The following is a 144,179-nucleotide window of genomic DNA, read 5'->3' on the forward strand; positions in this document are numbered from 1 at the left end:
GACAGCCAAGCATGACCTACAGGCATGCCAGACAGCCTGGGAGGGTCTGACAAACAACTACCAGATCTCTGCATGAGAACACACACAGCCACCTGTTTTTATGCTCTTATAATAATCCTGTTGAGAGAAGTCTCATTTTCAGCCTGGGAACTCTGAGAGGGAACTTCTTTTCTCTCTTTTCATTTGCTGATTTCAATCTTCACCCTCTGAAATGAAGCACGTAATGTTTTCATGTGGGAAAAAAATTGGTTAAATGTGTTAAGGGCCTGGAAAACCTTTTTACTCAGTCGGCTTTTCACCAAGAATGATGGGGTCTAGCATGAACACAAACTTTTCCAAAGTTTTACATTAGCTGTTACAAGTATAACACCAGCATCAGAATCTGCGACCTGCGGTTAAGTTGTACTGTGGGTAATGTGGGCAGCACCACACTTTGATAAGGAGGAGGAATGTGTCTCACAAAAGTTTAAGTTCGATTGTTGTTTATTTTGTCGTGAATATTTAATATTATTGAGAAAAACTAAAGATTACAAGGGGTTTAAGATACTCTATGCCACAAATTTAAAAAAACAGTCACTCATACTCATAATTGACTGAAAAGATGATGAAAAGCACGTCAAATGAAGAAAAACAAATTGAAATTGAAAATATAATAAACATTACAATTCGAATCATTATTCGTTTTCTGGTACACCTTCAAAATTACTTCTTGCACATCTGAAAACTTTAAAAATACAGCGTCATAGATTTGTGCTCTATATTTCTACGTGGATGATCAGTAAAACCTCATAGCTCTGGTTCGTGTCGTCCTCTGGTGACGTAAGTAAATTCAATGCCACTTTTACTTTATGTGGAAGGGCCATTAATAGTAGCTTAATAGTAGTCGGACAAGCTGAGAGCACGCCTGGCTGAAGACCACTGATCCTGATAAAAACAAATTGGGATGCAGAAAATTACAGTTTATGGGTAAACTTAGCTTCAGTGCACTATTTAGAGGGGGGTGATCAAAGCAACAAACTGCTCAAATTAAACCACTGGAACTACTGAACCGAAATAAAATCAAACTAGTAATTTGTTGTTGAGGAAAATGTAATGATAATGTTAGCAGATTTTTTTCTACTACTCAACAGCAATAAGTCCTTTTTAATGAAGCTCCTATTGATTGTGGACTCCAGAGGATCAGTGCACCCTACTTTTTCTGGTCTACAGTTGCTGAGCTTTCAAACTGCTGTCACCTTCTTTACACTAAACCTTGCTGTCAGAGACAAGCTGTTAAACAGTTTGGCACTCTGACTTGTATGTGGAGGGGTGACTCAATAAGTGGGGCTTTACACATTATAGTTAAATGTGGTCATTTGACAGGCCGTGTCTGCTCTCCTGCAGTGTTCCTCCAACAGAGATCAATAGCTCTCATTCTATTCTATTGATTTTCAATCACGTTTCTCTGAGTTCCCTTGTTTCCCACCAGCCGGCTACCACTGACTTATTCCAGGGCTGGGTAAAGGTAACCAGGCCTCTGCAGCCAATGCATTATGGGCTGAATGCCCATGGGCAAAAACGATCTCATCCTGCTTGTGGTGTTGTAATGACGGGGCGTTTGTGTTTATGCAGTATATTTACCTGCCTTGTCAGACAGTATTGACTCACTGAAATCATTCAGAGCAGTCTGAATCTCTGGCGAGGCTGTACTCTGTGCAGCTGATGAAGTTTCCAAGACAATTATGCACTCATAATAGTAATAACTGGTCAATAAAATGGATCCCTTATGAGGCTGAAATTCAATTTACGGCGTGTAAGTGCCAAACATTATGATTGCAGTGATAATTTTAATTGGATTGAGATCAGTACTTTATATTAAACAGTGACACATCCTATACAGTGACAATAATGTATAACACTATCAGGAAAATGTATTAGATTAGCTCTATGACATTAGTTCTACATTAACTGCAGTAGGCAGTATTTATAAGTAAAACTGCTGCCGTTTTATCAGACTAAACCACAAAAAGGAGCTCAGTGTTCGCTCCACAAGTGAGATGTTAAAGATTCACCCCACATTAGGTGCCCTTAATAAACTCTAATGTCTGTATAGTCATTACAAGGACATCATTTGGAGCACAGTTAGTGACAAATTGAAGCTTAATAGCAAAACACCGGAGAATCATTTAAACAGCAGTAAGGGAGCACTGCATGTCAAAAAAGGTCTGATCGCACCAATAATGGCTAAACCTGCAATCAAGACCTTTTTAGTGCAATATTTTCTGTTGTACGTTTGACATCTTTTTAATAACGAGACGGTACGTTCTACACAATAAAGTTATTTTAGTTCTGTGCTCAGTTGTCATGCACCTATCCCCCCCCCCATCAGTCCTGTGTGGCCATCTAACTAATATCACTTTCCTGTAAGTAGGACTACGAACACGGAGAAAGCCTGCTGTTCTGAGCCAGCGTTAACAACACACATCCCATCTGTTCCATTAGTTCAGCAAAAAAGGTTTGAGGTCCATCTGAGCAACCACAAAAAGAAAAACAGATTCATCTCCTTTGGAAAATATTATTAGGCCTCAATGGCTGTGTGTACACAAGGTCTGCCTGCTGCCAAGCACACAAACACAGATGAGTTTTACTGTCTCAAGTGAGTCACTTGGCTTCGAGTGAGAGGTCAGCTGGGACCATTTCCTCCTCCTCCTCTCTCTTGTTCTCTCTCGCTCGCTCTCTGTCTATTGCACTGCAAAAAGTAACCACCTCCGTGTAATCCGCTACTGTGTAGGGCTGTCGCAACAATCAAGTCTGAGCACATTTGAACCAACACGTAACTTGAACGTGAATTCATTCAGTGCATCCCACATAGCCCGATCCTAAGCTGCACTCCAGAATAGAGGTTATGTTCATTCATGGTGGCTGTGTTGCCTCCCTGCAGTGACAAGCTGACTTTACTGTAAAGGCAGCTGATTTCTACTAAATGTACAGCACATTTTAGGAATTGTAGCTTGAAATTAAAATGAAAAATTGACAGCTCAACTACTCAGTAAATACAAAACAGAAGAAAAAGACATCCGATCATTTCCACTTAATTGTGTCCATTCCAAAGGCTGCAGCTGATCTGAGGAGCTGCCTAAATCATCCAAAGTGTAAGGGTCAGTTTGTTTCTCCTGCTAACAGTGTTTGTGTTACAGGTTCCTTGGCAGAGTACGATTCAGAATGTTTGCTCCACTGGTAAATGTCCTCTAGTATCCTGAACTCCTTTAGTGTTGTTTATTGTCACTGTGAGGGGGGGGGTTAAGTGCATTTATAAGGCATGTCTTAAAGAATTTTTGTCCAAAAATGATGCTGTGGTTATAATGATGCAATGATTTTCCTGTTTGCAGGTTTGCCTGTAGCATGTGTGATGGAGCTGACACACTGTGAGTCTGGACCACATCTGGTAAATCAAACTGATTTTGGACAGTGTCATCTCTCTTCTTCCAAATGTAGGCACTTAAAAGGAAACTGGACTTCATGTAAAATGATATAGTTTACAGACTGATTTAGGTGGTGTGATGCAATGTTGTAACATTTGATTGTTTATTACTCACAGTGACAGGTCATCCATACCAGCCAACAAAAAAACAGTCACCAAGAAAAGGTCAGTTGTTTATGTTTTTTGAGTAAATTAGCGCTGTAGTTTAAATCTTTATCAAATAGCACCAATTCATAACAAGCGTAATCTCACAACCTGCTCTATATGTAAAGAGCAGGTTGTGAGATCACGTTTGTTATGAATTAAGATTAAGAACTCTTGAATTAAGAGAGTGAAGGATTGTAGAATCCCTTCATGAGCAGGCATATGACGACAATGGCGAGGAAAAACTCCCCTTTGACAGGAAGAAACCTCGGCCAGGACCCGGCTCCAAGGTGGGCGGTGCCCTGTTTGGGGCCATGTCGGGTGTGAGTGGGGGAGAGGAGTAGTACTGTGGCAAAACTGTTTAAATAAATCAAAATTAAGTCTGCAGTTCTTGGCACCTACATGTAAAAGCTGCCACAACTGACAAAGGGGATGACAAACAGCCTATAAAACAAGAATAATCTTTTTGAGAAATGAGCATCAACACTGACATTTTTTGCAGTGCTCTCTCCCCCTCAGCCTGCTGTCCCAACATTTGTTCATCTATGACATCGTTCCTTCCATGTTGCTTTTGGAAAGTAGCGTGTACAAGAGAAGGGGTGGAGGGGTTCATTAAGGTGGGCTTGATGCTAAATGATGATGTGGATCAAAAAGTGGACAAGAAGAGAAGGGAAGAGAAGAGAAGAGAAGGGAGCAGCAGAGATAAGCTGAAGGATCGAGGCGGGTTGAGAGGGGGGAGGAGGAGAAGTTGGAATCATGGGCGTGTGGACGAGGCAATGATTGTGTGCGTTCTGCCTCACATGCCTGCCCATGTTGTGCTCATGAAGTTGATGGAGATTGAGCCATTAAAGGCATTATCACCGTTCTGCTCAGGGGGACAATTGATGCAGACGCAAACAAAGACAAAACCATCTCAACCTGTCTCTTTGCCATTTATCATTGTTAGGCCGACAGCTGCAGCACTCCCAGTATCCCCACAAAATCCCCCAAGTGTGTGTGTGTTTCTGAGAATCCCTCCGTCTGACACTGAATATATCACATAGGAGGCAATTTACGATGATGTGAGGGAGATAAAGCTCGGGGAAAAAGAGGCAAACAGAAGACGCTGTGGGAAGGAAGCGAATTTTATCTTGGCAGAGAACGGGTGGCCAGAGGCTCGATGGTGTTTTTGTATTCCAGATGCTCGCTGGAAAATGGGCTGTCGTCTGGATTTCTGTGTGAACACAAGAGGAGACAGTGGAGGGGCCGGGGGACGGTCCCAGTGCACGGCTGACCCTCTCTGTATATATTTGTGCGTGCATATTCTCCAGCATTTACAAATCTCCGGACACTTATCCAAACAAACTTTCATTGTGCACTTGTTTATGCACGCACACGCTTGTCTGTCCGCAGACTTGATTTCCTGTGTGTGAGTGCATGTTTTTATGCGTGTGTCCAGACCCCTTGGGGGCCTGTCCAGGCCACAGTGTTGAGCACTGAGCGCTGAGTCAGTGCATTACTGTCATGGCAGATGTATCCTCCGGCCTGTCCCCTGGCTCTCACTGCTAGCCCATAGAGATGCATTCAGCTGCAGCCAGCGGCACTTTGCGTGATGAGCCTGGGCAATGGCCTCAATAAGGACTGATGGCAGCATTTGGAGAGATAGAGTGAAGGAGGGGGTACAGGAAGGGAGAGAGGGAAGGAGAGAGAAAAAGTAGAGGAAGGATAACTGAAAGGCGGAGATAAAGATGTAAGGGTGCAGTGATGCTGAGGAGAGTAATAGTAGGGACAGATGGGAGTAATAGAGGGGCAATGTTAGTGTATACTGAGCCGTGTGTGCGCTCAAATGGGCAAACTGCTGGCCATTACTGATAAACAGTCATGTTCTGTGACTACACCCAGCACAGACACCTATCATTACGCTGGTGAATTTATTATGACACCGGGAAAAAAAAACTGAATCCATTTCACAGCCACATTGAATCAATGACTGGAGCCTCGTTGGCAGCAGAGTCCGTGGCACGTGTCAGCCAATGGCATGCTTTTAAAACCTTCGCTAAGGCCTGCTGCTGCTGATGGGAGGGGGGCCAAAGCAGGGGGTGCCATCTCATTAGCACTTCTGATCCATATTGCAGGAACTTATAAATAATTAGCAGTAGAACCAGGCATGCTGCCATCTCAAAAGTTAATCAACAAAGGGGTGGTTTAATTACGTGGAGTTCATGGACATGTCATAGGGTTCAGTCGACACATGTTGGGTAGCCAGATAATGTTTTACTACACAGCCCATCAGATGTTACTGCCACAGAAAAACAGCAGAATGACCTTGATGTGATTTGTTTCACCATATCACAACCTATAATCTTAATATTTGCATCTGAGAACTGTTCCTAATCCTGGTTTTCTATGGAGCCATAAAAAGGTCATTAATATTTTGCAGTTGCAAATTTTCAGTGGGGTTTCACAAAGTCTGACAGGTGGACACACAAATTTGTGTGTGTGGCTTCAACACAGAAGTTACAAATTACGCATTACAAGTTACAAGTATGACTTTTTACACCGTTTTTACACCTGAGCTGTCAGCACGTTGCCTAGTGACTTGTTCTCAGGATTGATTTCATTGGTCAACTCCATGACTGCATCACACAGCGCTCACATGAACTGATTTTACCGTGCTGTAACATTTCCATCTTCCATGTCTGCCAAAAGGACAAAGAAAACAAAAGTAAAATAGCCACGATGTATGAAATATGTATACAGACCGTTTGGGAATGCAAACCAATGAAGGCTTCACTGAACACATAATGCATGAGGACTGTTCGTAGGGCGACACCACTGTTCCACTACCGGCTAATCAATTAAACTGGCTGCATAAGGCGTGAGAGCAGTGGTGGAAATGCACCACAGAGATTCGCTCTACAAAGTAAGAACAGGCCAGTCTTCTATTTTTATATTTTACACAAGGTGTGTGTAGTCCTTTTACACACAAATGAGCCACAATGTGTTGTTTTCTTAAAACTTAACTACAGATACTCCAGCATTAAAGAGGAAATAACTTGATGAGTACCAGTTAACATCTTCATGTTAGCATGAGCTGGCACTGGCAGACAGTGAGGCTGAGGGGGGAGCCAAATCTATGTGGAGTGTTTTCACACACATTTACTGAAAGATGGGGCATAATTTGGCAATCTCAAAGTTTGGAGGTCTGTAGACACATCCGGGACACATTTATGATGAAGAGACATTAAAAAATGCTTTTGCATATTATGGGACCTTTAACATTAGATGGGTGTTTGCTGACCATTAACAGCTGTATCGGCATAAAGGGTTTTAAAGTGACATCAGATGCTTTTCCCCTGTCTAATCACTTTTGACTATGTAGAGAAGCTGGTCTGTAACCCACTCACTGCTATCTGATATGCATGTATCACGTCCGATGGCACTGACGAATCAACACGTCAGTGCTGACATTTAGATGACTCACATGACAGACGACTCTGATAAAAGTGCATCACCAGCCTTCTGTACTCTTTACCTGTTACACTGAAGTTACACTAACATGAAGTTTGAATTGGGCAGAATTGTGTGTGTGTGTGTGTGTATCTTATGAGACAAGAAATTACATCCACAGAGTGCTTAATATGAAATAGACACAAAAAACAATAACATTAATGTAGCATAAGATTGAAAATAAAACCAATAAAACAAAAGTGGAAACAGAATGCAAAGTGACGCACAGTGATGATAACAATAACACTAATAATAAGAAGAGGAAGGAGAAGACAGCGACAGCTCCGACGAAGGAGAAAAAAAACAAACCTGATAAGTAAATTAGACTGCCCAGTGGTAAACCACACTGAAACCAAATGAGACATTCAATCCTACAGTAACCCTGAGAAACAATCCACTTCCATCTTGATCTTGTGCATTTTGTTTGGAAATGAGTGCGTTATCCCCTGCACACTTGTCACACGAGTGTTTCCCGGACGCATTTAAGATGGATAATTTCTGGTGTAGCCATTTGCTTGAGAGTCCTCCTTCCATCAACAAAGAGAAAAACTTTCTGAATATTACTTAGGTCTGATAAGGAGTTCTTCCGCTTAGGGTCGATTCAGTCAAAAAGCTTCCTAATCAGTAGCTGATCGCCCGCCGACCTGCTGCACCCACTTCCATTGAGCTTGATTATCTCGGTGCTGATTTCCAGCAGCGTAGCAACACTGCATGACTTCTCCACAATAAGAGATCACTGCTGATGGCTTTGACTGCTAATTAAGATGGAAAGGAAGAAAGGAAGGAGAGAGGAATGACTTGCAGAATAACAAAACTGTGCAGTAAGACCAATTGAATACCAAATGTAGCCTTCTGTCTGTAGCCTTTATCACTAAAAAGCGTAATGAATTATGTTGTCATCTAAATTGCCTTAAAAACTGAGAAAATGTAAGACAATATGGAACCATCTTTGTTATTCTACAATAAAGTGCAGTACTGTTTACAGTCTGAAAGTCAGAGAAGAGGAGGAACAGGCTAGTGAGAGGTAAAATGTGACATAATTCCTCAGACGACGGGGGAAATATTGTGATGGCTGGATGACACTGCAAACTCTCATAAATAATGTGACAGTTGGTTAAATTTACTTCAATATTTGGGGTAAAAATGTGGCATGGCAAAACAGTGCCCCTTAATAAAACAAAAATGACTGACTGAATGTTGTTTGTGTGATATTTATTACTCTGTTTGCTTTTGGTTCAAAGGGTTTTACCAAACAAGGAAGATGTACTGCCTCTTGCTCAAAATCAGTTGGGACTGGCTCCAGCCCCCCTGCGACCCTGAAGGATAAGCGGTGTAGACAACAGATGGATGGATGGATGGATGATCACTGTTCAGGCAGCTGATGCTGGAGCTGTTGCAGGTGTTCGGCAACAGTTAGACTACTGGGCTGGCCTCCCATTATGACTGAAAGTTAACACTTCTTGACTGGTCACTCTCATTACTGACTCCTTACACTGTATGGCTGAGTCTGACATCATTCCCTAATTAGAGTATGATAATAGAGTATGAAATTCAGCCACTATATAGTTTCTTCAAAAGCCCTTAAAATGGAAAAAATAAAAAGTTTCCTTTACACCTCTAAAAGTTTCTTTGCTAACAATCCAGTAACTGAGTGAGTAAACTGACCTCATCTACCTAGCAAACTACACCCAGCAGAGCTCAGACGTCCGTCAGATGATCTCTGCTGTGCCTAACCAAAACCTTAACATAAACATATAACCACTGTAAGCCTAACAAGATGTCTATTTAACTTTTTTTCCTTTTAACTCATTTGATTTCAACCTTTGGTATCGTGCTTTAGCAGCTTAAGTGGATCAGAACATATTGGGGTTTAAATTAATCTGCAGACTCTCTCTACCAAACTTTCCTCTGATGAGTTTTTGAACCACAACAACGGCCAAAATGTGGTCTGCAACAGACTAGATAGAGCTTGTTTTTAATCAGCCAGTCCAGCATCCTTCGAGGTACACACGATTGTGCCGGAAATAATACACACTGATTGCATTGGATCTCGCTAATGCAAAACATGCATATGCCAAACACACTGTTGGCTTGTGTTTGTTGTGATCATTTAAATCCATATCATCATCTAGTGAGCATCATCTCTATAAACTTAGGCCACTGGGGAAACTGTGCCTGCTGTTTATGAGGAACGTGAATGACTGGAGGGCCACATGGCATCCGAACAACAAAGTTTCATTGTATGAAGCCACGTGTCGTCTCTCTTCAGTATTCAGCCCCCCCCCTCCTTTCTCCAATCCCACCTCCTTGCAAACAGACCCGTAGCCATTATGTTCGCATTAGCTCTTGCGAACGCTGCTGCTCCAAACATTATCACACCTAGTCGCTAATGATATGACTATGATTATCATTATGTGTTCTCGGTGCTGGGAATGCATACACCTCATTCCATTTCCTTCCCCACCGTGACACAAATCAAAAACTAGTTGCCCTGCCATCTCTGAATGCCTTCTCCGCTACCTCACCACGACATTAATATCAACTACCGATAGGAGCCGGCCGGGAAACTGTCAACCAGGGCCCTCTTCTAAACTGGAGTCAATTAGTGGGGGGGACGACCTCTTCAGATCTCCAATTATCATCCTCTCGCTAAAAACCCTCTGGTTGATGCTAGATAGCATCCGATCTGTGCTGCTGAGTAGAACTGATTCACATTTATGAAAAAGCACGAGTGTGTGTGTGTGTGTGCACATGCTGTAAAGCCCCTCAGTTGCTCAGTGGGGACTTAGATCCCAGCATACAAGCTGAGATAAAGCAGTTCGAAATCACAGATTGTTTTCCACCTGTTGCAATGTTTTTTTTGACAGTTTTCAATATTGCAAAGACAATGTAATTGCAAAGCGGTCTGCTCCTGCAGCCTGAATAATAGCATAGCAATATCAAACAGATGTTAGTGATTGGTCACTTGCCAAACGCAATTTTCTTACTGTTTTTTCGAATAGACACATGCAGAAAAATACTGAGACCAGAATGTCAATGAATTCTCTTCCCCTGTGAGAGCTGCAGCTGCTCTAATGGACGGATTTGCTTTATTGTGCTAACTGGTGTGTTAGCTGTATCCTTTGTATCCATATCTCAATGATCCTCCATGATCAATAATTGGGTCATGATCCTACACACAACTGACTTACTGCTCACCTTCCCCAAACCAAAAACACAAGAGCAAAAGTTAAATAGATCAAAACTGTGCGTTTACATTATGCTTTGACATAGGCTGCAAACATTAGCGTGTCCTGCTACCTATTCAAACTCACAAGAGGCCAATAATCAGGGATCCATTTGTTTATTATTATTGTAAGAATTTCAATAGGAAACCTGCATCCATTATCATTGTAAAGTGTGCCATATGACACCAGAGAGCTTGACAGGTGTATTAAGTGCGACAGGGCATGGCAAATGGTCAGTAGGGATTATCTAGAGAACTGTTTTTTCAAACTATAACCACCATCAGTCATTGTTAATCAATCACACTGATTGCCATTATCTCGCTTACATGACTATCAGCATAGTTAAAAACAGCCACTTTTGCCTGGAAATCCCCCTCTCAGCCCGTCCTCTCTCTCCTCCTCTATCCCTTCATAACCTCACATCTTGTTCTTTCCCTCTTTGATCTCACACTGACAGGTCTGTACTGCTGAGTGCTCCCTTATTTTGTTAGCAGTAATTGGAGAGGCATGATGTAAGTAAAATGCAGCTGGATTCGATTTGTAATACAAATGCAAATTTGATTTACTTAGGTACAGGGTGCACCTCTCGCTCTTGGCATCAAAGCTGTTTCTTTTTATTCTTTTCCAAATAGTCAATGAATACAAGCTTGACAGCTTGCTTTTTTTTTTTTTTAGAAAAGCAAAGCTAGTTCAGTAAGCCAAAGTTCACTAGTTCAACCCAATGATAACGCTAAACTTTATCAATGTGTCATGGCTTCTATGCAGTTAATTTTTTCTCAGATGATTCCTCGGGAAATTACACTCGCACATTAAATTGAGTTTTTATGCAATTTCACATGCAGTTTATGTTAAGTGGTTCTAGGTAGAAGTTTCACTTCTCCCTCTCTTTTCTTCAGCTCATTAAATCGTCCCTTAGACTTCGGGCTTTGCAATGAAGCACAAATTGCATGCTGTGGTCTGTGAACAACAAGGAAGACAGACATTAAAAAAAATCTCCCAAACCTGCCCTATCCCTCTCCGCATTCTCAATCTTCTCTTCACCTTCAGCTTTCTAATAACAGTCTTAAGTTGACATTCAGTTTTTCCCGGGGCCAAACACTTCGGCTGGTGCTGTCTGCTTCCTAATTGTAATAATAATTGTGGTTCCGCCTAATCTCAGTCGGGGCTGCGACCCTGGCCCGCTCTGAGCGGATTTGAGATAATGAAATAATTGCCCCAAATGCTTTTTTCCCAAGCAGTCGCTGAAACCTGAACCCTCAGACGAAGAGGCATCAACATTCATTCGGTCTCTATCGGCGGTATTTTCTACTTTAATTGAAATTTAGATTGTTGTTGACCCCCTGGGTGAGGTTTGGTGGACCAAGCCCAAGGAGAGGGAGGATAGTATGCAACTCTAATGGGGTGGGTTGGCAGGAGAATGCCATCTATCTATTACCGTGCGTGTGCATGCGTTTGTGTGAGCGTGTGTTCATGTTTTCATCAAAAGAGAAGGTCCAGATCATCTATCTTCCCCCGCACTGCTGCTATTTCTGCATATGCATGTGTTTGTGATGATTAGGGGCGAACAAACACACACACACACACACACACACACACACACATAAACAACATGTATTCCATTTGTCTCAGTAGCTGACTGGATATCACCATGCATCATTTATCATGCAGAAGGCTGGTTCAGGCTCTGATGCGAGTAAATCTGAAGATAATTTCTGAATGTCCTCCATGTCAGTGCAGCATGGCCTGTTTAGGATTGTGTGTGTTTATATATGCTTTTCCATTCTTGCTTAACAGGACCTGAGGGATATCAGTGGAGCTGTATGAACGAGCACCAACGGTTATCCTGCCATTAAACGATTCCTCCATCTGCCTCCATTTCATTTCAGCCTCTCTGTGTCCATTCTGTATATCTGCCACGCTAACTAATGAGTGGAAAAATGCCTGTGGCAATAAATGTGTAAAACTACTTACAGCTCACCATATGTCTCTTTAAGCAATCACTTTAAGCAGCTTAAACATTTCAAGTCAGTTATCAGAGCAGAAATGTTGGCTAAAGCTTTTATTGTTGGAGCACACTGTAATTTTTAGGAGTGCTTTAAGGATATTTACAGAGAAACAAATGAACTTATAGGCTAATAAACACACACACACATACATATATATATATATATATATATATATATATATAAATACACACACACACATACATTTCTGGATCTTTTCATCCTGGACAGTGGCTCTCACACTCACCTGTCATCTGCCTTCCTCGCTCCGCTTAGTGTACAGTCTCAGGGTGCTGGTCTTGGGATGAAACCCTCCGTGCATTGTGAGGAGCTTCCTTGTCTTGATATCAGTGGCCTCTACAGTCCGCATCATGAAGGAGACCCCAGAAGGGCCCAATTCCATCCAACTACGGGCCAATTACCTGCCTCTGTAACACATGGAAGCTCCTGTCAGGCATCATAGCATCAAGGAATTGGTAGCAATACCAGAGCAGCGAGGCACCAGCTACTGGTCAACAGAGCAGTCGCCCAAGACTGCAGGACCAGGAAGACCAAATTGTGTGCCGCCTGGATTGACTACAAGAAGGCCTGCGACTCAATGCCACACACGTGGATACTGGAATGCTTGGAAATGTGCAACATCATCATCAAAATCCTAAGAGCCTACATCAAGGACTCAATGGAGCTGTGAAAAACAACTCTGGAGGCCAAGTGTATCCCCAGTGCTGTTCTGCATCGGCCTGAACCCCCTCAGCCAGACCCTCTTAAAGAATGGCTACAGATACCATGATGTAGAAGTGCTTTGAGTAGTTGAAATGACTAGAAAGGTGCTATACACATACAGACCATTTACCATATACATTAGACTCTGCATGTAATTGATTCAATCACTGGCCTAAGCCCAGCCCACAAATACAAATGCAATAGTTGAATGTCTACAGTTCTAAACACTTTTCAGTGTCTGGCTGGACAATACTCTGCCTCTCACCCAACATCAGCTGGGGCTGGATAAGGTTAGGGTTGGCTGCAGTGCAGCAAAAATGATTAAACCCATTAACATGCTATAAGATAAAGCCGTCATTTTTAACAACATTGAGGTACAACAAGCATGGTTTAAGAAGAGGAAAACATTTCCAAAAGATGTAAAAACAAATAAATCACAATTCTGGGGTAACCCATCATTACTTTGGGATTTGTGACGACAGGGAAGAGAGCTTACAAAATGCTACACAATACTTCACACATATTTTGCTAATCCATTTCTGGCACCGCTCTTCTACCACACTCAGTTAAATACGAAGGAACACATTTTCAGCTTACTGCCCCATTACTGTACAACAGTGCATCATTCCTGGGAAACACCAGGCTCACATTATAGTTGGTTACACTGCATGCAGCTCGGATATCGCTGAGGGGAATCACTGAAACATAAAGCCGATAAGAGGATTCCTCAGGACGGGGCCCATTATGGGACGACATGTATAACGGGGAAACTACTCCAACAGTTGGGGATGGATCGATATTTCTAGAGAAATGAGTAAATGAGATGTCTTCCTCTTGCTCTCTCTCACTGATACACACACAGATGCACAATGGTACAGGCCCATTGTACCAGAATTGTAGCTGTAAAAGCCACGACATAAAAGCATGAATAATAGTTGTTATGAGTCCACTTCAGGGCCACAGTGACCACAACCTCAAGTATCAGTGAGTCTGAATTATTCAGGCCATAAGGCGATGGGACTGTGAGAGTGAACATGCTGTTCACGGATAATAAAAGTGACATATTTATTCTAGGATTCATATAACAATATAATTTCAGGAAGTAGATTAACCACATGCACATTTCTTTCAAAACGTCCATATAGTTATTTATGGATGCAGGGGAGTGTTTATGCTGAAAGAAGTGGGGACATGACCAGTGTAATTACAGTGAATCAGAGGGGAGAAATAAAGTTCACTGTTATGTGAAACAGCTCTGGTTCAATGCGGGAGATGAACATGTTTAATATTTGCCCATTCAGGACAGCTTTTCCAGTACGTTTCAGCGCAGCATCTTAACAAAGTATTACCGGAGAGCCATTTGAAGTGTCTGAAATAAAAGGACAAAGACAAAGCGTTTTTCTCAGACTCCACAAAAACCGCCTTCGTCTGATGAGTTCTGTGCTGAATGGCATTTGGATCCTGTTTTTTTTCCACTATTCATCACACTAATTAAACTGACTGGGGAACAAAAGCCAACTTAGCCCATCCAGTTTCCTTAATTGCTTTTGACGCAATGCACAGATCATCAAAGATAAGATCCATAGTCAGTGTTAGAATTAGTACAATTTTTAATTAGCCTCTTTTACAGAAGTAATTTTCATGGCAGCAATAAGAGAGAGAGACAGAAACGTTTTGTGACCACTGAGAGCACTCAAGTGAAGGAATGACCTGATTCAGATAAAAGCAATTTCTTTATGACATCGCTCGACAATACTGCAACAGGAAGTAGTGGAGCTAAAGCAAATATAGATGCTCCGTTATCACGATTATAAATTGTGGCCATTGTGCAGGCTAAATGACCCTGCAACAGGCCATAGCATGATTTGGCCTCAGTATGGTCGAGTTCTGCTGAGTCCACCGACTGCAAGAGCAGAAAAACATGAGAATGAGCTCAGCTGTACGATCACACAAACACAGTTAGAGCGTTGCCTGGAGAGGAAACGTGCACAAGCTGAAAATATTTGTTGCTTAATAGATTAGTTGATTGACAAAACATTAATCTGCAACTATAATAAATATATAATATTATAATAAATTGATTGGTTCCAGTCACACTAATGTGAAATTTGCTGCTTTTCTTTGTTTATTATCATTTTAAACTGGATATTTTTGCATTTTGAGTTGTTGTTTAGACAAACCAAGACATCATCTTGGGCTTTAGGGAACTGTGCTTGGTGTTTTATAGATCAGTTAATTTCTTAATTAATAAAAAACATCATCAGATCAGTCAATAATGAAATTAATTGTTGAAGCCCTACTTGGTTCTCAGCCGTGCAGTGGTACTGTAGCATTATCTGTGCTTACATTGCTCCTGTTTTGGTGTTTTCACATCATTATCACTCTTGTCAGCCTTCTCTAACAAAGTCCCAATACACGGGGTCACTTCAAAAGCGCAATCAAGCTGAAGGCATTTAGTTTGAAGCTGACATTTTGGGGTTTGCTGCCATCTGATTTGTCATAAAAAAAAAAAACCTGCTGCTTTGACCAGAACATCTCAACATGAATTTCATCTTGAAAACTGTCTTTTAATACACTGTTTGTAATCCACTTTCTTGACATCGCTGCAGCCTTAATTCCCAAGCACACGAGAAATGAGGAAATGAGGCAGTTGGATAATCATCTCACAAATTTGGGAGGTCAAAGTGTCTGTGTGCAGTGGGATTAGAGGAGAGATTAAATCAGGGCAGAATCTGAGATGCCTTCAATTATCAAAGAAGGAGTTAGGTCTGAGGCTTTAGCTCGCAGTCCAGTTCATGGAGCTGAGTGTGTGCTCGGAGAAATGCCTCTTACTTATGGAGGAACACTCGTCTCCCAGCTTTAACTGCACAGAGCATTTCAGATTGAGTGCAAATTTATGTTTCATATTTGGAATGAGCTATGCCCGAGAATTTTAATCCCAACGTTTCAGCTGCATTCCTGAGAGGTTTGGAAATGAGATTCTGCTGTCCTGTATAATCCACTTCTATAATGACTTCCCTGTAAAAGGGATAGATAGTCTGAGCCCACAGGGGTTTGTTAAGTAACTGTCAGAGAAGCCCGGCTACTCGCCACTAACACAGCCGCTTACTATAAATACACAATGTCTGCTGAGCAGCACGTCTCCGCAGTGCTGGTTCCTACTGTAAGTGACATCTTTCTGTGCTCTCACCGTACAGGTGACAACACAGCCAGTCGCAGCCAGTTTTACAGCAGAGCCTCAGAGAAAGACTTTTTCCTTATACTTCAATGTCTCCCGCACAACAGACCATCTGCAGTGCACTTCCAACGGTTTATCATGCCTGCCAGCCTGCCACTGAGTCATTAATAATGAAAATTCTATTATGAAGTCTTAAATTGATTCATAAAGCCGAGCACAAGGAGTGCACAAGTGTGGAGTTTTTTGCAGCCGGGATGTTACCATCGATAACGTCACGTCGAGTTCATTCTAACAAGATGCTATAATGAGCTTTAACGAGGGCCATCACGGTGAGGCTCCCCCTTAACTACCCTCATGTTCCATACGTATTTTATCCAGAGCTGATTTACAGCAGGTGGCTCATTATAGACAGCACAGTCTCCAGGCTACTGGCCCACACAACAAATCAGGTCTACAGAGCAACACGCGAGTTACAATGTGAGCAGAAAATTACTTCAGAATCCGTCTGGGGTAAACTCTCCAACTGCAAGACAATTTGTGATTAAAATAATAAAGCTGTTTCTCCTGTTGAAATTAAACGCAATCTGATTAACAGGACGTCATTGAGAAGCCCACCATCAGCTGCCAGAGATAAATGGTTATAAAGTGACAGTACGCTTCCAGGGCGGGAAAAGAGGGAGAAGGACGGAGAAGCTAAATGAATTAGTCATTTTTGTATAAACACAGCATTGCTGACTGAAGTAAAATGACAATTCTTTCATCTAAAGATCGCCAGAGAAAAAATAATTGCACAAGGAACTGTTGAAAAAAGACAGTTCTTGTCATTTTCTTTTCTTTTTGTTGACTAAACTTAATTTAGCTGCATTTTTGATAAACTGAGCATTTCTGTCTTCACAGAATTGTGGAGAGAGGTATCAATAAGTGGGATGATGAGTATGTATCAATACATCCCTAAATAAATCCCTAAAATACCAGCTAGGTATCATATTATGTGGGGATGATTGTACCTCCTAGTGAACTGAGATGAGTAAACCTAAACCTTTTGATCCATCAGATAAGCAGCAGCAGGCTTAAAAACACAGATAATAAGTCATTTACACTTGCAGGAAATTAGAGATTCCTTAAATATGAAGAATCAAGATGACACATGAACCTACAGCTTTGAGCTGGAATATTCTCTGAAGTTTAGCTGAATATGATGAGGAGAACATGTGGTTATTGACTTCCCACTATTACACGGAAACAATATGCAAAACAATGTGTTTACATTCCTGTAGCCAATTCACTGCATGCTCCCTGTGCAGCCACACAGCTAACTAACCTCTGATCACACTCTACTGCGCATGTCCACCACAGCCTGCAGCACAGAGGCTAATACAGCGTGTGGCTACAGGCAGCTAGCACAGCAGGACAGCAGACAGTAAGAAGGACAACAGTAACAGGTTCATGTTTTTAAACACACGAGAATTTAAAAACAGTGAACACATGAGCCGATAAGTTAGCAGAAGCAGCGCGTGCCCTTACTTAGCTTGTTGCAGAGTCCCTGTGGTCCTTAGTAGTTGTTTAAAGTCCACCAACAAGTATTTGTGGCTAACAGCCTCATGAATAACGTCCATGGGGGAAAAAAAAAACCCATAATGTCCGCAACAAAACCCTCCTGAGGCGACAATTACCGGAGTGTTAGCAAGCAGCACAGTTAGCATGGAGCGGCGACACACCTGCGCCATTACACGGGGTGCGTTTCATAATTACACCCTGATGTCCCTCAAGGTCAGGTGTGAGGGTGGAGCCTCACCTCAGCAGTTTTTAAATTTAAAAAAATTCATCTAAATTACATTTTCATTTATCTAATGTAGGAGTTTATTTGTTGTTATTTTAGGTTGTTGTTATTTTATGTTCCATATGTAAAGCACTTTCGGTGTAGGAAACGTACTGGCTACAGTATAGGCCTATAGGCCTACCACAGGACAGAGTATTAAAACTACATATACCCGTTTATTCTAATACAATTTTGTACTCCATTTTATTTTTTATTTTTCCAACCACTGCCCTCTGGATACATTCAGTACTATCTTATCTAGTGCTAACTTATACTTCCACCATCATCACTACATTTCACCAGGAATTAATATATAGATTTTTTAATGCAGCCAATAATCATAATAGACATTATTCTGACAATGGGCCTTTCTGTGTAATGGCTACTTTTACTTCTGGTACTTAAAATATATTTTAGTGCTCATTCTTTTTCTACTTTTACTCACATAACATTTATAATGCATGCCTTTTATTTGTAACCGAGTATTTCTACACTGTGGTATTGCTACTTAAGTAAAAGGGGTCAGAATATATATGTAAAATGTCCTTTCATCTTAAAACAGTTGGCCATATATGTTGTTTTCCCAGTTCCACACACCCTGCAGCCCTCCAAGTGTTCATGTCAACGTTGATAATACATATGATCTGCTGTCTGTAAGCTGACCTGATTTAGACTCTATGGACCAACTAAGTATCTTACATATACAGCCTTAAGGCCATGAGTAAGTAGTGTGTGTGTGTGTGTGTGTGTCCTAGCAACTGAAGGCTGCACATACACACACAAACGGTGAAAGCACATCCATGCGCAGACGTGACACAGATAGACACCTGCCATATACTCACAGAAACATATTTCAGGTTATTCGGGCCACTGACCATACATCCTGTACGTGGCTCTGCCCTTCATTGCCATTAGTCCCTTTGTGATCAAACAGCACAGCATACATAACATGCACTTTGTGTTACAAGGCCACAGCCCACATGTCCTCTGTAAAGAGCCATTTACACCAGGCTGTCCGCCTCACGGAGCTCCTTGTCTTTCCCACAGTCATTTGTCTCATACAGCCGTCATGGTCCTTAAACCCTCGCTTCTTTTCTTTGACATATTCCTCAGAGACCTGATCCGACAGTGTACTTATGAGAGTACAATGTACATGTCTAGGAGTGAGGCTGGTAAAGTCCCATAGATTTTATCCTAATTGCCTGAGATTTGAGTACAACTCTGCTGAGCACAGGAAAGAAAATTGTCTCTGGAGGCAAACAGGGGTCCATCATGGCCTTAGTACCAAAATAAAGTGCAGAGCAGGGCCGTCATATTATCTTCATTCACATCGGGGCCTGAGACAAAGCGAGGGAAAGCAAACAAGATGGACTGCCAGCGGGGTAGCCACGCTGTCCAGCCTCTCCGGACTGTTTGAAATGCGTAACACTTCCTGAGCTCGAGTCTCCACTCACTGAAAATAATCACCAAAGGGAGAGAAAAAAAGGGGAAATGTCTGGGGTGTGTTGATTTAGCGGATTTGTCGCTGAGGTCCTCAGAAATGGTCATGTTCAACATGAAGAGATTGTGTCCCATATCTCCTGCTGATAAAACGTTATCACTGTCAGAGGAAGCGGCGAAATCAGCACAGTAAAAAATAAACAGATATTTTTGCTCTTCTGGTGTTCTCACGCTCATGTATCCACTTCTGTATAGGTCAAGGTGCACATTCTTAGCAGCTGACACCATGGGGTAACTTCTATAAAGGGTCACTTCACCAATTTTACGCATCGAGTTCAGTCAGCTCTTTATGACCTGCGCTAGCCGTACAGTGGTCGTATAATGGCTCTCCAAAGTCATCAGGGTTATTGCTGTTTGAAAGGGGAGAGGAAGTCCAACGAAAGACACCACTGAGTTGCATTATGGGAAATGTAGGATCCAGCATTTTTGTCTCTTATTAGGGATTAAAAATCCACTCGATTTGACTGTTGAATCAGCACACATCACATATATAATTATTTTGTTGTACTATGTGGTGAGGTTTAGGAAAAGGTGACTGTTTTGGTTAAAATAGTAACGTTAGTAACAGGAATGTTGCTTATGTAACTTTTAATGTTAGTTATGTCACATACATAATGTAACTTCACTATTGTAACAAACCCAAAATATCATCTTTTCCTAAACCTAATAACATAGTTTTGGTGCCTAAATACGACTGTTTCACAACATTAACCACGTGTTTATTATTGCTACCATGATAGCGAAGGTCTGCTGCGCCTAGTAAACCCCGCCTGAAGCATTCTAATGGTCATGATAACACCTTATAAGGCCATTTAATGAGCTGATATCAGCCAGATCGGGTGAACAATTAGGACAACTCAGCCTCTGCTACTTCAGTAATGATCATTCTTTTTTTGTGTGTATGTGTAATTTGAAAGCCCTGAAGCTGCAGACTGATGCTCCAAATAAACTTTTCTGACTTACATTACATGAAACAGCTTCACATCTGACCAAAAACTGATGTAAACACATAATCACATAGGGAGTGGGAGGGCATGCTGGTGGTTAATGTTCGGCACAGTGAACACCAAACCTGAATGTTAAGTGTGTCTGATTTCCACAAATGTTTCTTCAAAGAGCCATTCAGGCAAACAACTGCAAAGGAGAAAATCTCTATTTAGCTGTACATTTGTGAGTGAGAAGAAATGCATAATGAACAGAAGGACTCAGGTGCACTTTCTTCACGGTTCCGTGTTCAGTTGTGGCAGCGTGTCAGCCACAGGCCCTCCAGGTGGTCTGTCTGCTATGAATGTGCAATGAAAACTGCCAAAAATGCAGACAGAAACGCCACGTTTTCAAAATAAAATGTGCATCCAAAGAGGCATTTGATGTCCAAGTACGCTTCCTCAATGCCTGAATTTTGGAATTCTAATTCAGATTGAGAGATTTCGTATTTTGTTCCAGCTTGTTTAAAAGAGAAGAGCCAACAGGTTTTGGTCTTACAGGTAGTAGTGTTTTTCTGCATTGCACTGCACAAGCTGATTTAAAAAATATCACAGAGGCTGGAGGAGGAAAGAAAGAAAACTGCACCAAGAAAATGAAACAGACCTACATTTCTGCCACTGTATTGCAGCAGTAAAAAGGCAGCATTCCCTTACAGGTTTGGAAAATAACAGTAGGGTGTCTTTTCTGTTTGCAGGTGTTTGATGGTTGATGCATAGTAATGGCCTCTTTCGCCTCTCCATTTTCAAATCTCATACATCTCTCTGAAAGGTGGATATCAATCAAAGAGAAAGCTCTCTCACTCCCCCTCTGGAATCTGGCTGCTAAAAAATGAAAACAGTTCATAATGTCTGGGTCAAGAAGCCGGCACAAAAACTATCGGGGGGGGGGGAGAGGACAATGGTGGCGATGCAGAGAGTGAGATATAAAAGTTTTCAACCAAATCGCAGTTGAATCTCACTTCTTTGAGTGAGCATGGTATGGAGGAAGTTTTCAAGCCCAATCCGTCTTAATCTACAAGGAGACAGGTATCGACTGATCCTGCAAAGACCGAGAAACACAAATGAGAAAAGAGCCTCCAGATAAACAAAGACATTTCAACAAAGGCTATTCCTCCACAATCAAAACATATCATTTATAGTCAACCATGCCGCTCTCCAGAGCTCATAACTGCTTCTTATGAGACAGACAGAGAAGGGGGCTTTGCATTCTGCAGGTGACCAGTCAATGGTGTGATTAATGGAGCTAATTTTACCTGGACACTGCGGATCATTACTTCCTGCTCTCCATCTCCTCCCTCCTCCTGTCTATATGGGGCCCGGTGTGGATAATGTGTTTGCTTCACTAATGAGAGTCCCGCAGAGAGACAGAGGACAGTGGAGGGTAAAGCCACGGACGACGAGTCATCTGGGACTGCAGCCCGGCCCGCAGAGATGTTATCTGCAGCAGCCGCTGAAAGCACACGTAGTCGTGACCTTTCCACAGTGTCCACCGCTGACAATGTGTTGACTTGAAATGTTACCCTGCATACCTGTCTAATAACAATATTTAATTAAAGCTGCAAGCAGCGTTGCAGGGCCCTCGCACCTTTGTGCATGTCGGGGTGTGCGGCGGCTTCGTCCTGTTGCTGGACACCGACTGTTCCATGCGGCTCAGAATTTGTATGTATTTTGGACAGTGCACCAAGGAGTTACATGTCACTTCCTGTGTCCCCTATGTGGCGCTAGAGAACAGCCACTAATTGCATCTTAAATTTCAGCATATGAAGTGTTGACTACACCGTGAAAATTTCATGCAAATCAAATGATGATTGGCACAAAAGTCTTACTTCCTGTTGTCACTAGGTGGTGCAATGACTGTGGTCGCTAATTGTCATGTAGATGTCTTCAGGCCGGGAGTCTTATTAATCATGACAAGTTTGGAACAGATTGGATAATGTACACTGAAGATACAACAATTTCCTGTTTCATGGTGAACACAGCGTCACCACGGTGACAGTGTTTGACGAAACCTCAAAAGCTTCATAAGTGAGCATCATCCACGTCTTGGGAGTGTTTGGACCGAATTTGAGGTGGCTGTGGTTAACCTGCTGAGAGAGAGAGACATCTGAGAATAAAACATGCACTTCCTCCCGCCACTAGGTGGCGCTATGACTATGCTTCCAAATTGGCACGTACGTGTCATAAAATATGTAATTTTTTACCACGACTGATGCGTGTGCAAAGTTTCATGAGTTTTCGTGCATGTTTAGGGCCTCAAACTTGCAATTTATTTTGGATGCATTTCCTTACAGTTCAATAGGGTCCTCACACCGCTAGGTGCTCGGGCCCTAATTACGGCTGGCATTCTGTGGAGAGTGTTAGGGATGCAAAAAATCAGTGGACGTAATGAGCAGCTTCACCCCAGACACATTATGCTGGCCTTAAAATATGAATATGGATTTAACTTAAGAACCACTGAATGCTGGTTTTTGTGCATGTGTTCTTTCTGTGTCTTTTTGCAAGGCTCGACATAAATGTGACGATAATGGTGGCAGATGTACCATTTACCATTACATGCCTAGAAAATAGCACTAGGTTATAGGATAGGGTACTGCGATAGGTGGTAAGCTAGTTAGCTGGACATACTAACGTTTGCAGCTTATGTGAGAGCAGACAAACACGTTCATATCCAGTCCTTACACTGTTGTAAGAAAAAACACTGCAAAGCACAGCAGAAATTCTGAGACACAACCTCTGTATTGTGTTGGGAAAAAAATTACTCATGAAGTATCGCATGTTTCTCTGTGGGTTGAGGAAAATGCTTAGACCTTTTGGGCTCCTAAAGCCCTTTGAAAACCACAAACTGCATTGTGCTTAAGATAAGGTCAACATAAGATCGCGGTTGGTTTCCCTGAGCCAACACTGTAGACATTATCATGCAACAGCAACAATACGTGAAGCACCTTTTGTTGACCTTAACCTTGAGCTCAGTTTCAGAGCAGGAGGGGGTCCTATGTGTGATCTCTGTGAATTTAGGTTGCGTGAATGCAAAGGCCACTATAGTTTGAAACACGACTGAAAACAAAGAACCTCCTGGGGGCAGTTTTCTCAGGACAACCCCTACAAAATATGAACTTGTGACCCGTGCAGGAGGAGAGAAAAAATAGGCCCACAGGCTCCTGTACAATAGATGTGTAGGGCTGACAATGTGAGTCAGCTGAGCTCTATGACTCCATTCACTATCAGACTACCAGAGTGTGTCCCTTCATGAAGAGCATAGTTCTATTTTTCTTTCCACCTAAGTCTTTAAAGGGTCAGTTCACTAAAATAATACCTGTTTAGTGTATTTAAAGTATGTTAAAGTAGTTCATGTTCATGTGAGGTATCCATCTCAGATCCCAGCTGCCACATCAGTACAATGTCCTGCTCATGGATGTATGAAGAGGACCAGACACAGTGTTGGAGCATGGACTGTATAAAAGAAGTGGACGTAGCCACCGTGATGTCACTCAGTGGTTTGTGCACTGCAGTTTTGAAGTCTGAAGTTTAGCTTTTTCAAAACTGCCATAATCCAGATTATGTGATTAGTTTGCCAAAGGCACGAGACCCACCTCTGATTGGTTAGTCACAAGCTAGTCCCATCTGAAAGTATAGCCTGTTTAATGGCTTTTTACTCTATGTGGGACCATAACTTAAGAAATTAACACCATGCTGTACTGCCTTGAGACCACAGACTCATTAGCAAAATGTTTACTGTGGTAATAAATCAAGTGAGAAGTAGGGTCATTTTCTCATAGACTTCCATACAATCTGAATTCTTTTGGAACCAGTGGAGTCGCCCCCTGCTGGTCATTAGAAAGAATGCAGGTTGAAGACACGTCCACACTGACCTGATAGTTTTACACAGTCCATGGACTGGAGGTGAAGCCCTCTTCATCCCTATGAAAGTGGCTCATGAAGCCAAAAAAGGTTGATTTCCCAGGTATAACATTTTCCCAACATGGACGTCCATGCTTTTTGGGGCCCATAGAGCATGCGCACTAGTGTCTGGGGCTGGCTGAGCCATTGTTGTAATTACACAGTTTAGCCACTATTTGAAATTGGCTTCAAAGCCCGGCGCACTCAGTGGGGTCTTGGTCCTGCTCGGCTGAGAATAGTTTCCCGTTGAACTACTTTACTTTCTACTGAAGAATTAATGCAAAACTATCTGCATGGCCAGATAGCACTTGGGGTAAATAAGAACATAAGCATTCTGTCAAACTCTGGGTGAACTGACCCTTTAAGTCGATTTACATGGGAGGCAGCATTTGTTTACCTAATACACTGCCAGAAGAATGAAGAGGGACCAATATGAGTCATCCATGGATGATAAAGAGAACTGGATACAGTGTCAGAGGCGGAGCCCAGTTCAAACTGTGACTTCCTGGGTACAAAGTTACCCAGATCCTCTGCACGCAGACATCCATGCTTCCACATGCCAGCCCACAGAGCATGCACACCAGCATCTCAGACAGGCAGAGCTGGTTAACTTTTGGTTAGCCCTCTGCTAAAATTATTTAATCATGACGCTCCTCTAAACTTATTATTATGTTTGTCACTAGTTGCAGTGCTGTTAGAGGTAAGAGGCATGTGTTTGCAGAGGTTTGGGGTAATAATGGAGCTATTCTTGGAGAAATCAGTATCAGCATTTAATTGATGAGCAGATGGTCCTAATGTTTCCTAGCCTGAGTCGATATTACCTTAATCTACATAGTAAGATAATGCCTGCCGCTCCAACCTCATCAGCCTAATTGTAGGCTGTGCCGTCTTGTGCCCTCAGCACATTAAACCAAATGCTTACTAGGAGGGATTGCAAATGGGCGCGACAGGGAGCGAGCAAAAGTACACAGAAGAACTATTTCTTTATTCCATTTAGATCTGTTTTATATTAACCCTCTTGTACTTTGCATCTCAATCCATCAGCCCCATACCACTGAAGTTAATGATGTGAACACAGCACACAGAACAGCAGCGCCAGAGACAGCTGGAGAATCAGAAACTAGAAGGCTCTCAGTCAAAACATGGTGGGAAATCTAAACAAAATGTCCGCAATTAGGAGAAAAAAAGAATCTAATACTGTTACAACAGTACAGAAAGACTTTCAACAAAAGCATAATGTGTCTCATTTGAGTGTCTGGAATGTACAATATGCCCTGGGTATGTTTTCATATGCATGTAGGTGTTATTCTAAGCAGATCTCAGTGAGAAGGTGCACGGCCGAAAAACCCATTTGGAGCCAATGATGGAAATGATAGAAATTGGAAACAGATTACGAGCTCGTCTGGTCCGAGCAGCTCGTTCAAAGCCAGCAGACACAGAAATGGGTATTTCTTTGTAGATGTAGAGCCTGGCGTATTGCAGCAGAGAGATGTCATTGATTTGTTCATTCAATATCATTCTACGTGGTGCTGTGTTAGAAACGTTAGTGTTTCATCCTCTGTTGGAATCCTCCGGTCCTTATACAGGTGGTTTATTGCCGCGGAAATATGAAGATGGTCTATTCTGTGACACGAGGAGAAAGGCTCTCTGCATTTGAATGGACCTGAGGGAGATTGGAGGATGGCTTTCATCTGTCACACTCAACATAGTCACAGCAACTATCCTGCTTCTCTACAAAAAGGAAAAAAAAGACAAAAATCGTGGCACTGCTCTGTTCACCTCTTTGAAGGAGCGATAGGGGATCTCTGAATGGATGTGGGAGGACTGACATTAAAGGCTGACATATGATCAAACTGAATAATAAAAAAAAAAAATGTAAAGTTGACAGAAAATACATTTTTAGATCCCAGGTATGGCTGTTTGATATTCAAATACCTGCAGAGATAAGTTTAAGAAGAGTGTATCAAAAATTCCTTGAACTTTTCCGTGTCAAACTGTCAAGTCACAGCTGAGTGAGCTTGGCTGTGTTCCTCCAGGGAATGGTGATTGGGTCAGGACCAAGCATGCACGAAGACGGGCGTGAACAAAACAAGGATGCATGGGGACACCTTTTCAAATGTATTTATTGATCGACAGAGCGGAGCTCCAAAGAGAGACTACAACAGAAGAATGATGCAAAGACACAGTCAGTGGAAAAATGGTGTGAACAGAACTGACATTTGTTGTAAATGGGCGTCCCCAAACATAATGACATGACTGGACAGGTCAACTGACCGTTGGCTAAGCCCGTCTTTTATTGCTGCTGCGTCTGTCAAGCTCTCCCGTTCTGAATCGGGACGTAAGCAGTTTATAGAGGTCACAGTGGCAGAGTTACCGCTCAAAATTCAGACAGTTTTTTCAAACAATGGGTCCTTGATTTCAGACAGAAGCTGGCTTCTCATTTCCTACCAATAACTATCCATTTTGTTGGCTGACACTTGATGCTAACAGATTTAATTGACTAGCTAATTAATCAATGTTTGGTCCATTAAATGAAAAAGCTGTTTGTTAGGTTTTTTTATTTTAAAACTAGTATCATAAAAAGCAAAAGTTAGATGTATTATAAGGAAAAATGTAAGATTTCATGCTATTACAACCCTGTTTAGATTCTAGCCTGTCTGCTTGGACAAGGCAGATTTATGCTTTATTGTTCTATTCTTGCATTTTCAGACGTGTTTCATTTTTAATGTGAAGGGGTTTTGAGAAAGAGCACCAACTGACATGTTTGCGTTATTTGGATAACGATCTTGGCTGGTGAAAACGTTCCCAAATCCCGTTAAGAGCTGCTAACGTTAGCCTAAACTTTGCTTCCAAAGCTTGACAGACCTGGAGTTTTAGCGAACAGTCAGTTTTGACAATGAGTGAGCTGAAAAAGGGGATGCTGAGATGTCACACACATACAGTACACAAATTAAATGTCATCAAAGTAACATAATGATCCAAAAAAAACACAGAATAGAAACGTGAGACGTTATCTCTGAATATGGATGATCCACGGGCCTCCCTGCTGCAAAACACAGCACGAGTAAACATCCATTAATCACTGAGCGTCTTCTTCATACATTTTAACCTTTTTCATCTAGGCCAAGGAAACAGCTTGACCCCCGCTGACCTTCAACAAGCTCCTTTTAGCTGCTTCACTGTGCTGAGTTAATAACCACCACTAGGATATGGTCTTTAACCTAAGAGGGGCCATTAAGCAGTGCACTGTAAGGACTTGGGTTAAATGAAAATGTATTACTTCGGTTCCCGTTGTAATCACTCAAGTTTTGGGCCAATGACAGCAGGAGGAGGAGGAGGAGGGCTGACAGAAATAGCACCGTAGAAAAACAGCCCTGGCCAGTGTAGGTCAGAGTCAGTGTTTTAGCCTGGCAGTCGCAAAAGAGGCTGCTGGGCCCACAGGGTTTGTCCAGGCTCCAGTTGTGAAGTTCACACACATACACACAGAGTCAAGTTAGCATGCACAGGATCAAGATGCAGGGAGAGATTCACTTATTATAAGCCAGACAGAGACTGAGACACAAATACACAGAGGCAGGCGGAGCAGCATGGGGTTTGTGGGCCAACTTCTTTAACACCCACACTGTACTCTGCTCAGAGCACGCTCTCACTTGTACACACAGATACACAAACAGAAGTAAAAGAAAGAGTGCTGACTGACTTTTTAACACTGACCTGCTTGTATCGCTGCTATAAGACTGGTACATACAGTACAGGCATCTGTATGGGACATAAGGGAGAACACAAATAGGCACATGGACACACACACACTCATAGTGTGTATTTACAGGGATGGAGAGAGAACAGACAATGAGTAAGAGCCTCAGGAAAAAAAGCACCATTCTAAACATAGCAGAGCATATAATGCCTTTGTCTAAAATTAGAGAAGGCAATTTAAACACTGAACAGTCCTGTGATGAGAACCAATGAAGTGCTGTCCCTAAGAGAGTAATTTCATTGCACACACACACACACACACACACACACAGACCCAGTGACCACAGTCAGTAACCTGGTTTGACTTTCACCACCGTTGTTGTAAGTATGTCAAATGTGCCCCAGCAAAGCGAGAATAAACACCAGCGGGCCATAGATGGCTCCTGTTTCACATTCAATCCACAATAAATGCCAGCACTGCACCGCTGGGATCGTACATCTAAAGCAGTCGTTTTTATCACGCCACCCAAAAATACAGCAGCACACAATACCAGAGGACTGCTGAGCTCTCAGGCCCACATCAACACGTACACATTTTTTTCTGAATCAAATGATACTCTTTCATTTTTTCTTTCCTGCTGCTGGCTGAGTTTATTTCTGGAGTTCGGAGTTCACTGTATTTTGAGCAAATGTCCTTATGCATTCTATGTCAGCCCTCTGTCTGCACTGAGATCTGAAATCAAATGTAGCAATACCTTTTTGTGCGTTAATACTATTTATTATTTAAAATAAAGAACAGTCTTTGGAGAAATATCAGAGATGCTACTTTTCGTCTCAGCCGGCTGGAGGGGTGTGTAGGTGTTTGAGTGACACAAGCCGGCAGGCTGAGCCCCAGCAGGGGAATGAGTAAACAAACTTGCACTGTAGCCTACTTGTCATGAGCAGACAGCGAGTTATTACTGGTACTGAAAAGTAAGGACCAGAGCAGCATCCAACCAATGTTTAATGTGCTGCAGCTGAGCAGCTAATTAGCTATCTAGCTTGCAAACGGATGTTAGCAGTGCACTTTTTCTGGACAAGCTGAGGTGCAGGACAAGACGTGTTCATGTTAGTAAGATAGATAAGGAGTATTTTAATGAGTCTCAAATATTCAGTTTGTTATTCAGAGGCTACATGTTTTACATGCAGTAAGCATCCTCACCAGTTGATGATCCATGATAAAGAAATGGAAATAAAGAAACATAGTTCTTGTACTACAGTGTAGAGCTCATTAGCCTTAGTGCTGTGAATGTGAAAAGAAATGCTATGTGATATCCACGGTGCCCAGACCATAAACCATTAACTGCTGACTTGTGTCATCTTTAGGTAAAATTCCAGTTTGTCCAATACTTTCCATTAGCCTCAGCTGTTCTGTTCTGTTAGCAGCCATTAGCAAATGTTAGCATGCTAACATGCTAACCCCAGATGGTCAAAGAACAGAAAAGAGATTGAAGATTGGTAATGTGATTAACGTGGGGGGGCAGCACCAAGGTCAACCTGATATGACAGATGACAATGCGGTGCCCTGTGGGAAGAGTGCATGTCCCCTCTGATTATCTCTGCTAAACATCAGTATGTCGACATTGTCATTTTGAGCATGTTCGCGTGCAGACATTAGCATTTAGCTTACAGCTCCACTGTGTCTTAGGCACAGCCTCACTGAGCTGCCAGCATGGATGTAAACTACTAAGTGACACAAGAGATTTGCTTTTTCAAATAGTTCTGTTGTGTCATGTTCATTCAGAATTATCTTATTGTTAGATTACTTTTTTTGGTAAATCAATCATCAGACCAGTTGGTTGGTAAGTTCCCTCTTTTTCCAAAGTTTCAAAGCGCAGCTTCATCTTTCTGACTGTATTCAAACCAAAAAGAATACCTGCAGTATTGGAGACAAGACCGTAAGCAAACAAAAGCAAACACTCAGCAAAATCAGACGAAGGGGACACATTTGTACCAACAGCACAGACCTGCATTAAACATACGCACACTACATACAAGTTAAAAGAAGAGCAGAGAGTTTGAAGGCAGCTCTTAATCATATATTGATCAATTTATTCATTCTGTCAGGACACGTTTTACTGTTGTCCCAAAGTCTTACACAAAGAAGTCATTGTGAAATGTCCAATTTGTTTTGACCAGAAAGCAGGAAAGAAACAAAAACCAGTATGTGATCATGAAAACAGACACACATTCAAAGACTGCTCGCCATGACAGCGAGGACACTACATGGTCGCTAATGTTTGGTTGGTTTGTTGAGGCCAATTTGCTTTGCCAATCATCCGTTAGATCTCCCAAAGACTTCCCAAATGTACCACTTGAATCTTTTAAAGTTTTTTTTTCTTGGATTTAATTGTACCTGGAGGTAAGGGGGGGGGGGTCTGGGTACACTTAAATATACAAAAATAAATGCAAACAGTATCTTCAAGAGAAAACTTCCTCCTCAGCTTCTGAGGGGTTCCAAAGCCACGTTGAGCAGAACCACTTGGATGTACAGTAAATGCTTGCATGCACGTTGACACAGGCACTGATGTTGACTTGGTGTCTCAATTTGTGGGTCCTCAGTCAGGAGACAAGAGCATTCTGGGAACTGTGAGCTCTCTCAAACAAGGCAGTCAACAGGATTCCTTCAAGAAATGGTCTGCCCATTCACAAGTAACCGTACAGAGTGACGCACACTTCTTTAAACTGAGGGGGAATATGGGCCAAGGACAAAAAAATAACACCAGCAAATCCAACAACAAGACTCTCCAGCTCATAATTAGCCTGCTTTCTGTCATATGGATATGATAAACGTAACAGTAACAAATATCTTAACACACAAAAATAGTGGCTTAACTCCAGAAACCTTCCAACGTCTTTTTATGATACATTACTCTCAATATAGCTTGACCCTACTGTATATTCTGTCCAGAATAGACCAGCAAGCCAGTGCTGAGAATTCTGGGTAACGTATTAAAATCCAGAAAAACCAATCACAAGAAGCTCTCAATTAGCCTCTTTTACAAACAAAAACAAAAGCGGTATACAAATTAAAAACGACAGCTCCAAGAACAGCAAAATTAAGCACAAGTAGTATGATCTATGATTAAGGCGAGTTAAAATATTGCAGAATAATTTGGCCCCTGTGTCTCAAACAGACTGCCACAACAGTCAGAGCTCCCCGACTCTCAATCGCTGCAAGGATCCAGAGAAGGGAAGGAAGGATGAACTGAAATGAGAATAAAAAGAAGAAAAAAAGTGATCCTCTTTGGAGAGAAATTGATTTTATTTGGTTTAGTTTGGTCTCTTCCTCAGGAGTGTGTTAAAGGGAACAGTGAGGACCTCCTTTCTCAGACAAATTAAAATTTAAAAAATGAAAAGAAATAAAAAAGAAAAAAAGAAAGAAAGTAGAATAAAGAACCTAAAAGGGAGTGAGGATTGGTAATGTGATTAACTCATGTTTATCTGAGACTGTTTATCTTTTGGGCGCAGTATGAAGCGGGTCGGTTGATCAGAAATAAAAAAAGTGTTGTTTTTTTTCCAACAACCTGATATGATAGATGACGATGCAGTGTCCTGTGGGAAGAGTGCATGTCCCCCCTGAAAGTCCTCCTTCTGATTAAGAGCAGTCGGGCAAAGAAATAAAAGAGGACGGGATAGGAAGTCAAGTTTCTGAGATACAAAGTGATGCCGACTGAACGTCATTTCAGGCAAAGATCCCCCACAAACTGTCCCTCTGCTCCCCTGTTTGTTAAAAAGGCTGGGGGGTTAGCGGAGGCATCTTTAAGTCCTGGGGTCACCTTGTGTGTGAGGGGCCGCCGACAGGCTGTCTGGTTGTTTCTGCGGGTCTGAACGAAGGTCTCAGATAACCCAAAAGGAGGAGGAGTGGCTGTGTGTTTTCACTAAAGATGTCCAAAGTCCACTGTCCTCCTGTGTGAAAGTGGGGCCGTCATCCTGTTTTCGCCTGTCTCTTCTGCCACCCTCGCCCCACCCTCTCGTCTCTTGTGCGATGTTTCAGACCCATTCCTGCATGGAGCGTTTGCAGTACAGTATGTGGCGTGGCGTGCCCTTCCTCTTGAACTGCACCACAGTGTAGATCAGCACCAGCAGGCACAGCGCGAGCACGCAGGGGATGACGATGGCGATGGCCTTCACCATGTTCGCCTCGTTGTCCAGCTCGATCACCACGTCTGAGTTGCCGTCGTCGACCGGCGGCCGGGCGGGGTCGATGGGAGTCAGCTCGCAGCCCATGAAGTCCTTGAGGATGGAGCGCGGGTACCCCGGCTCCACCCGGAGGAAGTGGTTGTTGAACTTCCAGTACTCCTTCCCCTTGTAGAAGTAGGTGAAACCTGAGGGAAGGAAACAGAAACCTGTGAGTTCACTGTTGTTATTAAGAGTAAATTACCAACAGGTGTAGCTAATGTGAACTACTGTATAGAGTGTTGGGTAGATTTATCTATAAAAGTGAATCCTGCTTTATGAAATAATCAAATGTTTTGTATGTAAAAGTTTAATCTCTAAAGCAGCTAGTATTAGAACGGTCAAATACATGTAGTAAAAAGTGCTAACTTATAAAATATTAGGAAATGGAAATATGTTTTAAATGTCTCAAATTTGTACACAAGAACAGAATCAAAGTGACGATAACCTTCCACTACAGTAAAACAAGCAGTTGTGTCTGCTGTTGAAACACCGTTTCAGCTCTATTGTTCAGCTGAGATGTCTCTGACTGTCCCTCAGGACTAATTATATCTGGTCATAAAAGAGAGAACACGCCCAACCAGGAGCCAAACCCCACAGCTAATATCACACAACAGCACAACAAATGTCACAGAGAACCAAGCTGCTGCGGCGCTCTTCAAATCTAAAGAGTGGCAGTTTGTTTCTTTGCAGGAATCAGAGGGCCACTGTCCCGATGTCGAACAAATTCATTCAGTCTGCTTACACACCGAGTCGGTCCCTCTGTGTTTGTGTTAAGAACAAAGACAATGGTGACAAGCTGTCATATATTACTATACTGTCAGACATATATATACACACATATATATATGCCCATTCCAGCAAACACTTTGACAATGAACACATTGTAATAAAACCACCCAAGTCTGAAAAAAGCCATAAAAAGGGATGAAGTGACATTTGAGTTTTAATATGACATTTCTTTTCTGTGCCATGATAAGTTATTGTGAGAATGTTGTGTCTGTTTGGGTTTGACACTAAACTTCGTGGCCTCCTGCGAGTCACTGTGCCTGAGTGCTTGTTGGGAAAATATATGCAGTGTAAAACTGAGCATGACAGCCTGGCTGACTTCTCAAGCTCTCCGCTTCCTCACTGGCCCCCTTTACACTTTGTTGTCTCGCGATTTATTATTCATGCACACTCTTCTCGGGGAAAATAGGGAGGAAAACGCTCTAAATTTCCAGTCAGAAGGCGAGATGGCGAGTGTAAAGGCCAGAGCTTCTTAAATCACTTGCTGGGTGAAGATGTTTCTGCTGAGGCAGTGAAGAACCACCGGGGGTTTCTTTAAAAGATTCATCTTAGGAGGAGAGGACATGATCAGACAGCGGGAAAACGAATTGATTCTGTGTAGTCCCTTTGTGTGTTTTCTGATGAGATTTTCATTTTTATCCAATTTGTTTTCTATATCTGTAAAAAAAAAATAAAGGTGTTTCATTTTTAGCAAAGTCCAAGGTCATCTGGTAGCACCAACCCAATTAAAAGTGCAATCTCTTTAATAATTCATTCTTTTTGGTGGTTATTGGTGTTTTTATGCCCTGCAGTCTGTGCGCCTACACAACTGACACCTCACAAATATTTTATGAGCACAGAGATCATATTGGGAAAACTAAAAACTGGCTTTGTTGCGGAGAGAAGATTGAGCCAGGAAGCGATTAGAGTGACCAAATAACTGACTAATGTAGCCTAGCATGAAGACTGGAAGCCGGAGGAAAAACTAGCTTGGCTCCATCCACAGAAAGCTCAGAAATGAACAGTGTATATCTCTTCCGTTGTGCCTTTATGTGGAGTTACAGGCTACAGGGAAGGAGAGCGGTGCCTTCCTGTATGTCATCAGTCTGTTTTTGTATGAATGAAACAAATGTGATCCAACTTGTTAATGAGTCATCTTTAAATTTGCAGATTGCTTATTTTTTTAAACTGTTGAGTGAGTCAGGCTTGCTGTTTTAGCTGTGTTTATGCTATGCTAAGCTAACTTCCTCCCAGCCATAGCCTGATACTTGGCATACAGACAGTGATACAGAGTGGTATCAATATTGTCATCTAACTCTGGGCAAGAAAACAATTGTTTTTTCCCCAAAATGTCAACCTAATAAGGCATAAATAGACAAGCAGTTGGTCCTCAAAACCTGAACCAATTGCTGTCTGACCGACATGTGGTAGTGTAGACATCTGTCAATCTACTCACAACACCCCTCAGAGTCTCATTTAGAATTCAGGTGAGTTTTGTTATCAGCTGAAGAAATATAACCACTCTAGAGAATGTTTTTCTTTCCAACCTGGCATCAGCTGCTGCCACACTTTTCTACTACATTTAACACGAATGAAGAGTTATTTACAGGCAGACAGATCCAGGCGAAGCAACAGATAGATGGGGTTGCTGAAGTCGAACTTACAGTACTGTGACGAGCGTGAACATTAGGAGAGGGGGACAGAGGGGAGGCAGCCTGAGCTATTGCAGGTTACAGTCAGGTCAACACCTTCCCGAGGCCCTTACTCATGCACACCATCATCGACAGCAGCGGCATACTCAATTATGCCTGGTTATCTGGGTCAGTGTTATGAGCACGCCACTTGACACACTGTCTCTGCAAACAGCAAGCTCGCCAAATGAATCCAGGCCGACACGTATGTGAGCGGATGCACACAGACGCCCATCTTGGATATCAATCCACCCTTCATGCTCCGATTGATGCCCGCTCCTCCTGGCCTCAGCGGCAGACACACCCGGCTACCAATCTGGCAACAGATCCATGGCACAGATGGCCTGAGCGTTCAGCACCACCTGCCCTGCTTTTTCCAACCCAGGCGATGCCAAGACCAGGCCCAAACCCACCTGGCATAATGCATCCAATGGGGGAAGCTTTTTCCCTCCTCACACTATCTGACGGGCCAATGGGTGAACTCTTCCAGAGTTCTAAATCCCACCTCCTCACCCTTGGCGGGGGCCAACTGGCTTAAACCGGAATGAGAGCCCAGCGGTGTTCTTGTCCTTTCTGCTTTCCACACTCCTGCTCCAACTGGGTCTTATGGCACACTGAGCAGGATGGACGGATTATGGAACACTCTGCTTGTGAAACAATTCATAAAAAAATGGCATGTCTGGACAAACTGATCTCTTTTTCATATTTCATTTACTATACACAAACACTCTACCTCTTCATTTCCCATGATATTGCTTGCATGGAAGCGCACCACTCACTAAGACTCTGCAATAACTGGGGCAAATTTCAATCAATGCTACCCTGGTTTACCTCCTGCACAGCATGTGCCAATGACCAGCTGAAATCAATGCTGCCTGGCACGTGAACGGCCCTGTTGTTGCCAAATCAGAGTATCAGGCAGGACAAGTCGTACCATTGGCTTTGTCGACGAAGGCCCCCTGTGGCGAATCAGGCACACCTCTCCACACAGTGATGGGTTTGGGGTAGCCAGGGTCCATGGTCCTCATTTCCTCATTGTAGCGCCAGTACCTAAACAAGAACAAATGATGAGCCGCAGGAAGACAAAGCAGGTACTATATGTCTATGAATGTAGGAGTTGCTGAATTGGCAACAGATGGCATTTCATGCCCTAACCATTAATGCTTCTGCTTCAATGTGGACCATTCTTCACTTGTTTCAGGCTGACTAAAATTGAAACTGCATAACTTTATAGGTCAAAATCAGGGCCAACAGAAGGGTTTCCCAGCTTGGGGTCAAAGTTCACTGTGGGGCAAAGTCTTGTAGTTGTTCAGAAATGTGATGTTAATCATGAACTACAGAAACTCCTTTGTGGTTGTGAGAACATGGCTGAAAAGGTTTTTTGAGTAATGCCACCCATGAGAAAATACTTGAAACAGCAATCTGCTTTTAGGGTATAATGGTTAAGTTGTCTGTGTGATGTCCTCTGTATATTTACTTTTACAGCTGTTTTAATTGGGACCCACCAAGGAACTGCAGATAAAAAATAGTTTTGAGCCAACGCTACAAAACATGAAATGGTAACATCTATGTTTAATATCGCGCTCGTCACTTACAAATAGATAAACTAAATAAACTAGTAGACGGCCGGTGTACACTTGAATGATTTAGAAGCTACGCTTGTATCAAGTGGGACTCGTAAAAAACAACATTTTTGAAATTTTATGGATAGTTGCAGTTTCCAGAGACTTGCAGTGGCCAAGTTTCTGAATTAATAAAGTTTTCAAATTTAAGGTTACAAGGCACTTATTGTTTGTGAAAACAGTGCTGTAGCTACCTGTCTCCTTTAAAGAAGTAGGTCTTGGCCACATCCTCCCACCACACAGCGGTCTCGATGCTCTGGGCCGGCATGCCATGGCCGAACTGGGCGATGTCCTTGGGGTATCCACTCTGTAACACCGTGTCCTTAAACACCCAGAACTGCTTCCCTGCACACCAAGAAAGAGAGGGAAAAATAAATTAGATGGAGAAGGACAAGTAACAGCTGGGATTACCCTCCAGGAGCAACACCACGAAGGGCAGATTTACAAAGACAGATACAAGCCTTGTAACAAATGGCAGGCAATAACCTGTTGGCTTGTATTACTGGGTTTGATGTTGATGTTTCCCTAATTTAAAATAGGGCACAGACATGGTGACAAGTTCTCCTTGCCCTTGCTTAGAGGTACTCTGGGAACTTTTCAGTGCTGGCAAACTGAGCCGGTAACTGCTTGGCTGAGATAAAAAGAAACAGCAACGACCCTTGTGGGAAAACTGGCGACCAAAGAGTCACATTAAAACATTTGTTAAAAGTTTCCAAGCCCCATGGAGCCACACAAATACCTGGATATTGGGGTATTTTTTGGGAGGACTGCAATAATGTAGAGAAATTAGAAAACTATGCAGTGGGTTGTGCATTTTTCAAATCATATTTTGTGAGTTTTGTCTGTTTGTCCCTCTTCCCCTTCCCCTTTAAACCCTCCTTCCTGTGGAAGAATTAGGTTAGGCAGCACATTTCTGACAAAGTGTGACCCCAGGAAGTGCTTTTCTTCGTCAGTGGTGGAGGAATGGGGTGTACCAGGAGGAAGCAAAGGGAGGGTGGGGGTGCGAGTAGCATGTTAGGAAAGAGGTGGAATGACGAAGGCAGAGAGGGGGGTAAACAAAGGATATCAAATATTTTGTCTTTTCATTCTAACTCTGGGCACACAGTTATTATCATAGCCCTTTCAGACATTTTCATTGGATTAATCACTGGAGTGAGGTCTAAGGCTGTCACCATTCAGTCCATGCAGGGAAATGTGAGAATATCTGTAGAGTAGAAACACTTTTCTACACAGTGTTCCAGTAATCTCAGGACTGATGAAAATAAATGTCTCTATCTTTAGGATCTAAACTCCCCAAGTTTTGTTGGGGTTAAGATGGAAGCTAAGCAGAGGAAACATGAAAAGGCTGAAGGGAAAGAAAACAAAGATAGCGTGAGTGTTTGTATGACTTCTGCAGATGGGTGAAACTAGCAGGGGAGAAATCCACAATATGCTATGTGCTACCAACCAACTTTTTTAATGAGTGAGGCTTCATGTGACCCCCTTCTCTGCATCTATGCTGGTAAAGAGAAAAATAACTCTTTTTTTTCCCGACAGTTTCGTGAGAGCTGGAACTGGATTCACGCTCCTTCCTGGTGTCTGATTAAACAGCAGCGACTCTGAGGAGGAAGGACTTTTGCAAGGTCAGCTTTAAGATGACCTGCATACTTTTCTTTAACAAATACAGGAAATGGGTGTGAAATAAAACAGACATGATCCCAGCAACATTTGCGCTCATTCTCTTGCTTCATAAAGGCTACACATCTGACATTTCGCCCTAAATAAGTATTTACACTGTGCGGCTGAGGGGAGGGAGGGAGATTTATGGATGGAAAGGAGGAAGGAACAGTAGGACAGTAGGACAGAGGGTTGGCTGAGTGTAAGTGGGAATGCAGCGGCCTCTTTTTAGAGAGGAAATTCCTGTCATTTCACCTCGTTCTCCTACAGTCCCCCACTCACTCTGGGTCACGCTTCCTTTGCCCCTGACACACACACAGACACACCACACCCTGAGATTAATAGTCTCCCATTCAACTTGATTCACAAAAAAGGCCGGACTATCCTTTCTCTCTAAATCCTATAAATTCTCCTCTCTCCCTTATTTTTTATTTCTAAATTGGAGTCAGCTTGCATCGCCCTCCACGTTTAAGTCTGGCTTCATCTTCAGAGCTGAGGGCAGCTTTGATGTAGCGGCGGCTCCAGCATCTGCTGCGGTGTAACGACTAATCCCCTGCTTGCCCTCAACAGCGTATGTGAGTGCGTTATATAGGATGAAGATTTGTTCCAGAAGAGAGAGCCCTCCTCCTTACACAGGCCACACACAACCTCATACTGTACAGACAAATGCACCGCACATGTGCGTGTGTGTACTGAAATTAGTATGCTTACTCATACACACACAGATACGCCGAGTTCTTTGTGTGACCCCGAGGTCGCGTTGCTTGAATGTTCCATGATTCTCTGTCTGACCTAAATCCTTTTTTTCTGATTTATAAATGTATTTTTGAAGGGGCAAAAAAATCCTGTTTAACAGTAAACCAGTGGATGTGTGTGTGTCGGTGTGTGTAAAAATGTCATCACAATTCCAGGTCTGTCAGACTAATTTCACCACATTAAACGGTGCTAATGAGACTCTAATAACAGTGACGCTCGCCAACACAGGTGTTAAGATATTGCACGTGTTAGCACATTAGGTAGCGGTGACACTGTTTCAAACTTACCTCAAACATATATCTGGCATTTCTGCACTGAAAGTTCTTCTTCTATCACGCGATGAACGAGCCAATAGTCATGTAGCTGCAATGAGCCAATATCGGCAGACACATCAGCCCGGCCAATTTATCGGTCTAGCTTTAATCTAAAAGAACGCGCTCTCAGACATGTCTGCATGAGGTAAATGAAGCAAGCAGCTCTGTCTGTCCCCTGACACAAAAAGCACCAATCAAGCTGTGATTGGATCCTGCCTCCCAGGAGGGAAATGCATTCTGATGTATGGATCTTGATGCATGAGTAGGGAGACTTTGTGAAACCCTGTTACTGCCAAATTTTCATTTGATTCATTTTATTTGAATTTATAATGCAACCTCCTACCTTGTTATTCAGGCTCATCAAACAGTTACAATTTACATATGCAGCTCACCAAGCTATGAATGGTGATTCACAGTCTGATTAGTAAAGCCCAGAACAGGCTTAATTCTACCGTTGCATATAATATTCGCACTACATATTCTTGACTTGCTTATCCAGTGTCTCAGAAGAATGGAAACAGAGAAGCATTAACTCCAAATTGGCAGACAGCTGCAGGGATAGGAAAGAAGGAAGAAGGAATGCTGGATCTATCTCTAATGTAAACCAGTGGTGTCTGCTTACTGACCTGCGCTGTGATGCCTTAACAGCACCAAGCTAATTAGAGTCTCAGCCATGACTTCAATACAAACTAGACTCTAAAGCCTCCATCTGTACATTTATTTTCAGAAGTCATCAGAGAGGGGACTGTTAGAAAATGTTCAAAAGGGCTGGTCAGACAAGGACCCGGAGTGCCACTTTTTGTTTTCTGAACGACTTTCCTCCTCCATTTTTTATTCCAAATGGGGACAGACAGAATAAGGCCTTCTGGGAAATCAGCTGTGCGTGTTCAAATGACAAATGGCATTCTGTTGGTATGAATTTTCTAAATCTGGGTGCAATCCCGTTGCTACCCAGCCCTGAAAGAGAGCAGGCTGAAGGATAAAGGACTGAAATCAAACTTCCAGAGCTCGTGGCGCACATGGGACCAAGTAGTCTGCATTTCCAGGAATTGTTTGGTGTTGAAAATAGAAAATGGGTTTGAGTGAAGATTTGTAGTTTTTATCTCAGCAGACTTTCATTGCTTACCTACGTCTCTTTTCATCACCACCCTCTCTCTCTGTTCGTCTCCCTCTCTGGAGAGTATGCAAATGGACGTTGACAGGACTGCTGGGTTTGTTTGCTGCTTCTTATAAGTGGCTTTTTGGCTTTAGACATAATTAATCTGTGTGTTTTGGGGCCAGCTTAGTCCAACTTTGAATATGTGGACAAATCTCTTCAGAAAGGTAAAAAATTACCTAGAATTCATAAAACACAAACTTAGTATCGAAGCTCTTTGGCACTTAAGCACATAAGAGTTATGTATACTAATTAAGTTTCTCTACAACTGAATCTATAATAACTAAAAATATATTACTGTCAGCGCCACTAAACTTATTACGAAAAAGTCAAAAATAATGGATTGTGTTGCATTTTCCAACCGCAAAACCTTGCTTACTCAGTTGGAAAATCAAGGCACTTCTTTGAGTGCGCATGATGAAATATAGCATTAAGTCGTTGTAGTTGGTTTCTCCATTTGGACACATATAGAAAACACAAACATGTGCATACACAGAACATCATATCTAACATATCTAAGAGATTCCTGTGGATCAATAATACACAGGGTAAATGACACAAGAGGCAAATGTAAACCAGGATGGTACAGACACAATATCTGGCCTTGGTGATGAATCAGAGCTTTACGCTGTGCCGTTAATGGAAAAAGAGCTTTACACAGCGGCGTGGTGACAGCCGCGATGATGGTGTTGAGGCAAGCGAGCTTACCTTTGAAGAAGACAAACTTGCCCTCGCTGTTCTCGTACACGGCATCTATCTTTGGCGGCAGGCCCCTCCAGAAGACACTGATGAGCATGGGGTATCCCGGCATTACCGAGTTATCTCTCACCCGCCAAAACCAGTGGTCCTGAAAGAGAGCAAAGGACTCCGTTAGGAAACAGAGAGAAGCGTGATCAAGGTCAACCATGTCTCAACAGGCACTGATATTACACATGTAGCACAGCTTACTTGGCACAAGGAGCACTAGCCAGCCTGTGAAAACAGTCATCAAACATCTTCAACAGCTTCTGTGGCTCCGGGGGGGGAGTTTTACCAACGTTTGAGAAATAACCTTTAGAAAATCTCCAGGGTTAGTGGGGACTGCGCTTGAGACTTTTAAATCAATTTAATGCTGCGTTCCATTTACCTTGGAAAGTCAGACCTAGGAATGATGTCACACCCGAGTTTGATTTCGTTTCAGTACGGGACGGAAAGACGACCACATTTGTCTCTTGTTAGTCCCACAGTTTTATTCAAGTGCAATTCTAAACTGCTACAGTAACCAGATGTGCATGGTTTGGCGAGTATACATCTGGTCAAAGGGCTACTTAGTGCTCCTCCCTGAAATCTTTTCCCCTCTAAAACCAAAACCGAAGACTAACTGGTAGTTTGGGCTAATGTTTGGTTGCCTGTGATAAAGAACAGCACACAGATGCTGACCTGAGCTTTAGTGGTTGAGACGGTCACAAACAGTGCTAGTATATGGTGCGTGTGTTTATGTGCAGTCTTTGTGAGGTAGAAATTCAGTGAATGACAATGTAGGAAAACAGGAACAAATTTGCATAAAACATTTCCCATGTTAAAGTTTTAATTAGTTTAAACTTTCTTGACGCCAACCAACAAACTGCCCTGAACCAGGCAAAAATATGTAATGAATTCTGCATATTGTAACACGGTTGGTGGTAAATTAGAGCATCTCCTTCAGCAGCTCCTTGCTCTTTCACTCAACAAACAAAGCCTGCTGGCGATGATCAACTCCAGTTGCTGCTTTGATAGCCCTGATGCCTTTAAGACCCACATATACTTTCTCAGGTTCCATGGAAAGCTCATGAGACCGTCTCTACACACGCAGAACTTGATGAACATACTGAGAAAATCATCAAGTAACAGGGGCAAAGTGATAGCCAGGAGCTTTATGAGAAGCCAAGAGTCTCTGATTTCCTTTGGGGGGACGGGGGCGTGAGCGTGGCCAAGTGGAAGGTGTGTCTTTTTGATGTTGGATGAAACTTGATGACAGAGGGAGCCGGGGGGAGACCCAGCTGTGAAAGCCATTAGGATTCAGCGAGATGTCCCACCCTTTGGCAATAAAAGGCCAATTGCGTCTCCTGAACACGCTGAACGCTCAGGCCAAAAAGCCTGACCTCATATCGAGGGATGCAGAAACGGGGAGAGAGGAGACAACACATCATCACACCCTGCCTCATTCACAGTGAAAGCTAAATAAACAGCCCATTTATCAAACACTCTCTCCGCTGCTCCCTTTCTCTCTCTCTGTCTAATCCAATTGTTTCTCTGGGACTCTCCGCTCTCCCTGGACTCTTCCTCCTCTTTCTTTTCATTTCCCCTTGTCTCTCATCCCAATTCCTCCTCTCTTGCTCGCTCTATACCTACTGCCTCTGTAGATTTCAATTGTTCAGCATTTTCTTCTGTATGCGGCCCGGCCCTGTAATTGAAAACAGATCAAACTGTGAAATTCGACCCATTTGAATCCTTTTGACTTTATAAAAGAGAAAATGTTCTGTCTCCCGCCCTGCCGTCCCACTCCCACTCTGAAAATAAAGCTCAGGCGAGCAGACTTCACTTGTAGAAAATTTCAGCCAGCACTTTGCAATTACAGGAACGTCTAGAATAATCACAACAAGTTTAGCCTTAGCAGAAGTTGGAAATATTATACCTCAAATTGTTCATGTTCTCTGCTTTGAGAGAAAGGGCAGTGCAGGGTTTGTCACGGAAACTGTCTCATGGCGCATGATAATGAATGCAGAGCATTAAGGTTGAATTATCATACGCTCTCTAAAGGAATATAAATTCTGGGCTGCTCGACTGCATTAACAAACTGTCCCTACTGATGAGTTTTTGTCAATGTCGAGGAAAGTTGTGAAGCGGAACGTAAACTGCAGAAATTGCCCTGCCAACGCCTGTTCTTTAAACTCAAAGTTAACACCGTACAACGCAGTATTGGCCTGCAGCAGGTTTCTGGCCTCCTATGCTGACAAAACAACTTTGAGCTTCAGAAAAATTAAATGCAAAGGAGTTACCATCATTCAATACTTTAATGAACAGGTATTTGTACATGAATCAAGCGATGAGAACATTTGTTCTTCCATAAGATTGCTGTGAAAGATAACTTGTAAAACCCACTATAGAAACATATCTGTGAGTGCCCACTGGGGCCACTGACCAGTGGGCCAGAGCCTCTGTCTGAAGGGACTGTTGACATTTCTTTTGTGACAGTCAACTGAAATGAGTGAAAGAGGCCCACAAAGAGATGCAAATTGACTACAGAGAGGAGCAAAATAACAACTAGGAAACCCAAAATAGATGCCAAATGACCACAAAGATAAGCAAGAAGACAAGAATGTCATACAAAACGAATGCAAGAGGACATGAATTACAAAACACGTATATCTGTGTGCAGGAGTCCATTGTCTCATAATTTGTCTATTAAGATACTATTATTTGAGCAATAATGCACTTTTTCAGTACGACTTTTATAGCATTTACCTATTTCAGGTGAGCTACACATTTCTACACTGCACACTGAGCTTCTGTTCAATATACTCTCACGTAGATCTTCACAGTTTGAGTAAAAATTGAGTAAAGGATGCAAGATGGGCGTTTCATCACCTTCAAGTTGATTTAGTAAAGCAAAATGACCAACAAGTGGCTCTTCGGAAGCCTCGTCCCTTATTTATCCATTTCGAAGAATCACACCTCAAAATATTGCACGTTAGATAAACAACTGTGTGTGTGTGTGTGTATGTGTGATATTAACATATAAATGAGGATGAAATAGTAAGAAAAAACTAAACTAAACGAAAAAAAACTGGCGTATTTTCTTTGACAACTCTAATAATGAGGTCAAACCTAAAACCTCGTCGTCACTGACATCCAGGTCAACCCTGAGCGAGCATCTGCTGCTGCCATGAGTGTGTTTGTGTGAGGGAAGAGGTGAGAATATGACAGACAGTGGTGTTAGGATGACTGCGTTCCTGACCTCTCACTCGGTTAATGTGACACACACATTGGCTTGGCTTGACTGAGAGCAGAATGCAGGTGTAAATAATTCAGAGGGATGAGGATTAGGGCTGAGGCGTGAGATCTCAGTATTTATCTGGATTTCTTACCAAACTGACTCTTTTTCACTGAGGAACATAACTGCTGAAGACCAGGTTTTTTTGTGCAGCTGTGTATTTGTATGTTTTCTCATCTGAGAACTACTTCTCCAAAACTTCTCCAAACCACATTAACAGCTTCAGCTGTTGTAAATAATCAAGTTTAACGTTGAAATGCAGCAATGGTTCAACCTGCAGCTGTTTCTTTCCATTACTGTTCATCCTAATATGGCAGCTTCACAGTTCATACGCAACATTTTCTGCTAATAAAAGCAGAGTGCAGAACAGATGGAACATCAACTGCTGGATATAAGAAAACATCCTAAAGTAATGCTTTTGCACCTCACACCACGAAGAAACTGGATGGAATGCAGCAGGTGATGTTTAAGAACAATAGTATGAAATTATGGGAACTACAAGGTTCACAAAAAGTTAGGGATATTCGACGTTCAGGTGAAATTACGGAAAATGTAAAAAGTTAATGCTACAGTGATATTATATCATGAAAGTAGGACATTTAAGTATCAGCATGCAATGGTAGTTTCTTCATCTTAAAGAATTTATTGAAAGAAAATCTAACAACAGTGGAGGGTAAACGAGGGTAAATGTAAAATTGGGATGTGGCCAAAGGACGTCCACTCCTCTCCTTTCTGTGACTCTTCCAGTCTCTGTATCACTGTTCCAACCTCCTGATGACACTCTGTGACCCTCTAAGCTCAGTGAACACCTCCGTCTGAGGACTTCCTGTTTGAAGCCTCCAGTGTTGAGGTGCTGCTGATCAACTGTTAGGTGTCGTCTTGGTCTCATGATGTCAGAATGTGAACAGCACGATGAGGAGGACTGTTAAAATACCAATTCTAACTGAAGCAGGAAATGTATTGGTGGTGGTTCATCCTGAAATTTCACCTGAAAGCCGAATATCCCTAACTTTTTGTGAGTAGTGTATACTGATTTACTGAGTTAGCTGAGAAGAGCAATACCACTCTCATGTCTTCATGCTAAATGTTATGCTAGACCCACAAGGTCGCTAGTTAAATTTAGCATAAAGACTAGCGGCACAGAGAAACAGTGTACATAGTGTACATGGTATTATTCTGGCTCTTTGTATTTCTGTCACTGTGTGGGAAGTCTAACGTCTGAAAACTGAACTTGATACTGCAATTAGCTGTTTTGTTTTAGTCTTAAACAGCTCATGAATCTAATTGGGGGCATTAAGTTTTTCACTTTTCAGACACCCTGCTCTTGTGGGACTATCTCTTTCCTCCCAGTAACGGAGAGGAAGAAGATACTGAGAAGAGTGGACAGCTCACTGCCCACTTGGCCACTGTGTTCTCATTAATGGATGTCAGAATCAAAGCATGTCTCCAACAGCGGCGGCCAAGTGCCCAATCCTGAACAGCAAGGCACCCTCCGGCGTCCCAGAACCCCTTGCTCTAAATCTGTCCACATCAAGAAAGGAAGGTCTGACAGTCAAGACCCTTGTGAGTGAACCCAGGACTAGTGGAGAACAGGGGGAAGAGAAGGATGACATTTTCCTTTATTACAGACTATCTCAGGTTGATAGCTGGACAACGGGCGGACGAGGGAAGTGTGATTTTGATCTGCAGGCAGTGCAAGAGGCTCTGATTGCATCTGCACAACGGTGTGCAGCTACAAACTTTTCAGCATTCACACCATGCATCATAATTAGGCACCATCAAATGAGAGCAGAGGTAAAGTCAATAAAATAACCATGAGGTGTTCATTCATTGATCCCAAACAATGGAGACAACCATTCCTAAATCATTGCTTTCCAAAATATATATCCTTATATGCTTTCACATAAAAGTTGTGGTGATCTGTGGATCTTTAAATTCCTTTAACTGGCTTCAAATGGATGTAAAGTATATGGAGGTCAATGGAAAAAGCTTCTCTCTAGAAATAAAAAGGAACACAGGACATTTTACTCTCAGTAGCAGAGTTGTTTTAGGGAATGTTTGGCCTAAAACCCTAAAGCCCTGTTTGGATTTTCTGGCTCTACAATTTGACAAGATGGCTGCAAGCCATAAGCTCAAATCCAGGCTTCTCAACGTCTGCTGAATGGTGTCTGGGACTATATGTCCATATTTTACTTCACTGTGAGCCTGATGGGAAATACATGGACCCTCCGTAACTTGCTGTCTGGTCATTGTCTGACAATGTAAGTGATGAAGTCATGGTCCAGTGCATTTTTGGTACAGCAGGAGAAAACCAGTTGCATTAAAGCTCAAGAAAAGCGCTGCTCATGTACGCACACATGCGTAGAAACGAATGAGTCATTCCGTGTCTCCAGTGAGACACCATATGGTTTGAGGGTTCGTAGAAAGTTGAACCCGAAGTGCCTGCAATCATAAAAGTGGTAGCTGTGTAATTTCAGTGAAGCATTTACTGGTGACACTGGATCTGAAGGGCCATACACAGTCATCTGTGAACCTTAAATGACCCTCTGTCACCCTGCTGGAGAGAAAAATGATCAACCGTAAAACTACCACCTTAACAAGCATGACTCCTAACCTGCCTTTGTAGATTTAAGTGCCTCAAATAAATCTCTCAGCATTGTTGGGAACAATACCAAGCTTAACACTTAAGAACCAATATGTTTAGTGAATTTTACCATATCACACATAGTGTGTATCTGTTGTGCATCTGCAACATTCTGCTGTGTAAGTTTGTTTGTCTTTCCTTTGTCAGTCCAAAAATGTATAAGGTATAACAGCAAAACCTGCTTTACCTCCTTTATTGGTATCACTGAAGTTAAAAGGACACGCCACAAAGATTATTACTCAGCCTGTAAAAGAAACAGTTGTATAATATCTTCTGTGGCTCTCAGAGCAGCTTTCCTCAGTACCGGCTTTAAATTTAAAGTTTATAACAGAAAGCCGGTGTTACAAATGGAGGCGTAGGGTTTGAAAGAAGTGGACATTTAGGAGGCAGGGGGGACTAATTAAAGACGCTACTGGGTTGCAGTGCAGGATCCACTGCTTTCAAACCTTGAAACATTTTCAAAAAGCCTTGTGGATGCAGGGGCCTGTCCTAGTGCACATCATTAACGCGAACTAGCCTTGAATAAGAAAAGGCTCTGAAAGTTTAGCACAGGGAAAAACCTTTTATTGAATCCTGGCATCAGATATATTGTAAATATCCAGGAGACAAAATGTTCTATTTACATGTGAATAGTTGTGGAGGCAATCTACAAACATGTAGACTTCAATATACTTTTGAAGGCAGGAAACACACGAGCAGGAATAATCACATCCAGAGTTTTGTTATCATCAGAGATGTGGCATGAGTGAGGACTGTAGATGTACAAATGTAACTGACCGTGATACTCTTTCCTTTGCCTTATTTTTCCTTTTGGAAATGAACAGGTTGCACTCAAACGAAGCCCAAACTCTGACCTGTGCTAAACTGCTGACAATGTGGATCTAGATGTTTGGTTCTTGTACTGCAAAAGCTGGATATGGGTTTGAATTTTCGTAAGTAAGAGTAAACAAGAGCACAAGATGATTCACTTTCACATTAATATGTTACAGCAGTATAAATGCAGCATTTGCGTCGTAGAGAACTTCAGTGCTCGCAGTGTTTTTCATCAGTAAAGTCTCTCCCCTACTCTGCATTACTAGACCACCTGTGGACCTCGGGGGCTGAGAGACTGCCGAGATTTCTGCTATAATGACTTGGCATCTACTTAACTCACCTCTCCCAAAACAATCAAGGCAGCTGGTGAGTATAGCCAAGCCTTGCAGGCCAAAAGGACCTACAGCATGAAGTAACCAAGCGCAAAGTCAATCGAATAATCGAAAAAAAAAAAGGGGAAATCGCCATAATAAATGACAGTAACAAGATATAGAACTGAATCAAGAAGCTGTAAATCGTGCCTTTTCTGTCAGCCATCGTTTTAACCGGTGCACAGTCTAATACGTGGGCCTTGGCATGCTTTAAAGGGATTATATCAAGCTCTGGAGTAACACAAACATCGATAATTATGATTCCAGATCAACCGTTTTACTGTTGGGCAGCTTCATCTGCCGGGAGAAAAGAAACCATTAACATGATACCTCAGTCTTCTTGGAGAAAACTGGCACGGCACTCGCTGAGAATCAAGAAATATTAGGACCACCTGCTCCTCCTGTGAAACACACTTCCACAGTGAATCCAAGTCAAACCAGTGATCCCTTATTGATTTCACTGTACTGAACACATTTGATTCACTGGCTGAGACGTGGATTAGGAAGAAGGGTGAGCAAATCATCATGAGTCATAATGTTGCTGGTGGTCCTAATGATGTGAACACATTGGATTTACAACTGCACTTACATGTGTTCAATAACAAATCGCCCCTCTCCGTCAGTCTTTCCCCTGCACTCCTCTACACCTTTGGAAAAAATGTGAGCTGGTACTACTTCTGAAGGCCAACAGAGAGAAACATTCATCACAGCCTTTAAAATGATGGAGCCAAAAACCCTCCTCACTTCGAGTGATGCCCACCTGAGCAATTACAGATACTTATTCTGCTTGCTGTTGAAAAAACTTCAGTTTTCATTTTTTACTTTCATGTCACACAGTCTTAAATGTGGATTACAGACATTTCGGGCTAATTTCTTTACATGTCGGTTGCTTTTTGAGTTGCATTTGAATGCACACCTCCATGCTCCACTCACCTACACAGAACATACCGTACACTGCTCTACTGAGGATGCATACGGTCATACCTCACTGACCCTTTCCTTAGGCGGTTAACGATGTGCATTCTTTTTGAAAATACAGTATTAATTGGAAAGCTGGCTGGAATAAGTGGAGAGTTTAAACAAAGAGGGGGAGCCATGCAGTTTATGCTGAAAAGCATTTTGCAAGGGAGGCCCCTGTGGATTGGCTTCCAAAGAGTGCTTAGAAACTCATTTTGCACACTAGACTAAAGACTGTGGCAGCCTTTCATACATAAAACATTAATTTTGTAATCTTTATTTGTACAAAAGTGTAAGTGCCATACAAAAGAAATACTAGCAGTTACATTTGAATTAACGCCAAAATGTTTGTTGCTTTTCTACTCAGTTGCTAAAAAGCTGTTCCCTCTCAGAAAACATCAAATCTCATTAACTCTGTTATAATAGAAATTGTCGGGGCATCCTGGTAGCCTAGTGGTTAAAGTGCCTAATGCTGTTCATACTATCGGATTGTAGCCTTGATTTTCCACTTGCCAAAACAGTTCGCCAACAAAAACCCCAAGATCAGAACGCTTCGTGCTTGCAAATCGGCAGTTGACTGAGAGCTCGCCAATGCCTTGCAGATGCACAAAGATATCAAACTGGCTAATTATTTGGTTGTGCTGGGGATAAGTCGGGGAGCCAGGCGGTGAGTTACAGCTATAGCCAGAGACACAGGCTGGGGAACAGGAGGAGTCGAAAAGAAAAGACCGGAGCGGCAGCCAGAAACCACATGCAACGCCACAATACCTGTAACACGGCTACAAGAAAAGTTCAGCAGAATTATTAGACCAAAAAAAATATGGGGAAAATGTTGTTCTTCTCATGTGTGTTTTCGTGACAAAATGTTGTTTCGAGATCAGACAGATTCGTCAAAGGGTGCGTCCTGGTGGAAGGTGTTGTTATGTGGGACCTGTCGCTGATCAGTCATGTAGCGTGCAAACCACAACGACTTCCAGATTCCAGATTACGAGACAGAGAGTCGTGTAGTGTGAACAGCACAGTGACCTGACCACTGTGAAAGTCGTGTAATGTGACCAAGCTTTAATAAAAACGCAGACTGCAGCTCGGGACCTTTGTTGCAAGTCATATCAACTATTCTCTACAATGTCAACTATGAAATATAGAATGTATTAAAAAGTTGTGAAAAAACTGAAATCACTAAGTGGGACGATGAACTGCACACGTTTATTTGGGGATTTGTACGATTGTGCTTTCACTGTAAGACGATCTGTCAGATTGGATGGAGAATTAATGAATTTTTCCTGCACCAAAACAAAGGGATGCCTATCTGGTGCACTTTTCCAAGCATCCTAAAATCAGTAAAGTGATCAGATATGGTGAAATTGTCTCAACTATAAATACAAAAACAAAACAAATCAAAGCAATCCTTACAAATAAACCTTCCAAAGAGACAGTTATCTGGAAGACGGCTGTTGACAGTGCTGCTCTCTGTGAAAGGAAAGCTCGGAAAAATGATTCGATTTTACTCAATAAACAGGTTAGCTGTAAGCAACATCGAAGTGGTGTTTGAGTAGTTGTGACAAATAAAAGTAGAGGGACCGGCATGCTCACACTACAGAAATGATTTTTTTTTTTTTTTAAGTAGTGCCAAGACAATTCAATTTCAAAGCCATGGATGCACTAGACACATTTAAAGCCTAACTGGCCTTGTATCCTTTGCTTCTGAAACTCATAAAAAGGTTGGCTGATTGCTGAATGTCCTTTCTGTCTCCGCAGTACCTCTGAGCCCTGCAGAAATCCCATGATCCTCATCACTCCATCAGAGCAGGCCGCTGCCCTGAGACTAATGGGGGTTGACAGGAGCTACTGCAAAAGAGACTGGGGCTGCATTTAGACTATTGTGACAAGCAGATACTATTTCCACCAAAAAAGCAGAGACAACGTGAGCTTTGAGTCTGATTTGGGTTAAACACCTTCACAGGTAGCAAGCCAGATTTATTTGTTCAAGTGTAAAGAACACACTCAGAGGAGGGGGGGGCAGAGAGGACAGAAAGGGTTTTTCCCCTGGCTCCACAAGCCTCTTATTTAACTATTGAATACTATCTATTTATATCCCCAGAAAAATACAGTCACACTCACATAAAGCATCTGAGGCACTCTTTCTCCTTTCTGTGGAGAACACAGGACAGCTTTGTGTTGCCCCAAGGTTTTTCTCTGTTCCTTACTGCATGTTGCCATGGTCTTGTGCTCACAAGCTTAGACCAAGGATAAAGATGCATTAGAGGACATGTATACTTTTTTTTCTCTCGCACAGGAATGAAAACCAGGCTGTATGGGAGAAAGGTAAACTGTGCTGCACTGTGAATAGCATGGGGGTTTTCTCTTGGTACAATATCCATTTTGTCCAAATTCTTGCTCAACTGGCCCTGGGTAACCAGGAAAGAGCTCCTTTTAGACATAATAGCTCCTTTAATTATGCGATAAAATACACAGGTGCTAGTTTTAAGATAACCGAGTTCTCCATATTTCTACAAGCTATGATCACACCCTCAAACTTTTCTCTCCTTGCATGCAACTTTTCTACTAATATGTAGAAAACCAAAATATGCTCAACCAAATGATTTATATTACATTTATATGAGCCGTTTCCACATTATACACATACTGAAGGTGTAACAGATTAGCAGGAAACCCCCCTCCCTCTGTATATGTAGGTAATCCTTGCAGCTCTTTTGCAAACTCTCTTTACAGGATGTTTTCAAACCTACAGGCCATTTCCATCGGTGTGAGTCAAGGGATGAGCTGCTCTTTTGTTGCGTGTGTCAGCTGATTAAGTTCTAAGTTATAGTCAGAAATCTCATACAGGAGGGGATTTTCTCACGAATATATTCTTGGTCTGGAAATACAGAATAAAACTACACTTCCAACAAGGTCTCCAAAGTTTGTTTGGCTTGCAAAGACTGACGCCTGGCCCTCGCACTGCAAAGAGATCCAAGTTTTGGGGTAGAACAGCTCCAGGGTTCAAAATGGCTCCCCAGAATAAACAAATTGTGAAAACGCCCGGGGTTTGTTTTGCCATCACAGGAGCTTCACTTACCTTGAAGACGAACATCTCTCTCCTAAGTATGGCGAGGGTGTTGAAGCCTCCATCACAGATGTTGGGTTTAGCGTTGGGGTGGGACGGTCTATCTCCTGGGGGCAGCCTCGGGGGTCGTGTCTGCCTGTCTGGCTTGCGAGGGTCTGAAGGAGGATGGGAGCGGGGAGGGGGCGCCGTCGGCAAAGGCTTCGTGGGCTGGGGAATCTTATCAGGAGGCCCTGGAAGAAGTCAGAGGGAAAGTATTTCACCTGATGTGATACATTTATTTGCAATGTACCATTTGCAACCCGAAATTCCAACCTTTTTTGACTAAAGTTCTGGGGGCAACTGTTGTAATTTGAAACACACCTTGTTATATACTGAGCAACAATTACAGCAAACCACGGATTAAACAAGCAAAACATAGTGTGGAATTAGCGAACATTAGCTGTGCTGGTAGGAGGATTTTGTTACCTTGAGACAGAGCCAGGCTAGCTGTTTCTCCCTGTTTCTGGTCTTTATGCTAAGCTAAGCTAACAAGCTGCTGCCTCTAGCTTCACATTTACTGTACAGACAAAAGAGTGGTCAATCAATCTAACTCTCAACAAAGCAAATGCGTGTAATAGCCAAAAAGGATTCATTTAAACGAGGCAAAAGCAGAAAACACATCTATGACAGCTAATAACTGGAGACTGGAGTCCAAAAATACTAATTTCATGCTCTCCTAATTGCATTAGCCCGGATTTGGGGTGGATGTGGTGAGCAGGAAAACTAGTTAAACTGTGCAAGTCTTGCAGACATTTAAGGATGTAAAAATGCATGCAAATTTAGTGTGAGCCACTTTCATTGTTGCAGAGCCAATTACAGCCCAGCAGCCACCTGAGCTTGCAGGAGATTTTTTCCACCTGTAACTGGGACCACAATGGCAAAGGAGGAAGTAAAAAGAGGCAAATTAAGACAAAAGGAAGAACACGAGAGACAGATGAGAAGATAGGCTATGTGAAAATCAGTGGGTAGAGCTATACAGTGCCAAGTTTAGGTATTCAGCTAACCAAAGCACAATATGATATGTTAAGATGAATAAAAGAGAAAAAAAAAAAGCATGCAGAATAAAAATGTACATACTGTAGAGATGAAAACAAAATTTCCTCTCGAACAGAGGCGCAGACATGCCTCTGTGTCAGTTCACATTCATGATTTGCATGAGAGAAAGAGTGCGAGAGACATAGAGAGAGGAAAAACCAAGGGAGGAGAGAGGTGCATTGAGGGCAAGAGAGTGGGTTGTGTGTATGAATAATTGAGCACATGACGACGCAGGAATAACACACTGTGTAACCGTGAAAACGAGGATATGAGTTGCCATGTGTTGATTGACCCAACTAACCCAACAGATGCAGGAATAGATGAGTGCAATATGAGAGATCTGAATGTGACAAGCGACCCCCCCCCCCCCTCACCAATGTGTAATGGTGGCATATATAAATAATGACCTCGAAAGCTACTGTAAACATTCAGGAGTTATGCATGAATGATTGAATGACTTGACAAATGATTTAAAAGTCAGTGAATGAAAAGAGGATTAAAGAGCTGAATGAGCAACCAATCATTCAGCTGAAGGAGTCGATCTACAGTGAGCAATTAAACAAAGAAATAAAGCGCGGCAAACAATCCCACTAGTTGACACACGAGCTGATTGTGGGATTAAAAAGGGGACGCCTCTCTGCGAGACATCTCCCAGGCCGCAGAACTGATCAGCAGGTCTGCACGAGAGATTCCATTCACTGACTGAACTAAATCCCCTGAAATACATCCCAGATTAGTGGAGCCAAAGCACTCTGCAGTTATGTAAGCACTGGGAAGACTCACAGTCAGATGGACATGTAGACAAACATGCAAAAAACACACACCAAACCCGTGGTAACCCCTCGACGAGGAGAATTAAACACAACATTTGGCAGATTTGGACTCTATCGGCCTGACTCCAATTTTAGCCACTAAACCACTTAATTTGTTTCCAATGACCCAGAGAACTTCAGGTGGTCCCACGTGTGCCATCAAAGCCCAGCCAATCACTACAGCGGCTCATTTCACTGATTAGCACACTTTAAACCAAAGAACAGGAATCTAATCACTGAATCAGTGAACGCTGGTGTGGTGGATGGCTCCACCGAAAGTGTGCAGTCCTGAGCCTTCGTGGCACATAGATGGAAACCAGTAGTCTAGATTGAGAACAAAGGCATCTGAAGAGCCTTTCTGAGAGGCCTTAAGTAATCCAGCAGTTTTTCATTGCCCTGTCCATGTAGTCGGGGGGACTCACAAGAGTTGCGTTAAAAACACATCAGAATCGATACAGCAGAGGCTGAGATTTCCTGACTTTTAATCCCTTAAATGGGTCAAGATCCAAAAACACTAGATCCCGTGATGCCCCTCGTACAGCGCAGTACATTTGTAAGACCCTCCCAGCCTGCTAAATGCCTGTCTGCATGTCTTTCAAAGTCACCAAACCATTGTCCGACAATGCAAAACACAAAGGAGAGGGAGGAGCGGCTCACAGATGGCACAAATGTAGTTACATTGTGGGTGGTAGTGAAACAACACCCACTTATGCAGTACATACCAATACTCCAAAATCCATAGTGCATAATATGTCTATGGATTTAGAACAATAAGTGTGTTTGTCACACGCTCAAACATACTTATTATGCAGTGTAAGAGCTAAATTACTTATTATGTTAGTTTCACTGAATTGTATATACATATAGGGATCCTGAAGTTGGGATATTAGGAGTGCTGTTCTTTTTCTCTCCTTAAGTTAAGGCTGTATGATCAGGAACAGTAATGTGAGTGCTTTCTTTACTCTGCTGCCTGTGTAAACAGGATGTAGGCTATTCTCTTCTCTCTGGGAAGTCATTATGTTCAGTGAGAAGGTAGTTTTTTGTCCATGGGGAATTAAAAAAACATGACTTTTATATATTTGTGTATGATCTTTATTATTGGTCTTTATTAATTATAACTACTTGCAGGCTGCTTAAATTTTTCATTAGTCTTTAATCCAATAAATATCCACGGAATTTAAGCCGTTAATTATTCATCAGAAATGATTGTGTTTATAGGGGGAAATATAAATGATCTGAGGAATAAATGCAAGCAGCAGCATTTCTTCCCTACTATTCTGTGACCTCAGCACAAAGGTAAGAAACGGTACAGTTAGATGTCAAAACTGAAATAGTGAATTGATCCTCGACATCAAGCTCATCCTGCCCGTCAGACTTTTTCTTCCCCCAGTTCACGGTGTGATCCTGCCTGGCTCCCACTGACTTTCTCCTACTATTACACTAGCTTCTTCTACACCTCACCTTCATGGAAACTCATTCACACGTTTGTCCTATTCAGCCTTAATGTTGCCACTTTCTAATTCATCTAAACCGAGCGGCTCCCACCTTTGTCCCTTTTTAGCCTCAACAACTAGCATCGCCGTAGCATCAAGGAAGGAAAAGGAGGCCAACTGCTGCTGAGAAAGAAATGAGACTGAGAGAGGAGCTGCCATCACTTGTCCTGCCCTTCAACTCCTGATACAACGGGGAGGAGGTGGGGTGGGGCAGCAGCAGAGAGGAGTTAAACATGAGAGGGATGAGGAGAGATTTGATCGCTTGCCCAGGTCTGTCACTCCCAGAGGGACGTGCCCTGGGCATGTAAGCAGATGGCAGGTTCTTTTGTGTGTGTTTATGAGTGTGTGTGTGTGTGTGTGTGTGTGTGTTTGTGTGCGCGCGTGCAGCCATTCATGTGACAGACCAGAGTCACCTCCGTGGAGTGTGACTGGTTTACAGCCTCGACAGCTGTAATGCTGTCATTTCCCACCAAGTTTCTTAGCTTAAATGTCAAACTTAGGTTGGGATGACAACATGGACATTCAAAGGAATTCAGAAATTTAAATAAATGAGTGCCTCCACAACAGTTCAACCGACATATATTTAAACTGAGGTCTCGTCGAGGTACGCCCTGATCTACTTCTAATTCAACTTTGAGAGTGTAAAAATGAAGATGCTTACATAAATCCGTTGCCGTCAAATTGATTTTCACACTTCTGATACACCTACTCCAGAGCTGTATCAGCTTTATGAGCAGACAAAGCCCCACAATCATTGTCTGTCTACTCAAAATGTGTGTCAGTGAGGCCTGTGTAGGTGCTGATGAAGCTCTCTTCTCCTGTGATCTTTAGGTTAGGTCTTAATCTTAGATCTGTGCTTGACCTGGGTTAGAAAGCACACCATTACAGATAAGAGAAACTGTGGTTACACCAGCACTTAAAATGCTCAATATTTGTGGTTAAATCGGTTTATTTCTACAGAATCACAGCATTTAGAGGATTTGCTTGCGTGATCAAAAGTAAATCTGCAACTTTAGTGAAGTCAAATTTTCACCACTGACCAAACTGTTTTGATGGCGCTGACTTTCAAAGGAAGCTATTGTAACTTATAAGCAACCGAGCTTATAAGTTAGAGTTCTCCAACTCGCCCAGCAAGTAATCATTCTGTCATCAAGCATTAACGGCATATTCACAAAGACGCCTGAGTAAATTTTGCTGACCGACTTTCTGGTGTGCCAGTATTTTGAAAATAGTTACTAAGGCATGTAAACATCTTAGACCAAAACAGGTGGAAAGGCAAAAAGGGACACATTTTGGGATCAAATGTGTCCAGTGTGACTTCCAGTGTATTAGTAAATCATGAAACAAACTGAATAAGACTTTAACTGTACTGATATTTGCTCTACATCTAAATCAAGCCAGAACGCCTTACCGTAAATCTTCTGGATGCCCAGCAGGTCGTCCATGGGCAGTTTAAAGTTGTCAGTGTCCATGTACTGGTAGAACGGAGCCATGATGGCCGTGGGGTCGTTGGAGTGCTCCAGGCCCAGTGCGTGGCCGAGCTCGTGGACCGCCACCAAGAATAAATCATTACCTGGAAGCAGAAAGATAGAGGAGGGGAAGAGAAAAAGAGAGAGCAGTCTGTCATTGCTGTGCTCCATGGCAAATGTGTTTGCAGCATTTCGTATCTCTCACAAGATGCACCTGCTCTGGTTGGCAGTGCCAGTGCAGTTTCTTTCAAAATAAAGCCAAGTTTTGTGCTGGCTGAATCAAATAAACAGAGTTTATGGGAAAAGTTTCAGGTTAGTTCAGTGTTCGACAACAGAACAGTCCATGTAAGGTCCTCACAGCAATATGTATCCAAACATACATGAATGTGTGTATGAGCATAGATAATCCACTACTTACGCACCTAATGAGTGGATTATGTAGTGAGCCGCAGCCGCTGATGGGACATATTACCCAGAAACACATGCACACATGCATATAGACACACACATTTCCCCTCGCAGAGCATAGAAAACCCCGCACTCTGTAATTAGAGCCGTGGTAAGCCGATGACTACATTGGGTTGAACTTTTGACTCAGAAACCCTCTGTGGCTGACAGCCAAGCCTCAACTCAATCCCAAGCGTATTAGGTTTGGATATTTGGGATCTAAAGCCACCCCTTCTTGTCCCATTCAAGTTCCTCAACTTACGTCACTGGCAACCAAAACAACAACAAAACCCACTCCTCCTCAGCACTCCTCTCTGATGTTTTGCCAAGATGTCGAATCCAACCCATAAAAAAAACTCATCATCTTTGTTGAGAAACCTGTGGGTATACAATTAGGGTTAGACTGCAATGTTTTATGTATAATTTATAATAGTACACTGACTGGCTGTGGGAAGCCATTATTCTGATTCCAAGAAGACATCGAACGCCTCAATATAAATGTCATTACTGTACTTCAAAGTCTTTTCCACCCAATCATTTATTAAATGGTATGACATGTGTGATCTTTCAACATGAAAAATCTTTTAAAGACACAAAATATTGGTGAAAAAAAAAGGTTTTGATTTTTTTGTTTTTGATTGGCAGTTTGGAATTGGACTGGTCAAATGGTTTGCACAAGATCTAAAATTCTTGATTTTCAGGGTTGACCCTCTGATGCCCTCCCCACCGCCATCTCTCTTCAGCTTTACCTACATTTCTATCTCGCTCTCTCTTATCGCACGTGAGACTCGACAGGAATGAAAAAGAGCATCACTTATTCATTGCGATTCCTACTAAAGTGAGGCACTTATCTGCCGCAAATCTGTCACATGAATAACGCATCAGCAGATACAGACGGTGATTCAAATGGCTTTTTAGCAGGTACAGTACAATGCTTAAGAATTTACAGACCAGACTACCGCAGAGAAATGGCTTAATTGGATATTTGACTGTATAAGTGTCGGTGGGTCTTTATAGGTTTGATGTAAAGCCCTCCACTGCATGGGTGTAAGAGGCATTAATATCCCGGGTTTTGCTGAAAAAGCTCAACCGTTCAGCCAGATGCTACCAATGAGAATATATGGATTGTAAAAGTTGGAGAAGTACAGAAACTGAGGCGAAAATTTATGCAAGCTTAGAATATTGAACAAGTGTCTGGAGATGGATTTTATAGCTGAAAAAGAGAGGTGGAGAAGCGAGAGGAGATAAAGAGCGGAAAGAAACAGCTCAGTGATTTAGGAATCACTCGTGGAGGAAACGGGGTCACACTCCTCTGCAGCTGAAGACCCTTTTGTCGGGCCATTTCCTGTGATGGCAGCAAGAGTAACAGTGCTAAATGAAGCAGTTTAAAACAATGACTTGTTTATGTCAAATTAAGTGTGGTACACAGGCTAATGCAGTTATTGTACACACGTACGGTCTGTTATCCACGAGACCACTGATATCAAGCGCAAGTTTTGCATTTATTTATTGAATTTATCTAATTATGCTATTAAGAAAAATCAAATGCACAAGTATGTGTTATATTAGTTAATGCAGTACAAGTACATCAAAGGTTTACCAGTGCAGCTCCTGATACTACAGAGGCTCTGGTCACATCGGCAGTATGAGTAAATGGAAGGACTATCTGTCTTTTTCCATCTCTGTCACGTTCCATCCCTCAATCTTGAGTCTGTCCTCCTGCCTCCTGGGGCCATTTGAGGTTAGCGTTGTCACTTTGATTCAGTAGCTTATGTAAGTCCCGCTGTGGCAGACAGGGACGTCCTGTTGGCCCTGGGGCCACAAACAAAGGCCAGGCAGTTTGTACTGCCTGGCTAATTATCAGCTGGAAGGTATACAGAGCCTACACAAGGGATGGTGGAGTGTGTAAAGACAGGGGAGGGTATGAGGCAGAAAGCGAAAGGATGAAAGAGACAAAGAGGTAATGCGAGAAGGTAGCGTACAAGGGGAGAAAAGAAGCGAGATGAAGGCGGGAGAAAAAGTTATGGGAGGGAGGAGGAGATGAGTGGGAGACAAAGATTTGAGTAGATAAATACAAAGATAAAAAAAAATTGAGGTAAACTGAGGAGAACGGACGGCTGGAGTGAAAGCTGCATGAGGGAAAGTGGGAAAAAAAATGATAAAGAGAAGGGGAAAAACTGAAGCGAGGAAAATGATAAGGCTAGGGGCTATTTGTTATCTTGTAAGATGTTCCAATGTTCCCGCAATCACAAAAGATGGAGATGATGGAGATGATGAATTATACAAGTGTAACCTTTGACCTTGGCATATGTAGCCTCACCCTCCTGTCGGTGGCTGTATCACAAAAAAGAAAGCAGAAAACGGAGCGAGACGGCTTCCAACAGCAGGATACAGTCGAAGAAAACAATGCCAAGAGATGAAATACATTACAAAGCTCTGCAGGGATTGTGTGATAACCCACTGAGGGCAACACTTTTTCAGTTTGTGGGGGGAGGGAGAAGAGACAGCGAGTCCTATATTTTCGCCATGCTGTGATTCATCATTCGCATCTGTGCCATCCGATAGTTTTGGGCGACAATTTAGCATAAAATAGCTCATTTCAAGCAACTAACTAATCATAAAAGCTACATTTGAAAAGAGAGAGCACAAATTGCTAAATTGCTAAAATATGTGAATGTTTTTTTCCATGTTAACTGGGCAGAGATCACAGTGGCAGTCCGCGGCAGCAGCAGTCTTGCAGACACTATCCTCAGGATAGGTCAAGGTTGCTGCTAATGAGATAGTATAGCTGAGAAGGAGGAGAACACTGAAAATAAAGAAGGGAAGATAGAGTGGAAGAGGTGGAGGAGGGGAATCGCTGGAGATTTATGATCAGACGTGCCTCTCTCCGTCTTCCCCACCGGGTTGCAGTAAAGTAAACAGGGGTTGTGATTAGAAACCAGGAACCTCTACCTGCTCTTTCTCCATAATTTACCGGCTCCCTGCACATGCCACTGCTGCTACAGCCCATCTGCTGGCCGGGGGCACACATGACATGGGAATACCAGGCTTTGGACATAAACACACGGAGATAAACACACACAGGACCACAAATCAGATACAGGGCCCTGGACACCGCTGTTCAATTGGTGTAATAGCTCAGGTTGTCAGAGCGGGCCTCCGGGGGCCCGTAACCCTCTCTGCTTCCTTACTGTTTAACCAAGCGCACATAGTTCACTCGCACGACATTTGACATGTGTCAGCTACATGCATTGGTGACGAGCAGGCTGTCCACTTGTTGGCGTCTCTGTTCTTCAAACGCTTATGTCAGCTTTCGGATGTTCACCTTCGCTCCCTTGTGTTTATTGTCAGGTGTAGACGAATTACCGGCGTCACCAAGGGAACATTTTTTCCTTTTTCGAAAACACATCAACCCCTGCGACCCTAACACCACAGCAACATCTTGAACTAGCGAGAGCCCGCAAACAAAGCCATAACAACCCTCGCTCCTCCAGCTCTACAGACTGGGATACGCAGCAGAGGCGGGCATTTTCTAACTCCTCCACATTTTCTTTGGAAAACACAGCAGCGACTGTTACCGCTGTTATCTTGTTGCTGTTGTTTTGCCGTCCTCCAAGTCTAAGCAAGCATAAGCACTCTCTTTCTCCCAGAGGACCTCCAATGTTTCCCATTGTTCAGCTCCCAAAATGCCCTGAGTGGCTGACGCTGCGCTTTCAGGAATGCTCTTGGAAAAACTTGGAGAAACAGTGCTGCGTGGTGGTGTAAATACAAAAGGGTGTTCATTATGGAAGGGAAGTTCCTGAAATTGCAATTAACACCTTCTTGGCCAGTGGGGCAGTGGTACATAACACCATTTAATTATATGGATAATTGAGTGGATAAGGTTTAAAGAACTTTCCTGAGGTGGCAAAAAGCAGCGTGGCAGAAGCTGGATGTTTCAACCATAGCTTACTATTTCTCACTGCTATTTCTATTACTGATTAGACCCTGCGCACTTGCTGATTAGTTTTCACACACTTGCAAGTGCAACATGTAGGCCAGTGTTACAGCTGACTCAATTTTTTTTTAAATCAAAATTTCTAACCACCATAATACACACATGAAGTTCATGAATCTGTGGCTACAAAGGTGCTGCTGATGCAGAAAGCCAGTAACACTGAATGAAAGGGCAGCCCTTGACCAGCTTTAATCAAAAATTGGCCCTGGTTTTCCAGAAACTAAAAAGCGAGGTAAGCTGAGAACGCTGTTGTTAGGTATTTCACTGTCCCTGAAAGCGGCTGACAGCTCAACAGTGGAGAGCCGGGCAAAGGAACAGGAAGGAAATCAGCTGAGCCGAGGAGAAGTTCACAATACTGACACTGGATGTTGTTTCTCTGAGCCGGTACGTCATCAGAAATCAGAACAACCTTGACCCTGAAGGAAGTTAGAGATTCATGAAGTGAGAAGGAGAAACAGAGAGTCCAGAGAGGCAGCAGAGACAGGGAAACAAAGTGTGAGTCAATGAGAGCACTAGCTGTCCAGAAGTGCTGTGTTGTGCTGCACTGACAGGCTGCCAGAGGATCTCAGCCCAGTGGTTCAGTGCCTGGCTCAGAGGGCCCTGGGCGCACAGAGCACTGCTGGCTGTCAAACCAGAGCTGTGTGCCTGACTTGACAGAGTGGCCGTTGTGAAGAATGCAGCCAAAGTACAATGGTTGCATTCTGCTCTTTTCACTTTCACACTGTCTCTGCTTCCAACATACCCTCGCAGGACAAAACAGACACACACTGTGTGCCATTTGGTGCATTTCACCAAATCAACTTACGCAAGTATAAACGCCAAGGTTTTCAGATGTAAAATTCAAGGAATTTACATAACCAATAGCACAAAATGCTAAACCAGGGACAGTAACAAAAGTAGAATAGAGTCACACAGTCAATAAAGGGATTGTCACTGGCTGTTTATGCAGCAATGTCTATCTACAATTTGCAAACATTAGCCATCATGTTTGCGTCATATCAGTCCAAATAAGGCTATTTGAAACATCTGAGTGTATCTAACTGGGTCAGTCTTTGCCATCGCTTCTAAATTAAACCTTTAAATCTTTAAATCTTGCTTTAAATGATAATGTTTCATCTTTCATGATGCTATAACAAGGGCGTTTATGTTTTATTGGCTTTTTATTCTATCACAGGTACAAAACAGTCGTACAATTTTAGTTATGATAAGTTAATATCTTACATAAGATGGTAACCTTTGAATTACATATTTGAACAAACCAGGAGGTCAAAAATTACAGACTGGACTGGGCTGGACTGTAAAGTTATCATTTTCATTTACTTTTTCTGTTATCAATATGTTTAACATTCCAAAAATACCACGATAACCAGTGAACCTGAACCCAAACTTTGAACCCACTGTTAGTGTGGTTACCCCCAGTGTTAATCAAAGTCCTGACACTAGCAGTGTTACTATCAGTGCCATGCACTATCCACTGAGCTGCACTGCTCTCCTCCCTTCTCTCTCTCTCTCTCACTCTCTCTCACTCACTGCTCCCCTCGCTCTAGGCTGTTGACACTTGTGCTGTTGAATCTATTACACTTAATTCTCACAAGCTTGTCAGAGAACAAAACCCCGGCTGATGGGAGCAACATGTGTACACTGGGGTAATTATTTATTTACAGGGACTGCTACAGACTGAAATTCTGTGAGTGGAACGTTGCCAGGGATCCAAATATTGGCCGTTCCTGTGGACTCGAGGTAAATAAACCAGCAGAAAAGAGGGAAAAATGCTGCCAAGGAAAGGACATCCTTTATTCTTGTCATGTTTATCTCTGTGCAGCACCTGTGAGCGAGACGGGGATGTGTGTACTTTTTCATTGTGATCATTAATCATTAATAATGCGGTCGCAAGCAATAGTGTGTGCACGTGTGCGTTCACAAGCTCACACACACTTCTGTAGCTGTATCTATGGACACAGCAAACAGTAGTGTTGCTTCTAAAAAAAAGAAAAGAAAAAAAACTCAGCTTGTAGCAGTAAACTAAACCAAGCAGTAATGGTAACCGAGCACTTTAGCGCTTCAATAATGCTCATCTCATAATATGGTCTTTGTCAACATACTTTGAAGAGCATCATGAGAGAGAGTCATTAAGATTCTCCAGAAAGATCGGCAACAAGTGGTGATTCACCAACCACCCAATAAATCCTCAGCTTCTGTCATTTCTTTCTTTAACTTGTTATGGAAAGAAAAGCAACGCTCAGTGCAGTGCTTTTTCCACAGTTGCCAACTGACACTCCTCCTGTCAATGCGTGCAAGGTAAAGTTGAAGTTGAACTGGGTGAAAGAAGTAAAAATAACAATTAAAATGGAAGCGCTGAAATAAGCTGCAGTCTCGACCTGTTTCAACTGCTTTCAGTGCTTCCACTTCAGCGGAAATCTGAACTGCTTACACCACTCGTGCATCTACTTTCACCTGCTTTCATCCTCTACTCGGTTGACAATGTAACCGCTATAAGGTGATTGTACATCAACTGATATTTTAACTGCATTCATCTTCTTTTCTTCACCTGATATCGCTGCTTCCAGTGCTTGCACTGACACTTCAAACCCTTCCAGGTCTCAGAAAGACTTTTCTAGGTTGTTCTGTCTTCTTGTGGAGTAAAAGAAAATGTACTTGCTTTTATGGCTGGATCAACGGGTGCATTATTAGGTAAGACTTTTCTTCCAGAATGCAGAACCACAAATCTGATATTTACAGACAAATGCTGCCTTTGTGGATGTGTCACAGAGTTTCTAGCCTGAGGTCTTAATGTAAGTAGGTTACGAGTGACTGTCTGGTTTGTAGACAACATATTCTCCTTTAGTGATCTAAATAGTAACAAAGGGTTGGATTTTTATTGAAGTATGAGTTGCTCACTGGATGCCAAATGAAATAAAGCATCCTTGAAGATTATAAATATGATTCCTTATAAATGTACAATCTATAATAACGTGGCTCCTTCAACCTTTCAATACAAAATCATTAAAGATATAAATGCCATTTCTTAAAGAGTGATAAAATGTGTGTATTCTCAGAGGGAAACGTACCCAAGGCACGGCTGTTTACACTTTTTCTTTGCTGTGGATTATGGGTATGAGGTTATGAGAGCATCTGACTGACTAGTGGGAGGGCAAGTCTCCCCAGGTGCGCGATTTGTGTGCGTGTGCCTCTGAGAGTGTTAGTGTGTGCGCGTATGTATTCATGTGTGGGGGCGGAAGAGAGTACTGCCGCCCACGTGGAAGTTGATGCTGCTGTCAGTAGGTGGCGGTCTATTTCTAGTGGCAGCCTGGTGGGCAGGAACGCATGGTGATATTGCTGTTTTCTTTCTCTTCATTTTATTTTCTTTGCAAAAGTGTGAGAGCAATGGTTTAGATCCATTATCTCTCTCATAGTTGGTGGTGGTATTCATAGTTGGAAACTAACCTAACATGGTTATGCAACCACTAAAGATATTTTCGCACATAATAAACAAGGTATTAAAGGTGCTGTAGATAGTACGTTTAAATGTACATCCATAATGTTCAGTTATGTTTAATTGTAGTGTCTTTTTCAGACAATTATTCATATTGTTGCTTAAAAAAGCAACAGTGCAGGTGGCCTCAATAACATCCACCAATTGCAAGTTAGGCCAGCCTGTATGTTGCCTGAGAGACGAAACCTGTTGCAAAAAATCTCACTTTCTGCTCCCTAAACATATTGAGCTCTGTGCATTACCACAATCACACCGATGTGCTCAAAACTGTATACCATACAGTTTAGCTATGTGCTGTAGTATATGGTATGCATCAAGTACATTAATCATGTTCCCTGACTAGATCATGTAGAATCCTATACTGATCTATTGTATTGCACTGTATCATATCATACTATTACATCATGTAATGTCAACTGCCATATTGCATGCTTGAGATAAACTGCCTACAAGGTAGTGAGTTCTTCCAGCACCCTTGAAATATTTGTGTGCGTGTGTGTGCATGTGTGTGTGTGTGTTTGTGCGCGCGCGCGTGTCTTTCTGTGCTGTTTTACCGCCTGTGTCCTCCCACAATTTCTTCTACTTACAGTAACCCAACCATCAATACTGTTCCTACTGCCTGCGCCCTGTGGACTCACACATAGACATGCTTCCAGTAAATGATAAAGATCTGCTCCTGTGGTAAGAAAAAGCATCTGATTCTCCTCATTTATTTTCTTTGAACGATAGGGAAAGGGGGCGGGAGAGTAGGGGAGATAGCGGGACAAAGATAGAGACAGAAGGACGTAGGAAAGATTGAAGATGTTTGTAGGACCTGCTAGATGATGAAGAAAGGCTTTCTGAGATGCTGAGTGACCTTGAACGAATAAGGAATTATTCAACTTTTCTGGGTTACCCTTTAATTGAGCAGGGGATTGGGGACAAAAACCAAGATTAGATATAATTTTTTGTCTTTGTTAACATTTTAATCAGTGGGTGTATGGTCTTACAAAAACAATTACAAATACCACAAATAATTTAGGACAAAGTCTGTCAAAATCTGCCTTTATGCAGATGACACACTTCATTTTCACTCAAGAAAGACCTTTGATGGTGCCTGGGCCTTCTCAATTATCAATGCCTGACAGTCACCATGACAGTCAACATTATGGGAAAACATTTCTAAAAGTGTCTACATTAAAGGAAAATGACATTTTCATATTAACAGAAGAATGCCGCCTAGTTTCACAATTATATTTTTCTACTCCTTTTCATAGCAATGAGGATTCAATTCAAATCCAAATTCCATATTTCATATTATTACCACTTTTGAGGAAGCAGCAGAATTTCACAGCTTGTCAGATCCCATCACAGAGCTGTTGCAAAATAATACACTTTACAGAGCACTAGAAAACATTGTGACTATATACTGAATCATACTGGAAATGGACTGTGATAGTCAATTCTATCTAATAAAAGAATACAATGCACTGTGTTTTATGTGAGATTTGGGCTCTTGTCTGTCCAACAACATCAATGGGCCAAAAATCGAACTGTTCACTGAACTCAGAGTTCTTCGCTTGCAAGGCAAGTTGTCAATATCCTTAACATATAAGAAGATTTCTTGTCAAACCCATCTCTGCAAAGAGGTGAACACAGAAAGAAGTCCCTCACTGAGCCTCACTGAGGAGGCTGTCACTAATAGATATTCAACTAATCACATATAGCGGTAGACTAACTGACCAAATACCTGATAAGAAACATAAAAAACACCATGACACTGTGCAACCTGAATGGCCATTCAACATTTACACTGTACATTTAATGTGGAAAGCAAGGAAAAATTACTCTTCACTCTAGAGTAGTACTTGCTGTTTAATGTGCATGCCACAAAAAATGGCCAAGCAGGAAATATCATTAGGTAATTCAAGCAAATCAAACAGGTTTCTCCTTCTTTTTTTTTTTTTTTCCAGTTTCCTGCACGTGAATCATTTTTTTTATTTTCATTTTTTCCAGTTTCTTTTGTAGCTGTGTTATTACTTTAGCTGGAACAATACTCACAAAACACATCGAGCATCATGCCACTGAACTGAAAGAGAGTGAGTGCGAGAGTGACATGAGCGGAACAAAAGAAAAAGAGGAAACAGGGTGGGAAAAGAGAGTCCACTGCTTCCTCCTCATCACCCAGTAGGAGTAGCAAACTAAAAATAAACCTGCAAGGACACCATATGCTCCTCTACTCCTCAACCTCTTCTTTTTTCCTCTCATGTACTCTACCTACTCGAACAGCTCTTATTTTCTCTGCTGTTTTTTTCTCCCTGAATCGACAGACGCTGCTCCATGTAACAATGACCACACTGTCCACTGCTAAGAAGCCAAACACTGATCTCCATTCATTGTCTGCTGGTAAAAATGCCAAAAATGACGGCCGCTTTGAATGTACAATCAAGTGACAGGATTGGTTGTCAATGATAAACCGTTCTGCCAATCGACCCCAGGGAGCCGAGCTTTCTCCTGCGACCATCAATCAATCAGCTGATCAATGCTGAGCCAGTCCCAACATCCCCTCCCTCAGCCAGTCATCGCTCTGTTAATGAATGCCCCACCAACTCAGCTCCTGTTATCTATTCCCAATACCTGGAAACATAAATTCTTAGTGTATCTGTTCTCCTGGTGACAGTGTGTTTTCTTAACTTCTTTTGGGGGCAAGGGTGAAGAAAATAATAAAGGCCTGGAATCTCTAATTTCCTGTGTGTAGGTCTAGCTCGCATGCTGTGTTATGTTACATAGTTTTTGCTTATACTACTAGAGGCTGGAGGTCCTGGAAGGCATACCAGGCCTTATAAGTCACCCTTGGGTGAGACTGGATGTTTGTGTACAGTCATGGTATGCAGTGGTAGTAATGAAACCTTTTTTTTTCTGGTGCCAAGTTGTTTTTTTGTTAGATCCAATCAGCCTCAGTGTGACTGAAAGTCAAAATGGAATTTGTCTTATCTATTCCCTGTGTGCATCGCTTTGATTTTTCACAAAGAACAACACAGTGGCCGCACCCCACAAAGATGACCTTGTGATAAGGCACGGATGAGCGTCTGCTTGTTCGCCTTTTTAGTTGCACAGAAATGGAAAACTGTCAAATAAAAATGCCTTGTGCAAAGGTGCTTCCTTTCAAAAGTGGCCTTGGTACCCTGAGCTCTGATGAAAAGACCATCTAATCATCTCAATCTCCAGTTCCAGATTTGTTTTTCTTATCCTGTATTCACACTAAATCCCTCCACAATCCTCTCCTTTCTGCCCTCTAGCACTCTGCATCCCAATTTTACCTTTCTTCAAACATTTTCCAAAATGTTTCACCCATTCATATTTCATCTTCTTACTCTCCCTGCATAATTTCCCGATCAAACCCTCCACTCTCCCCCACTGCAGCCTTTTATGTCTTTAGTTTATTTTCCCATCCATCCATATACCCCTCCATCTATTGATCCTTCACAGCTATTCATCCATCAGTCTCTAAACCAGCCTAGGAGCCTAGGAATGTAGGGCTGGTGTAGGAGGTCCAGGTCCATGCTCTATATTGTTCCCAGGGATGTTGCACTCTTGATGAGAGATACTGGCTGATCACCCACCCCCGCGCACTCACTCCCTGTTGTCTCTCACTGTGCATCATCCTGGCTAAAATACGTTAGCAGCTATCACTGTGCAATCCTCAACACAATAATGTGTGAATTATCACAGTGTATTATAAAATGAGATGAGAGGGACCAAAAAAAGATTCAAGGACAGATCATCAGCGTGATTCTTCTTAATATTTGACTTTGTCCTTCTTTGACAGCTCAACAGCTCAACAGCAAGAGAACAAGGAAATACTGAGAAAGACAGACATGGAAATGATCAGTTGCAGATGCCAACAGATTTGAGATTACATAATAGTGTTGATGTCTACCTCCAGCATGAATACACAAATCAAACAGTTCACAAATGACCTGAAATGTTTCTAAATTTGTAAAATCAACAAGGATTTAGATTTTTCTGATATATACTATCTGTGTATACGTCAAGTATGACTTCCCATTTGCCATCTGCCAGGTTGTAGGCGATGTTGATGCAATTTACTTTTTTCTGTCAATTGGAGATGTGTTCCACTTTGTTAACAAGACCAATCTGATATGAACAGAGTTTGATTATGATGGAATAAAACCCACAAACAATTTCCTCAAGCCAAAAGTGGTTCTCTAATCCACTGCTGGAAATGTTTGTTCATTTAAATGTTGCTTAAACAAATCCTTTCCCTCGACTGCAAGCCCCATTGTTTTAAAGCAGCACCAAAGGCTGACACACACTTTGTAGTGAACATGAGAGAGGAGGCAGGGAGGGAGCGTGGAAATGGGTAAATCCATCAGTTAGTCTTCATAAAAAAGGATTTCTCCAAACCTCTGTGTCAAACACTCCTTACTCCCTGGTGCTCTGAACTCTTTCCAGGCATGATATGCCGTAAAATAAAAGGTTCTGGCGCTGGGGTTTTACATGTGTGGTGTAATCGTTCACGATCCACTGTCAAGGTTCAGATCAGCTTATTAGAAAATATCAATGGTTTGGGCAGGCGGGTCAAACAGTGACAAAGCAGCTTTGCAGAAACTCACAGAAACATTGCATGCAGTCCCAGAACCCCGTTCTGTTAATTGCCTAATTGATTAGGCAACTAATTATGTCAGCTCTACATGTATGCAATGCTCAAACATCAATATCGTGCTGATGGGTGTATGGCAGAGACTAGTGCATATGGATTTGTCTGTTCATATTTAGAGGGATACAAGATTAGATTAAACGATCAAACTGAAGATAAGAAAAGACTGAGGACTAATGCAGGTGCTTCCAGTGATTGGGATTCTGATTGCTCGGCTGAGATAACAATGTGTACAGTCAAATTATTGTCTTCCTGAAGGTGATCAGGCACTAAGTCACAAGGGGAAGTTATTTCAAAACAGCCAAGAGGCACTCCGGCACTAGCAGATAAATACAACTCTACAGAGGAAACAAACAACTGTAATTAAAATATGTTACACCTTGAGAAGCCACTCTCTGGATGCAAGCGCGGTTATCTGTCTTTTTCTGAATTTGCAGACATGGTGCCACTTTCTCTTCTGCGTGATAAAAGCATCAAATCACACACACACACACACACACGCACACACAGAAAGCAGGCGCAGTATACTGTACATCCAAGACTCTCTTAAAATGCCATTAGCTAATCCTAATAAGAACCTCGTTCTGCTGGGTGTGCTGAAAATGCTTATGCCACTGAATGTAACTTTTCAGTAATCCTCTATCCTCAAATGCCTGAGTTGCTGTGCGAGCGAAGGTGCAGACAAAACAGTGCATGTACATGCCTCTGTGTGTGTGTGTGTGTGTGTGTGTGTGTGTGTGTGACAGAGAAAGTGCATGTGTGAGTACTCAAACACGTGTATGCAAGTGTTTATCTCCATGCAGACAGGGATTAATCCCCCAGTGCGCATCAGTGACGTCATCATCCAAAACAACTACAATAATATCTACGACGTGATGCTGGCAGTGGTCGCCGGGACGACTGATCCTTCTCGACAACACTGTGGGCGGATTAGGTATGCCAGGCACAGGCAGCTTACTGGACAGGAGCTCATCTGCAGTGTGTGTCAGTGTGTGTGTAACTTTTTAAAAACAAGATAAAAGGAAGGAGAGGAGACTGAAAGAAAGAGAGATGAGGAAGAAGAGAAAAAAAAAGCCAGACATACAGACATCATGTGCTGTTGTGGGCTAAAATTACATCATTCCCAGCTGTTCCCTACAAAGCACGCATACAGGAAGAGAGAGGAAATGGATGATGAATGAATTACAAATCCTTGGAAAAAAAAAAAAAAAAACTAGTTGCACTGGAAATAACAAGAATTATTTACTTCTGTTGGCGGTGATTTTGAGACAAAACCTAGATTGAAATGAATATCTCCATCCTTGTTATTAAAATAAGCATGTATGTAATATCAAATATACAGTGCATCCTGTATTGGTCAGGCTTTAGTTTTTACAGAGCAGAAATCCAACCTGTAATGTGTTTTTCATTGCATTATGACAAGCTTTCAGTGTTGACTAAAAAGGATGCACACACACACACACACACACACACACACACCTCCTTTTATTGCCAAAGAGCTATAAACGCAAAAGGCAATTCAGAGTTTAAATGTGTTCACTAAATGAAAAGAAAGCATTGCTGACTCAGAAATGCTGCAGCCAGAGTATCAATATCATGATACAGGAGATTATGTCACGACATATCAAGCCCAGTGCTTCCCACACATAGACTTTACTTGAGCGGGCCACCCAGGTACATTAACAGCTACCAGAATATAGTTGGCGACTTATTTATCTCTAATTAATGAGAGAGAGAGATGCTCTCTTGTATTACATCCCTCCCATAAGTGCAGTGATTGTGATGCCACCTCTCCTTTTTAAATGTAGGACTACATGTGCTGTTGTTTTGTAAAAGTTTGAGGCCAAAGAACATGTGGTTGGTGCTGATGTCAGCAGTTAGTACCACACTGGTATCAATCGTTTCGATAGGCTACTTCATTAACAACAAGCCTCCTCCGCATGCAGCTCACCTGCTGCTGTGAAAGTGGAATTATAAAAAAATCCTAAACATGAGTTTGTGTGTGTTTTCTGGATGAATTCACAACACATGCTAATGATGAGGTGCACACAGGGAGAGAGAGACGGTGTGTGTGTGCAGTGAGAGACCAGCAGTGAAGGTGTGTGTGGGTGAGAGAAAGAGAAGTGAAGGGAAAAGCACATAATGACACATGATTATGCTTAATTATTAGTAGTAACATTAGTAATACTTGCAGCACTATTATCTTTCAGCGTTTTAGTATTAGCCTGCCAAAATCTACACACTGCCTCAGAGGTGTTGCTACCGAGCCAAGGCCTAAAAAAAAAAAAAAACAAGTACCTGATATTTGTAGTATTTTTTGGCATTCGAATTGTGGAATTTGAAGATATTCAATATCTCAGTAGAAAATACAGGTTATGGGCCTTCAGAAATTCATCTCAGTGTAACAGGAATCAGAGCACCCCCACCACAGTGAGCAGGCGATTCAGCCAGTGCATGTTCATATTTGGCAAGAAAGCTAGCTGGAGAGTGCGTAACAGAACTGCATTCATTATGGGATGTTTTTACAGAAGTGTGGGCCGCAGCAGGGCTGTATTAATATTGCACTGAGGGGTAGAGGGAGAGTGAGTGTCTGTATGTCAGTGTTGAAGGGAGTGAATCATAGCCTTCAATGACAGCTGTTTCTCCTTCCTCCAAGGCGTGACGGCGGGGATGACAACCCTGCCTGGGTGTGTGTGTGTGTGTGTGTGTGTGTGTGTGTGTGTGTGTGTGTGTGTGTGTGTGTGTGTGTGTGTGTGTGTGTGTGTGTGTGTGTGTGTGTGTGTGTGTGTGTGTGTGTGTACACGCTCAGAGTGGATCTTCACCTTTGCACTTATGTGTTTTTAAATATGTTCAATGAGAGTTTTTACAAGCGGATTATTGTGGATCACAACCCATTACTAGTTTACTTGAGGTTACCGTTATCACTTCCTTTGTGTTATTCAATCTGCAGGAGTTAGTTTGATCAAACTACGTATTCTAAAAGCCTAAAATACAGCCGCTCACGACATATTACCTAAGCCTACCAGAGCCTCCGTTCCTAGTTAAAATTCACTCTTAGACAGCAAGTTTCTCACCTCTATTTTCGACGCATAGTGCTCAACGGCTCCCACTCATCTCCTCTGCTCTCCTCTCTCCCCTTTCCTCTACAAATGTTTTCTTTACTTCTCGCTACGCTGCTTTCTCAGTCTTTCCCTCTCCGTCTGTCTCTCTTGTCAGCTCTTGATCCTCCAATATTTGTCTAGAGATACTCTGCCATTCTGTCTTATCTTCTCTTTCTCTCTCTGTTATCTCGGCTACCTTCCTGCTAGTAACTCATCTTTCCCCCCCCCCATCTCATTTGTGTCCTTATTTCTTAAGCACGTCTCCTTGTCTCTCGCTCAGTCATCTCGGTCATTGTTGGGACTCATGACTAAGTAACAGTTATGACTCTTCTTGAGTCGTCTCAGTGGACCGCGGGGCAGGCTTGTCCCTTAGATTTAATGAGGAATTCAAAGACGAAAACATCCATATTAACCCAGAAACCATTTAACTTTCACTACTTGCTTGGATTTTCTTTGCTCTATTTAACTTTGCTTGTATTATGTCTCTTTTACAGTATTTCCAGTCTTTCTTTCATTCTTTCCTTGTTCTACTCTCTTGTGAGGCCATTTCATCACCACACTGAAGGCTGCAGAGGTTCACAGGCTGACCTGGCAGCTTATGTGACTCTCTGCTGGCTGCCGCTGATACCACAGACACACACCAGTAGAGATCTGTTGGACTACACCACAACACCAAGCTGCAACCAGGCTGTTCAACATGCAATCCGCCCAATAAAATGACTTACAGACCCCGCTAAGGGCTTATATACAACCTGACAAGCTGTAAAGCTCTGAGGGCAAGTTCTCATCCAGGGCACAAGCTTGAGGTTGCAGTTGAGTGAGGGGTGACGTGATTACTATGGTTCACCAGTAGAGATATCTGCTAGCAGGCTTGGATGGTCTCAAAGAGAAAGGACTGAGCAAGCCTCAACAGATAACAGACCAGAAATCTACAACACATGGACCAGCAAAGCCAATATCCAGCAGGCATTACACTGCAATACATCAGAGCTGCTTGCAGAGCATCAAAGTCTGCGGCTCAGTGAGAGTAAATAACTGAAAATGTGGAAAACTTGTCATGATGAAATATCCTCTCCTTCCATATTTGCCATTGTTTTAGTGTTGTAAAAAGCAAAATTTTCCACTGACTTTAGTGTGAGTGATTCTTTAACTGAACCACTTGGATGGATAAATGGATAAACAGTCACATATAGTCAGTCTGAAAACCAATTTAAGCTAAAAAATAAAATACAAATTGTCACTGTGCATTGGTAAAATTATTACTTTTCCCAGTGATAACTGTACAAATTGTGTGAAGTCCTCTGGGGAAAATGTGTGATTTGTGATCTTGGGCAATACAAATAAAACTGACTTGACCTGGACAAGAAAATACATTGAGCAAGATTGTTCTGTGTGACAGCTATTTGTAGGCCAATTACTGGAAAAGCAATAAAATGTGTATCATGTGTAGACCTGTAGCTCTCCAGAGAGTCATATGTCTCTGGAGATCTATAGCTTTGAAACAAGCTATAATGGCCAATAGTGTATTATTAAAGATGTGAAGCCTGCAAGCTAATTGATAGTCAACTTGAGTCTGCCACCGCACTCACATGGCATACTGTCTCACAACAGCATACTGTATATGTGACTGCCCTAGGATTATGGTGATGCTACTGTTGCTGTTGCTCACATAGAATATCAAAAGCACCACCTCCTCCCACCTGTAAACTCTGAGTCTATGTTCCCCTAGCGGCGAGTTATTATCATCCCTCAGTGTTTCTTTATGGAAAGCCTGGGAGTAAAATATCCACCCAACACAAATTCTACATTCACATGTTAATACATAACGGCCAGTTAGCTGACTGACCTTTGTTCATAAACATGTCTGACACCATACAGAGTAAAGCCATCATGGAATATTCCAAGAAAACAAATCGATGCTTACCGTCATGGTTGGGGTTGCCAAGCGTCCATGGCTCATCTGAGTCAAAATGTGTGTCGCCTCCTATTCCCGGCCCTGGGAAGTAGGCGTGGGCAAGGAAGCCACCCTCGCCGTCAAAGGGCGAGCTATCACCATGGAAACCCGAAGCGAAGATGATCGTGATGTCCACGTCCTTCTTGGTCCTCTCCAGCTCGCTGTAGGGCACGGCCTCGAAGCGCAGCGGCGTCACATTCTGCCAAACGTCAAAAGCTCGCCGAATGGCATCGTGGGTCTCCTCTGCGCCCACTTTGGGCGTGACGTTCTTTATGCTGGAGAAACATTGACATACAGGAAAAGTTAAACTGGGTAAACACTAGAAGTCTTTGTAAACATTTCACACAACCAGATAATTCTCTCTTATCATCATGCCCCGGTAAGCCTCAAATCAGGATTTCTCCTTCAACTGTCAGGATGAGCAAATCTATTGTAAATTGGTCTCATAAGACTCTTGGGTTCTCCGAGCGTTTGGTAAAACAATCACAACTAAAAGTAGCTTATTCTGCTGGATGTCCAAATAGAGGAAAAATTAAAGACTAGAATCTAATCTGGCAAAGTAAATGGCCTCCAACTCCTCTGAAGCATGAGATAGAAATTAATACAATGTGTTTAGAAACTATTACCAACACAAGGGCTGAAAAAGGAGGATACTACCGCTTGTCAATCTACATGATCACACCATGCCAAAAAAAAAAAAAAAATTAATCCATCACTATCACTGTTTTCCCTGCTTGCTGCCATTTCACGCTCATCATGCTCGCCAACAGAGAGCTAAATGGAGCGATTTGTGTGAGAAAACAGCTGAGTCCTCCCCTGCCGGCTTTGAGTTGCTGCAGGTGTGGAAAGGACGGGACAATTTCCTGCCTCTGGAATTTATTTTCTAATTAAGGATTATCAACAGCCCACTGCCTGCTGAGAGCCCCAGTCTGGTTTGGGCAATCAGAAAAACCTCTCTTCACTTTATCCGCTCCGAAAATATCTCAGTGTCACGCTCTATTTAAATTTGGCTTCCCTCTCGGGATAGACAGATAGGTATAATTTACATCATTCAACTAAGACGCTTGTAAACACACAATACTCTGTGTAGGGAATGGTACTGAAACCTGCTGTTAAATGAGCTATGGCTAAATTATTACAGAACGTTATATTGATAAGCTCTGACGTTACCGGCTCTGCTCTCGGTACTGGAGATAATTAGATAATAATAATTAAAAAAAATAGTGTTTCTTGTAAATAATTGGGTTTTTTTTGTTGTTTTTTAAAAATTGGATTTATTTCACATTTTAGCCATCACGTTGTTAGTTTTGGGGATAAGTCCACCACTGGTCGTCTGTTTCAGTCACAATTCTCCTCCCCTAACACAATCTGCATGTTAGCGTTTTCAAAGTTCCCGTCTCTATGTGAAACAAGTTGGAGTTAATAAAGCACATTTTGACTGTGGCAGCGGCATACACCACTCACAGTGACATGACCTATATACCAATCCCTTCCACTTCATACGGTTTAATAACGTTCTGCATACAAAATACATCGTTTGACGAGTCCAGTGAGCTTCTCCAGAGCTGAAGTATACTGTCAAATACAAATCTAAACACGCTGTATATACTGTATACACCCATATCTGCCTCATGTAGATAATGGAATCTGTTCAAAGTCAGTCCATATCTATTCCAGCATCTTTGCACTCTGAATCATTGTTTTCACATTTATATGTTTATTTCTTCACACTGTACATAGGGGTTAAATGTTTATGCAAAGTTAAATGTGTGTTTGTGCAATGTGCAAATATTCCACCAAAATACTCCCCGAGACTACTTGCAAAAGCACCATCGCTGAATCCTGAGTGCTGCCCAAGATAACTGTGAGTGGTTTAAAGGAACACAAACAAGCCAGAGCTTCTTTTGTTGAGACCTTTCTCCAGCGCAGCCATGGTGCCTCAACGAAGTGTCGAGAGTGGTCTGGCAATGTGAGGCCAGACCTGCTCAGCTATACCTTGGTCCAGAAGCACAGGAGAGATTTGTTTTTTTGTTTTCCTGCAGGGCTGAAGTCAATTCCTATTTCCAGGCCAACTCCCTTTCACTTTTCCTGCAGTTGCTAGGAAAATAACATGCGGGAGCTTTACGTTGTTCTTTCTTTTTACCAAACCGTAACCTACATGGGGCTTTACTGCTAAACTTTTCCACTTCTCTGCTCGCATTCACCATCGCTTCTCTGCCACTCGCTCTAGTCCACCCGCAACGCTCTACTACACACTCGCTACTCAAGAATGTTGAATATTATATACACGGTGCATTTAAAATGATACAGCAATGTTAACTCTGTTCTTAATTTTTTTCCACTTTTCTCCTAAAAAAAACCCCCAAAAAAGACAGATAAGGGTACAGTTAAAGTAGTGGAGGCAGCAGTGTATAAACGAGTACTAGTACTGTTACTATCCTAATGACACCCATCCCTAACTATGTCTTTTTATGCCTGCGGTGCAGTTTCTGAGCTGGCTGGACAGTTGGCTGATGCTCAATTGACAAGTGCAGTGTGTAAATGAAGCGAGGCAACACAGCCATTTTCCAAATTTCTTTTTTTTTCTTTCACAAGTCTTCTTGTTAAGGTGTTGTTTCATGAATTCAGTTTTTTTCTCCTCCTATCCACACTGTTTCTTTGGTGTACTCTGTTTCTCCTCCTCTCCTTTGTTCCCTTTTTCATTTTAGTTCCTCGCAGCGTCTCTGTTTGGCTGTCAGGCTGTCATTTCCCATAATAGAAATAAATATTATCAGAACGTCTTTTGTTTTTGACTATTGCTCATCTTCATCCGCATGGCAGGAAGACTGCTGCAAGGCACATTTATATACTGAATATTATTATTGCATGTAAGCTCAGATTAATTATTGACTCAAACTCAGTGAAAAGGAAGGCATAATGGCTGGTTATGAAATATAAATAGAGTGTCACTGAATAACCTGCAATGTTAATTTAAAATGTTACATCAAACCATAAACAGTGTCTATCTCTCTATCTGCTCTTTCAACACTGATTCGCTGACAACTGACTAGCACATTAGCAAAGATGTGTTTGCTTTAATTACGCTCTCGCAAGTTCTGGCAAAACTTTAACTTTCAGCTAATGATTTTCTGTTTTGACAGGCCAGATCCTTTCACACACACACACACACACACACACACACACACACACACACACAAACACACACAAACACACTCAGGTGTCATGATGAATGGAATATCGTGGAAAATATATAATTTTTAAAGAAATGTGTACAAAACAAATCCTCAGAAATGTATTTGATGGAAAAGGATGCAGAGCTTTTGTTGACTGAACTGATGTGGGCTGTTTTAGCAGTTAGCAGGTAGACCTGTAAAGATGAAAGAGAACCTGGAAGACTGAATGATCTCTGTTTGGGTCAGGTGATGATCACCTGATGTTCTTACATGATTTTAATGACCAAATATTTATTTGCAAATTTTAAGTTAACAGTTTCTCAAAGAGTTTTTGCCATCTTAATGTTGCAATAATCATTTTTTTTACCATCTTAGGGGCAATGCTGTGAAGACAACTCTGACAAATATCTGGCTCTTGATGCTAGCCAGGTAGTGTCCAGCAGGTCAGAATGATGACAGCTGTGAGAGAGAATCAAAAAGCTGAAAAAAAAAAGAAGCTAAAAGACGATGAAATGCTCAACAGAGCTAAGACGAGCCCCATAGTTGAGTCATTACTCTCATCGTGTTTCTCAAAATGTTTAGAGACTGTGCTGTAGTTTTTACATTGTTCAGACCAAAAAATTTGTTGGAACAGTCAAAATCAGCAGGGCCAAAAGCTGAGAGCAACAACAACTCTGTTTTGATGGCTTGTTGTTTACAGTAATCAGATTTGTCATGAGCGAAATAAATTGTGGTAAATTGTGATGAATAGCAGCTTGAAAATTGTGTGTCTCCTAAATTGTCCTGCAATAAATGTGAGTATTAAATGCTCGCATCTCAAGATTTGCCAGTAATCTTGAATTACAGAAATACTCTTGAACATCAACTGAAGTGGTGCGCGATGGTTGGCTGTTGAGTAAGACAACAATCTCTGCCTGATTGAGTCCACTTAGGAGGCAATACAAAATGGCCCTTTAGTCTTCTGAAGTGCTTATATTGAGCAGATAGAGCTACGCAGAGTACAAGTATGATAAACACAAGGTATCAAATCAATATCAGCTGACTCACAGAAAGTTTTCAGAGATATAAATGTTTTCACTGAGATTAAAACAAGAAAGACAATTTGTAGTGCCTCCAGGATTCTCCATCAATACATGTCCTTGTCCTGCTCTGTGTGGGGCAACAAAGAATGGCCTTACCAACAACTGTGTCCTCTTGAGGAATAAAAAGAAGCTTTTATTTGAGTCTATTACCCACCTCACTGTATGTGTGTCCTATTTTAAGAGCAAGGCAGATAAAAAGAGAAGCTCATGCAGGGAGAAGCTGCAAAATGACAAAAGAATCCCAACCTGCTCTGAGGCCATATTAAATATTAAACTCCATGTTGTGAGGTGATAATGATTCCGGATGCAACTCATGTGCTATAATAGTACCTGCATGCAGGGAGAACAGTAGGGATGCCAAAGCTAATTAGTGCCTCCCCATAGCAAGGACTGTATGTGGTGACATGGAGACTAGCACACACCTGGGGCGGCCATGCATTTGTTATACTGTCCAAATGCCAGCATTGTTTTTCATAACGATTATTTTTGGACAGTTCACTCATAGTTTGAAGGATGGAGATGGGGAACAGACTGACATGACCTCAGTCAAAGGCCTCAAGTTGGATTCAAACTAATAGCATTTTGTTTTACCGCACCTCAACTAACTCACACACCAGGAGAAACATTACCGATTCACCTGGAAAAGTCATCTGTCAGGCGACCTCTGCTACACCTAACCAGAACCTAACCTACACCTATAACCACTGTAAGCTTTACAAGATGTTTACGGAACTTTTTTTCTTAATTCAAATTACAGCTTTTTATCCTGGTGTGCTTGTAGTTATAGGCTCCAGCTGACCACACATTGTGTCCTAACCTTGGTGTGAAACTGTTTCAATAACAAAAACAAAAAGAAACTTACAGTCAAGACAGCAGTGAAAATATGAAAAACTGGGATTCATTCATAACACACCAGGCATGTATACCTGCAGATGCCTCCGACCAAACTTTTCTATACATGTCCATTTTTTTAGCCATAACAGAGGTCAAAATGTGGCTTGAACAGACTAAGTAATGCTTGTTTGAAGGCTGTGTGATGTCAACCTGAAGCAGTTGTTGATGATTTGCAGCCCCTGTTGGCCGGTTAAGAGGAGTGAAGGATCAGCAATAACTGTTTTTTTCAAAACTTGTTAATCATCGCAACCATGATAAGCATACAGGCACAAATGTGCACACAAATATTAGTCAGCGCGCACACACACACGACCAAACGCATGATCCCTTCTAGGTTTACGCCTGGTGAAGATAATTATGAAAATGTGACACACATTACATATACGCAACCATTGTGGTTCCTCTGCTTCAACTTCGATCTTCTAGGCTACATAATGTAGATTAGTGGCACTACCATAAAAATAACTGAAAGTGAAAGATAAAGAGGGATCATGTCGTGTGGTACACTATTCTGCCAAAACACTCACATTCTAAATCTTTTATAACATTTGGATACTAATATGTCAAAATGGTAATGAAGGATGTGGAAATGCGACACACAAAACCTTTAAGTAGATTATGGATGTTTTCAATGACATATAATGTCCTATGTTCTGAAATACCTCCATTTCACCAATTTGCGCTAAGAGGAGGAGCTGCAGGCACATCTGACTATTTACTGGAGGCTAGGAGCACATCCATGTACAACACACACATACATATGCACACACATGAGCACACACACACACACACACACACACTCTCAAAATGCCCCCATTCTATTACATAAACCTAATCTGTCAGAGAGCCCCCTCTGCTTTCCACTGGGGGTTTCCTCCTCTCTGCAGCTGCCTCTCCTTCCAACACTCCTCAGTTTCCTTCCTCTTCAGTCCCACCAATTTACTCCTCCACTCTTCATCAAGCCCGCTCATTTTCTTCTTTTCACATCTGTGCCATCACAGATGAACCAAGCGCTCACAAGCCTGACTCCAAACCCAATCCCACTGTAACGCGCATGAATCTTGACAGTCCTGCCATCAGTGATATACAGTCCTACTTCAGCTGTAGGTTACTGATCCACTAGATTATATTCAGCATGTAATACTGCTTATACATTTATCCTCAGGGCAGTGTAAAAATAAAAAACATGCGCATGTCTTGAGGATTATCTCATGAAACATGGAGCTGAGGGCAAGTGATGGTATGATAGTATGTATAATATATATTACAGAATCTGGGCTACTGACCTCACAAAATCACCGGAGAAATATTATATAACCATAGCATGTTGTCCTATATATAATTACTTGTGTAGCTGAATGTCAGAAAATGTGCTTGTGAATTATGAAATTGGTGATCTCTGGTGCATGTATGGCTCCTACAGCTGAAATGTTTTCCCATTTGTGGTCCATGTTCTGTTTAAAGCTGAAGAAGAACATGCTGTGTGCTGTATATAATGGTTGTAGTTTGTCTTAAAGCAATGTTGAACTTTGGTTTAACCTCTGTAGCTTTCCGTTCATTATGTAACTACAAATATTGTTGATTGTGTTCAGCAGTTGCTGCTTTGCAACATGCTGGAATGGGGAAATGGGACTTATGATTTTAGAGTCTCTGAAAGGCTGCCACATCCAGGGAAGACAGAGAAAGTGGTCTTTAAAAAAAAAAAAAGGCAGATATGAAAGATAAGAAAAGATCAAGAACTGCGTGAAGAAATGAAAAAAGTCTCAGTGAAAGGAATGTGTGTCCAAATGAAAAGGTCAGTGACACTGATTAAGCCCTGAAGCCCTGTTTGTGTGCACATGCCTGCGTGTGCAGATATCACTTGTTTCTTTATGGCTGTAGGCCCGTACTGGGTTAATCTTGTTGACCTGATGTCTTCACAACTAGACAAAGGCCCTCTTGATGGGGACAGTCATGTTTGTGTGGCTGGGTTTTTATGGGCGTGTTGGGGATTGGAGGGACGTTGGAATATTAGACAGTGCTGTAATGACACAACCTTCATGTTTGGTCTTTATACATTTAAAACCACCCACCTGTATGTGATATGTTTGTGTTGCCACTTCTGTCCTGTCAGGGCGTACCGCCGTTTCCTGACGCTGAATTTGGATGCGCCTCCCAGCTGGTCAGGAACCCCACACCTGGGCCTCTTCATCCACCTACAGGAAAGACGGGAGGAGGCCCCCAATCAACACCAGAGCTGCACTGATCATTCTGCTCCAGGTAGCATCAGGAGCATATTTGAAGTACAGTGACGACATGATGGCTAGAAACCAATTCTGATCCAATGTACATTTTACTGATGAGAGCAAAGTGAGTCATGTCAAGCCCTCAGCTCATTTGTATGTATAAGCGGTTCTAACAGGAGTTGGATGAGATACAAACAAAACACATACATGACAATGCATGAATGCACCACACGTCTAAACACAGCACTACATGTTATTCACGCTTTATACACAAAAGAGGCCTCACCTTATCGTGTTATCGCTACATCAACAGAGAAGCAGAAGAGGAGAAAAAGAAAAAAACAAAACAAAACACAAGCACACTGTTAGCTTATCGCATTTCACTCAGTTTCAGCCCAGTGGTCGGACAGCTGTTAGTCTGCATTCACACTGCTGGCCACCACATTGCCATGTTACAGTTCAGTGGCCAATTTGAGCTCATTGCTATTTGTAGCGCGGTTTGGTATTTCAGTGTTGGTGAGGACAAATGTCAGTGAACAGCATTTTTAGTGATTTGCGGGTGAAAGGAAGGCTGCTTAAAGCCCCGGGGTTAAAATGGGGTACAACACCTATCGTGTTTTATTTCCAATATCCTCACATAACTTCATTTTAATTCTTAATGCAAAGTATAATGTGAATACACCTCTTACGTAAGCCTCGGGTGGGTTTACCCTCCACTACATCATTTGTATGCACCACAGGCAACATCAGAGGACTCTTCTTGTCATTTTAGTTACACCAAAAGTGAGTTCTTCCTCTAAACGCACATCATCCTCGTCCACTCGCGGCTGCTGTGTTCAGGTTTGACTGATTGTACGAGGAGCAACCAAACGCTGTCCCAGTTCTTCCTTCTCTCCCACTATGTATTAATACTTTGACATTTGCAGCTTCTGATCTGACAACGGAGGTGTACTCTCTGTAAAAGGCCCCTTTGATCAAATTAAAACGCCCCACTTAATCTGTGTCGGGGTAACTTTGTGTCTGGCAAAATGGCTTGCCTTCAGAATGCAGAACGGGAGATGAAAGAGAGACTCATCTACCATTTGTCCCTCATTTAGAAGATGTCTAGACCACTTTGTGAGTCTTGGCAATCAAAAACAATAAGTGACTGTAACAACAACATTAGTCTTTTGCTCCTCATCTATGCCTGTATTTAAATTTCCTGTTGTATGTTTGTTCTATGTAAATCACAAAAATCAAGCATAAGTAATACCATCTACTTAATATCTGTGCAGCAGGTCTGTTTTGGCATTTCAATAATTAATCAAGCTAATGAATTAGTAACATTTTATTAACCATCAGTGACTTCTTTGAAAATCTATAAACCACATTTGCAAACTAATATACACAACATTCATTTATTTACCCATACTAATTATTTTCATGCATGCTAATACAAGAAATTAACATTTATACTACTAAATTAAACATTGCAACTCCTAAAATAGGCTACATGTGCAACAGGCCATGTCTCCCCTTTGTTCAAATTTTCATAACTCCCACCCATGAGAAACTCTGCATGAACACAGCTCAGAGCTCAAAGCCCCATATTATTGCATCCTTTAAGGTATTTTTAAAGGAGTGTGACTCACTCTATAGTGTGGCTGTCCAGAGTCCCTGTGACATTGAGGCCGTAGCGGCGCTGCATGGCAGCGATAGCAGACTGCATGACTCGAGCAGAACGCAGCACTGACATTCTGGGGTCTGCAGCAGGGAGGTAACCATACCTCTGGAGCCATGCCTATGGACACAAGCATGGAGAGAGGGAGAGGAAAAAGGTGAGACAATACAGTGATGGGTTTCCAGCTGACAGGCTTATGTCTGTGCAAAAAGAGGTTATAGCACACTAATGGTTAAAAGGTATTAGACACATGCTCATTCGTGTTCTTTCAGACAGTTAGATGTGAAGATTGGTACCACTCTCATTTCTGTACATTACATGTGCTGCTGGAGCCAGCAAATGATTAGCTTAGCTTAGCATAAAGATCCACCTACCAGCACCCCTAAAGCTCCCTAATTAACAACCTCCACTGGTTGCCTGGCAACCTCCCAATACTGTAAGACTGAGAAGTCACTGTGCATAGCCAGAAATTAACATGACACAAAGCATAACCCCTGCAGAAGCCCATCCTCTCATTTTCGCACTTTGGGTCTTCTATGAACTCAACAAACAAAATATGGAATGTTAATTAGTGAACTGGAGCAGTGACAGTACATTTTCTCTACCTTCACACTGAGCCAAGATAGCCATTTCCCCGTGTCCTTTATGCTAGTGTAAGCTTACTGTTTCCATTATGTTAAATATGAATCTAGACTATTCTATGTATGTATGGACATGTGAGTGGTGTCAATGTTCTTATCTAACCTCTGGCAAGGAAGCAAACAAGCTTATTTCCCCAAATGCTAAATGATTATTTAATACCTGCCACTGAAGTGGCCTAGAGTAAAACACTTCACCCACACCTGATCCAGCAGAGCTGCTCAGGGCTAGCAGTGCCAAGGTGTGAGTTCCCATGTTGCCAGCTGTGAATTTATAGCATTGTCCTTGTGCAAGGGAAGCACTTTAATGAGACGATATACTCAACTGAATTTCCCAGAATAAATTAGAGTAAAAAATATTTCCTGTTCTACATGACCTGCAACACCATTGACAAGAGAGTAAGTATTACAAAAAGTAAAGACAAAATCTAGAAGCTCTTTTGTCAGCACATTTCGGTAAGGAAAATGGCATAAGCAGAAAGAGTTTATAGTGTAGACTGTCATCTGTTATCATGTCATTTGGCTTGTCAGGGAAAGGCTTTGGTGTAATAGAGCTTTCAGTGTCCCTATAAAATCCTGCCAGAGGGAATCACAGCTCAGATCTTTGGACCAGGGAGAAGAGGGGGGATCGGCTGGGCTTTCCCACCGAAGAGGCTTTAGGGATTTGGATAGTCCCAGCCGCTCTGTATTCTCCCAGTCTTCATCATAAAAATGGTAAACATATTCGCCAACTGCTGCATTTAGCAACGCGAAACCAACGGACCCATAAAAAGAATATTAAACCAATGCAAAATAAACTGTACTGTTTGAAGTGTGGAGAAACTAGATAAAAGTCTGGCCTTAGTCTCGCCTCAATCTCAAAGACCCAATGAACTCGGAGCTGTCAGGCTGCGTATTTGCCTCAAACCTTTTTCATTCTTCATTCGGCAGAGCTGTGCTGTGAAACCTGAGCGCTATTCTCGTCGTACACAATGTTGTCGAGCTGCTTCAGTCATTATGGGGGCCTGCTGCTCAGGATAGCAAACACACAGAGAATGAAATTCACTAAACAGGGAGGGAAGCATGGTGTGAGAGCGAGCGAGGAGAATGCAATAAAAGGCAAACCATTATTCAACAATGGAACAAATGTGAGTGTACAGCTTCTGTTACAGTGAGCGAGCTTCGTGTCAGGCTCCAAGCAGCAACAATGAGCTCTTCAGAAACTCATTGGACAGGCTGTTAGTGGATATTTATAAAGTGCGACAAACTTGGACAAAAAAAGACGGCTGTTACAGGCGAAGATGGCAATCTGTGATTTTTGGTTTTGATGGAATACAAATTCAATTGAGCATGGGGGATGGTAAGTTAATGAGTTACATTCAGGGCAGTGTCCACATATACTAGAGGAAGGAATACTGTACATGTAATACAGATTGTACAAAGGAGTTGTACATGTAACTGAATTTTAAAAGGTCAGTGACGGGATAAAGCTCATGAAGGGGAATTTAATCTTCGACACTGCATTTGTTGGAAAATAAAGACACAAAGCAGGAGGGAAAAATACTGGGACCCACAGCAGGTCAGCTGAACATGCAGAAATGTAAAATTTGTATGTGTTTGCAATTCAAAATGTATGGAGAAGTGATTTATGAATGAATACAGTATTCACTTGGGTTCAGTTGGAGTAACTCTTTTCAGAAAACTAAATCAATATCTCAGAACACTGTCTCTAAATTTCCTATACTTAGTTCTAAATTACAGTTTTTTTCTCCTTTAGTGGATTAAGAACCAATACTGATATCTCGATACTACACCAAATTGAATGTTATGTCACAACAGATCTGATAGAAAGAACCCAAAATGCATTAATACATAAAGAAATAAGTCTTACAGGCTTCCATTAAAAGGGATAAAGAGAGAGGAACCTACAGTATCTGAGCCAGACTTCCTCTTTGTAGTTTATCTGTGCTGTGATTGGCACACTGACAAATCCCTGATGCTCTGCCTGCCTACTTCCCGTCCCCTGAGGCCTATAGGAAGGCACATGCACAGATTCTTGCTCTGCAGCAATGACTTATCACGCGTCAGTGTGGCAGATGTCAAAATGTTAAGTGTGTCATGGCTCACATTTCTTCGCGCCCTTCTGCACGTTCATATGTCATACTTTGTTCCACCTTTTCTCTCTGTCATTATCTTTAATTTTCCATCTCTGCTGCGTGGTCTGATCTATTTCATGCGTCTCTTTTCCTATCTACACTCTCTCCCCCTCCTCCCCTTGCTCTCAGCTGAGCTGGTGATTATGGATAGACCTTTGGGGAAAGGGGTGCATGGGTGAGATTTCCATTCGACTGCTCAGGTACTGAAACCGCAACTCAGTAATCTGACACACACATAAAGCTCAGAGACACAGATACATGTTCACGAAAAGACTTGCAAACAAGCTTTACACTCACAAAAGCGCTGACAAACACTCCAAAGCCTGATGGCAGAGGGATAGAGGGAGCCATGAAAGCACATGACAGAAATCACAAGACCATACTACAGCCACATAGCTGCACACACACATTGACAAACAAACCAACAAATCTCTCAACACACTCATGTGCAGTTTTAACCTGGCATCAAATTCACGATTTATAAAACTGAAAGTAAGGTTCTGAAAGCATAAACTATGATTTAGCTTTGAAAAACAGATGATTAAGTGACCCTCCGTTAGACCCAGCCAAGTCTAACGACCGATAAATCTTCATTATAATCCTTAGAAAATTATTTTGAACTTTCCAAATCAGAGATGAAACTTTCAGAAGTTTAACCTTCCAAATCTGCAGTTTTAGGATTGTAAATTTGATTATACCTCAAGCAACCTTTACATTATATATTCACACTCGATTACAGACCTGCTTAATAATCATTTTATAGCTCCACAGTAAAGCTTAACTCATTCAAATCCCATTAACCAGCAGGTATCACACACACGTACTGTAAACTCTTGACTTGCTCTCTCTCGCTCTCTCCTTCTTCCACATCATCTCCTCTCTGTCGTGTCACCCTTTTACTGCCGTTCCTTTTCCTCTTAATGTCTGCTTTCCCTTTCCTCGTCCTGTAATCATCCGTCTCCTCTGTGACATCGGGGGTTTTTCATTGTAACCACGCTTGGCTCTGTCCTACAACCACTGCCTTCGTCAATACCCGACTGCTTTTGGGGTAAAAGAGGGAAAAAAAACGATTTAGACGTGGCACTGCATATTTAGCCAAACACAATGGGGTTGTTGGAATACTGTACTGGTACATCAGATGGGTTTGGAAGAGTTGGACCACTTCTTTGTAAGGTGAAGGAAACCACATGGGCAACAACATACAGAAACTGTCTATTCATTTAAAAGGAATTTGCATTTACGACTTGTTGAGTCATGAAGATGAACGTGCGCGCAGATGCAACTTTTTTGATCTTTCGAAATCCTGCTCAGAACATAAGAAAAGTGAAATGCATTTCCAGGTCGAGCAGCACGACTATTATGTAAATGAGAAGCTGCAAAGAAAACAAGACAGTGAGCTTTTTCAAGGTAAGAACTAAGTGAGGCGGTGTGATGCGTTTGGGCTTCCAGACAATGCAGCCATTATCAGATAGAGAGATGTATTGGAAAGGAGGCGACAGAGAAAGGGAGAGCGGAGACTGCTGTTAGATATGTCTGTCACTCAGACACCGACAGGATATTGGATGGTGTGTGTGCGCCTGCATGCAAGAGGTGTTCAGTGCCCCTTTAGGGAGTGAGATGGAGAGGGACGGGCAGGAAGTGCAGGGTGGAGCTGTCACAGAGGTTCAGGCAGCACAATGAATGAATATAGCAGAAAAGAACCAGCCAGTAGCAAACATAGTCAACGGAGTCATTGTGGGCATTTTGTTTCTTCTCTAGCAACATTTTACAGATTGAACAAGAGGTGGTGATTGATACTGAAACTGTGTTTCATTCATGCAGAACTGCTTAAAAAAATTTTACTTCTTGCCCTGACTTAGTTCCCAGTATGGATAGAGTTCCAAAAATGCTATATCCTACATTTCCCACAATGCAACCAACAGAATTTTGGTAATACCTCTCCTGCTCACATCTCTCACGGTCCATGCCTCCAGTTTGCAGCTCAAACTTTCTGTTACAAATGTGTAATCCTCAAGGCCAAGCTGAAATAACCTTAATGACATCACTGTGACATCATCAGGGCCATAATGATTTCAAGAGACGCACGATCTCAAGGCTGAACATATTATTATTATTATTATTAGCGAGAGAGGAAAGGATCAGTAATGTTGGGCATGCTAATAGACAGCCACTGATGTCCACAAACATGTCTTGTAGAAAACATAGAGGAAAGGCTGAAACCAAAACTACAGCAGGTTTATTACTGCCTACAATACAGGCGACTGGTGGCATGTCTCCCACTGCTTGACTACTTCCAGGATGGTGAACCATCTTCCTCCTGTAATCCTCGCGGTCTTGGCTTTTTCTCCTTCCTTTCACTCTCTTATCTGTCCTCATCTCTCACCGTTTTCTTTCTTTATCCTCCCTCTTTGCTGCCATCTTCTCTTTCTCTTTGATTCACGCTTTCTCTCCATGATCTATGGCTCCCGGTGTTCTGCCGATGTAAGGATTCCTGAGAGCAGGAGGCTCCGGCTCGACAGCCTCCTTATTCAATAAGACAGAAATTCCTCCTGTAGTCTCTCAGCAAACAGCTTGTAAGCACAGACAGTGCTGTTCAATAGAGCTGCAATTTTGACTCCTTGTTATAATAATAATGACACAGAATGGTTACCATTTTTCATCTAGTGCTGCATTACAAGTAGTTCCCTGCCACAGATCACAGTAACAGCACTGCAAATAATGCACAGGTAAAATATCAGAAGGAATAAAAAATGCTAACAGGGCTAAATTATTATTTTGACCAGAGCATCTGATTATAACTGGGAGAAAAGCTTCATGAAATGTTAATGAGGAGATAAATGAGACGCACAAATAATACATTGGTGCATTTTCTCTCTTTCCCACTGCATGTAAACATTATGCATAGACTGATTGGGAACTTGGATGGAAATGCTCAGGAGCATTAGAGGAATAGCTCTATATTTTGGAAAACATGCTTATATAGTTTTTTGCAAAGCATTAGATGAAAACATACCATTCTTGTGTGTGTGCATTAAATATGAGGCTAAAGCCAGCTGCCTGTTAGCTTAGTGTAACATCGAGACAGGGAATGGGGTGATGGCTAGTCTGGTTAGAACCAAAGGGGGGAAAAATAAAACAAACAAAACAATTATGGATGCAATTAGACTTAGTCTGTTATAGAGAACAAAAAAGGGCCGCCAGAAACAAAGGATATAGTAGATGTCACATACGGCATCATGAAGAGGGAAAATACATGCAGCTGCCTTGGTATCAGATAAAAATGTTTTAATGAACCAGTACTAATTTTGGTGTCCCTATTTGATTCATTCACACGTCCTTTCCAACTCTAAGCCACATCATGATGCAACTGAATCAAACCAGCCAAGTGTGAACCTCATTAAACAAACATGTGCGATCTAATAATTATGTTATTAGAGAAATAGTGAGTCTTCTGGAAAGAGCAGAATGCTATAATGAGATTTAACTTCTCCACAAATCAAGGCACTTTTGAAGTGGAAAGATAAGGAGTCCACCAGCATGCCCTGATGAAGGCTAAAATGTCTGAAATGCACCAGTGCCTATTTTTGGGTTCTCCACACTTGATTTCACTCCACTTTGAAGTAGATTTCTCTCAAGCTTCTGATGCAAGAGGAGCCCAGCCTCACCTCACTCCTCTACACACTTCTTCAGAGAGAGTGCATTTCATTTTCACCTTTGTCACACTATGAATAAAACAGTGCCTGGCCCTCATATCTACCCTAAAAGGACACTTCAGTGCATTTTTACAACTATAGCTACATAAGACCTGTCAGATACAGAATAAATAAATAAAAAAAACAGAACCAATCTTAGCAAAGTCATCTCAGGTAAACTCAGGCTGTAAACACCTCAGCCATCAGGAAGGTAGTCTATGAATTACAGTGAAAGAGAAGGCAGCGTACTGGGGTGACTCAGAGGCCTTGTGCTCATCCAGATGCTTCACACAAGTACTGAACTGAGGTGAACCCGGAGCGTTCTTGTCCCCGGACCACCCCTCCTCCGCTATCTGACGAGCAGAAGGCGGGCCAATTAGCCGATGGGTGTCATCAAAAGGCCAACCTGCAAGGCGATGGAATTATTCTATTATGGATGAGACTTGCCTCAGGAAGCCCGGTTGGCATGACAACACACTGACAGCGTACGGTGGCGGGTGCCGATGTTGACGTTTGTGACTGATCAGCTGATAGGCACTCTGCCCCCTCAGGTTACAGGGACAGCCTGCAGCTCGTGCTGCAGATCACGTGCGCATGAATTGTTTATGGTGAGACGTGGACATGGCGGTTTGGCTGTGGTCAGAGGGTGAGGGAGTACTGCTGACATTAAAGTGGCTTCAAAAATGGCAACAAGGCAGAGGCCATTCACGTTTCAAAAATGACCACAGCTTTAATATGTATCACAAACTTTATGTCCTTTTTGGAGAAAGCTGCCATACATTTGGGACCTGGCCCTCCAGCATGTGATTCACTGCAATCTTTAAGTAAATGCAACAATTTCTGCGACAGTTCCTGCAATCACAAGTTATTTTTAAAGTTTTTACAACGCTTTCTGTCACTCACGGCGGATTCTGTGATACACGCTGCAATACTGGAGGTAATTAGGCTCAGAGTCTTCTATAAAATCTCAGAATTATGCTTGTGATCAGAGCAGCTTTGTCACAGACTGTCAATGAACTGCTCAGAGTGTGTTTACAAGCCTGAGCTACTCAGAGAAGGTTTATAGGCAGAATGGGACAGAGGAGATAAACTGTACCTCGTATTTGACAGTATTGCTCACTGTGAGTCCACCTGCCTGCTCACAGAAGTTTACGCATACGTACTGTATGTGATAGCATTAGCAATATTAGTAACCCATCATGCATCTGGCTTATAATTTAGCCGTCTTTTGTCTGGGAATCTGTCAGACACAATCAAGCACATTATTCAGTGCTATTAATCAGACAATACGTGGAGTCTATTTCTGATCTTGATAAGTCTGAAGATGCATCTGTCAAAACTGAGAACTTTAACTCCTGGATAATGTTTCACATGAATTAAGCAGACGAGCTAGATGTACTGCCCGGTCCGATTTCACAAACACTAAGTGGCACAGGTGCGACAGGTAAAAGGTTGGCAGGACATAAATACTGCCTTAAATTTGTCTGGAGGCTGAAAAAGTCCCTGTCAATACTCGCCTTGGAGAGCTCCTGGTTTTCATTCTGCTCCTCTAATCAGTGAATGATTTACACTCAAGGATGCTGAGTGAATACAATTAGCTCCATGCTAGGATGGATAATCAGCAGGCACAAACCTTGAACTCCTTTTTCACACTACAAATAACAGGTCTACCAATTATTATTAAGTTAAGGAAGCAGTTGAAGTAGAATTTGCATTTTGGGATAATTCCAGCCCTGATATTAATGGGGATTATGAAGAAAAAAACATTTCTGTATGTGATAAGCACATCCATTTGTCATGGCTTACAGTGGGTAAAGAAACAGACAATGAAGAGGACCCATGTCTCACACGTCCCTTTCCCAACATCTTCACTATTTCTCAAAATTGAATAACACTTGTACCATTTCAAAGTACTCAGCAAAGCAGAGCTATTATATTACAACATCTGGTGGGTACGCCATGCAGCTCAGCACAGAAGGTGGATCTATCTGTCCTGTAATGGAGTTGGGACAGAGCAGCTGGGAGTGACCGGAGCTCTCGGCACAGGTGACTCGTGGGAACATGATCCCGGCCTCCTGGGAAAGCCTGCCGCCTCTGACCACCCTGAATTATTCATCGGTTACACACGGAACCACTGCAGAGTGTGCCAGGGTCGTCAAGGCAACCACAGCCTTCCTGCCCACACCAGGAACCACAAACCCACACACATAATTTAACTGCTCTACTTGAATTCGTACTGTAAAATTTAAAAATGCATGACTCAACATGATGATACCGCAACTATCAGCTGCACCTCATGACCGATGTGATTATGGCAGAGGTCGAACAGGGCATCGCTACATATTTAGCTGCTAGCGCCTACGCACATGCACAGACACACACTCGAATAATACTTTATGCACACCATGTTCACCATCTCAGTGGCCCCATTAGGACAAAATGTCAGAAAAATGTCAACCAAAAATGTCACAGTCTGATCATACATACTGATCAGAACAGTGCTTTTTCTAGTGAATAATCTTTTGGGGGGTTTCCAAAGCTTTTTGATGACTTAAGATGCTGGAAAATGACAAACAGACATGTCTGGATTGTGACATCTGACATCAGCTGATGTTTTATAAAGTCACTGCAGGAAGATCTTTATCTTTACAGACCAAACCTTCAAACAGCTGATTGATATTCAGGTTTCTACGGATGTTGATTTTGGCGTGAACAGTAATGACATCTTCAAACATGCTGCAGTAAAATTATATTACTGCACACACACACACTGCAACAGTAGCTTTGGCTCTCAAATTGTGCAGCATAAAAATACACACACACACACACAAATAGAGTCAGACACGCCCGTGTCTCTAAGTGTTTCTGTCAACAGCTTAATTGACAGCCTTACATGTGATGCCCCATTGGCATCATCTAATGTTGCAGTTGTCAGTCACATTAAAGATTTAGCAGCTCAGTAAGCTGTGACCAAAGATACATCTCAGAGAGAGAAAGACTGTGTGTTGACGTACAGGGACAAAGATTTGGAACAGTGCATAACAAAAACAAGTGGAGTCTAAGGAAAATCAGGTGTGTGTGTGACTGTGTGCGCGATTATGAATCATTTAGGTCAGTGCAGGTGTTGTGTATTTCTCCAGGACTGGGTGAACAGACTGACACAGACACCCCAGTGGCTCAGAAATCTGCTCTCTGCTCTCCAAAGCCAAATGACGTCAAGAATCCTGTGTGTGTGTGTGTGTGTGTGTGTGAGAAAAAGTGTCTGATGTGTGTGTTTGTGTACTTACAATTAGAGGGCTGCATTGGGAGTGGGACCCATTGGATCCTGGGGGATCCTACGCTAACGGCCCTACCACATTGAAGGTGGCTGTGGGCGGTCAAAAAATAAAATGCAGGATTTTCGTGGGATGAAAATTGTAGAAATGTGTTCCTTTGTTGGGAGTCAACAATCACACTCTCCTGAAATACCCACAGGTTTATGAAGAATAAACAACATGTGAACAAATTGTATATTAAGTGACTGACGTACACGTCATGTAAACTGACATTGCCGTGGATACACATCCAACGTACGATGGCTCATAATGACTCTAAATCTAATGTCTGTGTTTAAATGCAGAGAAAGAGAATTTTGCTATGTTATTACCGACAGGTTCACATTATAGGGCTGCACTGGGACAAGACCTGAGCGGGCGGTTTAAACTTTGCTGCGGATGGGAGCGGGTGGTCTGGAACACACACACTGCGGGATGGGCAGAAATCCAGTGGGAGCGGGATTAAAAAGAGCAGTCCTGAGCAGGGCTCTACTGGCAATCCATAATATCATATGATTGCTCAGTCAGAAACGATGGTGAAGCACAGGCGTATTAATACACTCATAAATACGCCTGCATGCACTCAGACACAGAAGGTAAGCTCATACATACAAAGTGGACTGTATGTAGGAGGGATATGGCTGCACAGAAACCACAGCAACAATCTCACACCTACTTTGTTTACGATATGGATGAGAATTGTTAAGAAAATCAAAGAAGAACTGACAAATTAAAGCCCATCACTGAATGTTTTTGTACATTTTCTCAATTTAAATTCTTTTGGAGAATTGTGTAGACTGGTTTAGTAGTTAATATAATTACAGATAACCACCATGGCACAGCAAAGTAAAAGAACATTCAAACTTTTCAAGTAAAAACACACCAAAGTGCCATGTACACTGTTTGACTGCCAAGTGATTTCTGGGAAACGCAGCACAGAAACACCATGCCAGCGAACGCTTATCACCAAAAATAGCAAATAAGAGCTTTCAGATTGTTTTAACACAGTTTTGAATTGCGTTTGGTTATATTTAAGCCTCGACAGGACTGTGAGAGCAGTGGAGCCCCTGCCCCGTGGAGATGACTGGGGAGACGCACACAAATGGCTCCCAATGAACACGTGCACAAGCTCCGAGAAGCGAATACAAGAACCCACGGACGTGAGAGAAGCCACAACTGTTTACACAGACTCGCAGACACATTCACACCAGTTGCTTTCCATTATTCAGATGCCACTCAGGGGCTGAGCACGCCAACTGGTAACATGAGCTGTGACAGGAATGAAGCTCTACCATTTCCCACATAGTGACAACAGCTCTAAGTAGTTAGCGCTGGACAGGACTGTGCTTGGCATGAGCGCAGTGCTGAAAACAGCTACAGCAGTTACACTCGTATGTGACTCACAATTTGGTTCAGTGAGGCTGAACTCATGATATTAATAACAATAGTTCGTTTTGCCAATATAGAGTATTTAATGAAATGGAAGATGACGTGGTGTGTAAAGTGGAGACCAAGGACAGCTGTGTCTCCCAGTTACCACTTTTTATGCTAAGCTAAGCTAACGGGACAATGGCATGTGGCGCTCTATTGATGGTATAGATACAAGACTGGTACTGATCTTAATTCTTAATCTTAATAAAAAAAACTATTTCTCTAACACAATACAACTAATAATCAGATCACAGTATGATTAAAACTGTCCAATGCTGTCGTATTGGATTGGCCCTATAGCCCCAATAATTCAATAATTTTGATCACAACTGCATCTGTAACAGCAGGTGCCAACGACAGATTAATAACAAAAAGGCACCTTGTGAATTTCAAATTACTCGTTACACCCAAAGACATAGTCCTACTTGTATATTCAACATGACAGATTTTGGCATCTTTCATATTTTGCAATCGTGAGCTGCATCTCGCTCACAGTTGTGACAAAAAGTCAATAGCTGACTAATGCTGTTTTACAAGCAAAATCTAATCAATTGCTCTTTGACACGCAGTCTGTCCACCACATTTCATGGAAATCGGATCATTCTGGAGACACCTCACCGACAGACAGAGGAAATAGATCAAATCCATGGTGAACTTAATGATGACAGCTGACAGTCAGCTGAATCTAGCTAATTTATTAATTCATTCATCCATCTGAGGCAGGATGTGCCAACAGATGGGAGTGCACCAGAGCAACTTTGTGCTCCCTTTCTCAGCAGACTACCTCTGACTACTACTTCCCTTTGTCTCTGGCGAGCATAGTGGCATGATTCAAACACTTGATGTGACTCAGAGTGAGGCGCCGCACCTGATGCCTCTCCGTGAAATGCTGAGTGTAACCAAGGCAATGTGATGCTCATGAGGCTTTGGCGCTTCCGCATTGTTGTTATTGTTGTTGTGTTCCTAGAGAAAGCTACTGTGGTGAGAAAAATCAGCCATGAGTCAAAACATCACAAATCCCGACGGAATGAAAAGAAGGCAGACTACAGAGCTGGAAACAGCTGCGAGTGATACAGTGAGGACTCTATGTAACCAAACACAGATGGAATTAAGCGCATTTAAGATGAATATATTCCTTTTTCACTGGAATGTTTGTAAATTCTCAAAGTGCACATATCGGTCACATGCCTGCATTTAAAGCTGAAGTCACAAAATGTACTTTCATTGATGGACTTGGCCTGGAAGCCTCTCAAATGTATGAAGTGAGAGTCTTAAAGAATCAGCTCAATGCAATCACTTAAGACAAAATGGGAGTATAGCTGAACATTGTTCGGGCTGGCAGCGTGTTTGTGGCACCGAGCGGAGAAAATTCTTGTGCAATATAACTGAAATTTGATCCAAACTGTCAGAGTGTCAAACGCAGAAAAGGAAAAACAGATTAAAAATCCATCATCTCCCTTTTAATTACTCTGTGTTCTATAAAAAAACTAATGATACACATAACTCAGGAAAGCTCAGCTGCTTGCACAGACTGCCAACAGTATGTGGCCTTACAGAGAAAGCATTAAATTGACTTTACTTTTTCCTTATAAAATCAATATGGACTGAAACAGAAAATAAAACTCACAAGGAGATAAATGAAATTAGCTTGTGGCTGTACCATTGTTAATGACATCGTCTAATTTGTGGGGAAAATTACTTCTTCAGGGAAGACAATCGGATAAACAAAAGCTGAGGAGCTTTCGGAAATATTTGAGCAGTAAGCTCAGACGGGCACATCTGTGGTGTTAGACTCAACTGAGGTGTTACAAGTTAGCATTAATTACTGTTTTATCGCCCAAAGACAGGCGGTACTTTCTGCAAAATGCCATCAAGAGCAAAGAAAACTACAAGAAAAGGACAAAATACGGTAAAGTGCGCCGTGAAGTCAGATCCAGGAAGTCGGCTCTAAGTTTGACCAGTCAGACCGCAGTCTGACCAGCAATTACAGGGCAGGTTTAGGTGACCTTTCTTCTCAAACCACAGCTGTTATTTAGGGGAAATACTCATCTCTCTTTTTGTTACCCTCTATAACCTGTGGTGCAACTGCACACACACACAGTCATAATAAGTGCAGTAAGTGGCTCCAGTGAAACCAGTTCAGCACAGTCCACAGTCTTTCCAAAGCAGAAACTGTTTAGAGCCGTTCTGTTCTGCTGCTGGCTGTATAATACTGCAGCGACAAACTACAGCACTGTTTACAAAGCTCTAACAGCTAGACGGATGTTGGGCTACAGCTCTGCCCTTCTTCAGCTGCATCTTTAGCGTCAAATAATGTCTTATTTAGCCCACTGAGTGCACCGACTGCCCCGGACAGTCTCACTCTGATACTTCAGGCAACTTGATGCTCAGACCGACCTACAGTTTGCTCAAGGGCACCTCAACAGCTGTGGGTAAATGGGTGACATTCTGGTCAAAAGCTGCCCTGTATCCTTACGAGTTCTCTCACGACAATGATGACGGCTAAATGAGGGGCCATAAATGGCTCATATTACACTGAAAACCCAACTTTATACTAACAACAAGAGTGTTAAGATGTGGGAGCTTTGGAATCCTGCAACACACACCATCATGTCAGGAAAGCTAAAAACACAGTGATCACAGATATAGAAACCACATTTATTCAATGCTACATTCTCCTGGCAGGATAATCCACTGACAAGTGTGAGCACAGCGGTGTCTTTACATGACAGGCATGGCAGGAGGCTGTCAATCAACATACATTTAGATTCAGAACCTCTTATGATGCTTTTGCTCTTGCAAAAATGCACTGACTGGTATTCTTACAATTCATTCCTATAAAAGTGTATTAATAAAGCGATGGTTTTAAGTTTCCTTCTTATTTAACCACAGGGCTAAACGCTCACTCATTTAAAACGCCAAAGGAGGGCAGTTCATATCCATGTTTGCAAGTCACTTGGCTGCTACAGATGGACTTCAAGCAATTCTTAGAAAACAGATTTCATTGTGCAAACTGCTAATATGTACAGAACGAAGGATCAGTGGGCCTTGATTACAATACATTTAGATGTAAGAACAAAGGACAACAAAGGAAAACTTGGAAAAGAAACAAGAGATGCAAAGATGAGAGAGAATGGATGGTGAAGCCAAGCCAAGAACCTGAAATGCATCCTAACATATGAGGATGATAATAAGACCAGCCATAATCAATAATCGCTTATATTTCCAGGGCTGATTATGTCCTGCAACTGAGAGCGAGGCTTCATCTTAATGAAAAACATGGGTTTTGGCATCTGATTGGCAGAGGTTGAAGGTTATTTTGGGGGAATATGAACAGGAAATGGTCAAAGATCGATTGATTACAAAGACCAAACCTTTTTACATCCCTCTGACTTCCCTCCTCGTTCTGTCATGTGAGCTCGGACATTTTAACTGGATAACCTGTAGCATCTGGACTAAATCTGCTCCCCGCCTCTCCAAAGGGAACAGTGTGGCATGCCAAGCTTGCAAATCATGTGGATATGTGGATGTAGGACTTAAATGACTGTCAGTAGACATGCCAGGATGTTCCTGTGTGGTGTCTCTGTGTGTGTGTGTGTGTGTGTGTGTCAGCAGCCAAGTGTGAGAGACAGTGAGGGGCTGCGGTGTAACACTTTCTGACAGCCTTATGCCTTCAACTTTGGCTAAAGGGAGGTGATTTGCTTGGGAAATACACGAGGGACAGATATGCTCTTGACAAAAACCCAAATTTCTCTCTTTACCCAAGAGAGGAAAGCTCGTGTTAGTTCTGCAGAAACATTGATTCTTTTTAAAGGCCGATTGAGTGTTAAAGTTTATTGGCGTAGCACTTGTAGCCTCAAGGCTTTTAACAATCCATTAAGATGGGATATCAGATCAGAATAAAAGCCCCCCTTTGAAAAGAAAATCTTTTTCTCTTTCTGCCTGTGAACCCATAAGATCTCTCGGCGCAGAGCTAAGCCTCTGAGCATGTGCTGCTTTTGTTACAATGGCACAAGCGATACAGATCTGAATGCTCTAAAGTGGAGCCTCTCATGTCCTGGCTGCAAGTCAAACGTTCAAGTCACGGACTCCTAAAAACAAAGAATATTTGCCCTATTGACTCATTGGCAGGATGTACGCTGTTGTGGACAAATAGAGTTTCTGTGGTACTGTGGGAGTATCAGACTGGACTAAAACTGGACCAGTCTTGTGGCCTAAGCTCTCTATTGGGGACATTTTCCATCAAATTATATTAAGAAACTCCTCATGCTGCTTGGTAACACTCAGTGGATTTGTAAAACCCCAGATGGGGAGGGAAATAAGATCATTATAATCCACCTTAAATATGATTTAGCTTCAAAGAAGAGTGAAAAGTGCAGAAGAAGGTGAAGTGCAGCCCAGCTGGACATCTCACAAAGACCCTGTTGTTCCTGACACATCAGCACAGACTTCAACACGAGCTACAGTGTGCCTCAAATGCAGCAGTCTTTTGGAGGAAGACAACAATAAAAAAAAGTAGACTAACACGGTTTCAGGGGCTTTATTGAAGTGCTGTGAGCACACTAACAGTCCCGGGTCTTACCTCCACGCTGAACGGCTGCTCCTCTCCGTTCACGGCACATAAAATCCACAGCAACAACTGCAAGCATAACGTCCCCATACAGCAGCTATTAAGACATCTCCTGCTGCGGACCGCCAGTAAAACCATAGTGGACCCCGCTGCTGTCGCTTAGTGTCTCTGCTCACTTTAATTTACAGTCGGTACAGACAAACGGACAACGGGGGTAAATCCTACACGCTGAGCAGCAGCATAGCCGGTGTGTCGGCGAGTCTCTGGCGGAGCCCAACAGCGGAGGACGGAGGAGAGGAGAGGAGAGGAGAGGAGAGGGGAAGGAGCGGGGCTCGTCGACCGCCCGCGCCGCTGCTTTCTCCGCGGTGTCAGGAGGAGGTTATCCCCGGGGAAACACTCGCAGTTAACGCCTGTCAGCAGCCTCCCGGTCCCGCAGTCCCCGGGCGAGTCCTCCGGTACACCGGCCGTTGTTCCAAGCGGACGCGTCCAGCTCGTTTTCTGCACCGCGCGGCATAGCTGCCCGTTTTCAACCGTGGTTCCCACTCGGTGCGCATGCGCGGACTGGCATGAGAGCCCCCCCCTCCCACCCTCTTCTTACACCACCCTCTTCTTACACCACCCTCCTTCCCTCCATCCAAAGTCTCCCAGAAAAACAGTCCCGACAATCTCTGTTTGAAATGTTTGTCATAAGCTCACGGCTCTTTGTTTCCTTCACTCAGCACATCACTGGCTGCTTGCTCATGCAACTAAAGTCTAGAAGAAAGATGGTTTTGCAGTGTCAATTTACCAAAGACATCCTCTGATCACAGCTTTACAAATAGGAACAGACTGCAGCCATTCCTCACATTATATCACTGTCCCAATACATTGTCTAACATTTGGTAAACAGGCATTGCTGGCTTATTGTGGGTATATTCATGAATCTAAATGTCCCAGTCTGTCTAGTTTCTTTTCTTTTCTTTTCTTTTTTTACAGCATTTTACAACCATGACCTACATCAGGACAGGGCTGTATGATTGAAGCATTGATTTCATGTGGCCTAAATTACTTTTTACTCAACAGTCATGTGTTTTTCTCTAATGTGCACTCAAGGAAATATCGATGAAACTTGTGTTGGTTTATTCATTTTGCACAAAAACGCTGTCAGTTCCATGAGAATATGGTTTTATTCTATTTTCCTTCTCATTTGATAGTGTAACCTGATTATATTATTTATTATTATTTCTTCTTTCTTTCCACTGCATGTTCTATCTCTCTCTGTGTGTGTGTGTGTGTGTATTTTATTTACAGTGTTTAGTTTATAAATCCTTCAAGGCCACTAGAGGGCAGTGATAGGCTCCGTGCTTATTTCAAATAACCACAGCCGTGGACTCTCTATAAAGATCCTCAGTGAAAGTGAGTCTTCAAAAGTACCCAGAAGCCTCCTCTGTGGCTCAGCGCTGTTTCCAGTAGGTGATGATGATGATGCCATCGACTGTCACTGCAGTTACTGTAGAGTCACTGATGTGTTCAACGTTTAAAGGTGCCGCTCACAGGCAAACCTTTCATCGAGGCCGAGTCATCTTTACAGTTACACAGCACACTGTAATGATTTTATGTTTCAGATATCTATATTGAAATATCATGCAAGAGCTGTTGCCTGGTAGAAAATCATACACTGACTTGTGGCTCTCCTATAACACACAAACAAAACTGTATCTAATGAAAAAGCCTTTCTCTAATCTCCTCGGATAATAGAGAAGGGTCAGATCTAATGAGCCAGATCAATGATTTTCCACTTACACTAACACCAAGGGATGAGGAACAAGTGCATGTGTGTGTCAGTGTGTGAGTGTGTGTGTGTGTGTGTGTCTGTGCCAAAGAAAAGTTAGGTGAGCCGCACCATTAGAGCATTGATGAGGTTTCAATTTGCACACACACAAACACACCACCCTCCCCCGGGGAATTCTCACTGATCACACTAAATGGAAAACTCCATTTAAAGTTTTCAGCGACATTACAGTCAGGAATAATGATCTGTTTGACCCCTGCGTGGCCCCTGAGCTGTCAGTTTCTATAGGACCCACTGCACCGCTGAAGTGTTTAAAACAAACATCATCGTGCTCACTGTAAGCCGCACCAGCATTATTGATGATACAGTTTACACATGTACAATTTACATCTCAATACAGTCAATGAGAAAGACTGGGCCATTACACAGGGGGTGCTTTAACCCATGAAATGCCAAATTAAATGTGGCACTCATCCTCGCTTTTCTGAACTTTTTTTTCTATCACTCTTTAGACATCTGTCGGCTTTTGCTGGCTAGCTTGACGTATGGAATTCCAGGTAGTGGCAGTAATAACGCTAACCCAGACTACATAAAGTTCTACAGTAGCTCTACAGGCTGTGAGAAATGACCTGTGAATGTATAAAGAGAACTGGTTGAGAAGTTCCTCAGTAGACCATGACGCAAAGGCAGTTTTGAGTGTAAAATTGCCCAGATCTTCCACATTGTGGGGCCCATAGAGTATACACACCAGAGACGTCCGGTTGGCAGACTTCGGGGTAGCCCTTCACTTACTTAAAAGGGAATAAAATGATTTAATGGGGCAGCTTTTCTAGACTTCCAAGATGTTATCAGACCTACTGGATCAAAGTCTGATAGTGAAACGTTTCACGGGGGTTGTGATGCTCTTTTTGGGCTCTATGGCATCACGTGACGGATGCCATTGTTGTAATTAGACGGTCAAAGATTCAGTGGCCCCTCCCATCCGTTACATTAACATTTACAAAAAACATCAGCAGACATTAGATGTGTTGCAGCGGTTTGTTGGGTTGTGTACTACAATTTGCTATGAAAGCAGGAGATGAGTGGCGATGTTGAATATTGCTAATAGTTTAGCTTTCTGTAGCCAAAGGCTGCGGTTAACTCCAGTTCATATTTATGTACTGTGATCAAGGTTCTAATGCTGTTTGCAAAGAAAACAGGATGGTAATCCTCACAGAATTGCAGCAATAGAGTGTAATACTATTAGGATCACAAACACAATTGGTTAAAACTGTTAACTTCGTTTCCCTGCACATATGAAGCACATGTAAATGCCCGAGCCGCAGGCCCGTGCTCGTCTGGTGGGAAGGGCTTAGGACAGAGAGGGGAGAGCTGGAGGAGAGCTGTATTTTTCAAAATCGGACTCCTTTTTTTGTGCCTTTTTCAGAGAACTGCCTCCCCCGCTTTAATTATGCACTCAGCTGAAAGGTACTGTAGGTTCCCTTCTCGGCATTTTGAACACTTTCCACCCATTGTTATGGCAGTTTGTGCAGTTTAAGGCACAAAAATAACTTTTCATGCTGATTTCCCCATAAACAATCAGTCATTCTTGATTGTTTTCTGTCCCCATCGTGCACAGACATCTCATGGTAAAGATGCTCAGAAACCATTAGTCTTTTTATACAGAGCAACTGAAAAAGCAGTTATTTTTAAGATGATATGGATGAGCTTTTTTCCTCTGTTTCTGTATGTTCACCCATGTCTGGAAACATCTGTGTGCTCCTTTAACATTAGTCAAGATGATGTGTAATTTGCATTGCATTTGGTTGAACATTTGTTGCTGAATAAACCGCACGTGCACAGCTGAGAGGAGCATCTACGTGGTGACAGAAGTCGTGTCCCGTCTCTTTATATCTTGGCTGTAATTAATTCCACTGCACTTCAGCTCCAATAAAAGTTTAGAATAATTTTGCAAGTGTTGAAAGTTTGAATTCTTTTCTTTGTTCTCCTCGTGCTCCTTTCGGACTTTGTTGGCAGGTTGAATCACTTTCTCATCCGACTTCCCCTCTCCTTTCCTAATTCTCCCGCTCTCACCGTCTCTCTTCCTCTCCTCTTCTTAATGATTTCCTCTCTCACTCAATAATCTTGAATGCCCTTTATGAAAGGTTCTGGCCCTTTCCAACTGGTCCACCCACCAGCACAGAGCTTTGCCAGGATCCTCAAAGGCTCCCTTTCCAAACATGACTCCGTCTTATAACTGCTGCATCTGCTCCCAGTCAGACATCCTGGATCTCCTGGCAGCCTGAATCCAAAGCCTCCCGTCTGTCCCTCTTCTTCCTCGAGCAGAGGAGCACAGGAAAGAGACAGAGAGGAAGACGATGAGAGGCCAGTGATCTGCGATGCAGCGCTCAGTTCTCCCAAAGCACTTGTGTGTTTTAAGGCATTTTAAAACTTATAGTTCACTCTGGGGGATGAATAATCTTTGCGCACTTCTGCTCTGGCTCATGCAACAAAAATTTAAATGTACCACAATTTAGCAACAAAAGGCTACAGGGAGCAGTCATTTCCTTCATTTATTCAGGAGTAAAACCTGTCCTCTAGTCCTAATGTGCTCCCTGAGGTTGGCCAGGATGACGTTCAGATCACGTTCCCTCTCCCGATGAAGCCCTGGGGTCGGTTTGGCGGCACAGTGAGAAGCCGCCCTCTCCACAAGGTCTCCGATTGATTGCTGTGTTTTTGTACAGCCAGCTGAAGCCAACAAGAGGAAAAAAAGCAAATAACAGCTCTATTCCAGCAAGAGCCTTTTTCACAGTTGGACCACTTTACTTGGGTCTGAACCCAAATCACTTTGGGATGTTTTTTACCATCACAGGGGTGCTTTCTTTCACATGGAAATTCTTCCAACAGCTTGCACTTGTCAGCATTACTTTTGGTTTATTTCGTGCCACCACTTTTAATTGAATCTCAAAAGTCTTTCTGTATATCATAATATTGTATACAAAGACATTGTTTCTTGGTTCTGATGTTTCATTAGCTCTCTAATCTATATTTACATGACTTTGGATTTTAAGTTTGCCAATGCACGTTTAGTCATTCAGTTTAATATTTAAGATGCAAGCTTTGGCTCATTCTTTCCCAACTTGCATCAATCTGTTTCACATTTCAAAGAGAAAGCTGCTGTAGCTTAAAAAAAGTCCCACTTCACATGCATCCACTCTTACATGCAATGTCATTACACCACTCAGAATATGAGTGCACTGACGTAAAAACTGGTATTTTTGCCATTTTGAATCATGGCTTGGCCAAGTGACACATGGAATCAACACATCTGGGTCTCTGGCTCTGATTACAGCCCATTAAGGATGTGGTTGCACCTCCTTCTAGGAAGTTTTGACAAAAGGCAGAGAGCTGATCTCTATTAACCCAGCCGTGACGCCATGTGGCTCCGTCCAAGCCGGCCAATGGCCTGTTTAAACTTTGGACACACAGACATACAGACAAACAGCAGAAATGGGTCGGCTTGGTATAAAAATAACCTGATTACAGCCCACACGTTGCCATCGCTGAGAACAGATTGGATATTTACATAATAAGCTTAGTCGTGCAGTCAGTTTCACACCAGCTCACACCAGCAACAAACCAGATTCACTGTGCAGAAGCAATAGGGTCCCTGTTATGTGCATTCAGAGAAATATATACGTAAGAAATGTGCGCGGCGCGTTTCACACACTTGTATGCACTGAAGAACTACAGCTTGAGTTGGTTTGTTGAGAACAAAAAAAAAAAAAAAGATGTGTGACTGAGATAAAGCTGCTCAGGTACGAGGCTTGTCAGTTGATTTGGCAGTAGATGAGTTGAAGACGCGTGGGAAAGACGCTGGAAAGAGGAGTCCAGGTGGTCTCTTTGCTAATGAAAACAAAAAACCCAAAAAGAGGGAACCTGCATGGAGAGACAGAGAGATAAAGAGGGAGAGAGAACACAGCAGGAGGAGGGGTAGAGGAGCGCTCTAAAAATCAAAGCATGTAGGCACTGGGAGGATAGTGTGTGTGGAGAGCATCACTGGAGGCTGTGAGGAGTTAGCTGGCTGTGATCAAGCATAGTTCTCCCTCCTGAACTTCAGTTATTATCATATGGTGAGCTACAGTGGCACATCAATGCGGCATGATTAAGGTTAGGAAACTCAAATTCTGCTATTTTTTTAAACTGGGTTTTATCCTCATAGACTCTGGGCCTCACTAACTGAGGGATTCTTGCCAACGTGAGCCTCCTCTTTCCAAGCAAGCTAACAGGGTTGTATCAGATTACTCTGAAATGTAGTCAGTTACTGAATACAACTGGCATTGCTAGTTTTGTAATTAGTAATATAATCCATTACAAAAATATAATCTAAACTGATTTCTCTTGCATTTCTTCAAAATCAAAGATTTGAAATATTGTACCTAATACTAAAAAAAAATGGACGCAGTCACAAAACTTTCTTTTTTTCGCATATTAAACATCTCAGAATATTTTCAGTGCAAATCAAATGCATTTTTCATAACGAGCATTTTCGGTTGCATCAAATCACCGTTACAAAAACAGCGCTGGAACAAACTAAAGGTGTATTGCGTGTATTCTACAAGGCCTGGGTTGCTGTTTATTTTGTGTAAGCTTGCCATGGTGATATTTTCAGGAGTGGAAGGCAGTTTTGGAGGAGCTGCTGCTGCTTGAACCTTCCATCTTGACTCAACTATACTCCCCCCCCCCACCTCAAATTCATGTGTCAGTAGCACTGGTTATCATGAAAAAAGCTGTATAATTTTAAAATTGCTATATTTTAAAGACACAATCAAAGATGTAACAAATCCTTGACAATGTAACTATCTATCATCTAATAAAATCTAATAAAATCTCGTTGCAATTGTTTTCAAATTTAATCTAGGATCTGATTACATAATCGTGATTACATGTAATTTGTTTCTTCCCAACCCTGTTTACATGTACAAGGCTGTTGGTCGCTTTAGAGTGCTACAGAAGTGGTATTTTGTCTTTTAATTTAATTCAAGGAGACGAAGTGCAATTGCTGATGCAATACTGTACTTAATGCACTATTAGTATGACTGTGAGTCATTTCACTTTTCAAAATGGAGTGCACAGTCATCAAACACACTCAATGTGGAGGATAAACCCCAAGCATGCTTGCACTTAGCTCAGACATTGTTTTCTAATAAAGAATAAAGGTTATCAGCTGTTAAGACTGTGACACATCTTTAATAAATGTGTCTAAATCATAGTATTCATTGTAATATAAAAATGATTCAGGATACAGTATATTTTCCTACTTGTGACTATGAATAGACCTCTATCTGCCACAGTGCAATGAACATATAATATGATATGATAGTATCAGCCGACATACACTATTATACTGACTTTACCTCCTACATGACTACTGCAATGTCAAAAATAGTTGTGCTGTACCTCCCCATAGATCTGATAAGACTAGAAACTGTAAGCTTCAAAGTCAGGGCAATGAAAACTAATTCACTACGCACACATACACACAAATGCCTTTCGGGAGATTTTCCCCAGTGATTGGCTGTGGTTACAGCGGCTCTGAAACCCAGAGTCTCCGCTCTGCACCAAAAATGTTTCCACCCTTCCTGCATGGGGTAAACATTCGTACCGTGCAGCCACCCATTGGCCAAAAACCTGAAACTGATCCGTGCCGCAAAATCGGAAGTAGGTCGATTGGCGCTGTTGGCAAACCCTCTCTCGCTCCCTCTCGCTCTCTCTCTCTGGCTCAGTGTGGCCAACAGTTTCTTTTTCAAACTTGTGCTTGTGGGAATAAGGCAGACTGATGCCATAACAGAGCTGTTAATAACTTCAGTGGGAGAAACTTGGAGGGGAAGTATAACACTAAAGAAGGCAATGGCCACTTCCCATCTTCCGCACTTAATGACCAAATATAAAGGGTTGCATTTTGTGTGGAGGCATGGAGTCTATCTTTAGCCATGACTTTTTTTTTTTTCTTAAATACTTGACATACTGTAAGTGCCAAGGAATAGTTCAACATTTTGGAAAATATTTGCTTTCTTGCAGAGAGTAAGATGAGAAGATTAAAACCACAACGTTTCCTTCTTACACTTTGGCTTTTGTACGGATTAAACAAACAGAGTGAGGGAAGTCAAGCGCTTTTTAAGTGGTGTTGGGCTCCACCAGAGTTGACCCCTGTCACGATTCTGTTTGTGATCTCCTTGTACATGATCTAAAGGCGGCGGGATTACTTCTTCTGCTTCTGCTGTCCGCATCAGACTGTGATCTCCAGCGTGCTGTGGAGAGGTTTGCACTCGAATGGGCATTGATCAGGATAAAAGTCAGCACCTCCATGTCTGAAGCCATGGCCCTCTGCTAGAAAGTGGTGGATTGCTCCCTCTGGGTTGGGAGTCAGTTGCTGCCTCAAGTCAACTTCTTGAAGATTTTGGGATCTTGCTCACGAGTGAAGGTAAAATGAAGCGTGATGTCGTGGGGCAGATTGGCGCAGCAGTTGTGTTATGTTATGTTTTTCTTATTAAACCAGTGCAGGTTAGGCTCACACCTTCTGCTCCTCCCCTTCACAACAAAACCCTCCACATACACCGAGTTACTTTTTACCAGATGGAACACAATTTCACTCTGAGCCCTTCTCTAACAGGCAACTTAATAAGATAGCATACAGCCGTTTATATTTTCTCTATTCTTATTATTTTTTTCCAGTTAGCAGCTAGAACCAGAGTCCAAACAGCTGATAAGCAGCTGTTAGCAGCGCACTGTGGTTAACTGTTGCCAAAGCACCCAGGCACTATTTCATAGACTGTAAATAAGAAGTGGACGTAACCACGGTGATGTCACCAGTTGGTTTGTGAAGCCTCAAGTTTGGCTTTATGGGCATCGCCATCTTGGTTTCATGGAGCCAGAAGTGGCATTCATTTCACGAAGACCGCCTGTCACAATGTAGTCCCGCCCTAATGCAGGGCTTTACTGTCTATTTTACTCTGGATGAAATATGTTTCCAGAGTGTCTGGGCTCTGCCTTAGAGACGGGGTGAGGAGCTCAGACACCTGGAGGGAGCTCGGAGTAGAGAAACTGCTCTATCGTGATGAAAGGATTTGGGCATCTAATCAAGCTCCACAACATGCTAGGGGAATTATATGTCTCATCTGGCTTGGGAACGCCTTGGGATACCACAAGAGGAGCTGGAAGATGTTTGCTGTGGAGAGGGATGTCTGGACCGCATCGGATGAGTTGCAGAAAATGCATGGTTAAACAAAGCAGATAAACAGATTAGAAAATGTGATATGAGATGAGAAAAGATTATTTATCAGTGAGTTTTAGAGGTGCTGATAGGCAGATTTTGTTACCTTTAGACAGAGCCAGCTGTTTCCCCCTGTTCCCCCTATTGCTGAGCTGACTGGCTGCTGTCAGTAGTTTGATATTTATGGTACATCAAGGTTAATAAGCATTTTCTTCCAATCCAAGAAAATGCAAATCCAATTAACTTTCAGTACAATGATAAGTCAAGCAAGAAATAGCAAAGGAAGTTACAAAATCTGCAAAATATGTTTTTAATCACTTTACCCATTCTGACATAGTGATAATTGTTGTTTATACAACTCCAAATGCTCTAGCAATATTGGAAGCAGCACTAGTGCATGTATTTTGTACAGAGAAAAGAAATATGAAGCGTATAAATTGCTGCCATCAATACATTATTCATAGTTAGTGTTAATTTTTTTTCCCAAATGTTGTGAAGAAGCATAAAATGCTCTAGCAGTGAGAGCAGCGCTGTGTTTGCCTACTGATTTATAATTTACCAGTCAGGGTCTAATGATATCTGCGCATCCCCCAAATGTCTCAGTGTTCTGAGACTCAGAGGGTTTTTGTGAGTAATATGACTTAAGACTTTGGCCAATAGGTTTTAATACAGCTGATGTAAAAGTGGGAATACTCTCGGTGATGGATCGGCCGCCTCTAGCACCCTGGCTGCCGATCACTGTCTGTCTCATCATACTGCCGGATAAAAGCTGAATGGTGCAAGTTCAGCAGTGAGGGGAATGCCACAGCAGAAAGATGAGCAACGCACTTACAACCCTACTTTGAGCAATTATGATTGATTATAGCTCCCTGAAGCGTTTCTCACACCGGTCTTCTCTGAGCGCTAAATTGCTTCTTGGCTTTGGGCACAGCACCATTTAGCACAGGGACATTTTAGAGCAGACCGCAGCCTGCAGGAGTGGCTTAGCCTAGACCTGTCAGAGTTAGCATATGAATTAATGCTACGTTACACTGGATGAGTTTTATTCTTCTTCTGAGTGTAACCCAGCTGTCGGCACAGATTAGCCTGTAGTCTGAATGGGCTGAAGAGTGAATGCGTAGACCCTCCTGACAGCAGACCAGGCTCCAGGCCAGTCTGGGTCTCATATAATTTTAAAATGTGTCTGAGTTGTTGGCCCAGACTGGCCAGGTTCATGTTGTGTTAAGCAGCGGAAGACTTAGCAGACTGAGAGTTTCTGTCAGTTTAGCTCAAGGGAGGGAAAAATGTGAAAATGTACAGGAACTACAGTCGCTTTCAACAACAATGCTCACGTACACTGACGGTTTGCATCGGTTCATATTCCCAACTCTCCACTCTTTAGTCTGCATTGGACAAACGTAACAATCCTCCAAACGAAAGTGAATAAAATTTAAAATGACATTAGATTAGGATTCAATTATATTCCACTGTGTTTGTGAAGTGTTTGTAATCTGTAGCTGATCTGACATGAAACAAAAAGCCAAAGAACAACTGAAATATGTATGAATGGAGAGACTTTAGATTAGATTTAGATCAAAGCAGGTATTGTGAGCTCTTCTGTCCATATATATATATATATATATATATATATATATATATATATATATATATATTTTTTTTTTTTTTTACTTAAACCTGCATTGATATGACAGATTTAAGTCCATTTTCATTCTCCTGTTAGGTCTGGTTTGGTCTTCACCAGCCCCTGAGGTAAATATGTTTTACCTACTTTCTCTATCTGCTACATGTCTGGACCCCATTTGGTGCAGGACAGGCAGGGTACAGTGGATTTTGTCTGTACTGAGAAACAATGCTGATGAAAGCAGTGAGGATGAACTTGAGTACCAAAACAATGAGCTGAAAGATGCTAAAACACTCGTGGAGATGGTGGGAACTGCAGAACCGTCTGTGGGCTCATCAACAACCTCTTTCACGTGACATCTCATGTCATCAAACGCCATCTGACCTTTATAGAAGGTCATAGAAATATTGATTATAACTCTATTTTAAGTGGTTCTCCAAATTTGCTCCCTTTCCTGGTAGATGCAACTGTAGGTTAATGAATAATATCGGTTAAATCACACTTCATAGAAGAAACACTCATACAAATTCAGTGTTTTCTTTATGATTACATAAGTTTCAAACAGTACACTGCATGTGTTGCTGGTAACGTTGGTGACCGTGAATTTGAAGCCTACTCCTTTGCTCACTGCGAGCAGCTCCAGATACGAGTGTTAGCTACACGTCTAAAATGTAAATGTTAAACAAGTAATGGACTAAATTAGCCCGGGGCTGAGAATAATCGTGAGCTTAAAATATGCCATGGGAAAACCATTATCCTGCAGATGCTTCTCAGACGAATAATCACATTAAAACAAAGGTGTTATGACATTAGAGGCCTTTAAAAATGTTAATTGTAAGCAAAAAGCCGTGGGCTTTCAAAGACTATATTGCTCCAACTGTTCAGAAACACTGTAGGAGGAGACTATGCTACAGACTGATATGAAGACTATGATCATAAAGGGAAGTGTGCCTCGCTAATGAGCTGGCTGCATTGGGAGCACTGGTGAGGAGTCACAGGGAGCATAAAGGGTTTAGTGTTGTATCCGACTGTGACACAGATACAAGACCATACTCCTGACTGAAACCGTGGCCAGCTTTCAGAAGGTTCAAGTGGAAACATTAGTGGGAGCGGTGAGGGGAAATGAGATGGGACTTGCTGGGCTTGTTAACACCAAATAATGCAGCCCTGAGAATATTCATTTAAAGAGCGCACCTGCATCTCAGACGCTAAGCTGACATAAGGCTGCCAAAGGAGCAGAGCGGGCTCACACAGTCCACCACAGCTAGACTACACACAGGCCCGACGGCTGTGACAAGTTTTTGAGCAGGTAACTCGTAAAAACATATTAACTGAAGACATTTCTGGCATAGCAGCCATTTTGGTTCTTCGTCAATTTGTTCTAATTTGTAACAAGTATGAGAAGCCACACTGAAGCTAATATTAAACCTGATGAGAACGAAACTAAATATCTTAAATAAAAAAACTAGAAACTGAATTGTCAACAACATAAACAGTTAAATAAAAATGAAACAGAAACAAAATTTAATGAAAAATAAAAATCTGGTTTAAATTTTTAGTGTTAATCCTGAGTATTTAATGTTATATCTCTATGTCCACCTAGTTTCTAATTATACTTATATATTATAAATGAAGCTAGTATTAAAGTATTAACTTTAAGGTTGCCTGTTGCTCCACTGACCCACACAGCATCGTCCTGCTTGCACCACCAGCAGCTAACTGAGATCATGTGGTCCATATGGGGATAAAATGACATCAAGCACCATGTCCTAAGAGACAGAGACTGTGCTAAGAAACATATGGGAGCACAGACAAAGTGTGTGTGTGTGTTTGTTCTCAGAGAGAAACCTGGCAGCATCACCCCCCAGACAATGTGTAATATCCTGGCAGCCCCCCTGCACACACATGTGACGGCATCACAGGAAGTTTACCTGCTGCTTTTGACCCTGACTCATAAACCAAACTGCCAGCTGGAGTGAGGGTGATGTACTTCTGCGTTGATGTGTGTGTGTGTGTGTGTGTGTGTGTGTGTGTGTTGCATCAGTGTTGGATCGCTGCGCAGAGGATGTAATAGGTCACATCCTCTGATATTTACTGTGTGTTGGCCTTTCATTACAAGTCAGGTCCAGTTGGTGTGATCCTGTGGTACGTAAAGTATGGCACTTGTGGGAAACTGTCAAGACGAAATGTGTCATAGGGCTTAAACATGTTCAACACATGCATCCCTGGTTTTCCGACCAAACTATCATAAGAAAAACATATAGAATTACTTTAAGTGACCATTTTTAAACATTGTGTCCAAACATTATATCATATTCAATCACCACACGAGTAACATAAATAAACAGAGTCATGTTCCATCGTTTTCAGGCAAGTAGGCGACACAACTAAGACTCTCCTGTCTGTGTATATAAAGAGTGAATTAAGAGCATCTGAGTTATGATCAGATTTTACCTGGATTTGGTGAGTTTGAGTGTGAGCAGAGAGGCCTTTTCCTCTCTGGACACCCTGCCTTGTATAAACAGGTCAGTTTGGCAGAGGTCCTCTCTTAAGTGAAGACCTCCGCCCTGTCCAGGTCTCAATCACATTCTAGATAGAAGTGTATAAAAACAAGTGAGCACCATGTGAGGCTGTAAATTCTTATTATCACTATGTGGCTGCAGACAGGTTTGTGGATCAGGTGAAGATAGTTGACCACAGGTGGGAGAGCAGACTTTTATCCTCTGTTTGGGTTGTCTGGAGCGTACGGCGCAGGCCGGCAATCTCGTCCCGAGCGATGATGAGCTCGCCCTGATGTGCAGCTCAGGGCGAGAAGCGGGGCACGTCAAAATGCCAGAGCAAATGAACAGAGCTAAAACAAGCGCTGCTGTTTGTCAGCAGCGGCGCTTCAAACTAATCTATCGGTGCCGGATTCATGATAAGATATATTCGTTTGAAAGGTCACGCTTGTCTGAAACAGACAGCTGAAGATATTTGCAAATATTACATTATCTGTGTTGAACAAACACACAAGTTCAACCTATGAACAAACAGATGCCTGTATGCAGTTGGCAGCACAGCATCTGCACTGCTTTTTGTTTCCGTGCGTGTGTTTGCTTTTCTGTGTGTTCGTTTGATGGACTTGCGAGACCGGCTGATCTCCTCATCATCATTAGTCCCCATTATAAAAGCAAACAGTGATATTTGACAGTAATAATGCTCAATTGCTCCCATTCTGTTTTGTAATGAATCCAGTGAATGTTGTCCTCCACTGGTGGCCTGCCGCCAGCCAAACAGCTTTAGCTGCTATCTGACTATCAATGCTGCACATCACTATCTGCATTATTATCCATTTGACCCAGTACATGGGTGCTTAGAGCTTTATCTGAAGCTATGATAGGCAATCTGTGAGTGCTGTAATCAATGGCTAATAACCATCCAGGCAGCTCAGCCGGCCGTTTGGGCAGCCAGGTGGAATTGGATTATCTGATTGGGTCGTTTACGATTTGTCTGGGTGGGTATTGAGCGTTGAGCGTAGCCAGCTGCAGGGTAGATTCCACAACCGGGAAGAGCAGAATCACTCTGCTGGTACCACAGGACCTGTGCGGTGGGTTACTGGGAGGTTAGAAAGGTTCATAACATAGTTAAGAATATCTTCATATTTGCTCTTTCCACAAAATTTATTCTCAGCCTCAGAGCAAATCAATATATTGGTCCTTTCCACTTTCTGAGTTTGTGCAGCAGTCAAGTTCAAACTGAAAATTAAAATCTATTTTTGCTAAGAAATCACTACAAACATACATGTCACAATCACAATTATCAAAATGAACACATTTAGATTTTTTTTGTTTTGTGCAGTGACTGCGCCCACCACATTATTAATTGCAATAAAACTAGTGCGTACTATAGAATATAGGCAGATGACCAGCTGGGAGGATGTGTTGTTAGCTGTTGCTTATCCCATCTGTGATTTGAGCACTTCCCACATTCTCCATAAGTCATGCACTGCAAGGTATCTGCAGGTCTTAAATAGACTTCAAAGCTTTTAAGGCTTTTCAAGAACCTAAATATTACATTTAATGTAGAAAACATGAATATTTTCTCTTTCCATAGACAGAAATGGTAACGATAAAATGTTTATGATGTGTTTGCTATAGGAGCCACTGTGGCGAGGAAGCTTATCGTTACATAATAGATAATACACATGGATAGATGGAAAGTTTCTATCTCAAGGTCTTGAATTGAATTTGGTGAACCATACAGAAACCCTTTGTAAGACTATTTGTTGGTGTGATTTTTGACAATTGGGTCATTTCAGCACAACAGGACTCATGAAACAGAGACAGCTGGTGTGAGTTAGACTTAGACCGCCTCCTTAATGTTGGACAAATGCAGCGCTGAGTGTGCGGGAGCTGCCGATGACTCGACATGAACCCCAATTAACATCTAGAGGGAACTAGTGCAAACCTTAACAAGCTAAGCTACATAACTAGCTTTTAACTAGATTTAGAGTGCAGATGCATAGAGTTAGTAAGCTAAAGGTCTGACATGCTTCAGTCTGTAGGGTTAGGCCATTGGACACACACCCCCAGAGGCTTGAAGCTTGGATGCTGCTTTCACATACATACCCGAAAGCTATTTTAACCTCTTTTTAAAAATGGGACAGTATGTGTACAATAGCTGCATTATCAGCAGAATTAGAAGCATTAAAGTTTCTGTTTAACTATAAGGTATTATTGGACGGAAGGGATCAGTTGTAAAAAGTAAACCAAATCCCACGCAGTACTTTGAGGTTTACTTTGGCCTACTTAAAGAAAAAAATCTCTCTGTTTTTTTGTGTATGCAGCGTTACTCGGTATCTCTTTCTCCCTCCATCCCCAACAGCCTCTTTGATTGAGATCATGCTGTCATCTGCTTTCAGTGTCACTCACACTCAGAGATGGGACATGTCCCTCCCACCGCAATCTGTCTCTGTTACAGAGCTGACATTGGGGTGGGACTCTGGCCACTTTGCACACGTCTCTCTCTCTCTTTCTCTCTCTCTGTCTCTCTATCCGGCCCTCTCCCCACCCACTCGTCATTTGGTGCCCAGATGGAGCCGTTGCAGGCGAAAGGAAGCTTTAGCTGTGCACCCTACCTTTTACAGAAACATTTGCTGCAGGGAAAAGAGAAAAAACATCAATGAACACCTTCTGCTGTAATCTTTGTCCACTAGAGTAAGCACATAGGCACAGAACTGAAAAGAGTTGCTTTAACCACAAAGTCAAACCAAAGAAGTTCAACGCTGCTTTCTTGTTGCAATACATACTGTAAATATATTTACATAAATCAAGTTTATAATGCATGTAAATTAAGCCTCTATAAGATTTGAAACTCACTTTTACTCTCTTAACCAGGTTCTGAGTCCAGTTGAGGTCCAAATTCGATTTGTGGAATCCGATACCTGCGAAACTAATGATATTCTCATTAGCCTCAGCGGTGCTTTGTTTAGTGCTAATTAGAGAATGTTAGCAGGCTAACACGTCAAACTAAGATAGTGAAAAAAAACATTATACCTACTAAAAATGATGTGTAACCATAAAGTCATATGGAATACGCATTAGCATTTAGCTCTCACAGAGCCACATGCATGGCTAAAGACTTGCAGGTACATAACTGTGCCTATTATTATCAACGTGTTTAAACTTTAATCCATATTACTGTATACATTCTCAATATACGGCTAAATATGTCAGCCTTAAAGTGGAGTTTCAGTTTGAAGCAGGCTATGTGTACCCAAAGTACACAGTAGTTTACTCACATCACAGGGGTGTAAATGCTTTGCACTGTGTGACTCAGTTGTCGCGATTAGATGATTAAATGTTTCTAGGTGACTTTGTAAAGTGTGAATGAATGACTGCAATATTTGCAATTCATATTGACCAGAATATGAGCGCTGTGAATTTCTGCTGGAGGATATTTCGAGCTCCAGGAATTTATAACTTTGAGTTATTATATATATATATACTGCCATCTGCCCTCTGCACAAGCTTACCTCTTTCCATTTCTTTCTCATTTATAACCTTAATGAGTACCACTTCGCCGCTACTTCTGTATTTCAATTAATTTGTGATTTGGTATAAAAGTCTAATCACAGTGAAACAGTTCGGCGCAGATCTGCCGGTAAAGTCTGTTTGTAAAAGCCTGTGGTTTGCTCACCACAGGAGACAACCATGCTGAAAATGCATGTTCTCCTTTGAGCGAGGGCACCTGGCTCAGCAGCATCGGCGTAACATGCACTGGATGATCCTGTAGAGGAGGTCGCTCACTGTGGAGATGAAATGTGCTTCAGCATGTTGTCAAAAATGAAAACAAGAGAGGCCGGCGAGGGAATCCCATCAGGGAGGAACAGGGGAGCTTGGATTGGATTACAGGTCATTTTCAAAACACATCCTCCCTCACATTCTGTACCGGCATCAGCTGCAAACTAGTGTTGGACAGTACAGAGAACAGCTTTTTCTTCTCACTCAACAACATGCGCGCTTAAACCAAGGCCAGACATCTGGCCGTGGAGGAACAGAGCTTGTTCAACACTTGGGTGGATACAAAAGTTGCCTCTGGACTTCCTGAATATTTATCCTGCAATATGTATTTCAGAAATAATATTGGTTATACTCAACTGGAAGAGTTATTTCAGATACTCATTACATGCACAATATGATTGCAGTATGAGAATCCTAGAAAACAGTTTGTCATTAAAAAGGTCATTTAGACACATTTATAATGTTCTCTATCGTCAGTCACACAATCACACATTCACATCACATCCGTTTTCTTCTACAGCACATTAGCAGTTTACAAAGATTTGATTTTAGACAGTGGTGGACAAAAAAGCTGAAATGACAACTGACGCAAAAAAAATGTACCTGCAGTAGCGAGCTCGCTAATGCTCGCTTCAAGAGTTAGTTGGAAATGCCATCTAACTGGTTTTAAAACGAGAACCCTGTTAAATGTTGTCAAGTACATGCTTGATGACTACATAAATGATGTCGACATGGTTTACTTGGACCAGTAAGGCCAAGGTCAGGTAACAAAATTTTCAAACATCTCACTTTTAACTTTAAATGAGAAAAGACTTTTAGAATGGGATCTAACTAATGCGTTTTCCAAACATTTATCTTGGATAATGGTTTTGAGGTGCTGGAGTCTAAATTTAAATCTAGCAAACGAATCTCAAATCTAACAAAGCTGGTAACAGTAGTGTTTTTAAAAATGCAAATGCAATGCAGAATGAAATGACTCTAACGCTGGTTTAGGTTAATACTGTGTTACTGTTGGTAGTTTGCTGCTCTCATATTTTTGGTTTTAGAAAAGGTCAAAAATAGAAACTACCACCCAAACTTTCTATACAAGGAGCATCATCTTCTTATCTTATTGCAGCCCAATAGGCTTCAAACGTCAACTGTAAAAGAAGTTGACGTCACTAATGCTAATGTACCTTAAACATGCATCTTTTCTAATGACCTGCAAAAGATGTCTGATTGTTTGGAAGTCTTTGGAAAACTGAGCCTACTTCTCGCTTCATTTATTAACTCAGTAAACACTTTCTGGATGAATTTACAGTCTCAGTCGCAAGCTTCAAGTCTTCTTCAACACAGCATTTTGTAAATTATGGTCCCACTTAGGAAGGAAAATAGACAATAAAGCAGAGTATGCTTTAGGGTGGGACTTCCTCTGTGACTAACCAATCAGAGAAGCTCTGTGGAATGAACGTCACTTCTGGACCAAGATGGTGACAACCATGAAACCAAAATGGCGACACTCATACAACCAAACTCGAGGATTCAAAACAGAAGTCCACAAACCATTGAGTGACATCATGGTGGCCACGTCCACTTCTTATACAAAGTCTATGGCTTCACCGTGTGCCTGGATACGGTTGCTAAGCTATAATTGGTATTATACCTAATTTCTAAGCCATGATGCATTCTGATTTCTTTATGAGAAAAAGCATCTTTGTACTACCAAGATACTCCAAACTCAGCAGTCTTGACTGCACAGGACTTGCCAGGAAATTAGCTGTAAATAAATAAAATACTACCAATTTGGAAGCAGGCCCAGTTAGCAACAAATCATCTGGAAACAGAACAGAATAAAAAGTCTGGGACCTATTACTTAGACCATGCTCCCCTGGTCATTAATAGCACATTTCATGATTTTTATAAATCCCTCTTCACCTCCAAGTGAAGTACAGGCTCAAGAAAAGATTTAATGACATACTTGGACAAGAGCTCTCAGCCTGCTGTGTCAGAATATGAACACCGGCTCATCCAAATGTTCATTTTACCAAGGAGGACATTTGGGAGGTAATTCAGTTAATGCCCTCTGGCAAAGCACCTGGTTTAGGCAGGTTTCCATTAAAATTTTATAAGTCTTGGCCTGAATTATGTCCTGTTTTAATACCCGTTATCAACAGTTTTCTGGGGGAAGACAAAGTTGAAGAAGACAAAGCTGGCAATTGCAGAAAATGTCATCTCTACAACAATCCCTTACAGCAATCCCCCACACCACTAATTACTCACTGGCTGATTAGTATACTGTGTGGATAAACTAGATCCTAAAGCAGTGGCCAAAACATTATGGCATTTTTATTGCAGCAGATATTACTTGCAAAGACGGTTGCAGTGGTCTTTTGCAAGTCCATCTGAAGTCTGAACCAAAGGCTTCTCTTTACAGCTGTCATAGGACATACAGTGGGATCAACATTCACCACCAATACAAGGAGGACCCATTCATAGAAGAGTCTAACATTCAGCTTCACTATAGACATGGACATGGTCATACATCTCACTCTTGGCAAAATACTGAACTATTCCTTTAAGAATATGCAGTTAAATAATTATTAGTTGCAAGCCTGTGGTGAAATATAGGCCTCAGACTGCAGTAATAAATAGCTCTACCAGTCCGGCTTCTTTCTATTTCAAGTAAACTTTTTGTAAGATTCATGTGATGTTCGTCCTCAGAGGTTTACTTTGTGAAGTACTTTGAGGACAAGTGACAAAGGATGCTCTCTTGTCCCGATAAAAATAAGAGCAGCAATGCTGTACCTGAGTCTGACATTATGGTGACTTTTGAAAAAACTGAATGAATGGAGAGATTTTTCTTTTCAAGTTGGTCCCTTCCTTTCATTTTTCTGTTTTGTAAAGACATCACCAAGCTTACAAGAGGATGATAGTTGATTAGCTTTATGTTGTCAAGATGTCAGAAAAGCTCTTCCAATGAAATCATGAGTGAGACATTAAATCCAATGAACCAGCAAACTGCTGGATAGTTGTTTTGTAGCATTCAGTGGAAAATGTTGTATTAGTAAGAGCTGAAAAGTTCCTCTTCCAAAGTTTCTTTTTCTGACAAATGTGAGAAGGACCATAAAACAACAGGTTGCTCTTCAATTATTTTTTTATCTCCCCTTCAGGCAAACTGTGAGGTGTTCTCAGAACTTGCTGAAACCCTGCATCGTAGCCGTCGCTGCCTCGTGTGCATCACTGAATTGGGGAAACTTTTACGATGACAGTGCACCTATGAGAGCAATAAAAATAAACCTAATCTTAATACGCAGAAAGGAGTTATGAAGCCACCACTATAAAAAGACATTAACCCCCTGTTGTTTGTGTCGCTTGCTGCAGGCAGGGGCCATGAAAGTGGCTGGAGAGAAAAAGAAAAACACCTAATCATCATCAATAAAAACCTAATACACTATTACTTGTGTAGCAATGCCGGTTATGAGAGGATGTGATTTTATGGAGTCGCCGTATACTGTGGCATAAAAATCAAGCAGATATGATTGCCTTAGAGGAGTGTTTTTATGTCCAAAGCCTGTGAAACCTTGAAAAATTGGACACACTGTGGGGTTGTGGGTGTTATTAACCCTTGGCACTCTGCTGGAGATTGTCAGAGTCGGTCCCATCTCTCCACTCCTGTGAGCCCTGCTGTTTCTGTATATTTTCACCGGTGTCACAGAGCACTTATAGGAGAAAGTAATTGAGTAGAATTTGATTCAACAAGCATGGCACTCACTGGGTAGGAAATGCTACTCCGTGTCTCAGAGGGAGGTCAACTGAGGCAGTTTACAATTTAGCTCAATATGTGCAGGTAACTGTAGCCTCAAGTATAAGTTTCAGAATTTCTTTCGTTGAGAGGTCTTGTTTGGTCCGGCCACGCCGACGTCACGGTACAAACTCCACTCCGAACAATCGTGCGTGTGTGTCAGGGCTGGTTTGTCAAGGGCAAGTAAGCTGTAAATCTAAGTGGGAGGGTTGGATAGCAGTGTATGGCACGCAGTCCTGTCAACAGCTGTGTCCTGAATTTGACTTATATCTGACACGTCCCTGATGAGGTTTCCATTGACCTGTCGTCGCCATCTCATCTCACTCTCCTGATTTCTGTCCTGCTCTTCTTCTCTCTGCCTCCCCTTCACATTAACTTGGTTGAAAGCGGTGTTCAAAATACCCAGTCACTACTTAACGCCTAACTCCAATCCAATCCTGCCGTTGTAAACATAACACAAATACCTTGCTTATCTTCCTACATCTTTATGTGTCTCACTTGTCCATCATAGTGACACTCTTCAGTGATCAATGACAAGTTCCCAAAGCAACAGTCCCATTAGGCCAACCTAAGACTTGCTGCTTCCATGTACGTATCCTTGCTTGCAGACTCACTAGGTTAATTGTGTCCCTCAAGGGTATCACTGCCTTCAAACTGCTTATTCTTTATATGAGTAATTGGCTCAATGAGACACTGAAGAATGCCATCTATTCACAGGCCCTTTGGGATGAACAGGAGGCCATGCCAACGATATTAGGCTATAGATCTGCACAGCAAGAGAGCTGTGCTTGCAGCAACGCGGCAATAGCTCTTTGCAGAAGCAACCTTGGAGAGGAGGGTAAAACTGGAACTGCATGTTAGCTGGACGCACAAGGTCATATGATATTGTTTACAAGCCGAGTAGCTGCTTTGCTATGACGCGTGCTGTTTTAGTCACACTTCAGTCTCTTGAAATTAGTTTATGGGAGTGAAATTTTAGCCAAATTTGTGTCGTATCCATCACAATACCACTCGTTTTAGCCCAAGTCCAATGTGCGACCTCACAAATGTCTGATTTTATGCCTGGGGGCGAACCAACGTTTAAACATTTTTGTTTTTGGTCCCAGCTCTTTTGCATTTAGTTCGCAAGGCCGTCACTATTTTTCCCTCTAAGACACGCTAATGTTAGCTTCCAACACCTAACATCAGTGAGATTTAGCCAGTTTCTGCTCACCAGGTCAAGCAGCGCAGTTGTCATGATTATGTATTGATATTAAGGTCTTATACAGCTCTGGAAAAAATTAAGAGACCACTGCAAATTTTTCTGAAATCAGCATCTCTACATGTATGAGAGCCATCCCATTCCAGTGTCTGTTGAATTCCAACACAAGCACACCTCACTCTACTTAATGAGGTACTGATTAGGTGATCACCTGAACCAAATCTTATTTAATGAGGAAAAGTATAAAAACCACTGCTGTGGTCATCACTATCCTCTTGCAATAGGACCAGCTGGATGGCAAAATCAGTGCGAGTAGTACCTCAAAAGTAATTGGAATCACAAAAATAACTATTGACCGTGCCAAAAGAGTTGAAAAGAAAAGTTTTGAGTGAGGAAAAGAAGGGTTCAATTCTGGCTTTACTGGCAGAGGGATACAGTGAGCGTCAGGTTGCTTCCATCCTTAAAATTTCTAAGACAGCTGTTCATAAGAACAAGGTCAAGCAGCAGACATTGGGGACAACAAAACTACAGACCGGCAGAGGGTGAAAACGACTCTCCACTTACCGAGATGACCGTCAACTCATTTGAATGTCACTCAGCAACCGTAGGATGACATCAAGTGACCTACAAAAAGAATGGCAAATGGCAGCTGGGGTGAAGTGCACGACGAGAAACAGGCTCCCAGGGGCAGGGTTCAAGTCGTGCAAAGCTAGAAAAAAGCCCCTCATCAATGAAAAGCAAAGAAGAGCCAGGCTGAGGTTTGCAAAAGACCATAAGGATCAGACCATAGAGGACTGGAGTAAGGTCATCTTCTCTGATGAGTCCAATTTTCAGCTTTGCCCAACACCTGGTCGTCTAATGGTTAGACGGAGACCTGGAGAGGCCTACAAGCCACAGTGTCTCACACCCACTGTGAAATTTGGTGGAGGATCGGCGATGATCTGGGGGTGTTTCAGCAAGGCTGGAATCGGGCAGATTCGTCTTTGTGAAGGACGCATGAATCAAGCCACGTACAATATTATCCTGGAAGAAAACTTGCTTCCTTCTGCTCTGACAATGTTCCCCAACTCTGAGGATTGGTTTTTCCAGCAGGACAATGCTCCATGCCACACAGCTAGGTCAATCAAGGTGTGGATGAAGGACCACCAGATCAAGACCCTGTCATGGCCAGCCCAATCTCCAGACCTGAACCCCATTGAAAACCTCTGGAATGTGATCAAGAGGAAGATGGATGGTCACAAGCCATCAAACAAAGCTGAGCTTCTTGAATTTTTGTGCCAGGAGTGGAATAAAGTCACCCAGCAGCAATGTGAAAGACTGGTGGAGAGCATGCCAAGACGCATGAAAGCTGTGACTGAAAATCAGGGTTATTCCACCAAATATTGATTTCTGAATTCTTCCTAAGTTAAAACATTAGTATTGTGTTGTTTAAAAATGAATATGAACTTGTTTTCTTTCCATTATTTGAGGTCTGAAAACACTGCATCTTTTTGGTTATTTTGACCATTTGTCATTTTCTGCAAATAAATGCTCTAAATAACAATAATTTTATTTGAAATTTGGGAGAAATGTTGTCAGTAGTTTATAGACTAAAACAAAAATGTTAATTTTACTCAAACACATACCTATAAAGAGTAAAATCAGAGAAACTGATAATTTTGCAGTGGTCTCAGTGGCCAGAGCTGTATATTTGGATTATACTTTTTATTTTCTTTCTATTGACGAAATGAACGCTGCTGAGAGAAACCCCAAGGCTGTATGTTACCAGTGGGTGTTACTAGTGTCATGACAGAACACATATTCAGTGATCTGCTCATAAAAAGCTCATAAGAAAAGATGAACAGGATAATGTTGCAGTATTGACCTCCTTAATATTATTCATCTCCCCCACTTTTGTGTCAAGCTGTCATCAATGCAGTTGTGATTCAAGTTTCACATTTGTTGTGATTAATTCATCATATTCAAACAATTACTCAGAATTATCACCTTTCCCTTGCTGTCCTTTCCTGTTAAGTAAATCTTTAACTAATATTGTGGAAGAATGAATCTTCTATGATCAAGGAGGCTGGATAAATAGCCATTTGGTAAAAAGTAGTTTAATGTGTCAAAACGTCCTGCCTCTTATCTGACTAGTGAGAAAATGTTCTTTTTTTCCTTTGCAGTCTTAAAGGTTCTTGTTTTATCCATCTGGTGCTGCAGTCTGGGCCCAAATGGCCGATGACGAGATACTGTGTGCACTGTGCACTCTACAAAGAGAAAGAAAGAGACGAAGAGCCAAAGAATTATACATAAGACATGGTGGGTGGGTTGAACTATGTCCTCTACTGAGCGATCATCATGAGGCGTCACAACCTGTCCAGTGATCAGCATCAAAAATCACATTTTTCTCAAATAGTTGGAGCTCAGTTTGATAGTTATACATTTATGCACAAACACTGGCATGGTTTACACAACATGTGTTTTTGATTTTATCAGCAACCAGCCTCTTTTCAGGAAATGTCTCTCTTTTTTTCTCAGCTATATGGAGCTATTAATGGGATTTGCCTTTCAGCTGCTTTCTATATGCTTTACCACAGAGGTTCATTTGTACTTTGGATCAGCCAGCACATTCTGAACACTGAGCTTCCACGTGTCCCTTCAATCAATGTCTGGTTAGCTGAATATATTAACACAATATGTTGAAGGTTTTTAAATTCCATATCTGCGGGGCTGTAGCCAGGATTGTTAAATTACAGATTCATGAGTCCTGCATGGACCTTTTCTTTTGTTTGCCAGAAAAATTAACCAAAAAAATTAACAAGCTTTACTATTGGATCACATCAAGAGACATTTCCTTTAGTTCAGCACTAACTGGGCTAACTAGCTTCCATTTACCTTCCCGTAACCACACCAAAAATTCTCCAAAACAACAAAAAACATGATTAAAAGACTATATACATCACATAAAAATGACATACTAGACCTAAAGTTCCAGATAATAGATAATAACATTATCATCCGATTTCCACCACAACAGAATCTTAACAGGCTGCAAAAACCTCCACAACCACCAAAAACTGAGGGCACGACCTCAGTTGTAGCCACTGCCCTGCATAGAAGTGCATGTATCCTGCCGTGATTGATTTCTTTCCATTTGTTTTTTTCAAGAAACACATTAATTGAAACCAGGTGACTGTTGCGATTGCATATTAATGCAGTCCACTAAATCTACCGGCTGAGGTTGAATCTTAAAGGCCTTTTTGTGTTGTAGTAGTAGTAAGAAACTGGCTCAGCACTTGTGGATTATGTAAGGCTGTTGCGTGCCCACCTTTCTACAGCGAGTTGTAAAAACAGAACAGTTGTTGGAGTAGCCTTGAAAAAAGTTGGTAAATGTTTGAGATTCTGACTGCAGCACATATTCAGTACAAACAGATCCTTGAGATTTTCTCCTTAAACTGCCAGTGTGCTTTAGTTCGTGGAACATTTCTGCTCTCCTGAGCTGAACTAAGCGCTAATGGCCCCAGCAGGTTAACCCAGGCCATTGTATGACAGCTCTCTCCAGTCTAAATCTTTTTGTAGGAAAGACAAACTTCAATCATAAACAAAGAAAACTGGATTTTCAGCACGATAGAGTCCCTTTGAGCAGGTGTTTCAACTTAAACTCTGCAGACTTGAACAATGGCGATGATGTTCAACACAGACGCAGAGGATCCCTCTCCCAGAATGGTATTTCCTCTTTTCTTTTAAAGCTGGAAGCAATTTTAGCCAAGTAGGTTTGCCAACTCTCTCCCCACACTCTGGCCATATCCTATATCACAGAACCTTTGTCCTGTGCAAACACAAACACACACAGTAAGCATACATACAGTAGAGAAACGTTCTGTTTTACACATACACACATATGCACACACAAAGTGGACACGCACATTCACTTGCATTTTAGAAAGCACATATATTCATATGCTTACATGCAAAAATGTAGTACACACACACATTGACAGCTTTTCTCTTTTCCTCTCTTCCCACTACAAGCATATTCCTAGAATCTCACCCTCAACACACACACACACACACACACACACACACACACACACACACAGCCTGTTTATGGTTTCTCAGTATTGAAGGATCCCCGTTTGATCTGCTTGGCGTGTCTCTGTTTCACAAACTCCTGTGGGGCTTTTGCAGAGAGAGGGAGGCTTGAGGAGGATCAAGGATCAAAGTGAATGAACTTGGGGGTTTAGAGATCAGTTCAGGGATCTGGGATGATCTCCTGTCAGTTATAGATTAGATTATGTAAAGTCAAAAGATACCACCCCGACTTTCAAAAGGCTGGTGCTTTGAATAACGTACATGAAGTCACAGTTCCACTTTCCACCTGACCAACTACTAGGTCATTATGGGTTTTCTTGGGAATTAATGGCAATGTTCTTGCAGAAAGTAATTCTTCAGATGAATTATTTAGAGGTAAGGCCATATTGGTCGATCAGTCCACCACTTTGGCCCAGACTTTTCGTCCAGCAAGACCACGAGACCATGTTAACAATTGTGGTTTTGAGTGAAATGGTTTTTTTTTTCCTTTTAGCACAACCTCTTTTTTCAGCCCATTAATAATGGTCTAAGAATAGCAAACCCATCATTAGTTTACCTGCCAATATTTCATTCAACCCCTTCAGTAAAGTCGGGCTTAATGAACATCATAGTCCCAGAGGCTGGGGTAGCTACCCAAAGCTCATGGAGACCCTGTTACTGTGAGAACATCACTCAATGAATAAGTCATCACATGAGTCATCCTCATGTACATCATCAGTACGTTTGGAAATCTATGTATAATTGTGACTTAAATCACCAAAATGGGTCTTAACTGCTGTACACCTGCCCTGGATTTCCAACGTGACCTCGAGTATGATCCTGAACCAGCACTTTACTCTTTACTCACAACAAATCGGATGCACATCTGGCACCTTTGGAACAGAAGTCAAATCTCCAGACATGTCCATCAATGTCTGTGTGCACATTTTAGCAACAATAATAATAATAATAGATGCTCCTGGAAAGGATCGCTGTGATTAAGATGTAGCCACATTCTGTACAAAGGAGGGTAGTATGAACCTGTGTATACATACTTAAAAGGAACAGTTGGACAGTTTGGATGCTCATTCACACGTCCCTACACTAAATATGCGTAGATCAGGCGATCAGCTTAGTTTAGACGTTTTTTCCATTTCAGCTTTTTTATAGATTAAAAATGCTGACTGAGTCTTAGAGGTGCTGGCAGGGGGATTTTTCAAACTTTCAGGCTAGCTGTTTGTCTCTGTCTCCTGTCTTTATGCTGAAGATAAGCTAATCACCGGCTGGCTGTAGCTCTACATTTAGTGGATAACCATGAGGGTCGTATTGATCTTCTCATCTAACTGTCCACAAGACAGCATATGAGTGTATTTCTCCAAATGTCAAACTATTCTGTTAGATGTAAGCAGTAGGAGATTTGTTCATTTTTAACAGGGTGGAGGGCCCAGTGCGAGAACCCCCAATGGGAGCAACAAATGCGCACTGTGATGCTTTCAGATTGTTATCCTCAAGATGGAAACACCTGAATGGCCCTTAAGAAGGGGGATCATTTTGTCAGTTGAAGGGCGATAGCATTCCCCCCTTCAACAGTCTGCTGCATGTGTGTTAAATAATGACACACCCTTGATACACTGATACAAGCATGAAACTTTAGCCTTCATAAAAGTAGCACAACATCCCCTAATAAGCGCACACACACACACACACACACACACACACACACACACACACGTATATCAATTCCATGAAGGATAGTGACATGTTTGCAAATGTATGTTTACTAATCTTAGCAAATATGTACACCACCACATACTTGCGCTTGCATATGTGCAAAAGCATACGTGCTGAACACTCCCTTGTCAGTTTGAGAGTAGCCATGTGTCAGTCCATCCTTAAAAACCTCCTCACAGGCGGGATGGGGGTTATGGGAGAAACTGAAGGGGCCACGGGGGTCCCCTTGTTTATTTAAGGTGAAACCGTCACCCAGTTTACATTCCTGCCAACGCTGGGACTGAATGGACAAGCAGGACTGGTTTATTTTTAAAATCAGAGCTGAGGTGAGCTGTAAGACCATAAGGATATAGAGGGCGGATCATCATGTAGTGTTCTTTATTTACTTATTTGGTCTCAGTTGGAAAAAATAACATTACAGTATCCCACAGTAGGCCGATTCTTACAGGAGGTGGATTTGTGGTAGTTACTTACAGACAAGTTTGGTTATTTACCCCCTAAGTTCGCTGCGACCTAGAAAATCAAGAGTCCGTGATTTAGGTCTGGTCGATACAATTTGTTGAGCCCTTTGCAAGGACAAGGAATAGGTGCAGTTCTGGGAGAAGTTTCCATTTTAAAGGGAAAAAAGCATTCGTTATAGAGCTGAGCTTTATCTAGTGTAGACTTTTTTCAGTCCAATGTGGGCTGTGAGGCATATTCCACAGAGCACCCCCACTGCACTGCTGATTGAATGGTTGTATTGATAAAGAAAGTGACTGTGTGTCTGTGTGTCCGTGTGTTGGAGTTGATCAAACTGTACCCTGTGGGAATGTGTGGAGGCTGACCAGAAAATGGATTGCATTGAGAGCTAGAAATGGGAGTTTGGACCCTCGGAGAATCTCTGGCTGCCTGACTGTCCCCTCGTCAGACTTTAAATATTTATATGACATTTTGACACAGAGCCTGTGTCGAGAGACAGAGAGAGTGCGGGCGTGTGTGTGTGTGTGTGTGTGTGTATGTGTGTGGGTGATACAGACTTTGCCCTGAGCTTTATGGCACACTATAAGACAGAATTGGACAGCTCCCCATGCTTTGCTTTGAATCAGGACCCTGGGGTATCTGCCATCTGCAGCCTGGCATCAAGAGGCCTCATACAGATTATGTCATGATAAGCCATCAGGGACGTGATCATTGTCCCACCTTCACATGTAAAGTTTTACTCCTTTTCAAAGCAAACGTCTTTACCTCCTGTCGTCTGCAGCATCACTCACTAAAAACCTGAGACTCAATTCAACAGGGGGGGGGGGCTTCTGCGGTTGCCTGTGGGTATGTGGAAAGATTGTGAAGAAGCTCAGTTTGAAAGAATAAGAATTATTTGATTTGAAAATATATATCGACATTCTGTGCGTGAAAATGAATTATCAAGCAACAGAGAGTGGCTATTGAAACAGACGGCGATGAATTGATTGAAATTACTTCTCACCAACTAAAAGTTACAGTTAAGTTAGCTGTGAGATGAAATAGTTTAAGTTAGTTAAGCTACTTATAGGTGATGAATAAACGATGGAGAAGCTAAAAGTAATGGATAAATGGTTGGAAAATAAAAATTGTTTGATCTAAAAATATATTCACATACTGTACGTAATTTAAGCAACGTGCAATGGATAAATATTGAAATAGATAGCTATATAGCTATGAATGAACAGTTCAAATAGTTAGCTAAAGGTAATGGATAAACAGTTGCGATAGTTAAAAATGATTTAAAAATTTAAAATATTAAGTCACTGTAAGTAAGTTTAGTAAAAAGCTAAAAGTAATATGGCTTAAAAAGTATTAGTTAAGCTAGCTGACAGATAAAATGATTAAAGTTAGTTCGGTGAATAGAAAGTGGTAAGCTAAACGTAATGAATAAATGGTTGAGAAAAAATAGTGTTAAATAATACATCCAATTCAAAATGAGTTGTAATGAGCAAACTTCTCACAGTCATACTGTAGTTCACCTGTGAGGGCTGTAGGGGACCATCAGACAGCAAAGGTTGGTGCACTGGTCTACAGGATGTATGTCTGCCTTTATCTGGCTTCCTCTATTTCTGTATAGAGGCTATTGGGACTGTAAACACTTTTGCTTGTTTTCGCTAATTAAATTAAATGTTAATTGTTTTCAGGCAGTCGATTTACTTAAACACTTCCTTGTCTAATTATGAGTTTACCTTTAAGTTCAGCTCTTGGGCATTGGCGAGAGATTTCCCTTGCTCAGGATGTTGATCGGTGGTGTATAATGTGCATTATCCTCCGTAAAACGTATTAAGGGCTTATTTCGGTAAGACACTGGAGCTCTTTAAATCAGGGCCCGGCCTGCTCGCAAGCTTTCTCAACCATCTTTATTCTATAAACTGCACACCAAAGCCAAGGCCATTTTGGCAGAGCCTGCAAGGTTTTTGCTCCATTATTCTAATTGCCTTTAACCTGTAATCTATATTTACAGCACAGACAACCCAAAGGGTTGAAGGACTAAGCATTTCTCCCTCTTTTCTCTTGCCTCTGATTTGATTAAGGGGGACTGCAGCCAGAGTGAAAGTGTGCTTCCTGGTTGTAGCTCAGGACAACTGGTGATTTTTTTTTTTTTTTTTTAAATCTAGCATCACAAAGTGATAACTCCTGACCTTCCACTGTACCCTTTGAAGTCAAACAGGTTCTTCAAAAAAAGCTCGCCTCACCGTGAACTTGACAATCTGCTCAATACAATCGACCTTTATCATGTATTGTTTGCAAAATTAAAAGGCCTGCAATCGGAGAACAAATAAAAAGGTCAGATAGAACAAACAGAAAAAGGCAAAAACTGAGATGAGAGGCGAAGAAGAAAGGGGGTAAGTGGGAAGAGGAACGAGAGGAAAGAGGGTCGGTGGAGGAGAAGAAACAGTGAGAAATCAAGTCTCCAGAGTGTGAAAGGCCAACAGCCCACGCTGTGATTCCATCTGGCCTTCCCACTCAGCATTTGTGTGTGTTTGAGCGAGTGGAAGAGCGCCAGAGCGAGAAATGACACCGTATACGTGTTTGTGTATGTAAGCGCAAGGCTGCATATGTGTGCTTCAGTGTGAGTACACGCCTGATCATCTGTGTTTGCTTGCAAGTTCATGCATGCATGCCTACAGTCTTTGTGTGTGTGTGTGTGTGTGTGTGTGTGAATGTGATGAAAGCGTCCAAACCCCCTCGGCGGTGTGTCATTGGCCGACCTGTATACAGGGACTGAAATAAGTCAATGGGGACACATCTGTGATACAGGCTGTACACGAGGCTGCTAAAGACACCAGGAGGCACTTAGTGTGTGGGTTAATAACTTGAATATTTGAGCTTTGTTTCCTGTGCAGCTGATGGTTTTCTGTACCAAAGGCCTGTACTGATGTCTCAACAACACCCCCGCCAAACTTTTAACTGTCATTGTAAATGAACAGGCAAGATCAATCTCTTTTCTTGTCAAATCATTGTTGGAAATAATTCATTTTGAAATAATTCAAACACTTCTGTGTATGTTCCTGCCATTATATTTGCTCCCAGAGAAATGAAAACACTTCATCAAAAATGTTCTTTAGGAGTAAGGCATGAATTTCTGCATTTTTATTCACTTTTTTATACTTTACTGCTTTAGACATCCAGAGATAAAACAAATAATAAAGTTAAGACAAGAAGAAAGAGGGTCAGTGCAGCAGGTGATTATGTAGCAATGGATCCACTGCCATTGTTATCCATTGCAGACACGTAATATTAGCCTTTCCTTTGATATTCAGATATTGTTTCTATTGTTTCTTCTCTGTTTCATGGTTGAGCAGTAGTTTCTATTGTCACAGTAACCTAATCTCCCAATAGTATTAACAGTTTTAAGCTTGAGATTAACACCTCTCACATGAACAAGCTCATGACCAAACTAGAAAATCCAGAGTTAGTCCAACTGAGGCGGTTGATAACCAGCTTTGTGGTGCCGGAGGATTATTACTGTAGGTGAGGTTAAATGTCAGTCAGGGAACCAGCAATGATCAAATGAGCGTTGGACACATGTATTTAGGAGACCTTTGTAAAAACCTACAGGAATTTACTCTGGACCCCCCACACACACCTGTTTGCCAAATTATCATCATATGTGTGATTTATTTTCAAGCATCACCTTCATTAAGGCTCTTCTGATGCCAATAACGTGCTGAGCTTTTGATGATATATTTGGAATGATGATGATCGATGGAGATGGATTCACTGCATTTAGAAGAACAACAAAGAATTCTATTTGGTTGTTTGTTATCTTAATGAAAACGGGCTCTGTTTTTGTTTCAGGGTGGAAAGTTGAATGGACGGAACAGTTTAAGAACATCAATTAGACCGGAGTCTAATGACATTTACTGTTTTTTTAAAATTCAGCTCAGTGATGATCAGAAATTCTTCATATTTTTTCCCCATTTAAACAGAAATACATTGTGTTCTTGAAGAAAATCAAATCCCCAGTGGGTTTTTGATTGCATCTTCATCAGTGTGAAGGTGGCAAATAGTAACTGTGCAGCATATGGGTACTACATTCATGCTAGCATTGAATGCTTTTAGCCACGGTCCCAGTCTAGCTATACAGTGTAGTCTAAGCCTGGGAACACTAACTATCCAGGGAGCTCATTATGTAAATAGCTTACAGGAAGTTTGTGACCTTAAAAGAATCTCCTGCATTTTACTGTGCTTTGCCCTTTTGGCCTAATTCATCTTGCGATACTGAACATCCACACCCCACAATGCTGAAAACAGTGATAAAAAAAGCATCATAATCTCCTCTGCGTCAATAACAAATGGTGATGAAACAAACAGCTTTTCAAATCCCTCTGAATCCTCCCTTCTTCGCTCCCCAAGCACTGCCTCTTGTCCCTAAATATCCCCTGACCCACTTCAGGCTTTCGTTGGAGACCGTTTGCACTGTCTTGCGTAAAAGGCAGTCTGGGATAGTCGCTGTGAAAGTGTCAACAGTCTGAGGGGCAACAGTCTGATCTACTAGAGCTGTGTTTATAGAAAATGTGAACAAAATTGTTAAGCACATTCAAAAAAGAAGTGAAGTTTATCTACTCAGAGTTAGCAGAGGATTCTGTTGCTTCAGTGAGCCAAATCGAAGCCATTTGTGCAGGTTTATTAATGATGTTATTTGGAGGGTGTAGTCCCTCATCCTAAGGCGATGTCCACTATTGTGTAAATCTAGTTTGTGTTTTGCATGTCTAATGTTTTTTTTTGAGTGATTTAACTCTGTAAGTCAGTGTTACATGTCAGGTTTTTTTTAGTTACTCTTCACACTTAAATTGATAGAGATTGATTCAATAATATATAAAACAGAACGCTTTACTATGGAATATTTAAAAAAAAAACCTAAATAAAAGCAAATCAGAGACATAAAGTGGAATACAATACGCATTGTCATGTGTTTCATTCCTGTGTATGCATTTACTGTGTCACAACAGAATGAGAAACTTATGTTTAAGGACAAGTATTTAGCTTTCTGTCTTTAATAAATGGTTGAATTGTTTTTCAGTGGGACATTCATTTTCCATGCAACAAAAAAAAAAAAAGTAATGGCACAGAAAACTAAGCGAAGAGCTGTCGCAGCTTTCGGATGGAGCTTATCACACAAGCTGATGGCAGTCACAGCCTTTGCATTTAAATGTTGAATGTAAAGCGATTTAATGTCAGCTAGCAAGTATCAACTTATGGTAAACACTGGCTTTAACATACGCTATCATTTGATTACAAGACAATGCATATAAAAAAACTCACTTGGGGATTATAGTGAATCAGGCTGTCAGAGTTTAATGACAGCATGTGTGGTTTTTCAGTGGTTACCGTCCCATCCATCGCTGTGCAACACATTTTTCATGTAACAGCTTTTTTTTTTTTCTTGTAGCTCAAATAGGGTCAAATAGAGTGCCAATAACCACAATTTGGCTCATTTGAGATGGATTCATTAGCAAACTCTCAAACAGTTGCCAACAAAATCTTGGCAGATGAATGTGATGACAATCAAAAGCCAATGGTTTCATAAGCCCCCTCTAAAGCGCCTCCAATACCCTGAGTGTGTCTCTAGTTGACCTTTACCTATGTTAGTTATAGGGAATGAACAGGCAGGGTCCTATAAAGCAGTAGCCTTACTCTGGAGAGTCATGGACAGTTACAGGAAGGGGAATAAGTAAGAGAGTAAAGACATTGTATTCAGGTGTGTTGTCATTCGTAGCAGCATAAAATAATGACATGAATACATTTTTAATATACAACCATGTGACTTCATTGAAATCCAAAGAGACATTTACCCAAGCCAACACAGGCCGGAAAGATTTTTCTTTTTCCGTTTTTTTTTGCCTGGTGGATCCAGACAGAGTGGCCTTTTACTGGGCTGCAGTAAAGAACGCCAGCCTCCTCCAGCTATTCATTATCTTAAGTGTGTCTGCAGCAGACAGTAAGCGGGGAGCGTTCAGATGCACGATGGGAAAGACTGCTGAAACAAGCTTTTCAAAAGGGAAGATCTCACAGGACGCAGTTAATTAATGAGAGGAAGCGATGCGTCTGATTAAGATGGCTGACGTGTCCGTCCTGTTAGCTTGTTGCTGTGACAATATTAGATTTGCTATTCTAACAAAGTAACATATTACTTTGTCTCCATTTTAAAGTCTGATTATTGCTTCACAGATTTGCCCCCAGGAGCAGAAAGTTACACAAGCCATTATCACTTGTCTTTTAATTCGTAGGATTTGGTGGGTGAATAAAGAGAATAAGAGGCTTTATTCTTGAATGTAAAAATAAATTAAAAGCAAATTCAACTTCACTCAGAGTAAAATGGATCGTACTCGATTTGAAAAGTATGCATAAGTCAGAAAGACGACAGCAGGAAATTGTGGTTTAAATGAATTGATAAAGAGCTTTCTGAGGTTGATCAGCCTTACCAGTTGATGTGCACCTTGATGTGTATTAAACTATTAGTGTCTTCGCTGTAATGATCCTGGAAGAGGAGCAGGAAGGGGCTGATTAAACTAACCTTGTAACTGGCTTCCTTTATCTTCCACTGATTAAACACTGAGACAGGAAGAGAAGCTCTGCTCTGTCCGTGAGTGTGCCGAGGTGTTTTTACTCAGGCAGCAAACATTTATGATCCCATCGGAGTTGTGTTTTTGGTCACCTGATGAATGCTAGGCAAATATTATAGTATATAAATATTATAAATTTTAGTTTTTCTTTTAATTCTGAGCAACTTTATCTCTTTTAGTGTTTATCTCTTTTCATCAGGTGCCTCCTTGGAGCCATACCACACATATTTTGCCCTATTAGTTATAAGAGAATTACAATTTTATAAAATTCATTCTTTATTTGTCATCCATTGATAGTTTTCTGGTGTGTAGTGAACTTTAGGATTGCTGGCATAGCTGTAGACTTATAGTCTGGTCTTTTACCTTCAAAGTTCCTGACAAATAATTTCCTCACTACAACCACGGTGCTCATGCTGTGACAGGAGTCTAGGCCACAATACAGCATCTTACGTAACAGATCCTTCTATGTCGCATAGAAATGAAAATCCTTGTACTATACTGTCATATTTTGTGTCTAAATGTGTATTCTTTCTCTAAATCATAACTCTGAACACAGACATGATGCACATATTTTTAGATTCAGTGTGACTTGCACTTCCATCGCGAATAAACGTCCATAAATCTACTTAGAATCTCAGGAAAAGGACTCTCCTTATAACACCAGAACTTGCATGCGAATCACCAAGTTTTCTTCAGTATGAAAATAAACCTGTGATAATTGTCTGCACATCCATGTGATCGTTGCAAATAGGAACTGCTAATAGCTAATTTGGCATACTTTGCCAAAATCTAACTACAAAGGAAGAAATCTCTCTCCGTCTGTTTGTATGTGTGTGAGTGGTTTTTGCTTCTCTAAGCAACTGCTCATCTGATCTGCTGCACACTTGGCAGGTGTATGGCTGGGGACCCAAGGAAGTGCAGTATCAAGTGTGAAGTTGTGTCGATGTGAATTGTTGCATCTATCCATCCGTTATCTATACCGCTTATCCGCCAACATTAGATGAGAGGCGGGGTACACCCTGGACTGGACGCCGGTCAATCACAGGGCCGACACACAGAGACGGATTACAACTCACAGTCATACCTGAGGGCAGTTTTGGAGTCACCAGTTAACCTGACCTGCATGACTTTGGACTGCAGGAGGAAGAGAACTCTCAAATCATAGATGTAAATACAGAGTTCTCCTTTGTTTGCCTCCCTTCGTCCCAGTGGTTCGTGCTGCGCTCCGTTGGCTCAGATCACTCCACCCTTCGAGTGCAGTAACATTAATGTTAGTCTGATCTAGGGTGTTGGGATGAAGCCAGGTCCCCACACAGATGTCCCTATACGTCCATTCCACCTTAACATGGCTGGACATTAGCCAGGAGCAGCTGGAGTAGCCTCCCTCTCCTCCTAGGGTGGTTCCACCAACCACTGCAGTGTTTTGGTTTCGCTAATGGTCGCAGGGCGCTGTGGACAGCGGTTGTCAGGTCCGCGCCTCCAGACCCGGTTTCATTTTCCAAAGTGTACGGGGGTATTTCTGACCTGGGTAATATGTGTTTTCAGTAATAAAACTGAACATGTGAAGGAGCCACCAGCCTCTGCATCTGCATGTGCTGCCATTGCTATAGTTTGATATGAGGTTTGCCATAGGAGAGTCCCAAAGACAGGTTGTATTCATTTATAAACATCTGACTGTGTACGATCACAGACAAATGTATTCTGAGCTTTTGTAACACGAGACAATTAGCAAACGTCAAGCGAGGTGAACATATTTTATTGCCTGAAAAATTCACTGTTTATTGGCGTGAGTGTGCGCATGAGAGGAGAGGCTGTTCCCTAAAAAGCAGCAGCAATGGAGCCTCTCAACCAGACACATTTTTGATATATGCATGTCATGAAAGTGAATTGTTATACAGGCACATAAAAGGGAAGCTAATCAATTTTGTTTGCAGAACTCCAGGAAAAAATAAGTTACTACAGCTATGATAGTCAAGACAGTTTTTCATGGAAAGCCTCTGTTCTTTTTCAGAAACAATCTGAAACAAATCTGGATAAACACACGGGCCAGACTACTGGATGCTGAGTTGATACTCAAACCCACTGAAGTGCTCACATACAGGCAGATCTTCATTTATATGTGAAGAATTTTGCCAAATATTCACAAATCATATGAATGATAGGACAGCTTATGTAAATTAGGTTTAAAACAGTGATTTTTGCTGTTTGCATGTTAATTATCATAGCTGTCAGTAGAAAAATGAATTGAACAGACATCTTGGACATGAAGTGCAACAAAAGTAGCTATTGAGTTGTGCACAATTACCTTCCAATCAAAGCAAACAATGAGGCCATTTGGGAACACAGTTAAACAGTGTAGATAAAAGGTTGCTTTTTGGGTCAAAATGAAATTAGTATCTTCCCTGGAATGTCTGATTTTCAATTACCATAACGGTTCAAAAGGTTGGAGAAATGAAATTACAATCCAAAATTAGAAAAAGGCAATGTCTGCTTCATGTTGTATCTCTTTTTCGGTCTCCACTTTTAAGAGTCGCTCACGCTTTAAGCAGCGCAAAGCCAAGAAAATCCACTCAGACAAAAAGAGCTCCTTATCTTTCTCTCTCCATAATAATGGGAATCCAATACATTTTATTACTCATAGAAATTCTAATTAATGTCGGGTTTATAAAATGAGGCCAATCAGTCAATATTATCTACAGTCGGAGCTAGCGGCAGTCTTAGTTGTGGAGGGCTCTGAGATGACAGAATGTAAAATCTCATTTCTGAGTCAGAAAAGCGGCGGCGGCGGCGGCGGCGCAGACATGCCAGACCTCTGTATTGAGAACAGCCTGACGCTGCATCTCAGGCTGCCTCTTTCTGCTTCACTTCACTCACTTTGCAGATGAGGTTGGCAGCGACGGCCCGCTCTGTATTTCAGACTAATTTATGACCTCTGCAGAGGAGGGTGCATTAGGAAGATCAGCCACGTCAACCTCAGCCATGCTGCAACAACTGGCCATGAGAAGGCAGAAGAGCACGCCACCATACACACAGAAATGTGTGTGTGAGAGGAAGAGAGAGAGAGAGAGAGAGAGAGAGGGAGCATGTGCATTCAATTAAAGCTGAAGTATATTAAATTTGCACAGCTTTAGCAGCACTCCAATCTGAGGAGCTGCTCTGCATGTGTCCTTACAGCTGTATGTATTTATTGTTTTATTTGGCTGACTTTCCATGCAACAGTGCTGGCATTCATCAAAGGCAATCAAAAAACAGCGTATAACACTAAAAGTATACTCCAGGAGAAAGATGAGAAAAAAGGGACGTTTGAGCCAGTTAGAGCAGTTTTAGAACCATTTTTGGGGTTTAAATGAATTAAAATCCATAAGTAAAGACGTGTAATTCTTTTCCATGTCATGTGTGTTGAAGCTACCTGATTTGCATCTCCATCCATGTGGACTTGCAGTGCAATATAACATGCCATGTCAGCCTTTTCAACTGAATATAAACTACTCACTTATTTCAATAACTAAGTAATTTAGTTCATGTATTTCAATAAGCTGTTTCAATAACTGATCATTGCTGCCATTTTTTCACTATTAGCATGACCACAGGAGACTGCTTGTTAGGAAAACAAATGAAAAGCCCTGTTTATCTTCCCAAGAGACAGTTTTAGATGACTCACAGTTTGAGCACTTGTACAGTGTGGAAGGACATGAAACTGTCCAGTTAAATCTATACAGAAGACTAACAAGTGTGCTAGAAAAGATCATGTTTTCTAATGAAAAGTTAAAGGCACAAGGTTACAAAAAACAAAGTGAGAAGGTAACTACATCACTGAGCTTGAAGGGGTTAAATTGTGCAAAATGCACTTTTTAATGGCTTTTCAACATAAACACACTGGGTCCCCAGTGTGTCTAAACACCCTCAAAGTATTTTCCTCCTGCATCATTTTTCACTAAACTTTTGTGAAAATGCTCCGATTTGGCTTCACTTTTGACGTCACATCTGTTATATATGTGACCTCCTTCAGCTGTTCAGCAGGATGACTGTAAACTTAAATTGTGTTGTTGTCATCTGCAAAAACCAGCATGACATTCTTCGTGCTCTTCCACCATCTGAGGAAGTAAAGACTGAGCAGAATTATTTTATTTTTGATGGAAATGTCCTCGTACTGACTGCAAAACACGACTGTTGTGTGTGTAACATTATCTTAGTTGGGACTTGCTTTCTTAATTAGGGCTCTTAACGGTACCAGGATGGATCGACCGACTTGTTGCACTTTATTTAGCAGGTTAGTCTGTTGAACTTGTGTTTGCATGTTACGTAGCTGCTGTGTTTCCCCTGACAGCAGAGCTGATGCACAGATGTATTACAAGACCTGGATACTGGACCCAAAATTGCACCTATTCAGTCCAAAAAGAATTTCTCGCCTGGCACATAAGCCAAAAAAAATCTCTGGCTTCTGACTCCAGGTCATGAAGCCCAATGAATATGCACAGTACTGTTAATCCCATCATGCTGTTAGCCCAGCCAGGCTGGTGATTGGCTCGTACCACAGCACTGATGCTATTCAGGGGGGGAAAAAAAAGACTTCTGAGCTTTGACTGACAATATACAATACAGGGTAACAACATAGATTTGGAGGTGTCTTGTCCAGATTTCTCTTTTGATGAAATTAGTTTCCACACACTTAGATCAATGCAGTAAATAACTTTAAAGAGACATCTCTTTTACAATGGTGCTCTATAAGTTGGTGGGCGGAGCCTGCTCAGGCTTGTGGGAGCTGACCAATCAGAGCAGACTGGGCTTTCACGGAGGAGGGCCTTAAAGAGACAGGAGCAAAAAAATGGAGCATTGAGAAAGATGCTGAAAAGATCAGTATGCATAGTGTGGGAAAATTAATGTCAAATTTGAACATTACAGTATGTGAACATATTCTAGTAGAACCCTCAAATACAAGTATGAAGCTGAAATTGACCAGAATATTGCTCCTTTAAAACTGTGCCACTAGGGAGAGGGAAAGCTAAAGGTTACACTATTTATAAAACTGTATTTGCAGTTTATATCAATCACTTCCAGATTCTGCGTCAGATTTAGATGAATTCAGCAACTACGATGCCATGCTGTTTTAGTGTATGAAGCAGCTTTATGCATGAGGAGTGCATCTCATGGCAACCAAACTAACTTTTAAATGTATGCAAAGCCAATGGAGAGCCCCTTTAGTATAATAAAACAGTAACTTTTTATTTTTTCTAAATTCATAGTGTCAGTTCCACGTGCAGCTCAAGTGTCTCTCCTCTCTTCACTGTTCCTACAGTACATACCTCCCTCCTCCCTTCACCCCATCCAAGGAGGGGAGGCAGATGTATAGCCAACAGGACACAGCCACAGTTCTGCCTCCAGCCCTGACCTCCTCCGATGACAACCATATGCTGCTCTATTAAATATGTATGGCTGTGGGAAGAACCTGACGTGAGAAATTCAATATGGTCCAACATCCTAAAGGAGTCACAGCAGTGAAGACTTGTGCTCCATATGGTTTAATCTGAAGCTGATGTCAAAATCTTCACACATTTAGATCACTGATCTTATAAGTGTGACTAAAACAAGATTCATTTTCATTCATGTTGTTTCTGCTCGACATATCAACAATGAAATACCAGCTGTTAGCCAATTATTTACTGAGTCTATCATTTATTTCCTTGAGGATTTTCTTTCTATTTTTTGTTCCGTTTCTTAAGAGTTGATGTAATTCCTCCAAGGTCAAAGACAGTCAGCCCGTTACTTGAGTGGGAAACACATGTTGGAAAAAAGCCAAAGTGAAGACATGGTTGTTCTATTGTATGTACGTGGAGGACAAGACAAAGCAATGATTTCCTCATGTTCATGTTCAAATAGTTTTATTTTATAGTTTTGTACTTTTCATAGTTTTTATGTTTATTTTGTTTGTAATTTTTGTTTTCAATTCAGTTTACGTGCAGTTAGTCTCAAGGGCGAGTTTGCTGGTTTAAGTTATTTAGACATCCCAGTCTAAATAAATATATATACACTTATGCCTAACTAAAGACATTTTCTGTATATTTTTAATAGTTTTGGTTTTTATTTTTATTTCAGTTAACAAATATGATTTTTGATAAGGATAAGTTTATACACCTAGTTTTAGGTCTTGGTTTGGTTTTAGTTACTTATAATAATAACTGTGAGTCAGACTTCCAGTGTAAGTGTATGTAATATTATATGTATGAAGTGCAAATGCATGAAATCTGTAAAACTACTTCCACTACTTTCACGCGTTTGCACTGCTTCAGAAGCTGATGATTGGACTTACTACCTGATTCCATCATTTTAAAGATGATAGTTACCACTGCAAGGATACACCACGGGTCAGTCTAAGGTGATATACAGTTTGGAGTTCAAATTCTGTACAATCCAACTGGATGGTAGGGTTGAGGGCTCAAAGGGGATGTTTACTAAGTCACAGAATTACACTCACAGGAGCGTCAATATAATATCTTTGATGATGTCATGTCCAAACTAAGCTATTTAACCCTTACATACTGTTCAGGTCAAATTTGAGCCGTTTCAAAACATTATAAAAAGTGACATTTCAGTGACATGGCAGGAAGACTTGGTGTGCATAGGCTATTTAGACACTCTAAATAGATCTGTAGTTCAAAATTTGGTATAGACACTTACTATGAGGGAATTCTTGGACCATGCTGTGAAGGCATAAAATATGAACAGTATGTAAAGGTTAAGTGTGTAAAGGAATCTTTTTCCCCAGAGTCTTAAAATCTTAAAATGCTGACAGAGGGCGTACAGAGGTAGATGGTGCTTTTCGAAAACCGTGAAGCGAGCTAGCCTAGTAAGGGCTATTCATACAGCTGAATGCATAGCAGAGCCTTTATTATGTTGCTTTTACCACGATCATAAAATACGTTTTGCATCATCAGTGCAAAAGATTAATATGTCGCGTTTATGGACCATAATTAAATTAGTAAAATAAAATAATTAAACAATTTCATGTTCATTCAGGAAGAGAAAACTGAAAAACATGTGAATGAGAACAGCTATATAGTGAATTTGGCTGGATAAAAACACAAAAATCATACTTCAGCATGAGGGTGGAAACCTTCTACACTATATTCTCCCAGTGAATACATGGTCAGTGATGTCATGCTGCTGAGATGCACCTTTCAGTTCTCAGGTTACGATAATTTTCAGATCGAGTATCAGGTTATTAACTCCAGGGCCAAACAGGCGCAGCAGAGGTGTAATCATCCAATAGAAAGTCACTGCATGATATCACCTTCTAGTGAACCTCTGTGAGGATGAACCCATACAGCACCCACTCACAGTAACATATCACAGTCAGTCACAGTCAAATACATGCGTTGCAGCAGGTGATGGGAAACTTTAAATGTCAAATGAGTCATGCCTTCTACGAGCTCTCTCGCTGTTCCATGTTATGTTTCTCTTTCTTATGGTACATTGGAGAAACAGCTGATGACTCGCTAGACATTATTATTGTGATGAATTATTATCAAATCAGCAGCAGATGCTCTGAATTCTCTGGTGAAGGGATTTTATTTGTATCTCCAAAACATTTGTGGTGATTTCTGCTTTATTTTCGCTCTCTGTGTCAATAGTAAAGCTAAATGTTGTCCAAAAACAATGGAAATGAGCACAATGGCTCTGGCAAAAAAAAACCCATGTAAACACTCAAGAAAAAGATGAGAGCAAAACAAAAATGACTAAACGAACAAGATAATGATAGTGGAGTACAGTCACTTCCTCACATTTTATGTCCCCGAAGAACGCAATAGAATGTATTCTAGGTAAAAAAAAAAAAAAAAAAACACGACGTCAGTTCGAGCTGATGTGAACATGAAGGTGTGAAATCAGTGGCAAGTGAAGAATAGCAGAACACATGAAAAGAAAGTGTGGGAGGCATCTACGTTCTAGGAAGAGCTGTGAAAAAAAAAAAAAAAAAAACGCCAGAGAAATGTAAGGACTGACGAAAATGCCCTAAGACAGAGCGAGAGACACAATTCCAACAATCTGGCAGCGAGGACCTTGAAATATTTCCATCATGCGATCGATAAAAACACTTTTTTACCGTATGCAAGCCTGTAATTCCCCAGATAGTTGTTCACAAACTTGACAACTTATTTCTTTCCTCCAGAGAGACACACTTTAAAACGCACCCTGTTCCTGTTCGAGCCACAGGTCTGTCTGTGAGTGATGGAGGAAAGTGCAGAGGTGAAGGTCGTCTTCCTGCCATATATTAAAGCAGCGCCACAATGAGTTTGACCTTTCAGCACATCAACCTCGCCCAAATACCAAAACACTTATGTTAACCATGGTGACACCGGGACCCCGCTGCCTTTCATTTACCGTAATAAAATGCATTAAAGCAGCTGCACACGCAATCACACTGACCTCACACGTCAGTGCACACAGTACACGCGCTGCATACACAAACTCACATGTAGACAGTATGTGCATACAAATAAACTCAACTGTGCTAAGTGAGGGCTTGAAACCATAGTGGTGCATTAACTGCAATACTGTTTATTACTTAATACTAAATACTGTGATTATACACCACTGAAAACATACTTATATCAAATTCCATCTGTGCCACTGGATCTGCCTAAATCCTACACACTGCACCTTTAGGTAAGATTTTGACTACAGGATTTTTGTTTCCTCTACAGTATTTTTACACTGTGGTATTGCTGGTTTTACTTTTAAAAATCTGGGTATTTCTTTCACCAAAGAGCGCCAGTTAACATTTTGTCCTCCATGAATTGAAGAATCCTCTTCCCAGTTTGTCTATAATAAATGTGTCTCTCCATCTTAATTTTAAAGTGAACGTTTTAGCATTAGTGCACATTTACCTGCTGTTTATTCATGTCAGACTGCAGGCCAGATGATGACCCTTGAACTGCCAGTATGTTGTGTCACTCCTTTGGTATATCCTTTGATGATAGAAAATGACCAAAAGGACATTTTATGTGCAGTATAAAACGGTAAGAATTGCTACTTTATTCACGCCACAACACAGCATCCAGTCTGTGAGCTCACAGCTGAGAAAAACAACCCTCCTCCCTAATTAAAGCTGATGTTTTCCCCCCATCTTCCCCCGAACCCAAGTGAAGCTTCTGTTAACAGGATGTGATATTTGAAGTGATCAGTGGTGATTGTCTGCTGACTCACCACAACAGGAGCTCAGAATGAGGCTCATGAGTCATCGGCAGAAAAAAGGTCAGCCCAACTGGACATTTAGCTACAAAATGGCACTCAAGAGAAGAGAAAAGAAGAGAAGAGAAGTTAATTTTGCTCTGCTGGATCTTCAGTTTAAAAACTCGTCTGGCCCTCTATAAAAATGGCTCACAGCTCCTGCATGATGATTCACTCTGATGATGAAATGACTGTACGGCTTGAAAAGAGATATAGAGCTTCGCACTGGGAATGATAGATGATAAGCAGCATTCTGAATCGTTAATTCTGCTGTAATTAATATTGATTAGATTAGCTGGCAATAATCCATGCTTATCTGCAGAGGATAATATGGGTTGGAGTGCGCATAAACAACTCCGGGGCCAAATTGAAATAACAATATTTTAATAATGAGTTAGAGGAGACTAACAGACAGAGTCAGTCACCTTTCTGTGGAGCTGAGTTTGAAGATTAAAAACGCAGTTGTTTGCTTTTATGATATATCCCACAGCAATCAGGTTAATTATCCACATTGCTCATTTCTTTTATGGCATTGTTTGTTCTGTGGATATGTTTATTTTACAATGCTTTTTACTTCGGTTAAGTGGAAGTCCAACAGCTCACAACAAACACCACTTCAGTCCGTATGGGAAAACCTTTTTCTTCCTCTCCCTCTCCCTCCCTCTCCCTCTCTTTTTAATAAATCCCTCAGGGCACTCAAAGCAGCTTTGCTTCCCCA

At 41.8% G+C, this 144,179-nt stretch overlaps 1 protein-coding gene across 2 annotated transcripts; it reads right to left on the reverse strand.

Moving 5' to 3' along the window:
* Positions 1 to 31,521: 31,521 nt before the first annotated feature.
* LOC139221020 (matrix metalloproteinase-16-like) lies at positions 31,522 to 99,642 on the reverse strand. 2 transcript variants are annotated; one of them, XM_070852922.1, is made up of 11 exons: positions 99,491 to 99,642; positions 83,670 to 83,818; positions 82,325 to 82,339; positions 81,886 to 82,008; positions 74,635 to 74,939; positions 56,955 to 57,116; positions 52,177 to 52,394; positions 41,009 to 41,147; positions 36,613 to 36,763; positions 35,731 to 35,846; positions 31,522 to 32,486 (listed from the first exon to the last, which is right to left on the reverse strand). In XM_070852922.1, the coding sequence occupies exons 1-11, from the start codon at positions 99,614 to 99,616 to the stop codon at positions 32,152 to 32,154; spliced, it is 1,839 nt and encodes a 612-aa protein (XP_070709023.1). In that variant the 5' UTR covers positions 99,617 to 99,642; the 3' UTR covers positions 31,522 to 32,151. The 2 variants fall into 2 exon arrangements, with proteins under 2 accessions (XP_070709023.1, XP_070709024.1); XM_070852923.1 differs by lacking the exon at positions 82,325 to 82,339.
* Between the last annotated feature and the right edge of the window lie 44,537 nt (positions 99,643 to 144,179).

Source organism: Pempheris klunzingeri, chromosome 21, assembly GCF_042242105.1.
Source record: "Pempheris klunzingeri isolate RE-2024b chromosome 21, fPemKlu1.hap1, whole genome shotgun sequence".
Lineage (NCBI taxonomy): Eukaryota > Metazoa > Chordata > Actinopteri > Acropomatiformes > Pempheridae > Pempheris > Pempheris klunzingeri.

Bases quoted from the DNA above. Each gene is read 5' to 3' on its own strand.
- LOC139221020 (XM_070852922.1), bottom strand. From the start codon at position 99,616: ATGGTTTTACTGGCGGTCCGCAGCAGGAGATGTCTTAATAGCTGCTGT. The intron at 83,819-99,490 runs GTAAGACCCGGG...TTGTGTCCATAG, and splicing joins AGCAGCCGTTCAGCGTGGAG to GCATGGCTCCAGAGGTATGG. The intron at 41,148-52,176 runs GTAAGTGAAGCT...GCTCTCTTTCAG, and splicing joins GAGAGATGTTCGTCTTCAAG to GACCACTGGTTTTGGCGGGT.